The following is a 121,896-nucleotide window of genomic DNA, read 5'->3' on the forward strand; positions in this document are numbered from 1 at the left end:
CTTTTAAATGGATAACAAAATGTTTACAGCACCCATCTTATTAAAAGATTAATTCTGATCAGGCAGGATCAAGTCCGCCTTTCCCAGTTAAGGTGTTAACAAGATGAATTTTTGATCATTTGTGGAATAATGTGGTCCATGTAATAGCACAAGGTTCATTGTAAAATGAGCTGTTTAGTTCGCATGCACTCTTAGGTAGTGCTATAAGATACTGCAGTTGTTCCCATTTTGGCATGTTCAAGTTGGGGAAAAAAAGACATTGCGAGTAAGAGAAATCAATCAGAGCACAGCTAATAATAAGCCACCTAAACAAGGCGGGGGTGGGGCGGTGGTGGAGGGGTGTGTGGGACGGATGTTAAATCAAACCAGGACTTTAAATTGTGCAAAGAACACAGGCTTGGATACCATCAAGTTCTAAAGTTTTACAAACAAGTGTAAATTGCTTGGAACACAGAGGCAAATGGTGTTTCTAAATGATTGCATGTACATTTCCAACAGACACATGCGTCTCTTGCAATACTTTTCCTGTTGCAAGTTGGCAGCAAGTTATCCATTAATTTTCAAGGATCATGCACTCCACCCACTAAATGTTTACAGGAATGACAGCAGTGGGCTCTGAGCCACCTTCATAGGGATTGTAATTCATGAGCGTACAGACTTTTTACAAATATTTCACCATTTAAATGTTTTACTGCAGCCAAAAGTCTCATCATGGTCCTATGCCTGAAGTCTTCTATAAATGTCAATTGGTTTTATGTCTTCAATTAGAAATGTCACCATACTGTACGCCCCAATGTAACTTACATATCAAATTAAGTCCTATGCCTTCTACTTATTGTAGGTTGGGATGTTCAAACGTCATCTTGAATGCAGGATTAATCTACAAAGACCTGCATATACAGTAAAAAGAAGGGACACAAGAGAGCAACTTATAACACGAACAGGCAGAAATAAATAAGGCATATCCATAATTGCTACATGGGAAAACATGTAAGGTGATCTACAAAGCAACTACAAAAATACAACAAGGATGCACAATAAGACGTGAACGCTGAAAATAGAACACATGAGCATATGAGCAGGTGACGTCATCTGATCTAAATAGGAGTAAACCAGAACATTTCTCAGATCTTTTTGTCTTCAGGACCGCATTGTGTTCGCGTGTGTGTGTACAAGCCAAAAGAAAGAAAAGTGTTTAACTCACAGATAAGATGGCTGAGTTTCAAGCAAGATGTGTGCCTCCGTATGATAGACCTCTTCCAGAGGGCAATCTCCACACTTTTTGCTTCCAGTGTTTGGGCGAAGATCACGGTCTACTTGGGCTTCAAGGAGACTTTGAGCACTGTGACCTCCTCCCCATAAAAGTGCTTCGCACGCGCCTCGCTTTCTTTCTCAACCCATGGCGCATTCCTGGGGCTCACGTGCAGATCTAAAAAAGGCGCACGAGACGAAGTCTTCTCTCCCTTCCAACCCATCCCCAACCGTCTACCCGATGTGCTAAAACTTGGCCCCTTTCGGAGAAACTGACAGCGTGAAAGCTACTGCCAGGTATATCTCATTGGGTACTAAGGACTGTGGAGAAAGGCTACAGGATCCAGTTTGCAGATGTTCAATTCGCAATTGCGAAAAGGGGCCATAGAACATGTCCCCCTACCAGACAGGCTACTACAGCTGGTATTTCTTGGTTCCCAAGAGAGACAGGGGGCTGCATCCAATTTTAGATCTTTGTAGGCTGAACCGCTATCTCAAAAAGTACAGGTTAAAATTGTTGTTTGTTAAAATCATTGTTTCACAAATCCAACCAAGAGATTGGTTTGGGAAAATAGATCTGAAGGACGCATATTTTCACATAGACACAGGAGGTCCCTGATGTTTGCTTTCGGGGACAGAGCTTACCAGTATCGGGCTCTTTCACCCCACACATATACAAAATGCAGGGATGCAGTCCTGGCTTCCTTGCGACTCTGTGGCATCCGTATTGTGAACTACATACAGGAGATGACTGGCTGATTCTGGCCCAGTCCCGCGAACTACTGCTTCGACATTGGGATGTCGTCCTAGCTCATCTCTGTTCCTTAGGATTGAGACTCAACGCCACAAAAAGCGTTCTCTTTCCGGTTTAGAGGACAACATACTTGGCTGTCACATGGGATTCGATCACTATCCAGGCACAGTTGTCTTCCGCTCGTGTCGAATCTATTTTTAACAGCCTAAAGGAAATTAAACTAGACCAGAGAGTGACTGTTCATCCCTTTCAAAGATCTCTAGACCTCATGGCAGCTGCATTCACGGTGATACCTTTGGGCCTCCTGCACATGAGAGCGTTTCAGTTGTGGCTAAGAGCCAGGAGATTTCACTCAAGGGCCAATCCCCGAAGGCAAATAAGGGTTATGCGCCAGGGACTTCGTACCCTTTCTATGTGGTTCAGACCCCAGTTTCTGACTTTGGGTCCCACTCTAGGTTTGTCTTGTCATCGCAAAATGCTAACGACAGATGCTTCTCTTATGGGCTGGAGCGCAGTCTTAGATGGCCGTCCAGCGCAAGGGAGCTGGAGAGGCCATCTTCTCCCGTGGCACATCAATTGCCTCGAAATGATGGCTCTATTTTTGGCCCTGAAGCACTTCCTCCAGCAGTTGAGAGGCTACCATGTCCTAGTGCGGGTGGACAACACTACGGTGATCTCATACATAAATCGCCAGAACGGACTGTGCTCGCGCCGCTTGAACAAGCTTGCGCACTAGGTTCTGCTTTGGGCAAAAGACAAGTTTCTGTCCCTCAGGGCGATTTACTTTCCCAGGCATATGAATGTGGGAGCAGACTTACTATCCAGACAAGCTGTGACACACAGGGAATGAATACTCCACCCCGATGTAGTCAGTCAAATCTGGGAAAGATTTTACATAGCAAAGGTGGACCTCTTTGCCTCCCGAGGGACAGCACAATGTCCCCTCTACTAATCTCTGACTCCTTCAGCTCCCCTGGGTCTGGATGCGATGGCCCACACGTGGACCAAATTATGTCTTTACGCGTTTCCTCCAATAGCTCTGCTTCCGGGAGTCTTGGCGAGGGTCTGTCGACAGGGTTTGCGCATCTTACTGATAGTGCCCCGTTGGCCGACCAAAATGTGGTTCTCGGACCTAATTTATCTCCTCGACGGCTCACCCGGGATGATTCAAGTCAGGTCCCCCTTCAAGTCAGGTCCCCCTTCTTAGTTGGTCCCCTGAAGGGGACCAACTAAGAGATGCTGGGCTTTCAGCCAGCATAATCAAAACTATTCTAACTAAGTGCTATGGCTCCCTCTACTAGAAGAACTTATGCCTTCAAATAGAATGTATTTGAAGATTGGTGCATGGCAAAACATGTAGACCCAGTCCACTGCAGAATTGTTTCAGTGTTGGAGTTTTTGCAAAAAAAAAGTTGTCCTTGGGATTATGCCCTAGTACTCTCAGAACATACGTAGCCGCTATTTAGGCGTGCCATGTTCTGACTGATAGGGTTTCTGTGGGTAAGCACTCTTTAGTTGCCCATTTTATTCATGGAGCTAAACGGTTGAGGCCGCCCACTAGAGTCGCTGTCCCACAAATCCAACCAAGAGATTTACCTGGGACTTATCTATTGTGCTCGAAGTTCTGATTGACAACTCTTTCAAACAACTAGAGTCAGAACCTGCTAGGTTTCTGACTCTTAAGATGGTTCTTCTCATGGCCGTTACTTCTCTGAAGAGAATTGGAGATCTGCAGGCTTTGTCAGTCTCCCCATCCTGCCTAGACTTTTCCCCTGGACTAGTCAAAGCTATTCTGCATCCTCACCCGGACTATCTTTCAAAAGTTCCATTCTCAACCATGCACTTAGTTGTTCTCGAAGAATTCGGTCCTCCGCGTTTTACAGCTCCGGAGCAGGAGAAACTTCACTTACTGTGTCCAGCAAGTGCTCTTCAGAATTACGTCCACTGCACTAGCCAGTGGCGTAAGTCAGAGCAGCTTTTCATATGCTACGGGGGCCGCAACCGGGGGGTGGCTGTCACTACACAAACTTTGTCACGTTGGGTGAGAGATGCTATTGCCCTAGCCTATGAGGCGCGTGGTCTCACTTCGCCTCTAGAAATCAGGGCTCAATCCCCTCACCAGGGGGATTGCCTCATCTCCGGCAGATTGGTCCTCTCCTCACACATTTGTCAGATTCTATAGTCTGGATGTTCATGCCACTCCAGGCTCACGGGTCCTCGAGTCAGCCTCCCAGAGCTAGGTCTGAGACCTCTTTGACCATTGTGCGCACACGCTACACAACCTTGGGGGTCCGGACACTTGCAGTGCGGCGGCGTTGGTATTCTCGTTCCCATAGCATTTTCACACAGCATCAAGTGTAGCTTTTGAAAGGGAACATTTCGGGTTACTTTGCTGTAACCCTGTTCCCTGAAAAAGTTGGAAATGCTGCACTCCAATTCCGCACTGCTTGCGTGACTGGACGTCCTTTCAGACAAAATTGATCTGAGGAATGTTCAGGTTTACTCCTATTTATAACCTGTAGGTGCGCTTTATTGAATGACGTCACCTGATCGAGGTTATATATGACAAGATATGGCGTGTTTGATACACACATGCTTCACGACCGGCAACACAGAAAGATGTTTCCATAGCGTTTTCACGCAGCATCTCGTTCCCACTTTTTCAGGAAACAGGGTTACAGCAAAGTAACCCGAGACAATCAACACAAATCACACTACAGGGGCAAGACTCAAAGAACAAAAAAAACACAGGTTTGGCCTGGGAAACAGACACTAAACATAACTCATGTTTTCATAAATTGTTAAACAGCTGTAAGGCTGTTTAAGTTTCAGGTACACTTAAAAAAATAACTTGTTGAATGAACGTAATTAAATTATGGAAAGAATTTCCACCTGATTTAATGGCTTTCTTTCAACATTAAGCAATTTTGTTGGCCCAACTTAATGTTCTTAGGTTCAGTCAAATTAATTTTATTAAGTTCATTTAACTTATTTACTACAGCTGCGTCCAACATAATTTAATACTGTTAACATAAATGAATAGCGTTGGTACAACACATTTTTCAGTTGTAAATTAAGTTGATCCAACTCAAGTAAATTTAAATTTCAAGCCCTGGTCAACAGAATTCTGTGAAGGAAGGAAGCATAAGACAAACGGGATAAAACAGATTTTTATTTTACACCAGCAGCAGCTTACAAATAAAGTCTCAATTTGAAAAGATGTACAAAACATAAAACACCACAAATAAGTATTAATCATAGAAAAACAATTAAACACCAACAGAAACGTTTTGTACTTTATAACTGTCCGTTATGACTTTTAAATATGACGACCGTTAGAGACGGTTGGTCAGGAAACTCCTGAAGTCAGATGCAGACAGGACACTTTCACTCACAAACTCCTGTGAAAAAATATAGAGATAGATTCAATTAAAATTCATGATACTTAAATTATCAAATGAACAATATTTATACTTTCTTCCTCTCGCTTCACAACTCATGAGAACAGACCGAAACCAGAACTGAACCGCAGATTAAGCACGCGCATATAACCGTCGGTATTTTAAGTGTGATTCAAAATACAAGAAATAGCTTAAACCAAAATAACGTGACTAAACATCGCTAAACAGCAGGTGACATTTATGTTCAGTATTTCGTTTCTATTTAGAAAGATGGGAATTAATTCCTGCTTACCCTTTCCACACGCCCGCCAAACGTTTGTCTTCTCAACACGCTGTGTTCTCTTCTCGCGATATTTCCGGTTTTGCTATTTCCGGTTTTCATAGTGACAAGATCTCTTTGGTTTATCTCAACATGATTAAATCTAATACATGTTAAGTTGTTGAATTTCATGTAAATACAACATAATTTATTCATGTTCATCTTGGAAACATGAAATTATTATGTACAAAACACATATTACATTTTAGTACATGTAACAGGTAGCCATGTTCATTTTTTGAGTGTACATGTATATAGAAGCCAATTTTTTACATGCTAATTAATTTAAGTTCACTATTAAATGCAAAGAGATATGGACAATTGAATTATATGGCTGAAAATGGAAGGGTTGTAATTCCTTTTAAACCAAGGACCATATAGGAGGATATGAAGCTCAGTACAAAGCAATGGACAATTTTAATACGCCATCAGTAGGCTAATTATCTTGAGTATAGAAGTTATTCTTTAACTTATTATGTGGAATAATATTCTGAATGTAATACATATTGTTCAACTAAGAAAAGTAGACAATGTTAGTCTTCACCAAGAATCTAGAATAGACACACCATCACCATATTGGGAAAAACAGCACTATTTAAATAAAAATGTAGCTTTTATTTGGACGTTAAATAGAAAAAAAATTACATTTTCCGATGTGGTTACAATGGAATATAATCCCCCGCAATTATGCAGAAATACACCTACACAGTCTAACAATGCAGATAAGCAAGTTAATGACAGAGGCTGATTGTACAATGAAAGAGGATCTACCTCACCATGACAGGAAGAATATGTGATGGCCCCTGTAAAAAGCTCCTATTTTTCATTTACTGGAATATAGAGAAATAAAAACATTTCACAGAGTAAAACATTTACAGTGTATATATACTGTATATATATTGTAGCATTTTTACACCGGAAAGGATGGTGGAGAGACGAGTTAGTTTTATATTTAATAGTTAATTTAATAGTATAGTTAATTTTGCTGCCCAATGCAAATGGCTGGGAGTATTTTATTTACTACACACAGGTGAACCAGCAGCATAAACAACACACACATATCACACATACCCTGGCTGAAGCCACTAAACCAAACACCTTCTCCCAACAGGGTGAACACATAACAGCCCCATCCCGCAAAGCATGATGGTTCCCAAGCGAAACCCCGCCCCCGCCACAATATATATATATATATATATATATATATATATATATATATATAGTGTATATATATATACACTGTAAATGTGTTTATTTCTGAAATATGACCCTTATATATATACCCTTGTAATTCAAGGAAATAATGCAAAATATATTTTCTATTAGTTAGCAATTCTTCTTGCTTCATTCTTAAAAGCTCACCTTACTTAAAACTCTTAAAATCTCGTTTTGCTGTCAAACTGTTCATATTGCAATTTGGACTTGGCTACAGGTATGACAGTGACAGTTTGATAGTGTCACACCTTTCTTGCATATTTAGCAACATTGAAAGAGAGAGAGAGAGGATGTTGGAGCTGATGTACCAGGATGAGGTACATATTTCCTGCTTATGGGCATTTCATGCAAATCAAAAGCAAATTCTTTGTCTGGCTTTCACACCAGGAAACGCATGTTAGTACATGGAAGGAGTAGGTTTGTGCAGAAGAAAAAATAAACTCTCTTTACATTGTGAATCATATTATGACATTCTGTTCTGGATAACAGCTTATAAAATGGATGTCTGTATGAACACAGATAAAAGTGAATTGGTGTGAAGATATACGGTAATGACGGTCAGTGACAGCTGAAGCACTGGGGTCAAAGACCAGAGAAATGATGCATGGGCTTGAGTAAGTGTTGAATGTGTGGAAAAGGTTAATAAAGAAGGGTCTCATTACTCATTTTCTGCAGTACAATGTGACAGTCCTCTCAATAGGTGCCTCATTAAAAGTAAAAGCAGAAAGCAGAAATACACTGAACATTTACATATTCTAACCGAGGGCTTTGTGTGGGTGTATATCCGTATATGTTTATGTGTGGGGTAAGGCGAATAGCCGGGTATGGAAAGGAGTTGGGCATGATAGCTAGATAGGACACTGTTTTCAACATCAGTTTATCCTTTTGTAGACATATTTAAAAGGTTAAAGTTAAAAATAAATCCATCAGCTTCAATGTAATTAGTGATATTATTATAATTTCAGGTTGAAGTCCACATGGATGTCTGCTTAAAAGGGAAATGAAACCCTTAATTATTTTAACTGTGATTTCACTACATTTAGTTTGGTGTGACAACATTATAATGGTTCCACTGGATTGGTGGCTAAATATTAAGAAATTATACAAAATCTACCTAGTTTATGAAAAGATTTAGAATCCACTGTCATTTCATCTTATTACAATCAATAGGAAATAGAGGATATGGAAACGTTTATGTTTATGCCATTTTTATGCTCAGTGGTACTTCTTTTATGGTCAGCTGAATACACATGTTCAGTAATCAGAGAGTGAATCACAGATGAGAAATTTGAAAAAAGTAGATTGGATTATATTAGGTTTTGTCTTGAAATGACTCCAGCGTGTTAAAATTCATTAGACCACTTCAGTGCTCTTATTTCAGCTGTGAAAATAATTTCAGTAAAAATATTCAGTTCAGCTTTTGTTATTAATATCTATTGGTGCAGGTGTTTGTTTTCATTAAGCAAGTAGATTATAAGTAGCTCATTTTGAAGTAGATTATTAAATCCGGCACATAACTGTTAATAACATGGCTTTTACTCAACATTTTGATTTCACTTATGATGCAGGTTAAACTTTTGGCAGATATATAAGTACTGCAAAAGTTTTATTTAACTCAATCAAATTCAAAATATGGCTGGACATACAGACAGACATACAAACAGATGGAAAAAATTCTGAGACTGATTTCGGGTCCTCTAATGTAGCAAACGTAAAGATGTCATTGAAGGAGCGAGTTCTGACCAATGTACAGACAAAACCGTTCATTATTTACATAGATACCTTGGACCTCAGACTTACAGGTATTCACAGACATCATCTTGTTACTTGTGCATATAATAAAAGTGATCTCTAATGCTTTTAAACAAATTGCAAATGTTTTTGTACATTTATGTACACCTGTCTGCTGTTTTCTACATTATCAGATTTATAGTTTTGATTAAAATCTAATAAGCTGCTTCTCTGTTGGATAATCTTACCACCTTAAATCATAGAGGCATTAGTTCACTATACTGTATGTGTCATTAAATATAAAATGGTTGAACCAGTTGTCATAATCTGTCAAGCATGTTTTTTTTATATATTTCTATTAGAATTTTTGTCCTGTAAATCTGTCTTGAATTAATGATGTTCTCTCAGATTAATCTTGACTTGACCAGTAAAGGGGAAAGCAATTGATCAACTAATGATGAACAAGTTATCTTAAATACTTGTCTGACATAGATGCATGCAGTATGTGAGGACATCACAGGAGACATCTGCAGTGGGTGGATAAGAAACTCCAAGATGTTCTTTTAGTGCTGCGTTATGATGTGGATAAGAATCTGTGGCCTGACAGACTGGAACATCTGGAGGTGTTGAAAGACTGCATGCTAACTCTGCCTAAGGAATGTTTCCCATGTTTACATTTTTTTTTCCTTTTTGCTGTACAGTGATGTAAGACCCTTACAATCTCTCTCTCTCACTTATTTTTTATGTTGCTTTAATCTGCATGTCTCTGGACTGAGGGTGGACACCAGGGTCCCTGAAGTAATCGCATCAAGCATGGAGAGAACATGCAAACTCAATGCACACAGACCCGGCACATGAATCGAACCCTCAACCCTGGAAGTGCAGCCTTGCCTAACTGATTTCACTAAAATGAGTTATCTTTACCTACAGGTGGGGTAGAAAGAAATATTTATGCCTTTAAAGCCACCTAGCATGTACAGTATCTGTACAAAAGTTTTTGTGTAAAAGGGCGGATGACTGTCTCGATAATTCAGCATCAATGACTAAGATTGCCCCAAAGACCTCTTTTTCTGTGCATATGCAGTCACACACACACACACACACACACACACACGCACACACACACACACACACACTTGAAGATTCAGGTAACATCTGGTCATGCTGCACATGCTGCCATTAAGGGGAGAATTGAAGGTTAATGAAATGTGAACATCTAGAGAAAACGTGGTTATCGTTGCCGGGATATTGCATCATAAACTCATCTACTATTCATTTCCCAAAAGCACTCTTTCAGCCAAATCAGCAAAAAAGCTGTTAGGATAAGGCAATATCACCTTCTAATACTGCAGTGTAGGTCAGAGTATCACCACAGTGCTCACAAAAGACTGGAATTAAATCTAGAAATATCCTTTTCTTCCTTCTCATACAAATCCAAAAGTCCAAAAATATCAATATAAAGATTTTACCTTAAAACGGTAATAATAATATTTACAGTGTTTTATATTTATTGGAATAATAATTCTTCGTAGTTTCTAACAAACTCTTGTTTTCTGACTTCGCAGTACAATAAAGTATATCAAAACTTACTTCAGAAGTCAGACCAGCTTTTTTCTATTAGCCACAGCACTTGCTTTAATGAGTTTGGCTGAACCTTGGCCTCGGCTTGTGTGTGTTTACTGTATGTCTATTTACACAGAACAAGATTGTTGTCTAAAGCGTACATTACATTACAACTGAATACAAGAAAATAATAACATGATGTTAGTGGCAGTAGGACAAGAGTGTTTAATTGAGGAAAAGTGAACATGTGTTGCTTAAGCTTTCATCATTAATGTTAATTGCAGCAGACATAACATTTTTTTCTTTAATATAAAATGACTATATGCATCTACATGAGGTCCTGGTAGTTTTATTAAATATAATCTGAATGACATTAAGAGAATGAAGGGTGTAGGAACAAGTAAGAGAGCACTAAATTGTCTGTCAAAACAGATAAAGAAATTAAAATTTGGCTAAACATTTACATATTAGCTAAAAATAAAACTCCACCCTAAAACACATTAAAATGTTTTATACCTATATCATATTATTATTATATTATTGAATTTATACTTATATCATATTATACAGGAAACGTTTTGATGTGTTTAGTGATTCTGATGCTACTTTGCTGTATAAGTTTGCCCTCTCGTGAAGTCACTGCAGTATTAACCTGAAGGATGAAGTTTTGCAAAATGACAAAGTGTACAGGTGGGCAGGTGAAAGAGCAGGACAAACTAAAAGATTAAAGCTCTGCTACATAGGGCTGTTTGGTTGGGCATGAAGAGAAACTTGCGTCACTGCCAGGCAGAACCACCGGGCATTTAGTAAACCATTTTACATTTTGTAAATCAAACAAACCAAAAACTCAAAGTAAATAAATCTTTGATGGTGTTGATGGTTATATAAAAATAATAAAGATGTTTTTAAATGAATATTAATAAGTAGCTGAGGGTGGATTTTTTTCTTTTAATGACCCAAAGTTATACTTTATTTACTTCAGGACAGATTCATGCAAAATATGTGTAACTTGCATACATTATTAGTCACAAGAAAACCCACACTCGAGGTTGTTATACAGTATATAAAGCTCTCGAGCATTTTACATTGGTGAAACTCTGAATCAGCTTCCTAGAACACAATCACCTTGATGAGATAATGGCTGTCATTATCGGCTTAGAACTGAAGTGGCACACAATCAGTAGGTGTGGTTGATGGTGTTTCAGCTAGTTTAATGCAGATTTTAAATTCAATAAAAAATTTAAATGCAGCAGATTAAAGCAGTATCATTTCGCTCAGAATATGCATGAGGTTCCAATAACCGACACTGATGAGACTAAACACATACAGTAGGATATATAAATAGATTAGAATTGACCGTGAGAATTAGCAGCATGTATTTTTTTTTCTTTTTGAAGATGATGTGTAGGGCATTTTAATTCCACTAAATGACACCTTGCCAAATTCTACATTTTCAATGTATGTTGTTCACATACAGCATAACCCTTTTAAAGAAATGGAACATAATGCCAATTATAATTATAATAATAATAATAATTATTATTATTATTACAATAATAAAATAAATGAGTTCGATTATCAGGCCTGTACACACCTATATCTGTCTCATCACCAAAGCTAAAAATAGTTCACAGTATTGAAACCTATTAGTATATTAATATCACTTGTACGATAATTACTACTAATTATTATTATTATTATTATTTTTAAAACATCTGTACAGCATGGGCTATTTTCTGATGATAATGTAATGGTGCAGGAGCATCACGGATATACTGATTCTTTTTGAGGAGACTTTCATAAATTATTTACCCTTTATGCCTTATAAAATTGTTTTAGACTGGCTAAATTTAATGTTGTGTTTGTTGAACTGCCATGTTACCCCATGTGACTTCTGAAAGGCAGAAAGGCAAGATTAGAACGTAGCCTAAATAAAAGACATTTCTGCATTATTTAATAAAAGCCTATGTTTTCTAAGGTATTAGAGGGGGGAAAAGGGAGGAAAAAAAAGAAAAAGGTTTTGGTCAAAACTCGATTGTGGCCTTTCTTGGCTGTTTGCCAAGTGTCATCTGTTGGATTTTTCCAGATGTTTTCCCACTGATTGCTTGTGCTTTTTTACTCTTTTTTTTTAACAATATAATGATTTCAAACTGATTTCTGCTTACATCGGCTTGTGGAGATATCAATTTAGATTTTGCCCACACTAACTCCACCTGCCTATTCCTGTCTCTTTTCCCACACACACCTACATTCTCACAGGTTAATTTAAACAAGCTATTGTGTGCATGCTTTCTTTTCTCACCGATCATGTTCTCACATGTTCATCAAAAGTATCTCATTATTCCCAGCTGTTGAACTGGAATGTAGAGGCAGACAAAAGGCAAGCATGCCAAAGCTCGGTGTCTTTTTAATGAGGAGTCATTTGTACAGTAAAAGGCCGCGTGCCAAACATAGCAGCATGATGATATAGAGTTACACAAAGGCTTGGTCTCATGAAATGAAGTCTTATGGTATTAATCTCATAAAGCGTGATGGCATGCTATCAAAAAGTAAGAGCAAACAAATGAGGATGACTTATCATGGCTGTACAAACAGACTGGACTGGACTTTTTTGTCTGTTTCTTTCAATCCTTTGTTATAGTTCTTTCATGTAACTTTCGCATTACCATGAACTGTATGAGGAATCTTGTTTCTTTGTGAGTCCATGTATGCATGTATGTGTGTGTGTGTGTGTGTGTGTGTGTATGAGAGAGAGAGAGAGAGGGATACACACCGAAAGTGTGAGTCACTCACCAGCCCAATTTCAGCTAGCGCAAATGACCTGCTAACATTGTAGGAACAAACAGCAGGATGACGTAACCAAGATAAGAAAGATTTTCTCATGAAATTGGTTCCACACAATGAAAAGTAACCAATTATCGCTTTACTATCAGCATGCCAAAGAGTTCTCTTCAGTTATCTACAGTTATCTACAACAACAGAAGAGGTCTAATGTGTGTAATGCGCCTATTCTGGGCTTCTTTTTTTTTTTATCTTGGCGTGGGAATTCTTCTGGGGTAGCTAAGAAAACCCTTAGCATACAGAGTAAAGGTATATAGCCTGTTCTTTGTGTTGCAACATTAACCCACTACTGTATCTTAACCTTTTTTTTAAAGCATTCATATTTTTTTTCCTCTAGAAGTTGCCGCACTTTGCATTGCAAATGTAATTTAGTAATGTCTCAGTGCATTCCTGAACATAAAGTCGGTGAAATTTAAGAGCACAACGAGTAAGGAGATCTTCTCAGCTTAACAGCTTGTCTTTCCTCTTATATTGCAGACTTATTAGAAAAACTATTTGATTTATGGGATTACCATCAAAGAACTAGACGTAAAATAATTTTTTAAAAAAGAAATAAAATGTAGGAGATTTTATTTTGTACGCTTGTTCCTAATTTCAGCACTTACATATTAGTTCATAATTTAGTTGCCTTCTGCAGCATCTAATATTTATTTCATAAACAGGTTCAGAGTTTAAATGGATTTATGTATTTTTTGTTAATGAAAGGAAGATATTATATTTTCTATATATATAAAAAATCTCAGAACGCTTGTTTGTATTTAGATGTAGCTAATATGAATCTTTTTTTTGACACTGTACACCAAAAGAAAAAAAAATCAACATATTTAAATTAGAGGCAAAATTTCCACTTAAGAAAAATGCGTTCAGATCAAACAGGGACTTTTAATTGTTCTGAAAAACAGCACAGTTAAAACACACTTTATTTCCATATATGATCTCCTGCTGAACTAATGCACTTATACCAGCGTTTCACTAGTGCTTGAATCCCATTAAGGTAGATAGATTATGCAGTATTCCGGAGCCATGATCAGCCTGCCTGTTTTATGGCTCAAATGCTGGCCTCCGAGGAACTCCTTTGGTGGCCCAAACTTGTAGAAATGGCCCAGAGCGAGGTCAGGACTGTAAAGAGTTCTTGTACTGTAGTGGCAGTGTTGGTGAATGATTAAGTGCACAGTTCCTACAGACATACACATCTCTTCCATAGACAGGAGACCAAGTTATCCGTTGATTTTCAAGTTGCAGGCATTCCATTTGCTGAAGGTTCACAGGAACAACTGCAATTTGCTTCAAGCCACTTCTGCCAAATGGACTTTTTAAAAACATTTGCACAATTTAAAATATTAGGAGTTTCATCACTGTATTGTCTTTTGTAAATGTCATACATTGACACACATTTACAAACAATTAATTGTATAGTAACATAGACATAGCATCAAAATGTAAAAACTACACAAGGCCAAAATAATTTTTTGAAAAAAAAAAAAAACACTATAACAATAAATTACCAACAACCAATAAATTTACACTAGAAAATTTAAGTACAGTATAAGTACTCTATTGGGTACAACAGAACCTTCTTCTTGGCTTTGTCTTTGACTCTTAGAGTCATTTGAAATCAGTCAAAAAAGGACTGACTACTAAACCCACATTTTGTATGCTACTGTTTTGGAGACACATCTACTGTGCAGCTTTGATGATTATCTCCTTGGTCTTTTTATAGTAAGTTGGAGCCTCAAAGCTTGACTGTCAGTAAATTCCTCACTTTTATGTTTTGATTCTGCAGAAGAAAATAAGATATGGGCATTTGATTCTAGTTAACTACTAAAATATGTTTAAGGAATTCAGCAACAACTGTGCTACACCCATGAATGTGAATCATGTGGATTACAGTATTGTAGAGGATGTAACCTCGGTGGATTTGACATGTGAACACTAACAGGCATTGGAGCAGAAAGATGTTGATTCCTATCATAGCAACAAATATATTAAGTTTTTTTTTTTTTTTTCACTTGGCGTTTGTCGAAGCATGTTTCATTGATTGTGGTAGTACGGTGGAAGCCAGTGGATGTTTTTCTTTTTTTTAATAAAGCCTGCAATTTCTTATGATAGCGGAAAACAGTTTATGTGTTTACAGTTCTAAAGTTTATGTTCCCATTTATTGTATTAGAATTTTGTTGTTTTTCTAACCAGAGAAATGCAGAATGGCTAAACTCACTTCGTAAAAACTTTTACAGTAGATAAGCGGCACCTTACTACACACACAGCAGATAAGGGCTTTATGTATTACAGTGCCAAGGACCATTTAGGATTGAGTCCATAAATCAACTAGCAAGACACACACACACACACACACACACACCCACACACACACACACACACACTGCTACAGCATCCTTGACATTAAATGACTTCTCCTTTTCTCAGTAGTTTCTTCATTACAGAAATTGTAGTAGTATGATTTATGTAGCCAACACACCATAATTTCAAGAAAACAACCACACACTCATAAAAAAGAGAAAAGTATGATGTCCCTTTTAACTTCTCATTCCTCACCCCCTTCCTCTCTCTCTCTCTCTCTCTCTCTCTCTCACTCCACATACAGTATGTCTCAGAGGGAGTCTAAGAGTACTGAAAGTCACTAAAAGTGCTTAGATTGCAAACAAAAATAATTAAGGGTTTGAAAGGTCATGAAAGCAGCCTTGGGACATGAAAAGCTCTGTTTTGGTTACATGGACTGAAAATCAGAATACAGCTTTTTTTTTTACTTTATTGCTTTGCTGAACTAAACTGAACTGAACTGAACTGAAGCTTGACATGGATACCATGCTCAAGGCTACAGCAGTGCAAGACTACATCAGAACCTGGTTCAGTTTTAGTTCAGGTTTAGTTCTTGTAGCACATCTCTTTATTTAAGCATTTTTGTCACAAAAATGACATTTAGTTTTTGGATGTTTTTATTTTGTAAAATATTGATGGATTTAAGTGAAAAGCTGTCTGACACTAACAATTAGGGTGATGTCAGTGCCACTGAGATCACATTTTAATGTTTAATGTGACCATATGATTGGCTGATAGGATAAATGCATGAATGAGTAGGTGTTTAGCTGTTTCTAATAAAATGGGCAGTGAGTTTATATTAAGCATGTATTTTATGAATATACAGTACTGCACGTAAACCACTCCTAATTTCTCCTTTTTTGCCTCTAAAGAGCCATACTTTCTTGTACAGGTATTTTAATTTCAGAGGAATGTTTTGTGTTCATTTAGTTGCACATCAACCTATGAATCATTCATTTATACTTAAAAAAATCTTTAACGTAAGGTTAACTTTAACCAGTAAAAAAATGTATACTAGTGTAATTGGTATAATACTGTAGCTACTCTGGTATACTGTTCACTAATGTGTACTGGTGATGCTGAATGCTGAGTGGTTGAAGGTGATGAGAGGGGAAATGAGGTTGCTGCCGAGGCTGCTACAAAAATAACCATTTGAAAATTGTATCTTTGGGCACATTGCAGTCTGTTAAATGTTTTTAATTTAACTACATATTTTAATTACATTTAATTTAATAAGACATAAGGGGTGACTCAAGACTCAAGTGCTGTATGTATACAGTATATAAAAGAAAGTTGTGTACAAATATAAACTTTCAATACAAATCTAAACTTTATTCTAAGATCAATCATAAGGAGCTTTTTAATACACTTTAGCTAATGCATCTTCTTATGCAAACTTCCATGTTGCAAATAATCTCATGATTTGCAAATTAGCAAAATGTGTCATGGTCCTCTGATCTCAGCTCATGAGCATACAGCATAGTACAAAGCCTACAACACTTTTAAGAACTCTTTATATGATTTTATATGATTGAATGCTCTGATTCTCTGTTAAACAACTGAAATAAAGCAAGTAAACATTCAATATGTGCATGTTACAGTACGTATTGTGTGTATTATGTATACGTTTACATAAGAAGATGCATTAGCTAACCACAGACACAGTTTGACAGTTCATCAAGTAAAATTGTTTCACAGCTTATAGTATCTTTTGTTAGTAGTAACAGTTTTGAACTTTCTTATTTGAGGACCTAGAGTTGAAATGGAACCAATTTGAATTATGTCATGCATTTATACGAAGTACATAAAAGAGTTAATATTGTCAAAGGTTAATGATGTCATGTATACTTTTTTCCCACCCACCTTTAAAGTAGGAGCAAGCATTAATCTTCTTTTTGAGAATATCATCCTTTAGTGAAGCATAATGGCGATAGCATTCTACTGTGAGAATGCTAGTACAATTAGCAGGGTTGAATCATACCTTTATGTTTTCTGTGTGTGTGTGTGTGTGTGTGTGTGTGTGTGTGTGTGTGTGTGTGTGTATTTGTTGTGTGTTGTGAGCATAAGCTTAAACCTCAAATGGTTTTAGTGATGTGGGGAATTTGGTTTGACGGAATTACCTCACCGCTCCTGTTCGGATTAACTGAAGTGCCTCCACCCTGGCCCTGCTTAAAAGGTTAGCCTCTGTGTTGCTTTCAGTTCTGATTTATGTTTACATACACACAGGCCTACGTCTTTGTATAGTCAAGTGTGGCCCTTCACTACAATTAGAGATTCTATTATTTGAGTCAATTGTTCATTTATACTTTATTCGTTTATTGATCTTCAGTAAATGCTTTATTCTGATTTGGCTTGGTGTGGTTGGGATAGCTTTGTTCCTTTTTAATGGGAGTAGACTTTGCAATATATATTCATTAAAAGGGAACCATCTTACAATTTGTGAAGATCCAGCTACATGAAATTACATGTTGGATGTTGGAATGGAAACAACCAATTAATGCTTAATACACGAGGGGCATACACCTTAAACTAGGACTTGATAGATTGTGCAGAACACATTTATGAGATCAAAAACAACCTTTATTTCTCTGTATAATACTTTGTAACACTGATGTGTTTAGTAGTTAGTAACAGGCAGCAAATTAGATCAAGGGGGGAAAAAGTGTTGAATTTTAATGCTAAAGATCATAATAACATTCTAAACAATACAAAAACTTCTCTTTATAATGCAGCATTATATTCCTTCTATTAAAGTTTTCACTTCGTAGTGATTTGTTCGACTGCATATACATGTGTGGTCACCTAAGGTTCAGAATTGCCAATGGACAACAGGAGTATGAGACATACAGGTGGGATTTTTAGCTCCATATCAGTCACATGTTATTTTTTTTTTATATGAAAAGCTGATGAACACCAGGATGTCATCGGAAACTGCATATCCATCCACACGATGACAGTTGTTACTAAACCCTGTTTTGTCCCCGCCATGTTTAGAGTAGTTGCCACAATCCGGTGATGAAATCGGAAAACATACGGTGTTTTTAATACGGTGATGAAATTGGAAAACATAACATATAATTTTGCAGTACAGTACATTATAAATTTACTAAATTTTATTGTTTAGTATCTTGTATTGTAAGCCATATTAACAGTTTATCTAAAGTAGACAACAGTAATATAATAGCAACACTACAAAAAGAAAGAATTGATTCACTCCTAAGCTTCAATCTTAAAGGAGATCAAGTTTTGAACTGTCTCATTGCGAAATACTAGTCTGATGCAAATTGACAAGTACACATATTTATTTCATTTGAGAATGGGAGTAAAAAGAAAGTTTTGTCTTCTTTTGTACAGTGATTACTAACATCGACCGCTCTTGGCGCGCTCTTAGCTGTCACATGCTGATTTTTTTAAGGAAATGGAATTCAGAATGGCACACATGAAAGTGGGTTTGTAAGGTAGTAAAAAGAGGTCAGATGGTAAAAAGAGGATTACTATTATACTACTTCACTTTAAAGATGGACAATATTACTGCTGCTCATCATTGCATTTCACACTCTGCATTTCACCACACTTCACACTGTGTGTATATTTATTTTATTACAATAAAATAAAAAAGTAAAAATAAGAAAAGAATATATATATATATATATATATATATATATATATATATATATATATATATATATATTCTTTTCTTATTTTTACTTTTTTATTTTATTGTAATAAAATTGTAGAATATTAATCATAATAATTAATTGTAAAATATATTATTTTTTCCTATTAGCATTTTGCATCCTTACTTCATTTTTCCTTTTCAAGGTCACAGTCGAATAAACATTTGACTGCATTTAATACTGTGTATGGTTGTGTCTGTGACCAATAAAAATTTTAATTTTGAATTCGAATTGTCCTGGGCACAAAGCTGGAGTAAGGTCTAAGCAAATTAAATATGTATATATATTTTTTATTTTATAATTATAAAATATAAAATGACCTGGTTTCTCTATCAAGAAAATGAAGAGTTAAAAAAACTAAATCTCTCTTTTGTAATTACTAGAGAAACCAGGTCATTTAAAGGTTATCTATTAATCTAGTCTTCAGTTCATTTTTATTTATTTATTTCTTGAGTGCATGATTCGAAAAACTGAAAAACTTTGACTTTGCATGTGAACTAAGTCCACCAGTTGATAATCACTGGTTTAGACCATTTTTTTATGTAAGTAATGTATTTTCATATTCAACCACTGCTTTATTGCTACCTTGTTAATTAAATATTCTAATAAGTTGTTTATTTGTTATTTGTCACTAACTTTACTTTTAAAGTGTTGGATATTCAAATGAATATTTAAAAGCAATGTTATGGATTCGTTGTACTTCATGCTACCTTAGCAATCTACATTTTTAACATACATATGCCGCCAACTTAAATATGTCCAAGTAAAGTTAAATAAACAAATATTCTATAGGTATACTTCTGTTAATTTCTTTGCAGATGAGGCCACAGCTCATGCACATGCCCATCTCAGTTGAACTGTGCAGCCATTTTGCTTGAACAGACAACAAAATCCTTTAATAGACAGCATACAAATAGTTCTTAGAAACCATAAACATTCCAGGCTTTCTGAAGTTCACTTTGGGCATCTCTCAGAAGCAATTCTCACACAATATAAATCAGGCTTCACTCTTTTTTATTTCTCCCATCTGCTCTCTGTGGCTCTCCCGGTTTTTGTCCCTCTCCCTTGCTGTTTCTCTTTCTTATCTGTTTCACTCTCTTTCTCCCTCCCTGTCAGATTCTCTCAGACAGATACAGTACTTAGTAATAAAAGAAAAAGATTTGCTCTCCAGATAAGCAGGATATGAATACATATATCTCCATGCAGCTTCAGGCCACTAAGATATATTTCCGTTTATTTGTGTCTGGCTAATCTTCGGTGTTTATCACATTTCCACCCTTGCTCATATTTCTCCACCCAGTAACGTCTCGCAAGGAATTACAGGCTGAGAATGAAAGGAGGTTTTGTGACTATTGCAACTTTATAAATATGGATAATATTTCTTTTGGTTTTATTTTTAAAAAAATATTTTTTTTAAAAGAAAAAAGCACAACTGCATGCTAACTTACTGCTTGACACTGTCACCTTGTACCTCTAGGGTCCAGGTCTGATTCTAGCCTAGGGTCCTGTGTGGATGGAGTTTGCATGTTCTCCCTGTGCTTGGTGGGTATCCTCTAAGTGCTCTGGTTTCCTCACATAGTCCAAAGACTATGCAGGCTAATTGCCGTTCCTAAATTGTCCTTAGTGTGTGGATGCTGACTGGAGGTCCTACCATGGTGGTAACTGGGAATAAATAATGGTCACAGTTGGCCTCACAGTTGGCCTAGTTGGACTACAGAGGATCCTGAATAGATGGATTGCTTCCTTACTGTGTGTAGTCTAATGCACTACATATTCTCTTCATCCATTCTATGCTTTACTTAAGTCCTGAGAATCTGTTGACACGGTTAAATGCCGCCTAAGTGTGAGCCAGTGATCTATGGAAGTAATAACAGAAAACCAATTAGAGCAAAGATCTCTCTCTCTCTCTCTCTCTCTCTCTCTCTCTTTCTCTCACACACACTCACTGGTATGTATAATGTATGTTCTAGGCACACACCTATCATTTTTATTGCATGACTTTTTGCTTCTGGGGCTTTGCAGTAGCTGCACACACATACAGTACACACACAATCCACATTCAGCCCACAGTGCATTTCTTTAAATCCTTTGCTTCCATTCCTCTCTTTCTTCCCTACTCCTTTTATTCAACTTTTTTTTTTTCTCTTTAATCTCTATGCACCACATGCATTTTAGCTCTAGTCTTCAAATACACACAGAAGTCAGCCACTTTTCATTTCTGAAGCATATCCCTCTCATTCATACCTGCAGCATAAATTACCCATGAGCCCCATCAGCATGGTAACAGCTTCAGTATTAAATACAAGGAGACAGAATTGCTATTCATTCACTGCAATGACATCACACCACTTACTCACAGAGTTGCCATGGGATCCATGTAGGCTTTCCTTCACGGAACAGAAGCATAGAGATGTAACGATGAACATGTGGGAAGTGTCTCAAGAGCCAGGAGTGTGATGATATGAAAAGATTAATGATAGAATTCTGTTATTAATGTACAACCCTTTATAAATTTTTTCAGGTAACTGTTGACTAATAATTTCTGCATGGATATGGCAAAGGTATTACTTAACATAATTTAATAAAGTAACAATTCAAAAATGATGGATGAAATAATTATTAGCTAGCTACTATTAGCAATTCACCTGTCTAATAAATTATTGTTAGCTACTGAATGCAGTGCTAGTCGATCTGAGCATTAGCAAAGAAATATACTTAATAGTAGCAGAGGAGATCTTACATCACGATGCTTTTGCAAATTAGATGAAGTTTTCTAGCCACAGACTGTATAAGAACCTAACAAAATCTCTGTGATGTCACTCTTTTCTGAAGAGTGGTTTTTGAAACTCAACTGTGGGTGCTCTGGTTGTCGCTATCTTGGCAGAGGCTGACTCCCCCTAAACACTGGTTAATCCTAAATGAACTAAACAAATGGAGCCTGGCTGTTGTTTGGAACATGCCTACTTACCTCAGTTACCGCAAGCTAGCAATTCAGCTTTAGCTTAGCTAAAATGCTAAGATGGCTAACAATTGTTTATATGCTAACATTACTCTGGATTTACAGTAATTGCGCACTGTCATCCGTTCCCTACACATCATCCAGTGTCAGCTCCTACATGTTTACATACAGTTGTCATAAAAGGGAACTCTAGCTACTGTATACAGACCCAAACCATATTTTGTACCCGGCTTAAACGTTTATTTCTGTTGTAAAGCTGGACATTTTAACATGGGGTTTTGTGGGTATTGGCTCATTTTTGGAGCCAGTTCCTAATGGTCATTCGAGTAACTGCACATTTTGGCACTTCCATATTGGACTTATTTTTTAAAACTGGAGGTTCTCCAGGCTCAGGCCTCATTTTATACAAGTCTTTGCTTACTTCAGCAAAAACCGTGTCCTAGGGCCAAGCTATCTATCTATCTATCTATCTATCTATCTATCTATCTATCTATCTATCTATCTATCTATCTATCTTTCTTTCTTTCTTTCTGTGTTTATTTCACCCTTGTTTTTCAGCTTTCTTATCCTTTTTGTCATTTACACCCAGTTTCAGGGTAGACCAGAATCGGTGTTGGCATTGTGTCAAAAATGTGTCATGCCATTTTCAGGTTGATCATTCGCTCTTTGATGTGATGAGGGAAGATGGGGTAAGAGTTTTAATGGCAAAAAGGCACACACATGCATTCATGCTCTTAGACCTACGGGCACACTGTTCATCTGCCAAGAAATTTACAAGAATTTGACGTGTTCGTATGTTGCGAGATTCATCTAAATTGTTGCATACAGTAAGTGCAAGTTTATAATGACATGTCAGAGAGACTATGCATTAGGGCTGGGGTAGGTTTCCACATACTGTAGGCAATAAAATTAGCATTAGTCATCGGAAAAACAGGCAGCAAAATCAATTCAATAAAAGCACTTCTGTCATGGAAATGAATAATATCTTATGGTGGCCTTGTGCTTGCTGGACTTAGCATGGAGATAAGGGAAGTAATCTATTACTATAGATTAGTGCAAATTAAATTCTCTTCCATCACATTCCTACTACTCATGTGAAATTCATCTTGAATGACGGAGTTTCTTTGAACTGTCTTTTTTAATCAATCATTTCCATTTCAAATTGTTCCGCATGATGCACAGTACTGTACATGCAGCAGACTTGCATACATGGTTCATCCATGCTTTTTGTAAATGAGATTAGAGTTTAAAAAAAGAAATAATAATAAAACTTACGATAATTTAACTTACAATATTTACAAAACTTGGAGTAATCTTATAAAGGAGCAGTGGTGGCTCATGCAGTTGAGACTTGAGGTTGGTAAATGGAAGGAGATTCAAGCCCCACCACCACCTGATCACCACTGTTAAGTCCTTGGGCAAGACCCTAAACACAACTGTGAAATTAATGAAATGTGATGTAGTTTTCTATAATGTCACATGCTACTAAAGTTATAAAGAAACTCTTACACTAGCCAAGTTCTCTGGTTTTTAGGATGAGTTCATGCTTATATTGGATTTTGAGCATGACAAAATCAATCAAGGTCAGACACACTGGGTAAGTTTTAAGTAATGATCCAGAAAATGAGTCAACAACCATGGCAAAGTATTGTAGAATCAGACCAATAACTATACTTTTTTTTTAATGTATGAATTGATAATGCTATTTTTTAATATACTGTATATATTATACAGTATATATAATATACAATCGTGTCATTTTTATTTTTACATTTAAGTGACATTGAGTGTCAGGCAAACAATAGTTTCTAGGTGTCATGCTTATAGAGATTCCTATTAAATGATGAGTGTTCCCATGATGTGATCTTGTTTAAGGAGCTTGTGGTATTTGTGTCTGTTTGAGTTTATGACACAATAACCTGCTTATCACGGCCTTCAGGATTTTAAAAGGTTATCAAAGTTTATTTACAGCGCGCAATAGCCTTGGGACACTGCTGTTATTGACACTCAGGTAAAATAGTGTCATCTCCTCAGGCTGTAATTAGAGATAGTGTACACTGTTTGCATAGTAAGCATTGTTTAAATAATAATAAAAAAAAAAAAACGTGTGACTGAGTTCAAAAACTGAATCTGGTTTAAATTAAATAATTCTGGATTTTTTTTTTTTTTTACATCAAAGTAAACCTATGTGAGAAAACATCCAGCACTGCAAAATGCAAAAGCTAAAAAAAAATGCATTGTGTTGTGTTACTGAGAAACCTTAAGGCTTTCTGTTTTAAAGACTCACTTGTGTTAAATAGGGAATTAATAATCAAATGTTTCATTCAACATAAAACATAATTTTTCAAAATATTCTATGTGTGGAATATTCAACATACACATCCTCGAGTGAGCTTTTACAAAAGAAATATTTTATCATTTTTGTATATAATCTTTTCAGGGGATATAAAGATGTTATAGCCCAACATCATATTAAACCTTATGGATTAAGACACAATAAATATATTTAATCTTATTAGCCAGAACTTAAAAACTTGTTTGTAAAAAAAAAATTATTATACTTATTATTATTTTTACTTAAATTATACTTACTGTACTTTGGTTTAAAAATCAGGTAGAGATAGACACAGCAAGCAAGCTTGCACACCTCAAGTTTTGTCAACATGGTATCCACAAAAGCATCTCTATCAAACAGAATATTAAAATACATACAATTATATTAGTTTTTTTGCTAATTTGTTGCATTTTTGCCATCTTTGTGACTCCAACTGCTTTCATATGGTTTAAAAATTATTCATCCTCTGCACATTCTTCCTCGTATGCAGTATTTATTATAACTCTGCCTGATCGCTTGGCCAGTCCTTGCCTGTTCCACTTGGCATATTTATTATAATTGGCAGATCTTGTAAACTGCCTTCTGTAAACTGAGAGAGTCAATGCAACATTCCTTTCAGAATTTTTTTTCTATTGATTGAGCCTTTGCCTTGTATATCTTCCTTTCAATTTTAACATTTTGAAACAGTTGTTGTTGTTGTCACTGTAGATCTGCATAAAAATTTTGTATGTACTGTATACAAGACGTCAGACTGGAAGTTTCGATTGTACAGAATGACAGAACAGTTATACGGTAAGAGTATAATTGGATACCATAAAGGTAGAATGTTTTCTAAGTGTAAGGAATAACTGCAGTGGGATCCAAGCCACCTTGGCCGGGATCATCATTCATAGACGTACAGCTTTCTTTAAAACATCTGCACCATTCAAATGTTTTAGTGTGGCTAAAAGTCCCATCACCGTACTGTGCTTAAAGTCTGCTGAAAATATCAATTAGCTTTACGCCTTCATTTACAATAAATTTCATCAAAAAGTCCTGGTTTGACTTGAACAAGCCTCACAAAAGGGCTTGGGAGATGTATACGTTCATTCTTTTTTACCCAACACATTCATTCAAAATATTTATTTAAAAATCTTCTATTTTAACAAGTTATGTACATACTGTATCTATGCAACAAATTTACTCATCTACAATGGAAGGATAGGTTGCTGTGTACGGCATCTGGCATTTGTTGTAGGTTCTCATCCTGTCATCATAACAGTGACACTCTCGAAAATTTGAAAAAAACATGGAACATGTTTTTGATTTCATTATGCAATTTGAGTTGCATGTGACCACACGAGTTCAGATATCCTAAAAGAATTTTGGAAAGATGTGTGCCAGAATGTCATTTGAAACTGACTCTATTTGATCATGAAGTGAAAAAAAGGAAGAAACACAATGAAAACCACCACTTGCAAACCATGAAAGAAGCTTTGGCCAGGAACAGGATGTAAAAGTAAGTCGTTAGGGATCCTCAGACTTCCTGATAAAACTTAAGCTTAAGGAATGTTATTTTCAGTTGTTATCAGGTAACAATTCTTTGAATTCCAAAGACAAATGTGGAAAACACAATTTCCTTGAGAAGTTCATTTTGACACATGCATAAAAAAAGGTACTTTGATATTTTGTCCATAAAGTTTTTCATATTCTAGGGAACTTAGAAAGTCATAGTAACTGCAATCGTGATCTAATTGTGCAGTTTTAATGCTAATGTAAGCTTATGACTTAAGCTTATGTTGCGTTTTTTATTTTATGTTGCTTTAAAACTGTTTTTCACAGCGTGTTCTTGTTAAATGAGTTCATTATTAAGGAAGAATATATCCATTTAATGAGGCATTTGTACAGATTTAGTGTTAACTGCATTGCATCAGAAGGTCAGCCTAAGGGAGGAACTGACACAATTCTTGATAGATTCTTTCTACCTTGATGTTTTAGACTGGATGCTTAGATTGGTTGCTTACCTAAGCATATTTAATTAATACTAAACTAAACACTGATTAATTAATTAAAAATAAATGACCCTACTGAGAGTCAGTATTTTTTGCTTTTTGTGCAGCAATTATATATTTTAGTTGTGCCTCTAGAAGCTTTCAGTAATTCAATTTTAGCATTTTATGCTCATGCCTCAATGTAGATTCTTCTCACTTTCCACAAATAAAATGTAGAATATGGATGGACAGCAATTTTCAGATCATGCAACCAATTGTTTATTGGATTTACTTCAACTCAGTTGTTTAAAAACACATAATTTCTTTTGTTTTCAAACTATGTTTTGTAGTTTTTTTTTTTTTTTTTTTGTCATTTTCCTCTTAGGACATAAATTGAGCAAGGCCCTGAACCCTCAACTGCTTAAATGCATAATGAGATAAAAAACATAAGTTGCTCTAGACAAGGGTGTCTGCTAAATGTAGAATCTGGTTCTATCCACAGTCTTCAATGTTATGTTGTTACCTGTTCGTTGGTCTGTTTTTATTCTGCATCAAACTACTACACAGTCTTTTTCCACAAGCTCGCATGTTTGTCACAAGCTTTCTAGCGTTCTACAGGCAAGCTTTTATATAATCCTTTTCCATAAGTGTTTTTCAGGCTCTTTCACTGTAGAAGCCAGATTTGTTGAAATGTGTAGATGATAATGTGGCGCTCTGCAAAACTAACAAACAACAAGCAATAAATATGCACATAATCCCTGTTCAGCCATAACATTAAAACGCCCATAATGGTGCAGGTTCCTCTTGTGCCACTCGGGCAGCTGGTTCATACTCCACATACTGTAACCTCTGGCACCAGCACATTAGCAGTGGGTCTTTTGCTGTTGGTTATGGGGTGGGGCTTCTAAGGATCAGATTCATTTGTCTGGCACATCCCATGTGTTGGATCAGATTGGGGTCTGAGAAGTTTGAGGGCAGATCAGTAATCCAATATGCATTTTCAAAAAAATAATAAACTACTAAAAAAAAATGCATTGCATGCTTTTTCTTCCTTTTGCATTTATGTACTGCCTGGGGATTAAACAAGCTGATTCGATTTTCCCCCTCAGCTTGTTGCTCTGCTCTACTGTTCTCCTGGGGATGAGAACAGGGGGTGTGGTGGGTGGCGTGTCAGCAGAAGACACAGACATTGAAACTGTGCGTTTGAATGAGGCGTAAAATAAAAGGAGATTGAGGTATTAATGTTTTAACACTGGGGAAGCTCTGAGACCTGTGTTAACTTGTTACAGAAATAGTGAAATATGGAAACTTTAAATTTAATAAAAAAGGTGAAACTTTCTAGAGACACTGTAAAAATATAATAATAATAATAATAATAATAATAATAATAATAATACATATAGTTGCAAGCAACGATGACAGGCCCTCACACACATTACACACTATACAGGGCTAATGTCAGTTTAAGTGCGTTAGTGTGTGACGTGTGGATGTGTCAGTCTGTGTGTGACAAGTAAATGTGTTTGTGCATGTTTGTGTGTGTATGAGTATGAGTGTGTTTGTGTATACATGCGTATGTGCATCTGTGTGAGTGTGAGAGTGTTAACATTGTGATATTTGAGTTTGTGCGTGTGTGTGTGTGCGTGTGCATGTGTGTGCGTGTGTGTGTGTGTGAGTGTTAACATTTGTAATGTGTGTGTATGTATGTGTGCATGTGTGTGATGTATAAGTTTTTGTGTTTGTGTGTCTGTGTGTATGTGTGTGTTTAATAAGCTCTAAATGTGTACCGAGTTTCATGTGCCTACGCGAAAGTGTGTATGAGCTATCCAGCTAAATCTCGGGCACCTTCGGATCCTACACACTACTCTTAGGCATCCTAATGGCAGCAGATTCTAAAAGTCTAAAAATAATCCTTAGAAAAACAAGAGGATCCTGCGCACCCTATAGTGCTTGGGCCCAAATAATAATAATAATAATAATAATAATAATAATAATAATGTATTAATACAGTAACTTTCCTATCCTATTGTGGAAGTGCACTGAGAGCGTGCGCACACACACACACACACACACACACACACACACACAAACAATTCTGCAATGTTTTGTACCATTTGGAAACATTAAGAGCATTTTGCACAGTCTGTCCTGGCATTTGAGGAAGAGGAGAGCAGTAGGTAAACAACAAGCAGAACACTTAATACCAAAAGCTTAGGCTTAAGACGCAGCCAAGTCTTACTAATGCTCATATTAGTATTTCACACCAACTGCTCTCTGACAAGAAGCTTAAGCCAGTCTCTCTCTCTCTTTCTCTCTCTCTCTCTCTGTCTGCTCTCTTCCTCCTGAATGTCAGTGTATCCAGTTGATGTGGAAAAAAAAACATGGATGGAAATCCCTTCCATTTTGTTCTTGGCTTTCACACCTTTGCTTTTCCCTCCTGAATGTTTATGAAATTGTATTGTAGTTAAAGGTGTTTTAAGGTTTGCATTTTTAATCAGTACCTCATGCTGATGTGTGAGACAATGAAAAAGGGAGCTGCAGGTGAGACAAAGTCTGTGTAAATACTTAATTACATTCCAGTTTGTCTCACTAATAATAAAAAGGGGTTTATCAGCAAACAGGCCAACACTAAAGCTCCACAGTAACACAGTCATTTTGGGATTTACACTCACTGTCCACTTTATTAGTCAGTAACTGCACAAACTAATCAGCCAATCTACTGTAATCAACCAGTTATATATAATTTTTATATATATACACACACTATATAGTGCAGATGGATATATATATATATATATATATATATATATATATATATATATATATATATATATATATATATATATATATATATATATATATAATTTTTTCCACACCATTCTATCTGATCTTTATAAACAGTTGTGTGTGAAAATCCCTGTAGATCAGCAGAGCATAAAAACTCATGTTGAAACTCAAACCAGCATTTCCTTGACTTTGACCTATGCCACGATCAAAATCACACAGGTCACACATTTTCTTCATTCAGATGTTTAAAGTTAACATTTTATGAAAGCTCTTATCTAACTCTATCTGCATGATTTTTTTTGCCAGATAGATGAATGGCATTACTTCGTGTCAATTCAGTTGCAAAAGTGCAATATAATCGTGACAGTAGTGACACGATCTGAGTATGACTGAGGTCGAATCAGTTCATAGAAGTTATGTTACATGCATCATGGGTGGGTGACAGGGTGTATCATTAACAGTAAAGTACATCACAGTATACTGTGAGGAAACTTCAACATTGTGAAGGTTCGGCTCTAGTTTCGACTTCTGATCTGAAGCTTGTGAGTTCAAGCGCTCTTGGTTCTGCCAAACTGTAATTGTTGGGTCATTGCCTCTCATCTGCTCGGCTTAGGTTTAAATAGTTTTTAAATAGAAACAGCTGACTCAAACGCAAACAGTGCAGATGGATCATACAGAGCAGTAATCCCGAATTATCCACTGGTCATGATTTCAGACAATATACATTGCAGCAACACAATGATTACACAGTTTGTACTTAGTTGGGTGGGAGTTGCTATGAACTGTGGAGGTTGAGTAATCAGTTAGTGTCTGGGAAGAATACACTAAGATAGTATGCCAGTGGCTTGCGGTTCAGGAGGTGATGGTCTTCAGAAGATAACACTTCTGCCGTGGCAGCTCAACAAAGAGGTCACTGCCTGGATGTTTGGGGTCAGCAGATATTTCCGCTGCCTTGAACTTTGCCTTGATGGTGTATAGGTCCTTGACTTTGGTGATCTCATAGCCAATGATTTTTTGAGCTGAGGGGTCCACTTCCTGCAGCTTGTCTTGCAGACCGAAGAGACAAAGGAAAACCAGATTACAGTATGACTGAGGTACTGAGCATGCTCTCTATACCTGAGTAGAACCTTTTAGAATGGGATGTATAGCGTGGTACTGTACTGTGTAACACTAAAACATGATCACAAACTTCCTGCGCACAAGCTGAGAGGTTCATGACTCACCTTACGCTTTGTTCACGGTTAACACAAGCTATAAAGATAACTAGCTTCTAATATAGGGCTGACTCCCAAACCCCTCTCTAACCCCTGGTAAATGGCATTACTTGGTGTGTTGAACAAGAAATTGTACATCCTACAGAGCACACTAGCTAGTCCATTTAATGCTATTTGGGATTCAACCCTGGAACAGCTAGTTAGTGGAGGTTATTCTATAAATGGAGACATAAAGTAAAACTTACAGGACTAATAGAAAAAATTTACCAAAAAGAGAACAGAGATTTACATGACAGAACTGGCAATCATTTAAAACTACTTTCACCCCTGGTTGGCATAGAAAGAATAGCCAATTCCAATGCCTCCTTGAGGATGGCGGTAGTGCTGCTGGTCCATTTTAGTCAGTAGGTTATGGTGGTCCTAAAAAAATCTGAAAGGATAAAGTCATCCAGCATTTCCTGTCTTTGCAGCATTGTTCAAGGTTGTTACAGGAACACCATGCTGTAAAATGGTCTACTTCACTTTGATAGATAGTCTCATAATTGCAGTCGTGTCATGCACAGACTTGATGATTTTTATGGAGTTCTCTGTTGTGGTGCAGTCATTAGTGGAAAGGGAGTGTAGAAGTGGTGAGAGAACAGTCCTGCGCTGACTGTCAGCCATTCTGAGAGGTGGAGGGCCAACATCACATACTGCTTCCTTACTGTCAGAAAATTGGTGATCCATTGACAGGTGTTGGAGGGTATGTTCAGCTGGATGAGTTTACTGGGAAGTAAACTCATCCATGAACAACACTTTTAAAGGTAGAGCTAAATTACACAAACACAATCATACACACAGTATGTAATATGAGAGTGCACATCATATAGTATTTAATTCAATAAAATTTTATTTGTATGCAATTGCCATATAAAAAATTTAGTGCTTGTCCTTTTGTTAACTTGTTCTTTTTAGGGAATAAGCACAATGCAACACATACAGGAGCTTTGTGATTTGTGTGCATTTTAAGAAGGAAGAACATCAATTAAATTTATATAAGTTGTCAGTTGAGGTAGTTAAAATGTTGCAATTCTTGTAAATCCTCTAAACTATTTACACATTAGCAGGCGGCACAGCATTCTGTATAGTACAAGCAAATTATAGGGTTTATATAAGTTTATTGAGAATTTATTTTTTTAACATTTTGAAAATTTTGCAATATTTATACTAATCAAATCCTATCAGAAAAAAGTATGGTAATATTATATCAGGTGGTCCCAGTGGTTTCCCTTCTCTACTGAATACTCTTAATAAGTATAAGTTATTTTCACAAGTAATTATTAGGAAAAGGACTTTATTCTATATATGACTGATTTTTTACAGTAACATTACTTTTACTTTTTAAAGATTTCAGAATGTACAGTAATTAAAAGAAAGTTTAGTGGGTAAAAAGAAAAAAAAATCAAAGAAATGTCCTTCCCTGTCTCACAGGAACATGACAAGGGCCATAAAAAATGAACATTCTTTTTACCCAACCAAGCATAATGCTTATCTTCCAACTCTGCCTTTTTTCATTACTCTCTCTCTCTCTCTCTCTCTCTCTCTCTCTTTCTGCCACTTTGTTTATATTACCTTGCAGCCCCGCTCGGCGAGTGCTATAGGATGGACAAATGTATTTTTTTAAACCCAGAAAAAAAGCAATCCTATCCACCATCAAAACACACCACGTTCTTTAACAGGAAAGCCACTCCTGATTGGGTCACAAGCACCAGACACAAGGTCATAACTTATCGTTGTGCACTTAACTTGAATTTGGGTTTTGATTAGTTTGCGGCTTTCAAGCCAGAGCGAAAGTGTAGAAAGTCAAGGGGCTGACTTAAACACAAGTACCTTTTGGTTTCATGATTTATTTCAGCTGTCTAGCACAATCTACTGGTGTTAGGGGCCAATGTGCTGTTGAACAGGACTTGTGTGGGGTCGCTGAGATAAAAGAGACCACCCACTGTATAAGAGCACACACGGTATAGCAGAGACTGTTATCCCACGACCCACTGACCTCTGTGTTCATTCATCATAAGCATACACACTTATTAAATTACGTATAATATTAAATTACATTATAGTTAGGAATTTTTTTTGTGTGTGATCCCTCAAGGTACACCACCCCTACACACACACACACACACACACACAATCTGATAAGAATATAGATATGAATTGCAAGCACACTGTTAATTAATTTTTTTCGTTGATGGGTGGGTTGATTATTTAGTTCCAATAGACTGACCTAGCTTTAAAGAAAGCTATAATACTACCATATTTAAATATAAATGAGCATGGAATTCAAGAAAGAAATATATTTGTATGTACAATGTACTGTGCATAGGATAGCTTATCTCACCTAGGGTCTCCAAAAATTGATATGATAATAATAAGATAATATCTTTGATGAAAGCCTCCTGCCCCAGCAATAATGGTACTGCTACATGCATGTTCTTCAAACACAAAATCAGGGGTCTGCGAAATTACTCATAGATGCTCCAGGCCTCCTGCAGGGATTTGCAGCAACTTGGTTGGGCACCTCTATCAAATGCTTCAGTGGAAACATAGTTCCAGCCTAGCATAATTGCATTTAAGGTCAGGTAACAGGGCAGGTTGTTCCATTACAGACATGGCTGCCCGCCTCTTGCGTAATAAATAAATAAACAAGCAAACAAATAAAAAAGCTTTCGGAGCTGGTTGTATGGTCATTATTTACATATGGCCATGTAAAATATATATTTCTCTACAGTGTATACTGCATATGGATGATGAATTCCAGAAAAAAATGACCAAGTTACTTAGGTGTTGCATCACATTGCTACTACCCTGGCATGGAATATACCAATACATCCTTATATCCAGACTTTTAAAAAATATTTTAGAATAGAATATAAATTAAATATTTTTTTATAAACATAAATCTATTCATCGAGACCGTTGTAGCAGAATTTTTTTGGCCGTTGAAACATCGTGACCATGTTACAGATGTTGGAATGCTGTTGGAATTAGGTTGTTTTTATGGTTAGAATTTTATAAAATGAAGTTGGACTGGTGTTGACTAGTTGTTAGCGTGATAACGTTAAACAAATGACTGTAACATAATGTTGCAAGTATGCCTTCAAAACAACATTATAGATTTTATTTTTTATCTCTGAACTGACATACATCACTGAAATGCTCATACTTTAGACACTATTTATTTATTTTTTTATTTTATGTGACTAAGCTGCACCTGGGTCCTGGTGGTAAGAGCATGAACATGAGTCAATGGCCCACAAGCAAACCTACCTGCAGCTGATGCTTGTAAATGATAAATATATATTTATAATAAATAAATAAATAAAAACAACTGACATCAGCAGTACACACATTTACAGGATGTGCACATCTATTCCGTGAAAGCTGGCAGTTTGCAGTTTGGAAAACACCAAATCCCAGTACAATATTGTATATGTTTAGCAAAACCATAAAGATGCTGCAGTGTAGGTTCACCGTATGGGTTGTTTTTTGGTCGGTCCACTTGCAATCTAGTACATAAGGGAACGTACAGTATATTCCATATTCCAACACATCCTGTAGATATATATTTCATTTTTATGGCAGTTACTTAAGGGGTTGGGTTGCCTGCTCAAAACCCATTTGTATTCACACACTGCAGATAATTAGAACGGCAATTAGCCTAACCTGCATGTCTTTGGACTGTGGGAGGAAACTGAAGTACGTAGAGGAAATCCACCAAGCACGAGCACAAGATGCAAACTCCATGCAACCAAGACAGGAATTGAACCCGAACCCTGGAGGTGTACGGCGACAGTGCTAACCACTAAGCCACTGTGCCGTCTGTATAGGTTGTGACGTGCTTAAATTATTACCAATAAAATTTACTGATTTCCACCTTTCTGTTGTTTCATATCCTATTTTACTTTAAATGTGATGGTTTTGCTGCACTTGGGATGCAAGATGCACTATGGTAATATTTTCATGAATTAAACAGAGAGATAATGCTACAACACTCTAAAGTTGTGCAATTGTTTTGTGTACCAGAGACAGAAATTGTGTACGGAAAGCTGTTGTGTTCAGTGCCTGTTTTATCTGTTTCGTCCTGTTCTCTGATCAAATTTCTGAGCTCTGTAATAAACCTTCGAGACCATGGATGAATATGCAGTCAGAACAGACATTATGCAACATAAATATTGGTATTCAGTTTTTTGGGATGTTATTCTTTAAAAATTATCCTAAGTTCATTTTATCAAAATAATTCTAACATTCAAAAACAAGGCTGTCCCATGCATTGGTTTGGAGACATTGCAAACTACAGTATATAACAGCTTTTTACAGTGTTACGGTTTCTTCCTGGAAGAGATCCTCACTCCCATCAGGATAGAAGTCTTTTATCTTAGGGTAAAGGTGCTCAGGCAGAAAAGCATTGTATTGATTTGCAGTTTCATTTAAAAGAACAAGCGAGGCTCAAGCGTATGGCTGCAAAATGCCTTCACAACATAGCAGGGTCACCAGACCCCCAAAGTGTAAAATCACTCCTGTACTGTTCTCTTTGAGAATGCCACACATGCACTCAGCCACATCCTGAGAATATAGTGAAGGATGACTCATCTGACCAGATGACCTTTTTCACATCTCTGTAGACCACTGCCTTTGTTTTTTTGGTTTTTTTTCTTTTTTTTTTTTTTTTTTTGCAGCACTGGACTGAAAAAAATGCATAAAGGGGTTTATGTTTTTCAGTCATGTTGATGTGTTGAACCATTTGATCATGTCCTGCTTGACCTGAAGTACTAGAGAAGCTAGATTGATTTAATCAACGTAAATAAATTATAGTTACACACATGAGGCTTTTGTAGAGCACATAGGGTATATATATATTTAGGTATTTGGCAGACACCCTTATCCAGAGTGACTTACTTTTGTATTTCATTATACATGTAAGTAGTTGAGGGTTAAAAACCTTGCTCAAGGGCCCAACTTAGTCCTGGCATTTGAATCTGGGACCTTCCAAACCGTAGCCCTACTGAGCTTTCCCAGACGCCCTTTTGATGCAGAGTGACTCAGTGGTTAGCACTGTTGCTTTGCACCTCCAAGGTCCGTGTTCCATTTCTGCCTTGAGCCTGTGTGGATGGAGTTTGGATGTTCTCCTTGTGCTTAGTGCGTTTCCTCTGGTACTTTGGTTACCACCCAGAGTTCAAAGACATGCACTTTAGGCTGATAGGTGTTTCCAAATTTCACATAGCATGTGAATGTTATAAATACAATGTATGTATATATGTATATGTAATAAATACAATGGTCACCAAAGGCTAAAGATAGACTAGAGAGATTCCTAGACTGATAGATGAATACAGTATATATACACTACAGCCCAAAAGTTTGTAATCACTTGTTTAGTTATTTATTTTCTACATTATACAACAATACTGAGGATTTAAAACATGAAATAATATTCACAACATATCGAATTAGGGAATTATGTAACAACAACAGTCAGTTGTTATTTTAAGACACAGAGGTCAGCCTTTTGAAATAGTTCCTACAAGAACAGTATGGTCAAGAATATTTACAAAACCCATCAAGCACCATGATGAAACTGGCTCTCATGAAGACCAAACTTACCTCTGCTGCAGAAGAAAAGTTCACTTAGAGTTACCAGCCTCAAAAATCATCAACTAACAGCATCTCAGATTAGAGCCCTTATGAAGGCTTTACAGAGTGAAGTAGCAGACACATCTCAATATTACCTGTTTAAAAGAGATTATTGCATTTTGCGTATACTTCAGCATTGCTTGTATATAATGCATATAAAGTAGAAAGAAATAAAAATCAGGAGCGACCATGGAGTTAGAAAGTGATCCTGAACTTTTTCAGCAGTTGTGTATATACAGTATATAAAAAATTTCCAATCCAAATGCAATGGCTTCCTTTTCATTACATTTTACTAATTTGCTTTTATTTAAATCTGACTTGGGTATCAGTATGCCACTCAATTCTCTCAACTTGGTATGACTTGGTATAGTTAGGTGGTGGTCAGTGCTGGTAATTCTGTAAATTTCTCATCATGTCAACACTTATTCTTAGAATTGTTTAAGCTATCTAGCCATTCCTAGAAAAAAACTGTTCCAAGGTTAATCCCAAATAGCATAAAATGGAAAGCTAGTGAGCATAAGTTTACATAACATTATCAGATGCTGAAAGTGCTTCCGTGATTGCTTTTCCAATGTGGATTTTAGCAGGCAACTGCTTTCCTTTTTTCTGGTACTGTGTAATGTATCTTTCTGACCTTACCGGCCTACTTTCATCCATGATTTTATTTGCTGTGTTAATGAATGTTCAGAAATAATGTTTACAGCTGTGAAGAAGCACGTTTGCCCCTGATTTAATTAGGAACCATTGGAGGGCAGTGGTGAGTGGCAGAAGATGTCACTTGGGGGTCTAGTGTGTGTGTGTGTGTGTGTGTGTGTGTGTGTGTGCTGAATCAAAGCTAGCATGTTGACAGCATTTACATATACACACTCACACAATCACACGAATGCCTAGAGCTTTTGCCTCTCATCAGGGGTTTAATAGACAAATAACAGAGCAGCTCAGTTAACAGAGGGGAAAAGATGAGGTTAATTCTGACCTTTGACCTGCCCTATTAACAACACAATTGTAAGAGGTGGCAGCCATGCACATCCTGCTCAAAGGAGAGTTCCAGCACAGAGGCCCTGAGGCATGCACCCTATTGGATCCCAAATCAATGTGCTTTATCCCAGATCACCCCAAAGCCTCAGCAATCCCCCCGATCCAGCTTTAAATAATCCCCATTGCACACGTCCCACCACTAATCCGGGTGACTGACTAATCAGTCATTAACCACATCGATATTGATTTGGTTTCAATCTACAGTATATATCTTTATTTTATGCCAACTAACTTTTGTATAAGTGAAGCTGGAGCAGGTAACTGTAAAGTTATGCTTAATAATCAAAATAATGTTTTAGTGACTAGGCTCCACATACTCAGACACTGGACAAACATAAGAGTAATAAGGATAACTATTATAGCTAAACCTATGAAGAAAGGGAAAAAAAACATTAGGGGTGTACTTTTACAGAAAAATTAATAATAATTAAGTTTTTGTTTTTCAGTAATATAACATTTTAATGCTGAAACAGCAATGGTTATTGGAAAGACAACTTTGGTAATTAACCAGATATTCTTTTTAATCCATGTGAAACTGAGTGGAATAACAACGTATTAGAATGATGGCATTAATGCAAATTTTCTTTAAGAATATTATAGAGGAGATCATGGTTATATAAATGTAATGTGAAAATAATGATCATTTTGCTCTTATAAGGAGGTTTGATGTAGGCTGCAGCTCAGTCAAGCTAAGCAAAGTCCCTCTGGGTAAATTCTCTGTTAGACGTAATGCAGATTTTGTTTCTCCAGTAGTCTGACGTCTTGTTTTATCTTTTTTTTTTTATAAGCAGAAATATTATGACCAATTATGTAGCCAAAGTTCACATATATTTGTACCCAACCATATGTAGTTGTCAATTTGGCTACTTCTACATTATAGAATAAGGTGTTATTAGGTGAAACAAGATTAAAAATATTTAGAAAAAAGAGGAAAGTTACAGTGAATTTATTTATAAAAGCTGTTTATTTAAGATAGCCTTATTTCAATCTTAGCATCATGGATTTTAATACCACGAATCCATGATCCGCCTCATGCTCATGAACCTCATGCCACCCATTCTCATCATTTGCCTGAAGCTCCTGTACTCTCCGGGCCTGAAGTACCACATCTTTCCTCTGTAGTTGGGGTGTTCATACAAGAGCCAGTGACCGTCCATGACATGACAGGACATGCAGCCATTGTACCAATGGTAGCGGTTAATGAAGGAGTCACAGTCATCTGTCATGTCCATCATCCGACCCATGAAGTTCTCCCTGTCGTAAACTCTCATTCTGTAAGAGCCCTTGTGCTGTTATGGAAAAGAATACCATTACTTTTAGGCAAACCTGTATATCTGAGCACATACACTGATCAGGCACAACATAAACACCACTGAGTATCAATCCTAGTGAAAGAATTGTAAGCACCCATGGCTCAAAATAGCCAATGCAGCACAACTAGCTGACAGAAATCCAATGCTGTTCAGGAAAGAAAGGCACCAGAACAACAAATGCATGAAGCCCAAGGCCATGAACAGACAGTTCAAAATCCCTTTGAGCACCAATGGGATGTGTTGGACGAACAAGACCCAACCCTGCATGCCACAGCAACTAAATAATCCACTGCCAGATACCACAGCATACCCCCAGAGGTCTTGTAGAGCCAGCGCTGGTGCCAGAGCTGGTAAGGTGGCATAATGGAAACCTACAAAATACTGGTATTTTGTATAGCGTTGTAAGGTTATGGCTGATCAGTGTATAACATTGTTGTCTTTCTTCTAACAAAACAAATGTAATTGGTCAGCTAATTATCAATTTTTCAAAATGTGTCAGAGCAAGAAAAGCATGAAACTGTGCAGTGCTGTGGTCTCTGGTTTTGAAATTCAAACCACTGCACAGTTAATGACCATACCATAGGGATCATGCGGCAAGACCTGATCCAGTTGTTCATTCCCCAGCCCGACATGCTCCTGTAGTCAGCATATTCACCCTTTCTCAGGAAATACTGGTTTCCCATGAAGTTGGGACGATCGTAGACCATCCAGCATCCACTTTGGACCCTGCAAGAGTAGCAGTGGCTCATGTAATAGGACATGTCAGAACAGTCACCGCTACACTCATAGGAGCGGCCCGTAAAGTTCCTGTCCTCATAGAAGATGACCTGTTGGAAAAGAAAAAAAGATTGCGTTTTAACAAATAAGTTTAGCTAAAGAATTTAAATTTCTTGCATTTCTTGCTGATCTGTACCTTGCCCATCATTTTTGACTTGTCAATTTGTGCTCGTCAGTGCTTGACTGGCTGAACTGATGTCCTGCCAGGTTTAACTCATTTATACCTGTTGAGCCCCAAACAATATGGGATACCTATTGTTTAAACTCCTGACCAAGCAACATAGCTCAGGGGCCCATGGAGAGATGTAGGGCTTTTGCTGAGATTTCATGTGACTTGTTCTTCAGGGACTTTAGAATAGACACCATAGGCAACACAATGTATTTCTGTTTTTTTTTTTTTTTTTTTAATGCATTGTTTTGGTCTATACATGCAGGAGACATGCTAGGGTCATCTATGGTTTTGTTACTGTTGTTACCTGATTCTTGAATACCTGGCTGAAAAGAATACCCTTTTATAATGCATGCTGACACAAATAACAGTTCTACAGTATAAAGTATTTTACGAGAAAAGCCAACCTCGTCATTGTTATCACTTTTTGCTTATAGAAGCTGGATGACTAAGCAAAATGATTGCATGATGAATGCATTCAAAATCAACGTTAGTCCATTTAAGTAACTTTATCCTAGGCATGTTCATGCTGAAGATATGAAGGGCCCACTATTTGTTTTTCTTTTTTACCAGAAAGGTTCATATGGCATCTGGTTTATACTACTGTAGAGATGTGTATTATGACTGCGGTCCTGAAAATCAGTGAACTTGAGTGATATGGTAAGATGCTTTCAAGTTAAGGCCTAAGGTACAGATCTGACTACACTTAACCTGAGCAAAGTCTGGAGCATTTTGTTTAATCCACATTGTTCCAAGGCACTGGATGAGATTTTGAGTACAGTATGGCACACTCAGGCACAGGGTTAGTTTAACCCTAACCCTAACCCACACAGGCACAGTGCGATTGATTGGCATCCCGTCCAGGGTGAATCCAGGGTGTTCTGGAATAGGCATGACCCTGTGTACAGGACAAGGTGGTACAGACGATGACATATTCAAAAACACAATTGTACAGTTCCATGTCTGAGGCCTCCTTCATTGACACACACTGCTGGACTTCTGTATAAAAACTATTTAAAAACTGTTCATTAGCCAATGATGTAAGCCTGGCACGGATTTATGCAGCCTGAGGTCTAAGAGTTAAAATGTGACATCAAAGCATAATGTAAAGGTTGATTTCTTTATTCTCTTTTTCTCTTTTTTAGGCAGCTTGCAAAGCAACCAGATGCATGCTGCCACCAACTGTATCAGAGGTTATGTATGCAAGTATCCTCAGGTCCAGAACAATATTATTAATGTAAAAGGATGACCAGTGGGGGATTGTGGATGGGGAGCAAGCCTACCGGGGCATCATATACTATAAATTAGTCATGACTAGTGTGAAAACATACATTTAAAAACAACACCCCATCTTTGGGTCTGAATCTAGTTCTGGGTATTTAGAGCACTAAATATTAACACAATAATGGTATTTTTTTCTACATTAAATGAACAGGTCTTAAACAGCCGTTAAATGTTCTGATCAGACAGCTGAATGTTTCCAGTCTACAGCCGATTGCTATCTGGAGGCTGGTTTGTTTGTTTGGCTTCATCATGTCCATCTTGCAGCCTTTTTCCAAAACACATGAAAATAATTTCCTACAGAGGAAAAGGGAGGCAGGGGTCTGTGTAGGAGGGACTGTGTGTGCTTTTTGTTCTCTGAACACTGTAAGCCTGAAAAAAGGCAGAAAACAACTAATTTAATAGTAATTTTGGATTATATCCCACTGACTGAGAATGTCCATCTGTAGACACTCATTAATCATGTTTGGACATCTGTGTCTGGCAATTCTCAGGTTGGAGGAACAGAGACAATGTGAGAGCCCCATTCCATCTAGAGTTTCGGACATGTGGAAGTCACTTTTTGCGAACAGTACATCCACAGAGAAACAAAAGGATGGGCATATATTGATTTTAAAACTGCTTTTGACATTTCAATGCCATTATTTAAAAAGATGCCTTTTTCAACAGGTTAATGTTTAACTTTCTAAAAAAAAAAACAAGGAAATGTTCCCACCAGTGCCACGGGTTAATTAATGATGATGTCAAGGATAGTTTGTTTTCCCATCCAGTAGTGAAGAATATCTGAGGAATTGCACTTTGTTACAATACTAAGTATTATTTCAGTGCATTATTTTAGTTTATACATTCTGAAGTGTTTAAAATGCAATCATTTACTGTTACCCACAGCTAGTCACATTTTCAAGCAAAAGCAGTGGAGCACTGCATAAAGTGAGACGTGATTTTTCAATATAAGCAATTTATGCTATAATTCTTATTGTACACTAGTTAATTTCTACTGAGTAATCTGATTGGACAAGAGACATTCTTCAAGTTGTGATATAGAGCATAACACCACACAGATGTTTATTTCTGTGTATGGCTTGCTAACTGGATCTACAAATCTAACAAGATAGAATCCCAAATCCCACTCCTACCCATAATCAAGGGCACTACTTGGTGTTTAAACAAGGGATTGTACACCCTACATAGCATACTAGCTTCTCATTTAATTCTATTTGGGATTAAATCTGGAACCCAGAAGTTAGCTGATATTCTAAAGCGAAATACGTCAAAACATAAAGTAAATCTCGTATGTTTCTGAAGACTGTCCACCACCTCTATCAATTATTATTCTCCTCAACTATTGCAAACATAGTATCAGTAAGAATTTAAACCTTCATTTACTCCTGTTAATTTCTGTCAATAACTTACTGTTGCAATTAACTAATGGCTGTAATTTCTTCGCCACTCAGGCTGTTATTCAGTACAAAAGTCTTTCACCTCTGTGTGACATTGCTTTTCTTATTCTCTTTATAGAGACAGTAATTTGGCTTTTTATTAAATATACGTGCTTAAAATTCTGCCAATATAATGGATATTTTATATTCAAATTAGTAGAACAGTTTAAAATCTGTTTAATATAATTTATTAATATAATATAATATAATTTAATAATCATATAAGTATATTCAGATTAAAGTAATTGTATAATAGGTTATATTACATAAATTATGATATGTATTATAGCTTCACTTGCTAAAATGTTCCTTCAGGGCACTGCTATAATGTTTTTTATTGCATCATTTTTATTACAAAGATGTTCCTATACAGTCCGTTTTACAATTTTGTAATCTGCAGTCATGTAGAAAATGGGGTGATGCTGTATAAACATTATTGCAGCCTAGAGGTAATAAGGGTATTTTTCTGTCCCTTAGTGTTTCTCTTTATGTCTTGCATTTGCCAGGAATGTGTTTGTAGATGTCTCGTCATTCTGCTGTTGGTGGTTTTTAGATGAGTATCGAAGCTGTGGACTTTTTTAAGCTCTTGAGTTACAAAATGCTGCCAGCTCTCATTCGGACCATGGCTCTTTAGACATTTGACTTTTTTAGAGCACGGATGTCAGAGACAGTGATCGAGAAAATGACTTAGATTAGCTAGTATTACACAGCTTGGTGTTGTACTCTGTGATGGAGAGATGTGAGGAAAATCTTCAGTATGGGTCAAACTGAAAAAATACAAGCTTACATAAGGCTTTTTAACAAGAAAATGCTATATTCACCATTCAAAACTACAGTAGAGATGTATAACTGGAGATATAGTCTGTGAACACTAAAATATATTATTCTTCCAGTGTTTTACCCCTTCACTTGCATTTTAAATGCATTAGTTACAGGGCACAGCTAAGATTCTTACATCCCATAATACCAACCCCAGCAACAGAATTCTACAGTAGTACCAGCTAACAGGATATGTGAACCATATGTCCTGACATTCAAGTAACATGATTAAACACATACAATGTGCACATATTCAGTGGAGACGGGTCAGTCACCGTAGGTCACCTCTGGGATCCTGTGGTGAAAAAACAGATAGAGAAAAACTTTATGCATCAGCATAGATGTGTGTGTGCATATGCTGAGTGTGTGGGGTTCATCCATGTGTGCAGCTGGGAGATAATAGAGTGTGGCAGTGGAATCTAGACAAATAAAAGCCACAGCAAATAAAACTAAAAGCAGAGACATAAAATAAAGGCCAACTCACATCAAATGTGTTTCTGAAGCATTTTTCCCCTGACACACATCAAAAGAACATCACAAAGCAATTCTACTTTTTAACGATTTTAAAGATTATTACAATCCGCACCAGTCATGCTGCAAATTGTAGGTTCCTTAATAAGGGTTTAGTTGACATGGTTGTGAATTTTTTTTTTTTTTTTTTTTTGAGGATTCTAATCATACCAGAATGAGCCACATGCATGTTAATGGATTTGCACCAATAAGGTTTTTGTGTGTTTGTAAGGAGTTTTAGAATACAGTATTAGGGTGAAATCAACAAATCAACTAAAACAAACACCTATGCTGAATTAAAATTTTAAAACTGTCACTATATGTCTTCAGTGGACTCACTAAAGACACATATATATTCAGGGTGTTTTTCCACTTCATGTCTAGCAACCCCAGAATTGGCTTCGGATGATCCATGATGTTGATAAACCATTGTGTTGGTGATACTGTAAGTACAGAACTGTGCAAAAGTCTTAAGCTCATTAAAAAAAAATAATAATTTATATAGATTAAATGAAAGAAATATTTACTGCAACAGGCTGCCTGCAAAGTGTATAAAAAAACAATTAAAAATGTTGTTGTTTGTGTAGGAACCTCAGCAGCAACCTCATTTCCCCTCTCGTCTGTTCCAACCACTCAACATTCAGCATCTCCAGTATACTAATCACCAGCCTGATCATCTGTCATCATCTGGACCTGTTTCTCTTTCTTTGTGCCTTAAGTAAAATGTTTTTTAAGATTTAATAATGCATAGGTCACTGTGTGGCTTAACAAACAGAAAAGGCTCTCTGGAACTGCTCAGTTACAGGGACTAAACTCAAAATGAGGACCAAAACTTTCTAAAAATAAGAGCTAAAACCAGTTCTTTAGAATTCCTCGAGACCTATCCCTTAAGACTACATAAAAAATACAAAAAAGTCTGGCTCTTTAGAAGCAAAATATGAAGAAATTATAGGTGTCTCAAGACTTTTTTACAGTACTATATATAAATTTTAAAATAAGCAGTAACCAGAATTCACTACACTAAATATTTTCCAAAGTATTTCTTAGCTTTCATGAGTTAGCCACAGTAAATCACATAAGCAGAAATGCTGGGCATGGAGGTGCAGGCGGCAGCAATGCTGACACAGCTCCAGAGCCCCCAGTTCGACCCTGACCTTGAGTTATTCGCTGAGTTTGTGTGCATAAGCTTCTCTGTTACATCTCTTTTAACATTTCAAACTGCTACTAAAAATTATGTATTTAAGTGTGCCAAATGTTTTTAAAGACCTAGAATGGAATTTTATTTTTTTTTACATGAAACTTGTGATTATGATATTTTGTGACATTTTCATGCGTTAAACTTCTTTGCCCTGGAGATCACATCAGGGTTAATCAGAATAGGATTTATACTTTTTCATATAGCGTTCTGTATTAACAGTCCAGGGGCAGAATCAGAAATCGTTGTTGTCGTGCCTTTAAAGCCCAGTGTGGAAGTAGTGACTGGAACAAAACATGTTCTGTGTAAAAGAGGAAGCTTCCCATTGTGAGATGAGAGTTACACACTTACACTTAAAAAAGCATCTTAGGTTACTTTGCTGTAACCCTGTTACCTGAAAAGGTGGGAACGAGATGCTGCGTGATAACGTTATGGGAACATCTTTTTGTGTTGCCGGTTGTGAAGCATGTGTGTATCAAACACGCCAAATTTTGGCTTATATAACCTCAGTCAGGTGACGTCATCTGATGAGACGCACATGCAGGTTATAAATAGGAGTAAACCGGAAACCGAAAATTCCTCAGATTGATTTTGTCTGAAGGGACGTCCGGTCACGCAGGCAGTGCGGCATTGAAGCGCAGCATCTCGTTCCCGCCTTTTCAGGGAACAGGGTTGCAGCAAAGTAACCCGAGACGTTCCCTTTTAAAGACTACACTTGATGCTGCGTGAAAACGTTATGGGAAGAAGAATACCAACGCTGCCGCACTGCAAGTGTCTGGACCCCAAGGTTGTGTAGCGTGTGCGCACAAGGCCAAGGAGGTATGAGAACCATCTCTGGGAGGCTGACTCTAGGACCCGTAAGCCCGGAGTAGCATGAACATCCAGGCTATAAAATCTAACAAATGTGTGCGGAAAGGACCAACCTGCCGCGCCACACACTTGCTGCAGGGGAATACCTCTTGCCAGCGCAATAGATGAGGCAATCCCCCTGGTTGAATGAGCCCTAATTCCTAGAGGCGAAGTGAGCCCACGCCATAGCAGTGTGACAGGGTCTGTGTAGTGGCGGCCGCCCCCCGGTTGCGGCCCCCATAGCATATAAAAAGCTGCTCTGACTGACGGCACTGGCTGGTGCGGTGGACATAAATCTGAAGAGCACGTACTGGACACAGTAGGTGAAGTTTCTCCTGCTCCGAAGCTGTAAAAGGCGGAGGACAGAAGGCTTCAAGAACAACAGGGTGCATGATTGAGAATGGAACTTTCGTAAGATAGTTCTGGTGAGGATGCAAAATGGCCTTGACTAGCCCAGGGGCAAAGTCAATGCAGGATGGGGAGACTGACAAGGCGTGCAGATCTCCAATCCTCTTCAGAGAGATAATGGCCATCAGAAAAAACATCTTAAGGGTCAGAAGCCTGACAGGCGCTCTAGTGGTTCGAAAGGGGTGTCAATTGCGGTCCGATATGGCACAATTCCCAAACCAGACAGTGATGCAGCCGCTCAGAATGCTCTCGATAGTTCCTCTATAGAAGGTGGTCAGGATCGGTGGTGGAAGCTGGGCCTTTCTCAGTCTTCTCAGAAAGAAGAGGCGCTGTTGGGCTTTCTTGTGTAGGGAGCTGGTGTTGAGGGACCAGCTGAGGTCCTTCTCTAGGTGGACACCCAGGAATTTGATGCTTTCAACGATTCCCACAGAGGAGCCGTTGATGCTCAGCGGAGAATGGTCGCCTCGTGTCCTCCTAAAGTCAACAGCCATCTCCTTTGTCTTGTCAACATTTAGAGACAGGTTGTTGTCTTTACACCAGTCCGTTAGCCTCTGCACTTCCTCTCTGTACGCTGACTCGTTGTTCTTGCTAATGAGACCCACCACGGTCGTGTCATCAGCGAACTTAATAAAGTGGTTCGAACTGTGTGTTGCTACACAGTCGTGAGTCAGCAGTGTACCCAGCAGGGGACTGAGCACGCAGCCTTGTGGGGCCCCAGTGCTCAGTGTGGTGGTGCTGGAGGTGCAGTTTCCGATCCGTACTGACTGAGGCCTACCGGTCAGAAAGTCCAGGATCCAGTTGCAGAGGGAGGTGTTCAGGCCCAACAGGTTCAGCTTCCCAATCAGTTGTTGGGGGATGATAGTGTTGAATGCTGAGCTGAAATCTATGTACAGCATTCGAACATATGTGTCCTTCTTGTCCAAGTGTGTGAGGGCAAGATGTAGTGTAGTGGAGATGGCGTCGTCCGTTGAGCGGTTAGGACGATACGCAAACTGCAGTGGATCGAGTGAGGAGGGCAGCAGGGTCTTGATGTGTCTCATGACGAGCCGCTCAAAGCACTTCATGATGGTGGGTGTGAGTGCAACGGGACGGTAGTCATTGAGACAGGACACAGTAGACTTCTTGGGCACGGGGACGATGGTGGTGGCCTTGAAGCACGTGGGAACGACGGCGCTGCTCAGAGAGATGTTAAAGATGTCGGTGAGAACATCTGCCAGCTGTTCAGCACATTCTCTGAGCACTCTGCCTGGGATGTTGTCTGGTCCAGCAGCTTTACGTAGGTTGACTCTGCGTAGAGTTTTCCTCACCTCAGCTGTAGTGAGACACAGCACCTGGTCGTTCGGAGAAGGGGTGGTCTTTCTCGCCGCCACGTCGTTCTGCCTGTTAAACCGAGCGTAGAAGTTGTTCAGCGCCTCTGGGAGGGAGCCGTCACAGGCAGTTGATGTCGTCCTGTAGTGAGTGATGGCTTGTAAACCCTGCTACATGCGCCGTGTGTCGCCGCTGTCCCTGAAGTGATTGTGGATTCTCTGGGCGTGTGCGCGCTTTGCCTCTCTGATGGCCCGAGAAAGTTTGGCCCTTGCTGTTCTGAGGGCCACCTTGTCTCCCGCTTTAAAGGCAGAGTCTCTGGTCCTCAGAAGTGCACGCACTTCCGCAGTAATCCACGGTTTCTGGTTGGGTCATGAGATGATGCTCTTGGAGACAGTGACGTCATCGGTGCACTTGTTGATGTAGCTGGTCACTGATGACGTGTACTCCTCCAAGTCAGTGAAGTCGCCGTAAATTGCAGCCTCCCTAAACATGTTCCAGTCAGTGCTCTCGAAACAGTCCTGAAGAGCAGAGATGGCTCCTGCTGGCCAGGTTTTCACCTGCTTCAAAACCGGTTTTGAGCGCCTGACGAGTGGTCTATATGCTGGAATTAGCATAACAGAGATGTGGTCGTGCGGCGCTCTGCCCGATATGCGCCGGGGATGTTTGTGTAAACAAGATCCAGCGTGTTTTTCCCTCTCGTTGCAAAGTCCACATATTGATGGAATCTAGAAACCAGGGTCTGAACCACATAGAAAGGGTACAAAGCCCCTGGCACGTAACCCTTATTAGGGATTGGCCCTCGAGTAAAATCCCCTAGTTCTTAGCCACAACTGAGAAGCTCTTATGTGCAGAAGGCCCAAAGGTATCACCGTGGATGCAGCTGCCATGAGAGCTAAGATCTCTGAAAGTGATGAACAGTCACTTTCTGGTCTAGCTTGATTTCCATGAGAGTGTTGAAAATGGATTCGACATGAGCGGGAGACAGCTGTGCCCGGCCTTACGATCGAATCCCATGTGACACCCAAATATGTTGTCCTCTGAACAGAAAAGAGCACGCTTTTCATGGCGTTGGGTCTCAATCCTAAGAAACAAAGATGAGCTAGGACGACATCCTCATGTCGAAGCGCTAGCTCCTGAGACTGGGCCAGCCAGATGTGCGGGTGAGAGAGCTAGACCAAATGGAAAGACCCGATACTGGTAAGCTTCGCCCCTGAAAGTAAACCTCAGGAACCTCCTGTGTTGTGGCAGTCTTTCTATATGAAAGTAAGCGTTCTTCACATTGATTGTCACAAACCAATTGCTTGGTAGGATTTGAGAACAATCACTTTAACAGTCAACATTTTGAAGCTGTATTTATTTATTTTTAGATAGTGGTTCAGCTGCGAAAATCAAAAAATTGGATGCAGCCCCCCGTTCCTCTAGGGAACCAAGAAATACCGACTGTAGTAGCCTGACTATCTCTCTGGTAGGGGAACATGTTCTATGGCCCCTTTTTTTACGCAGCATCGAGTGTAGCCTTTGAAAGGAAACAATGGTCTTCTAGGCGGGAATATGCTTGCTACTGAGGATCCTTGTGCTGATTAGTCCTGCAATGTTCTTTAGCATTGTCATACCACCAGATACCAGTCCTCATTTAGAGCCTCAGACTCCTAAAGTAAAAGATGTTAACCTTCACTAAAAGATGTAAATGGTAGAGATGGGAATGTCCTAAACCAGCAATGACCATAGGATCCTAAGTTGAATGCTGTTCCGGTAAATTCATCCTTCACATTTGCTAGGCAGCCTTGACTGGTTGAGTGAGCTCAGCCAGCTGGCAAGCTCAGATTTTTTTTTTATTTAATGTTCCATTCTTTAACTTGCTGTTGGACTGCAATTTATTTAGATGGTTGGGATTGCAGTTCCTAAAACATTAATTGTGCTTCATTGACCCAAACTTTGTTGCGCTGAAGCTCATTATTGTTTATTTATTGATCTTCTCTAGACCTTGCAGGATATTCTTGGGATAATTACCAAATTAATTGCTCATTCTTATTCTAAATCTAGAGTAGGGCTGATTTTGTAAGAGGCATCTAGAATTAACAAGTATTTTGCTTATCTACATATGCAAATCAACATGATTAACTGAAAAAAATAGAAAGCAATTGACTGTTTTGTGTTTAGCAGTCCATCATCTTATCTTTATATAACTTTAATTCTTATACATTTTATAATAGAGAAAGTGATACCCCTTAACTGCTATGCTAAAATAGATATCCTCACTATGAGACCTGATGTAATTACTACACTGCAAGTATCCACTTGGGTCTTCATTACTGACCAGATGAATATACATTCTTTTTTTTTTCTTTTTTTTAAACGAACTCATTAAATCCCCTTAAGACATAATAATGCAGCAAATTTTTACATGGGCTTGATGTGAACAGAGACAGGAAGCAATTGTGTTGTTGCCTGACAAAAGCCAAAGCCACAAGCACCGTTTTAAGAGGAAATCGGTTTATTGTCTATATTCAGAAAGAATCACAAACTTAATGCTTGGTTAATTATTTTCCAGCAGATAAAATGGCCATGCAATTAGATTTTTTTTTAGATTTGCCAAACATTTATGCAACAACAGTGAATGTTTCATGATCATTTTTTTTACTTCTTATTGCAAACACAACAAAATGCAAATTACAATTATTTCACAGAATGTCCTATGGAAAAAATAAATGTAATTATTTAAGGGTCTTTAAATAAAGACTTGTGATTAAATTAAAAGGCAGAAAACCGACATTTACAGAAGACTTTAAACTTTAAATGAGACTCTTGGCTACATTAAAATAGTGCAAATGTTTTAAAGGATACCAAATGTCCTTAAATGAGGATCCCACTGAAGACGTTATTATAAACATCTAGAGAGTAGAACACCTAAATCCTTGAAAATTGAAGGATAACTTGTCGCCAACTTGATGCATCTGTCTGTTGCAATCGTACACACAATCATTCATAAATGTTCATGAACACCACGTGCAATACTAATAAAGCTAACTTTAAATGAGTGTATAATACAATTTTATATTAAGACTATTTCTAAAGTTTTTTTAAACATTTTAAGCTATGAATTGATTTGCTTTATTAGCAAGATAATCATGCTATTTATTTATATTCCCATACAGATCTTAGATTAAGCAAGGGATTCTCAGTAATGGAACCAAACCCAATTTCATCTATAAAAAAACAGTCATGCAGGATGGCATTAGTGTCTAGAGACACCTGACAGACATTACTAAAAACGTCCCGGGTTAATTTGTACTGTTTCCTGAAAAAGCGGAACGAGATGCTGTGTGAAAACGCTATGGGAACATCTTTTTGTGTTGCCGGTTGTGAAGCATGTGTGTATCAAACACGCCAAATTTTGGCTTATTTAACCTCGGTCAGGTGATGTCATTTGATAAAGTGAACCTGCAGGTTATAAATAGAACTGAACCGGAAACATCCTCAGATCAATTTTGTCCTTAAGGATGTCCAGTCATGCAAGCGTGACTGGACTGGACACCTTGCAAAAGTGTGTGATGCGGCAGGTTGGTCCTCTCCGCACACATTTGTTAGATTCTATAGTTTGGATGTTCATGCTACTTCTGGGCTCACAGGTCCTTGAGTCAAGGATTTTCACGCAGCATCTCATTCCCGCTTTTTCAGGGAACAGGGTTACCTCAAAGTAACCCAAGACGTTTCCTTTTAAAAGCTACACTTGATGCTGCGTGAAAACGCTATAGGAACGAGAATACCAATGCCACCGCACTGCAAGTGTCTGGGCCCCCAGGGTTGTGTTGTGCATGCGCACAATAGTTAAGGAGGTCTCAGACCTAGCTCTGGGAGGCTCACTCGAGGACCTGTTATCCTGAAGTAGCATGAACATCCAAACTATATAATCTAACATATGTGTGCGGAGAAGACCAACCTGCCGCATCACACACTTGCTGCAAGGGGACACCTCTTGCCAGCGCAATAGACAAGGCAATCCCCCTGGTCGAATAAGCCCTGATTCCTAGAGGCGAAGTGTGACCACGTGGCTCGTAGGCTCGTTTGCCTAGTGTCGGCCGCTCCCTGGTTGTGGCCCCCGTAGCATATAAAAAAGCTGCTCTGACTTATGCCACTGGATAGTGCGGTGGACGTAAATCTAAAGAGCACGTACTGGACACAGTAAGTAATGTCTTTCCTGCTCCGGAGCTGTAACAGGCTTTGAGAACAACTGGGTGTATGTTTGAGAATTAAACTTTTGGAAAGTAGTTCGGGTGAGGATGCAGAATAGCTTTGACTAGTTCAGGGGCAAAGTCTGGGCAGGATGGGGAGACTAACAAAGCCTGCAGATATCCAATTCTCTTCAAAAAGAAAATGGCCATAATGAAAGTCTACACGGCTTGGATGAAAGTGTTGGCTTTCTCAGGAAGGATGATGTCCCAGGAGAGAGATAGCCTGCAAGCATCTCTTCTATCTGCGGCATCATCGTATAACCCGCGCTTCCACATTAACGATATTCGAATAAATCAAAGTCGATGGCACGAAAACACGGGATGAATATGGCTTACTCCATGAACAAGTTAACTCATCGTGGAGGTCACCAAATAAGAGGAGAGAGAGCGCCACCTGACAGAAACCTGTCAGTCTAATTTCGAGTGCTTGGGGGAAGCTTGCTCTTGCAGCCAGTCGATATACTACTTTAAGTAACTCCTTATACGCTCTGTCGTCACTAGGGAAGCACTCTAAGGTGGCTATTTCCATCTCCGCAGAAGCGAGAGAAGATTTCTCTTCTGCCCATTCACAAGAAGCGCTGGGGCGCGCTTGAGAAGTGGACGGAGAAATTTCCCGATCCGTCGAGAGCGCGAGAGAAAGGGGGTAAGATTCTGTCTTGTGCACGTCTGCCAGATCCGCACGTGAACCCCAGGAATGCGCCACGGCTCCCGGCTTCTCTTTAAAGAAGGCGAGCCGCGCGCGAAGCATTTTAATCGGGAGGAGGTCAGTGCTTACACTCTCCCTGAAGCCTGAGGAGAGCGTGATTTTCCCCCAAACACTCGAAAAAGAAAGTGTGGAGATCGCCCTCTGAAAGAAGTTAATCACACAGAGGCATTAATCTCGCTTGAAACTCCGCCATAGCGGTAAGTTAAACACTTTCTTAATTTTGCTTGTACACACACATACACACACACACATGCAAACACAAAGCAGTCCTGAAGACAAAAAGATCTGAGGATGTTTTCGGTTCACTCCTATTTATAACCCGCAGGGGCACTTTATCAGACGACGTCACCTGACCAAGGTTATATAAGCCAAAATTTGCCGTGTTTGATACACACATGCTCCACAACCGGCAACACAAAAAGATGTTCCCATAGCGTTTTCACGCAGCATCAAGTGTAGCTTTTAAAAGGGAACAGTGTGGTCATTAAGGATGTTCGAATCTCTTTGAGGCGTACTGCATTACTGGCCAAAGCCATGTTTGCAACATTGTTGCTCTGAGAATATGGGGCTTCTTCCTCCTTGACCTTCTCGACCCTCAATCCTATGTAGACCAATCAAAGCACATGTAGCCCTTAAAGTTCAGAACATTTTAGGCATTATTTGTTTAGCTGTTTTTTTTATATATATATAGAGAGAGCTCAGGATTGTGCAGCATAGAGTGAAATCCTTTTTTTCAGCACAAAATAGGAAATATAATGAGGAAAACTGAGTTTTAGTTTATTTTAACCAACAAACGATTACATTTTGAGTAATCAAAAAATCTTAAAATGGATCAAATAGGCAAAGAAATCGCCCAGATACACAGTTATGTGTTTTTCTGGTTTATAAAAGTAGAGATTATTTGATATATTGATATATTCAAAAACCCAAATACACTGCTTGAAGTCTGAATCCTCCATACTGTATTAATACACAACATGGTCACTTAATATTGATCCTATTATATTGTATTTTTGCATGTATATTCATCTGTGATTTTTTTCCCATTTGAACATTGTAAGGGAGATTTTAAGTTTTTCATGGACAAGGTGTATTGTGCAGTGACACAATACACTTAAAAACTTATTTGACAAAAGTGGACATGTCCCATATTACCAGTTGTTACTCAGCATGTCCAGTTGTTTATCAGTGCTCGTCCAAATGTGACCCAGTCATATCAAGTTAGGTATAAGTCACACAGCTTAGTTTTGCGCTTTGGTCAATAGTGTGCAGTAGATTAAATGTATCAAATCTCCAATTTTGGCAAAATTGGGTCGATAAAATTCCTTATCTTCCTAATTCTTCTACACTATTCAGCCAGTTTTAATTCTGAACATTGTCTTGAAGCATTTTAATGAACACTATTCAAGCTGGTTAACCACGTTGTGATAGAAACAAAAGCTGTAAAAAAAAAAAAAAAAGCTGTACTGCTGGGGAAGTTCTTTTTTAGGAGTAGCAGGGAAATCCTGTTGTCAAAATGAGGCTTCCCTCTTTCTGACTACACCAGAAATATTTAAATGTTTTAAAATGGGATCCTAACTGGGTTTTCCAAGGCCTTCCTTGTAAGCAAATGTACTGTATACTGAGCATATCACAGCAACTGGACATAATACAGTAGAACATTTTGTACCAAAATGGAGCTTTCAGGAAGCTGAAATTGTGCATTATAGGAACACATTAACATTGATTATCCATGATTATCCACTATATTGCAGTAAACAAGATTGACAAGATCATGGGAACCCAAGGTTCACCCGTTCCTGTGGGGACCAGCCTGGAAGGCCAGCCTGTCGCGTCAAATGTCTGAAAAAAAGTCAATGCTGTGTATTGACTATGTACACACAGACTGCACGCAGGCCCAGCAGGCGAAGAGCTCAAGGACACTGACCCAGCCTCCAGACTCCCCAGATCCCAATCCAATTGAGCACCCATAGGATAGACTGGACAAATGAGTCCTATCCATAGAAGCCCCACTCCTTGCTCTGCTGGTTTCCTCTCTCATCCTCACTCACCCTCCCTTTCATTTTTTATTTCTTTCCTTCACTTTCCTTTAATTATTGCCCAAAGACAGAGAAATTCACCTGTTGTGTCTATTTATAGTATTTAACCCTGATTGTGAGTTTTTACAATTATGCATCTAAATATCTGCAAATCTTTTCCATATCTTTCATCATATGGTTTAAAGGTGTGGTATTTTGACACACAGTTCCTTGAAACTGCAAAAGAGTGACATTATGTTATGTTGTTGTGTTTAAGCGCAGGCTGACAATGTACTTTTTAAAGATTGTGTATGACATGTTAACTCGCACTCACTCACTCATCGTCTACTCCGCTTTATTCTGTATTCAGGGTCTCGGGGACCTGGAGCCTATCCTAAGAGACTTAGGGCAGGAGGCAGGGTACACACTGGACAGGGTGCCAATCCATCGCAGGGCAATTTGGGAATGCCAATCTGCAGTCTTTGGTACTGGTAATTAATCAGGCACTGGGTTCCTGCAAATGATTAGTCCCCAGAAATCCCTGATTGGCCTTCTCCTCGGCTACTTGTTTAATATCTTCCTCCTTCTAATCATCATGTTCGTAACAGCAATAGATCCAGCAGTATTTTGTGATGTCATTTCCTGTGCAAAAAGTAATGCTCCGTGCCACAGTCTGGCCTTTAAAAGGGAAACCAGGCCGGTTTTGAAGTGGTATGTTATCAGACACACATATGCTTAACCTCTTGGTCGCACGTGCACATGCATGTGTGTGTGTGTGTGTGTTCATTTTATGTGTGACACGTGCCTTTTCCTGTTTCTATTCTGTGTGTGGTCTCGAACTGAAAAGTTATTTCTCTCTGTGTCTATGTATGTGTGTGTAAGGGAATGTAAGTGGGTGTGTGCTTATAAATGGATTTCATGAAGATTTTGAACCAGAACACACCAGGAACCAGTACCAGTAAAGTCTGGAATGTAACACACACACACACACACACACACACACACACACACACACACACACACACACACACAGTTACAGATCTGACAGTGGTGGAAATTTACATGTTATGGGCTGTTAAGGGATGGATCATATTTCCCTCTCTCTCTATCTCTCTCTTTCTCTTTCTCACACACACACACACACACACACACTAAGTCGGTCAAGCAGGGTATAAAAACATTAAAATCCTAAACAGCTGTTGAATGTGCTGCCTCTTTTTGCTAATTATAATCTAAGTAGGTTTCCTCTTCCCCACACACACACACACACACACATATACGCCATCTGCTCACATGCTGTTTAATTAAAGAAAAAGCTCATTTAAGTGATGATAGAGGAGGAGGCCCTGCAAGGCTTTTCTGCTGAACCTCAGAGTGTGTTCTGTCTTCTATTATTTTCTAATAAATTCTGTTTACTTACGCTTCGAACTACATCGTCAACCCATACTCGTACATCCCGCTCCATGCAAGCATTGTATACTTAAGCTTGAAGTTGTGCACTACGTGTGTTGAATGTTTTCTGAATCATCAGCCAAAAACAGGAATCAGATGACACGTTGGACACGTTGGAGGACGACTGAAGAATGGAAAAATGTCACCTCGTCTTTTTCCAGTCTTCAACCATCCAGGTTTAATGAGCCACTGTAAGCTCACATCCCTGTCCATGGCGGAGAGGAGTGAAGCTAGATAAGATCTGTGTAGATGTTGTAGCCTGTCCACCTTCATGTTTTCGCATGCTGTGCATTCTCCAGTGCTTTCAGCTCACCACACTTGTAAAGAGTGCTTTTTTCGAGTTAGTGTAGCTTTTTTTGTCAGCTTGAAACAATATGGCAAACAATCAAGTCTGCCAAACAGTCTCTTACTCAAACCAAACCCAACTGGCATCAGCAAGCATGTCACAGTCAAAATCTTGCTCAGTGTTCCTCATTCTGATGTTAGATGTGAATAAACAATTGTTTATATACTAAAAAGGATTGTAGCCTTGTACCTACAGGTTCCGGGTTCGATTACTGGGTGTCCTGGGGGCTTTCTCTCATGGCCAGAATTGGCTTTTTTGGAGAATTAGACCAGACAGCATAGCTAGCATTGGGCCCAGGAGGCATGGGCGAGTCTTGGGTTTGCTTTTATACAAGGGTCAAAAATGATCTGCACTCTGGCTGTAGAATTGATTGTAATTAACTTTAATTAACAAGTCATATACATCATTTTTCAACATAATTTCCTTGCCATTAAATGCCATGCCATATTTATACTCTTTGTCTATCTGTCAACAAGCTTTTGTATGTACTCATTAAGAAATGTTTTAGGCTGAGCTGCGAAATGGTCACAAATGCACCACTGTCTTCACATCTTCATCATAAGTGAATCTTCATCCTCGTAGGCCTGCTTTCAGGGGACCAAACAGGTGAAAGTTCAATGAAGCAAGAACAGCATTTATCTAAAGCATTTAGATACAGCATTTGTTTGCTGATATCCAAGTGCTTCTGTTTAAGCTCCCAGGTACACCCTCAGACTACAAAAAAAATCTTTTTTTTTTTTTGCTCACACCGCAGTTACAAATGAACTGATGTAACACGTTCACACCTTTGAACAAGTTTTCACCCTTATATAAAATTGGTAATGAATGTTATTCAATTGACCTCACAATGATGTTAACGTTATGGCTGATTGTTGTATTGCACAAAAAATTCTCAAGAAATTGCTATAACAATAAGATACAGACTTCACTGTGTTGTACTTTAGGTTTGGATTAGCTTCCCATTGATGTTACAATCCTTAAACCTGCCTGGACCCCCAATAAATCGATATCGCTCCCAGCTTTGGTAATTACTCTTCTGGTTTATTAGAGAGCGAGGTTTTAATGCTAAATCTCCCGGGTTTTGAAAAGGGAAGCTGCTACGCACTTAGGCAAAGCGTTTGCACATTCCTTTTCTTTAATTAAAGGGCAATAAAACAAACAGGGTTTTTTTTTTTTACTTTGTATCTCACAAATGGGTTCCAGATCGTTCGCAGGGTTATACTGTGTGTTACAGGGTGGGGAAGGAAGTCAAAGCTTATGCAAACACACAAACAAATACACCTAAAGCTATCCCCGGCGCCGGGGCTTTTAGCTGTCGTTTTAGTTGCTTTTCATTTATACGGTCATGACTTCTCATTCTCATTGGCATTCTCTTTCTCATGTTCACACCTTTCCTATTCTTGTTGAACCCGAGCGTGTATCTTGTGTCAGTCTCACACTTTACTGTGTGTGTGTGTGTGTGTGTGTGTGTATTGGAAGCAGTAAGGGGTATTGGAATGAATGTGGCAAAGATCAGTGTCAGCACACACACACACACACACATACACACACACACACATACACACACACACACACTTTTTCCACTAAAAAACAGAAGGATGGTGAAATTCCATGCCACTTGACCTCTGTCAAGATGAGACAGTGTGCAGAACGTGAAACGCTGTCAGGAAATGTTTTGATAGTTCACTTCCACTTCCTTGCCATAGGCTGTAGTTTATATCTGGGAAGATAGAGAGCTTAGAAACGCCACAAACACTTAACAGTGGTGTTATATATCTTTAGACAGAGAAGTTTATAAGCATACAAGCCTATGGAGTGAGGTGCCTTCACTTCATACTCAAGTAACAAGCTGTAATTATAACCCTGAATATACATTCACTATACTGTATATGTGTAGACATAAAGCATGACAGTGTAGTAGGCTACTATATATTAACATTAAAATGACAGCCTAAATTGGGACAATTTAATCATTTTCAAAACAAAACTGAACAAAAAGTCCGAAATTAAACACTGGCGACGTTTCAGGCCTGAAGTTTTTTAAACCATGATTTTAACAACTGAAAGCGAAGAGGAAAAGAAAAGAGAGAGAGAGACCCTGTGTGTGGTCTAATTCATGAGCCCCTGGAGACGCACCTCTTTTCTACTACATTCTTCTTTTGTGTTTACATGGCTTAGTTCTCCTCTCCTTCTTTCTCTTATCTTCTAATGTATTACAGGTGTGCTCAATCACAAGCAGACTCTTTAGTAGGCAGTGAGGCCCGTTTCTGCCCATGTGTGTGTATGTGTGAGTGCCATACCAGTGAATTGTGGATGTGTATCTGCTGGATAGTACTTTGCTCCATAAGACATGAGTGTGACTTTTTCAACAGAACTTCATTTATTATTCATGTATCTCCAGTAGGCCTTGGTGGATTTTGAGGAACTGCTTGCAAGAGGAGAGAGGTCACCCTGGATAGAACACCCTTCACACACACACACTCACTCACTTACATCCATACACACATCCACTGATGTCCATAGATTGTCCATTTATATTCCAGTAAACTGGTGACAGAATTACAGATGCCCAAGGCTCAGTTACACCAAAGAGGAACCAAATCCTACAGAAAAGCCAATTCACACCAACTGCCAAATAACACTGACCACAGTAGAAAGATGTCAGAACACACAGTGCATCACAGCTTTCCATAAATGCAGCTCAGCAGGCAAGAATACAAGGTTGTTGGTCCGGCCTCCAAATTCCCCAGATTTTAGTTCGATGAGCATCCCTGGAATGCGGTGGGCAAGCAAGCCCGAGGACCCACCCTAAAACCCACAGCACCTAAAAGATCCTCTGCCAACGTTCCGGTGTACAACACAGCACACATACAGTACAGAGGCCCTGTAGAGTCAATCCCTCAGGGGACAGAGCTCCTCAATTGGCACAAGGGGAACCTAAAACCTAGGTGTGATTTGATGTTAATAGTTTTTAAGTTATGGCACATTGGTGTGTATACTGCCCAGCAGTTCCCAGTTCAAAAGGGTTAAATCATTTGTTCAACTGGATCAAGCGAAAAGAAAAACTAATCAGAGAAGAGACTTTAGTTTGTTAAGGAGCATAAAGCTTGGACTTTGGAGCAATGGAAAAAGGTCATGTGGTCTGATGAATCCAGACTGACCCTATCAGGGTAAGTTACGGCCTTAGAGTGATTAGAGTAACTTGAGATAGAACCAGGGACCCTCGAGATGTGGAACAGCTGTAATTCCTTCTGCACCACAGTGCTGTGCTAGTGGGGCAGATTAACAATAATGATGGCATTGTCGCGAAGTCGAGAGGTCATTACATTTAACTTGTGCTATCGACTTCTATAGTGAATTCTATAGTTGGCGGCACATTTCCCACAGCTTCTGCAGCTCATAATCAATTTTCAGGAAAATTCCTGTATTTCTTAAAAACCTAATGCAAAAATAAATAAATAAATAAATATATACATATACATACAGTATATATTGCTTGGAAAAGGCAGACAATTATCTTTTCTTTCGATATCGCACAACGATTTGCACACCCTAACCCGTCTTGCAAATTCTTTATTTATCTGATGATTTCTCTAACCTTGTGTCACATCCTCCTTTAATCAGTTTATCTAAAGTCATATGTTTCCTTATTTTAGTAAGACATCTTATTGCGCATTTTGTTTCATTATGTCTAGGCCTGTTTTTTTGTTCTATGTTCTGTGGCATCTGGAGGTTGTATGATTTTCGGTGTACGGATTATCCTGGCTTTTTATTTATTTCCTTTTTCTTCATTCATTCATTTATATATAACAAGATCTTGGCAACATTTTCATTAACAATTCTGTCTGTTGCTCCTCTATCACTGATATTCTTAGCAAGGGGCAACATGATTCCTGCCCTACTGGCTGTCTATTAGTGTTTGTTCTATAGCACAATTCACATTTTGACCACGAGATGAAATAATATCTCTATAGCAATAAATACTTGTTGTCTTATAATTGAGCAAAATCTTAAAAAAAAAATATTTACAACACACTGGTTCACACAGTCCTTCAAAATACGTGATAAACATTTCAACAGAGTTTAAAATGCATGGAGCAGTAAATGAAGATTTTATGAAGATTCAATTAAAATTGAACCGCTTATAGAACCGCCCGGTTTTACTCGCCCCTATAGTAGAGCAACCACTTACTGCAACACAAATATCAGATGATAGTAATCATCGTGGGTTGCATTACAAAGCTGCTTGAATGTGATTAAGGTCTGGTAGAGATAAGCTAACCCATCGCTGCCAGCTTAGACAACTCATTAATGCAGAGGGACCTGCTGTGATTAGCTGAGTGTGAATGGGACATCCCTCCATGCGATTGGCTCTGTGACAGTGTGGGAATTCATGAGGACCTTAGGAATCGCACAGAGAGCGTGCCAACCTCAACAGTGCTGCCACACATGTTGCCCAGCAACAGGAGCGTGTGCTATATTGTATTGCTCTAACATATAGGTTGTGTGTCTGTGAAAGAGAGAGAGAAAGAGAGAGAGCGGGAGATTCTCTGTGTGTGTGTGTGTGTGTGTGTGTGTGTGTGTGTGTGTGTAAGAGAGAGAGAGAGAGAGAGAGAGAGTGAAAGAGAGAGAGCGGAAGATTCTGTGTGTGTGTGTGTGTGTGTGTGTGTGTGTAAGAGAGAGAGAGAGAGAGAGAGACAAAGAGAGTGAAAGAGATTCTGTGTGTGTGTGTGTGTGTATGTGTGTGTGCACATATATATGCTGGCTGATTATAATTATCAAGCACCTTTAAAGATAACCAACCAAAAGGCAGTGTTGGTTGAGCCGAACCCAGTTCTTAAATGCATGATCATGTTAAGAGTTGGCAAACAGAGAGGCTTTTTTTCCATTCAAGCTATTTTGAACGACTTAGCACTATTGTGCATTTTTTTCCCCATCTCACTAATCGGCAATTTATTAGGCCTTCCTTTGAAGTGAGAAGTGAATCATTGTCTTCCTGTGAAATGTTTCGCTGCCTTGTGAAACATAATGCGCTGTCTGTAAAGCCGGTAAAACTGGTGTTTCAGAACCTGCCGAAAGGGAGTTGTTTTAACACAGGAATGCAAACTGTCTTGTCCCTGGGAAACTCACTTCCATGTGTGTGTGTGTGTATGTGTGTGTGTATGTGTATGTGTGTGTGTGTGTGTGTGTGTGTCTTTGTGTGTAAAAAAGATGGCATGATATGTATTTCTTGTTGGAGACCAAAAATCTCCACAAGGATAGAAATATCAGACAGTTTTGCATGTGTGGTCCTCTTGAGAAATTAGCCTTTAAACCAAAAGACCCAGATGGTTTCCTTACTTTTGTGGTTAAGGGAACGGTTAAATTTAGATAATATAACACTCTGTTGTAATTATATTAATTTCAGAAATATGTCAGTGCAAGTTCCTCACATAGATAGTAAGATATTAACTTACACATTGTGTGTGTAATCTATATAGAATATATATATAATTCTCCATGGCATAGATTTACATTGAAGATACACATTACTCAAATAATTTCTTCGAGATTTTGGTCTATATCAACATTAAAGCAATACGCAGTTGCTGGAGATTTCTTGGCTGCACATTCATGATGCTGTTCCACCACATCCAAAAGCTGCTGTATTGACCTAAGATCTGATGATCTGGTGACTGTGGAGGACATTTGAGTACAGTGAACTCATTGACATGTTCAAGAAACCAGAGTTAATTTTAGCTTTGGGCGTGGTGTCATGAAGGGATGGATATGGTCAGCAACGATACTCAGGTAGGCTTTGGCATTTAAATGAGGTTCTGTTTAGTACTAACCGGCCCAAAGTGTCCAAGAAAATATCACCCAAACCATTACACCACCATCACCGGTATGAACCGCTGATACAAGGCAGGATGGATTCATGCCTTTTTAAATTTTAACCCTATCATTGGACATGATTTGGAAAGGCATACACCTGTCTATATAAGGTCCCACAGTTGACAGTTCATGTCAGAGCACAAACCAAGCATGAAGTCAAAGGAATTCTCTGCAGACCTCCGAGACAGGATGGTCTCAAGACACAAATCTGGGGAAGGTTACAGAAAAATTTCTGCTGCTTTAAAGGTCCCAATGAGCGCAGTGGAAAAGTGGAAAAAGTTTGAAACCACAGGAAGCTTCCTAGATCCACCAATCAGGTCAATATGGTAGAGTGACCAGACGGAAGCCACTCCTTAGTAAAAGGCACATGGCAGCCCGCCTGGAGTTTGCCAAAAGGAACCGGAAGGACTCTTAGACCATGAGAAACAAAATTCTCAGGTCTGAAGAGACTCTCTGACCACTCTACAATATAGGCCTGGGGCCGGTTTCTCGATAACACACACTATTCGCGAGCTAAGAAGACTCTTAAGATATATCTTACGTAAAGTGATAACTTTTCTAAGTGTATTTCTCGAACTGTCCCTTAGGAGTCTTCTTAAGTCGCTGCCTCTTATGTCCGACGTTACAAGGCGCTGTCTACAGTGAAGGTCCTGAATTAGCTGACATCAGGAATCGATTTTTGACTCCTTTTGCATGACAGCGTTAAGTAAGACGTCTCTTTCCATGCAAATTAAACATTGCACTAAATTTTCCCAATAGAGTTTATTTCGACATAGGTTAACTTACTAATAGCATGCCATAATAGACAAATATATAAATTAAATCACCAAACTGTCGCTAATACTTTCTGTAACCTGTAGTGGCGGTAAAACGAACCAGATATACAGTACAATCATAGTTGATTGGCAAACAGCTGAAAACACTCTTCACCAGCTTCAGAAACAGTGTAAAGCATAGCGCACTTATGGAATGAATGACAGAGTACAGGTTCAATACCCCTACTACCCCTATCTCACCTATGCGGTTTGACTCACGGTGAGATGCGGAGTTAGGCACCGTGAGTTGCCGTGATTTCCCGCCGACATTCCGCTGGCGTTCAGCGAAGTTCTGTAAGGACTGCAAGCTTCCGTGAGGACCGGCAAAAAATTAAACGGTAAATATTTCACGCGGAAAGATGGAAACGTACTAGAAGTGGCAAAAACTCGCGTGAATCATGATAAACCCTACTTATAGCCACCCAGCAAAACCGCGTAGGTGAGATGGGGTATACAGTATCTCATCTACATGGTTTCGCGCGGTGGCCGTAAGTACGGTTCATCATGATTCAGAGCGAGTTTTAGTGCTGTGGTTATGTTTCCATTTTACCACGCAAAAAAATTAAACATGTTTAAAATGCGGAAGCTCGCGGTCCTTGCAGATCTTCGCTGAACGTCGGCCGGGCACTCGAGGCAGCTCACAATGCCTCATACCTCTATCTCACCTGTGCGGGTTAACTCAATTGCCCACTGGCGTTCTGCTAACGTTCTGCAAGGTTTACAAGCTTCTGTGAGGGCCGCCAAAAAATAAACGTTTAATTTTTCACGCGAAAAGATAGAAACGTATTTACAGCGCAAAAACTCGCAGTGAATCATGATGAACCCTAATTACGGCCACTGCGCGAAACCGCGTAGGTTTCGTATTAAGCATTATTTCGTATTAAGCATTACAATCATTTAAAAAAATAAATAGATGCGGGGTTTGAAGTTTATTTTCTCATTTAACTAAATCAAATTTCATAAAATAAAATGTGTCAAAAGAAAAGCCCATCAAGTTATGGATAATGGCTTATGATCAATGAAACATATTTTAAACAAAAAGCAGCAAGCAGCTGGACATTGGGACGTAGAGCAACGTACGGCGCGTTGGCCTGGCAAGTGCAGGTCTGAGCAGGTCAATAAGCTCCATAATCTGTTGCCTTGGAAGGCAAAACCTTCTTTTTTTAAAAAAAATAGCGACCTCAGGGAAAATATGTAAAGGGCTGAAGTTTTGTCTGAAGGCAAAATTGACATGAACCACACGGCTCCGCAGACAGCGCCATCTTCAGTTTAGCACAACAACACACTGTACTGTACACACTGTACTGTACACACTGTACTGTATCGCTGCCAAATTGTTTGCCACCTGTTCAATATTAAAAGTGATCGCCAATTTTAATGCATTAGTTACATTATACAATAAATTAATTAAAAGTAACTCTTTTAGTTCTGATATCAAATAAAATACAATTCTTAAACAGGCTTACAGTATATTCCATCATTAATATGACTTTGATAACGTGACATAATGTGCTTCCATACACCGCTGATTTATAAAGACCTGCTGCTCAGTGGCGGCAATAACGTCTGGAGCTGAAACTACGCTAAGAATGAGTTGTGACTTAGCTAAGAGATACTTAGCGTAAGAACGTTTCGGGAAATGCGCCATAATGTTAAGAGAGAGGTTAAGGTACAACTTAAGAACTACTTAGCGATAAGAAGCTTTCGAGAAACCTGACCCTGATTGGTGGATTGCTGCAGAAATGGTTCTCCTTCTGGAAGGTTCTCCTCTCTCCACAGAGGACCTATGGAGCTCTGACAGTGACTAAGGCCCTTCTCCCCCGATCGCTGTTTAGATGGCCGGCCAGCTCTAGGAAGAGTCCTGGTGGTTTCGAACTTCTTCCACTAACGGATGATGGAGGCCACTGTGCTTCAAAGCAGCAGAAATTCTTCTGTAACCTTCCCCAGATTTGAGCCTTGAGACAATCCTGTCACGGCGGTTCACAGACAATTCATTTGACTTCATGCATGTCAACTGTCAACTGTGGGACCTTAGACTGGAGTGTGCCTTTCCAAATCATGTCCAATCAACTGAATTTACCACAGCTGGACTCGAATTAAGCTGCAGAAACATCTCAAGGATGATCAGGGGAAACAGGATACACCTGAGCTCAGTTTTGAGCTTCATGGCAAACGCTGTAAATACTTATGAACATGTTCTTTCTTAATTATTTTTTTTTATAAATTTGCAAAAATCTCAAGTAAACTTTTCCAGCTGCACTGTAACTTGGGCGTAATGAGATGTTATTTGAGTTTTTGTTGCTTTTTAGCTAAAACCAGCCTAGCTATTCTTCTCTGACTTCAGGTATCAACAAGGCATTTTCTCAAGGAAATTTTCTCTTTTTTCAGACCATTCTCTAGTGTCAGCCAGCCATCCATCAATCTAAGAGACCGTGGAGGCCATTGTATTTATTCCCATATTGTACAACCATGGTAGAAACTCCAGTCAACATTCCCACACATATTCACACACAACGGGCATCATCTGCATGTCTTCAGATTGTGGGAGGAAACCAGAGAACCAGGAGGAAACCCACCAAGCACAGGGAGTTCCTGCAAACTCCATGCACACAGGCCCGATGTGGGACTCGAACCCAGGACCTGGAGGTGCAAGGAGACACCGGTATTCATGAGGCCACATTACTGCGGGTGTCCCATCTAAAAACTCTTTTAAAAACTCTGTTTTCTTTGGCGTTTAAACCAACATGAGATGGTGTTTGGATTAGTGAGGTGTGTGATGTGATTTTATTTATTCTTTTTAAATATTATTATTTTTATTATTATTATTATGTCAAGCACTTTGGAACATTCTTGTTGTTAAAGTGCTACACAAATAAAGTTGAGTAACCACTAAGCCACTGTGCCGCCATAAGATCAGCAGTTTCGAAAATACTCAGACCAGATGCTTGGTTTGAACATCAGCTGATCATCTTAACTATATCTACATGCATAAATGCATTGAGTTGCTGCCACGTGATCATTCCTTTAGATGTGCATTTAGGTGTTTTTGTTTGTAGAATTTTTCAATTCAAATGTGTCCTGCATCACATTTAGGCAGTTTAAGCTGTTTTGTTGCATCACGATATTTAAGCATTTTTTATTCTTATCATATCAAGAATGAACTAGACAAAGTTTATCCTGATTAATTTGTGGGAAAAGAGAGGAAATAAATAACTGATTGACCAAAAAGCAGTAAGTGACTAAGAAAGAGGGATAATGAAGGGATTGAGTGAAGGAGGTCTTTTTAAGTGCTCCTGTTCCAAATCAGCTCCCACAGTTTGGAGATAAAGGGACCAGTTGCCATGGCAACACAAGTATAAAAGGGAAAGTATCTGATGGGCTTTGCAGGGGTGGTTCATCCTGTGCCACACACATGCACATAACACACAAACACAGGCACATTATTACAGTATCCCATAAGCAAAACCCCCAAGTTTCCACACCTGAATACGTGCAGATGAAAAGAAAGAATTTCTACAACACTGTGTTTCCTCTGGAATAGTACACTCCAAAACATCAAACACACATTGAATAAGACGGACACTCTTTTAACAATCAAGAGGAAAAAACTCTTATGTTTTATTTCACCATAAATTTCACATTGTGAAAAAAATCACTTGTACAAAATAACGTTAACCGCCGTGGTTGTGACAGAGCGACAACAGAATAACAAAACATACTAGAACGTACAGAATAGAACAATACAGCCCAACATTGACAGTGTTGACAGACAAAGGCAGACAATGATTAAGAGTTTTATGCCACGTGCAAGCCTGCGACTCGGCTCTTGATCTTCGAGTCGGGGAAAACAGGGTCAGTGGGAGAGAAAGAGGGAGGGGGGGAGTGAGGACAAACAAAACACTTGACAGCTACCAGTTCAAACGCTGTGTGTAGTTGTGGAACGGGAGGAGGGGAATTGTTGACCATTGCCTGGGAAACGCTACTTGAGACGAGGCAAGGACGGGCTATCTGATTAGCTGGAGGTTTGCGTGTGCAGTGTGCCGGAAAAAAACAGAGAGGGCTTTCTGTTTAAGCATAGATCTGAAAGCTTTAAAGGCAGCAGGATAAAGCAGCACTACACTGAAAAAAGGTGGAAAGGAAGACGCTCGGGGAAGGAATGTGAGGCTCGACCTCTTTCTTTCCAATCTCGTCATGCGTTCTATACGAAACTGAAGTCAAACCTATCCCTCCCGAGATCTTCTATAAAGCAGGCATTTCGCGTGATAAATAAAGCATACAGAACTGCTAACTTCAATGTATAAATGCATAAGCTTATTCGTACCCTCTTCACACTTCACAAATTGTAAATTGTGCTCACAATTATGTCTGACTTGTTATTCTACAGCTTCTTTCCATTGCTTTATTCTGTGATACTTAAGTACAAACACAGCGTGTGACCTTTGGAATGTAGCATCATCATCATCATCATCATCATCACCACCGCCTTAATAATAAACACAGTTTAATATTAGTCACTGAATGTAGCCACAAAATAAAACCCTTCATAACACGTAGGACTGGTAAATACAGTAAACCCTGAGGAAAAGTAAATTCATAGTCCAATGCCACTCTTTTGTTTTACAGATGTTGGTAGGAAAGACATTTAACAGCAGTCTAAGGATTGTTTCAATGTCTCCTACAACGCTTAGTTAAGACTTTGAATAGGAAAAAAAAGAGCAAACGTCTATCTCGAGGGTGTTAATAATAATTAACACCTGTCACTGTGCTCAGGGACATCTGTGACAGGTCCAGTTGTTTTATGCGCCGCAGCTGCTGATGTCAGATTTCTCGCTGCATGCCATGGTGTCTTTATCGGTCATATCAAATTAGACTGACACCAAGTTCTACTATCACTGACACTGACAAAGCATTATTAGCAAGTGGCCACGCTTCGATACTGTGCAGTCAACCTAGGCCAAGGTTTCAACCAAACACAGCAGTTGAATGGTGCATTATTAGTATTATTGCAGCTTTTTTATTGTTTTGCATTCAGAGTCATTTTGCGTCTTCAGTAAATGTTTCTTCATTTATATGTTTTGGTGTAACTGCATACTGTAAGCATAGGAATTCCTGAATTTTAAACACCATTACATTTGATCCTAAAGTCCCTGGGCCACAACTAGAACTTTTTTCTCTCTCTTTTGCAATAGGTCACAGTATGCATTCTTAACCCCCAGCCCTTCCCCCAAGGGTTCCCAAACCAACTGCTCCATTGTATTCTGGGTAATCTGATCTTACAATGTCATTCCTCCCTTTCTTATCCGGGTGATGACCTCAGACCTCAAGCCTGCCTGCTTTCAGGTCAGTCCAACCAGAGGTCCAGGATTCTCTGACCCTTACAAATTCGGCTGCGCCACTACGAAGTAGACGTGTGCAAAAGAGCAGTTTGTATGTAACACAAAGCAGTACGGGCCATGCGTAGCACAAAACACTTGCGAAATCTGTACAGCTCGATATGTAAGCAAGCATCTTTTTTATCAATAAATACAAAACTAAACATACACAGTTCAAATTAATAATAAAAAAAAAAAAACCACACACAACTGTAAAATAAAGCTTATAAATTAAGACTATGAATAGACACTGCTCTCTTTTCAGTTCAGGTTGTTCGTTGTTGTTGCCATGGAGACATTACCTCTCCAGCAGACAGAACGACTCTCACCTTACTCTCTCTTTCTATCGTTCTGACTTTCACATTTATATTGAGGCTGTACGTGCGAGAACAGAACCACTCAGCACAAAGTTACGCAGGCTAACTTTACACCAATGAGTTCTCTTGTCTAGTCATTAGGAGGTGTTGACAAAATGACAGTGTCCCTGTCGAGAAAAAGACAGTTGCTTTCTAAAATGCTCATCATCCATCCAAGTCTCAGTGGACATGCTCGAAGTTTTTTTTTTGGTGTTTTTTTTTTTTTTACTTTTTGGAAGAAGAATGAATAATATAGTACGATCAAACATGCTGGGACATGCTGGTTTTTTTCACGTACACACATACACGAACACATCTGGTGTGTGGTTCTTGTCTGGATGCCTTCTCACAGCAAGTTTTCACACCAGGTTGAGGAGGTCTGACACGAGAGACAGACAAAATGTCTCTGTTTCATGTCTGCGAATAATTTTTAAAAATATGCCTTCATAGGATAAATAAGCAGTTCTCCTTCTCTGCCATACAATTCTGAAGTGTAAATGCACAACATGATAGCAGGAGAGCACAGTGAAATATTTGAAAAATATATATTAAGAAGGCATCTTCATGCTTTCATTCAGAAATCGCTCTTCCGTCTATTGTGCCCTGCCTCTCTCCTGTTCAGTCCCACTGGTATAAGTTCTTCTTGCAAGAAAGATGCACAGAAAAGTAATTAAGCTTACACTCTATTTTCATCCCAGAACAAAATAGTGGGTACACGCCGGCACATAGATATGACAAGAAAACATGCCAGGCGCTAATTAGCTGTGTTCAGATTAGCAGTAGGTTCATTTGGTTGTCATGGCAAACAATGTCGCAAGACTCAAAAATAAAATGTCAAGGAAACGTTTCAGGAAAGATTCCCCTAACATAAAGACTTTAAAGCACACAATAAAAAAAAAAAACACCAGTGAAAGCTGCACTGCTGGATATCTTCAATATTAACGTTGAGCTTTTGATGGTAGAAGAAGTCTTTTGATGGAATTGCACAGAAAGCAGGAAATCGTCACAGCTGGAATCCAGTACCTCACACACAGGATGTCTGTAAAGAAAGCAGACGACATGTAAGATTTTCAATCATTTCATTTTAAAGTTGCTTTTCCTATTAAGGCATGAAATCCCACTGTCACAGAACGGCCTACAATTCTGCTAAATTGACTAAATTCCACTAAATGGGATGAAACAACAAAGAGCAGACGTTGTCCCGAAAAAACACTTCAATTGCAGAAACGCTGCTGGAAAAAAAACAGCAATAACAGTTCTCAAAGATAAAGTCCAGATGCTCTCTCCCAACCCTGGCCATTTGTTTCCCTATCTTCCCAGTCGAGAAAAAGAAAAAAACTGTTGGAGAAGGACAGATCATTTGAACACACCTGTTTAAACGACATGCAAGGGAAACCTGAACCCTAAAAAACAACCATTTGACCTTCGGAGAGCCTGAAAAATTCTATTCCTCTTTACACTATACACGGAGTAGAAGACTTTCAGCATGCGCATAACCTTGCGCGCTGTATACGAACTAAGATGGTGTTGTCCATTATCGCTTGTTGCTCATAACAGTTGCATAGAAGCAATAGATTTTGCTGTAATAAAGCTAGCAGGTTTTGTAGCAACACGAACACAATCATGTAGTCGGCCATTAATGTTGTTGCTGTTACGTGTGACGCAGCTGACACGTGAGGACATCATCGTTTTACAAAATATACGGATTGGCCGTACACACGAAGACGCAAGGGTGTCGTTTTCAGATTTATCCACTTTGGGACCCAGTTTCAAAAAATAGCAGTTTCAGTCTCCTAAAACGCCGGATCCGTGTGGACAAAACGAGAAAAAAAGTGAACGTATACAGCGAAACGCGTCTCCGTGTGGACAGGCCCCAAGTCACTTAGATGATCATAAAATACTCCCGAATGTATTTTCAAACAAAATTTATATTAGTTTCATGGAATTAGGGCCCTAGAAGCTAATGCTCTTGCTTGGATACATTAAGGTAGGAAGTTTTCTCAGTACATCAGAGCCATGATCAGACTCCCTGCTTTACATCTCAAATGCTGGCCTTCCAGGAACTCCTATAACAGCCCAAACATGTCGAAATCACTTGAATAAAACATGCTTTTGTAAATTATAGCGTGTACAGATGTGTCTCTTCCTCAACTTGGTGACAAGTTTACTGATTTACAAGGATCCCCTTGCTGAATGATCACAGGAACGACTGCAGTGGGCTCCGAACATTCTCAGATCTCATTATAAACGGAGATGCGATCTCTTTCGAAAATGTTTGCACCATTCAAATGTTTTACTGTGGTTAAGGGTCTCATTACTGTACTGTGCCCGAAGTCTTCTGGAAATGTCAATCTGTTTTACGCCTTCATTCACGACTTTGACTTACATTTAGGCATTTGGCAGACGCTCTTATCCAGAGCGACTTACAAAAAGTGCTTTAATGTTTACATAATTGGATACATACTTACACTGGGTTAACTAGGTTAATAACTAAGTGACTTGAACTCCCCTGGTATATTCAGCTCGGAAATGTACAATTGGAATCAGTACTAGATGGTTAACTATGTTGCTAGAGCCTTATATTATTTAACCTGATCTAGCTAACTAACAAATCAAGCCAGCTACTGAAATACCATAATTTAGCCTGATGTTGATTTCTGCATAGCTCTAAACAAGATTGTCACTCTTTTTTTCTAAAATAATTTATTATTATTGGATGAGAAGTAATTTTCATCATGACTGTTTTTTTTACTCCACTGAGAAAGGGGAAATTAAAGGTTCTAACAGGAGTCTGTCAGCCATCAAGTCCAACTTTGTTTTGAGAACTGCAAAGACAATTGCAATGAAAACATCTATCAAGCGAGTACTAAATTACAGTCAGTGATTGCATTTTTTACCCCCTAAACTAACTTCTTGTTGATTATTGTTGATCTGTCATTCCTGTTGATTTTATGTGGATTAGATCCTAGTTTGCAGAACTTCTCCTTTAGACCAGCATCAGACTTACAGTTCTCATTTTACTGCCTTACTGGAAGACATTGTTATGGATCATTTCCCTGTTTCATATCCTTTTTGAAAGATTATATCCTCCATATAAAACCAATTTTCATTTTTTGAAAGAAGCCAGATTTGAGACCATGAGGATAAATAAATGGTACAGAGACTGTGGAACTGTAATGAGAGAAAGAACCCAAGGTGTGGACAGAAGATTTCCAATTCCCTTAAACATTTTATGACCATTTCAAATGCTTCTCCTTAGGTGGTTAACATCATAACATACAGCAGAGATAATCAGACTGTATATTATATGGCATAGCACCACTTTTTTTTTTAGCATTAACCATATAAATATCCTATTAAGTTCACTACATTTGAGATCATATTTTACTGTCTAAAATCATCATTTACACACAGCACAAATCTCAAAGAACAGTTATCACAGGATAAAAGTAAGGTTTGCTAGCATTAGGTTTAGCAATTAGGCTCTTGCTCTTGTGTTTATTCCAATTGCCAGTATGTTTCCTCCTCAAGCCACTGATGAAGAAATCCAAACTTTAATGTAGCTTTTTCTCCAGCAGTCACCTTCGCAACCCTGCAAACTGCTTATGTGTTAGTTTGCTGTCACTGTGAGTTGAATCATGGTGATTTTACGTCAGTGTTTGATGTCACACTTTCTTGCTGATGCAGCAACATGCAGTGTTCGAATGACTCTAAAACAGTTTCATGGTGAAACTTAGAGATTAGTTTCCGGATTAGGGACCTTGATCAGCACAACCATTATCTTTCCATTACCATAAAAGTTTTTAGTATTTTAAAAAGAAAAAATAAGAATAAAAAAAAAGCAAAAATACAACTAACTAGGTAACCATCAATCTACATACCCTCTTCATCATCCAACTATGGGTATATACTGAGCTTTCCCAGGGATTGAATTTAAAACAATGCATTCCTTTAAGCACGAGTCCTGCTTTAAGACAGCATGGGGTGGTCAGTGAAACAGGGCTGGGACTAATGATGCCCTTTCTTCCCCTCTGCCCTCTGGTGCATGCCTTGCAAATGTCTGCTTGTCTGTTTTTATCTATACATAGGCAATTTAAAGGCAGAAATATGAAGTATTTTCAATTTTACATGCCTTAAAGGAATCAGCATGACAATAAGCTGCATATTATTAGCTAAAACCTGTCAACGCTCAACATTCAGCGTGTGGGAACATGTTAGCTAGCTGCAGGAGTTAGACTAGCTAGCCAGATCACTTTATGGTTTGTACTATACAAGATCTTAAGAGGTCACATCAATGTTTGTGAAGGTTTTTTTTAAATATGTCTAAATGCTGTTTCAGCCTTGCTCAAGATAATGTGAAACCACTCTCTTTGATAAACAACTATATTTATAGACCACAATATTTACCTATAAACATGAGCTAGCATGCTAACTAACAATCCTAGCAAGCTACTGAAACCACAACAGCATTTGGCCCAGTTAACAGCCAGCTGACGTTACTTTTCTTTAAGTACAGTCCCCAAAATACAAACGTTCCGAGGGTTAACTCGTAAGTCCAACTAACATTGTCTAGGCACTAGGATACTAAAATACTCGTACAAACATACAAATAATTTTGTTACACAGTACAAAATGATTCATATGTAGTAGAGTTACTGTTTTGTTAATAATCGACAAGATGTTTATGTTAGCATAGAGCATTTGTTTTTTTAACCTACATGAACTGAGAAAAAGGGACAATGGAGACAGCTGACTGGTTCATGAACTCATCTTCACTGCATGGGGTATCTTCTCCTGCACATATGCTGTGAAAACGGTACAGTTTTGCTCACTGTTTACAGGTTAATCTCTGAAGAAATCGGAAGATACGGAGAAGATGTACAATGACGGCTGTGTGTGTGCTTTGTGTGGGTGTGCGAAATTAAGCAGTACGCACTGCTGTTCTTGCAGCAGGAAATGAAGGACGCCTGTAGCCATCTATCCCGTGTGAGTTAGGGGGGGAAAAGCACAGGAAACGGCAAAGGAGAGGCTTTGTTTACTCTTCCTTTTCTAGTCCTCCCCCTCTCAACTCATCCTCCTTTCCTCCCACTCTTTTGGCCTGTGGTGAACCGGTTCATTGTTGAGGGGTTGGGGGGCAGCTGCTAAGAACACTTCATGGCGATTGAAATGCATAGGAATGTCCCAATGAAGCAATGAAAGGACCTCCACTTTGAAACTAACTGCCCTGTCGAGGTGGGCGGCATTCCAGTTACAGAAACACACTAACAGACTGGGTCACCGACTAATGATGAATCGAATGCTCAGCATCTGGGGGTCAGGAATGAAATAAACAAACTTGGAGGTCTCACGCCTTCTTCCGCATCCTTTTTTTACTTACTCCTACTCCTGTTTTCCTGTTATCTAGCCAGTGTGTAGGGTTATTAAGAGTTTGTTTGGTCTACTGGACTGCAACTCCCTAGACAACCAAATTGACAGCAGCATATGATTCGCCATCTTTGTTACAGCCAGTTGAGCCACGCGAGAAGAATGCGAATGTAGAGACACAATACGGATTTTTAAAAGGTGAGGTTGTTGTGTAATAAAGGTTTAAGTGCTAGATTAATTAAAGTCTTATGCTTTTATCTGCCTTTCACTGAGCCCAATAAAAGAGATCAAAGGGAAAAACACGGAAGAGATTTGAGACTGAAATCCTTGTGTTTTTACTGCAGTTTGGCAAAATAGTTCTTAATAATTAAATCTCAGTGTGAGTCAAAATCCCATTTATGTATAATTACGATTTAAGGTTTTAAGATTTATTGATAATGATGATTCTTGAAAAAAGAGAGACTGCAAAACTGTTAGCGAGCTTCTATTAGCAAGCTTGTATTGAGGTTTAGAAATTCCATCTTCTGCATTATTATTGGCTAGTAACCTGAAAGATGAAGGCGAGACTTCATTTGTTGTTTAAATGACTCATAAGTATATGAGTCAGTTGGGCTTTTATGGTCTAACAATAAAACGACTATTGTTTTATCATCGACATACATTTCACAATCATTATTTTCTTCTTTGTAAATTATTTATTTCACATCCCTTTAGGGACTTCAATTAATTGAAAACCATGAGACTTTTGTGAGTTTCAGTTACAGTCCATATGCTCCCTAGAACAACATGCTTGCTCTGAATTTTTAAAAGTAAATGAATTGTCTCATTTTGCTTTCCTTGCCAACCTTTTTCTTCTTTTCCTTTTTTACTCCTCCTGCAGAAGAACCTGGTAACCATTTTTAATCTAAGTGCTAAGTCCTGGTTGTAGATCATATTATTAGTTATATATTAGTAATTATGTAGTCATTGATTTTATGCAGCCCTACACTGTAGAACAATGAGATGTCACAATACCTTTACACAACCCCAAAACGCTTTCCTTAGTTTGGAAGTTTTAATACTTCCCTCTTGTCATGTTGCCTTTGTTTAATAAGCAATGGCCATTCATTCAGAGCCGCTCTCATTGTCTCCACAAGTTCTTTTTTTCTGAACTACTTTAGCCACTGCATTACACCTCCTTCTAGCTCACTCTACATTAGCATTTTGAGATTCAGTATGCATCCATTTCCTTGTTGTCTTTACCCTTCCTTCCGTTTTTATTCTGAACAACACTTCCCTCCTCTCTCCACTCTCAGACAAATTTGTCCCTTAGGGACAATAAAAGTCTTCTATTCTGTTTCAATTACCCTTGGTGCTACGCCCCATGCTGCAAACTCATAATTCATCAAGTCATCACACACACAGATCTTACTCAAAGTCAGCTGAATAAATTGCTTATCACATAAGTCAATAGCCAAAGCTGAATTTAACCTATAGGAATGAAAATGCATGTTGGAAAACTGCATCCTTTTTCCATGTTCTCATAATATATGCATTCAAGAAGTAAATTCAACCATACAATATTGTCGTTTGTGTTTTCTTAAATCATATATGCACACTCCTAACATCTTACTGACCCATGGACACTAACTATAGTGTGTAGCATCATCTAAAGAAAGAACCACAGTAAATTATAGCTATACTAGATATGTAGTTAAACTATCATCTCCTTAAACAGAAAGATGCTTGGATTTTGTTTAATGCTATACTTGTAATTTGCCATGAACAACATTGTGTGCGTAAATAAAAAATGGTGTACTGTAAATGTAGAAAAATGTTTTTTAATCACATAAAAAACAAACCACATCAAAGTGTAGACCAGTAAAGATACTGATTGACAGATGTGCAAAAATAATGTGACAGCTGGCTGATATCCAGAGCAAGAGGCCTCTTTGGGGAATCTAATTACTCTATCAATACTAAATTGGTTCCAATTTAATTAGGATCTTTGTCTCTATGTATAGAAAAGGGTGTAGACTTTCCTTACAAACCTGAAAATGGTCATTGCTACCTCAAGTTACAATTTAAAATAACTATGGAAAAGACAGATAGATAGATAAATAGATATTGTAAGTAATGGTATTTTAAAATGATAAAAAACTGATAAAAAACACTGTTTTATTCCCTATTAGGAGCAACCTATGTCTATTTCTTATTCATCAATTCCGATAGTAGATGGTCTGCTTAAACCTTTATGTGTGAATGAAGGGTTCAAGGTTCTCTTTACATGTACAAAAGGACTTAATGGAATAAGCTGCAAAATGCCTATGATATTAAGCCCTAGCTCTAAATCTATTAAAATTCATTGATATACCTTTGATATAGAATTCCTTTCTTTTGCTGCTTGTATCTTTACAGAGATAACGTCACTAACATTTATATTAACAAACTTACCTGGAAAGATGAAGATAGGTCAGGGGATGTGCAGCCGTCAGGCTGGGAGATGTTTCCAGGTGCTAACAAAGGCAGTGGGGATCAAGGAATAGGGTACAGTGGTTATGCTGTTCCAGGCATCCAGTGTGGGATCATAGCAGTCTAGCGTTTTGCAGCGCTGTGTTCCAAAATAGCCGCCGACTACGTACAGTTTGTTCCCGGAGGCTACAGCCTGGCAACTCATTCGTTTAGCTGTAACATCACCTACTTTAGTCCACTGGTAGGTCTCGCTGCTGAATTTGTAGGCAGAGCAAGCTGAGAACTCAGTGTCACCACCCATGACAAAAATCTGGTTCCCCAAAACAGCAGCTGCTGTGTAACGCCACGGCTGTGGGCAAGATGCTGGGACAGTCCATTGGTTTTCAACTGGGTCATAACACTGGACCTTTGGTAGCTTGTCATGGGTTACACTTGTTCCTCCAAAGGCAAATAACTTAAGCTTTACGCTGACTACTGCTGCATTGCTAACGCCTTCACGTAGCGGTGCAACCATGCTCCACTTGTTGGCAACTGGGTCAAACTGCTCCACCTGCTTCAACGAGACAGATGGAGAGGCTGGAGGAGAACCCGTTGCAGCCGTATGACCTCCAACTACATACAGGCAGTGGCGCAGTTCAGCTGAACCATGTCCAAATCTAGCTATTATCATGGGAGCTGCCTTTGACCACTCTTCATGCAGGGTATCGTACACCCAAACGTCCTTGGACACACCGTTCTCTGAGCCCCGACCACCTGTCACATAGACTTTGCAGCCAATAGCACAAGCACTAAACTCCTTTCTTGGACTGGGGATATCTGCCTTTGGGATGATTTCTTTGGCCTTCTGGTCCACTAAATACAGCTTGTCGCACATAAAGGTGGGACCACCTAGCAGGAAAAGGGCATGGCTTGTCTTGCGGGGCCTGGCACAAGGACTGTTAACCACACCGTCATTCTGCAGTATACGGAGCTTGCAGCGGATTGCTTCATCCACCAGCTCTTTGCTTTTGGCTTGTGAGTTAATGAGCTCCTCTGTGGAGACATTCTCCATGAGGAAGATGGCTGGCAAAAGGGCTAGCCGTACAGTGCGCAAAAGCTCTGGTAAGTGGCAATGTCGCCGTTCCAAATCATAGTTCACCCAGTTAAGGGCAGATTCGTAGACCAAACGCTCATCCTCGGTCTCCAGCTCTTCATGCGAGAGCAACTGGACTATCATGTCTTTGGGCAGTTGCAGGAATTCCTCTGTCTTGCAGATGGCTGGGAAATTACTAAGACACATGCTCCACGAAAGCTGGGACAGCTGGGTGCAGTGGTGGGCATCGGACAAAAGTAGCATGCCAAGGCAGTTGGATGGGTGAAGGTTCTTCTCCAGGAACTCAGCACAAGCATCACGGATGTCCTGGAACTCTAACATATCACCTGCTTCCAACAGAGACTCAGCATTCTCTTCATTGATGACTACTCGGGATGAGTAAGCGTAATCCAAAAGCAGTTCTAACACCTGGTTCAAACAGAGCAACACAATGTTAAACTGATCGGAAAAAAAGCTATTTACAATTCTAATAGAAATTCTACATACAATAAAGACATTTGCTATAGGTCTAAAAGTTTAATAAGTTTTGCATAAGCTCTTAACTGTTCACTAACTGACTGTGATTCAATAATAACGAAACACTGAAAAGTTTGCAGTACCTCTGGATGTATGGAGTCTCGGAAGTCCACCTCTTTGGCTTGGCTTTCTCTTAACCCGCCACTGAACATTGCCTCGAAATACCGACTGCAAGCAGCCAGCACAGCACGATGGCACGGGAAGGAGCGGCTGCCTGCGTGCAGCAGGACGTCTGTGAAGAGCCTCTGCTTCCGCAAGACATTCAGGTGCATTAAAACACTGTCGGCATACGAGGACTTGTGAAAAAGGTAGATGTTCATGGAGCCGGTGCTGGCTCGGGACTTGCGGTTCTCATGGACGCAGACAGACATTTTCATTGAATCCTATAAGACGGTAACAACAGCTGCAGTCAGAACACACAAGTTCTTACAGAAACGTTCATTCATTAACAACTGAGCAAGGAAGTGTTTGTCTAGGTATAAAAACACCTGAACAGGGATCAGAGTAAACAAACTAAACAAAGGCAAATTATCCGATAAGCGTGATTTGTATTGTAGCACAGTCTAGGTTTGTACTGTGAATTAGTCTACTCACTAAAAGAATTGGTCACATATGGTTAAATGAAATGATCAGCAAAATCAGATTAGGAAAAGATTTGAACTTGAATGTGATGTCATTTTGCAAACACAAACACTGGATAACACATTTTCTGTCTCTGATGTCTGGGCCCCTGGAATGTGAGCCTGTTTAATCATTGCCAGGTGTTCAGAGGCAGAAGGAAAGGCAATAAGCGAAAAGAGGAGGACAACATTTTTTAAACGTAAACACCGCAGCACAGAGTATCGGGGGATGAGGCATCGGGTGCAAAGTGTGTCAGTGTCACCGGCTGCCATCTGGTTGCACATATAATGTGCGTTCAAATTCAATCTGTCGTCATTTCTATGTAACCGATATGGACCCCTCGGCCCCTGACGGCTGTCATCATCCCTCTGGGGTGGATGTAATTGTGTTTTAGACAGTGCTGTACACTGCGTAATGCAGTTCGTAACCGCTTTACCTTAGTGGCACACAACTTAAGTTGCTCCATGCCACCTGATGCTGACTGAATAATGCATTTAAACGCGTTGAGGGATGAAGCTGCAAAGGAGCATGGTGTTGGCTTGAGATGTTTCCCAGCACTAGTGCTATAACCTAGTTAAATAAGAGGATGTAATAGAGTAGTAGCATATGTGTGTGTTTGTGTATGTGACAATATGTAATCAGATTTTGATCAGGTCTGTGTTGCTTACAAACTTTAATACATAGAATTAAAGCATAACAGTTGTCTAGCTTCCATTTCTATACTGAACACTACATACTATACATTATGGTTAGAATATTTTTTTCAACTATGTATCAATTTGTTTTCCTCGTTTATGCTTTAACCATGTTTCTATTCGAATTGAGTCTCAATAAATAAAATACCCGTCGAACGACATGCATAGAACAGAACAGACTTTCAGTACATCGCCTAATCAAAAGGAGTGAAAACAAATTATAGCAAACACACACAACCAATAATAAATAAACGTGTACCTCTTTGTGACAAAGCAGGAGTTCAATTCTGTCCGTGTTGATCCTCGAGCATGCCAAACCGCACACAGCCACAACGCGGTCGATGTTTAATCCTCGCGCGCCAGTGTTCGGTCCAGCGCGTGCGATATTTAATGATTAGGTTTCTCATTAAAGTCTACAGTTAGAGATACAGCTCGCGTTCTAGCCTCGCGCGTACACCGTGTGCCGAGCTCGCGCTGCTGCTGAACACGCTCTACTGTCTCTAGGCGCGTGCAAGTGTGTCTAGTTCTCGGCACAAGGGGAGTGTTTTAATCGAAACAGAAAGGCGGGGCGCGTGCTGTGTGTGTGTGTGAGAGAGAGAGAGAGAGTGTGTGCGTGTGTGTGTGTGTGTGTGAGAGAGAGAGAGAGAGAGTGTGTGTGTGTGTGTGTGTGTGTGTGAGAGAGAGAGAGAGAGAGAGAGAGTGTGTGTGTGTGTGTGTGTGTGAGAGAGAGAGAGAGTGTGTGTGTGTGTGTGTGTGAGAGAGAGTGTGTGTGTGTGTGTGTGTGAGAGAGAGAGAGAGAGAGAGAGAGAGAGTGTGTGTGTGTGTGTGTGTGTGTGTGAGAGAGAGAGAGAGAGAGAGAGAGTGTGTGTGTGTGTGTGTGTGTGAGAGAGAGAGAGAGTGTGTGTGTGTGTGTGTGTGAGAGAGAGTGTGTGTGTGTGTGTGTGTGAGAGAGAGAGAGAGAGTGTGTGTGTGAGAGAGAGAGAGAGAGAGTGTGTGTGTGTGTGAGAGAGAGAGAGAGAGTGTGTGTGTGTGTGTGAGAGAGAGAGAGAGAGAGTGTGTGTGTGTGAGAGAAAGAGAGAGAGAGAGTGTGTGTGTGTGAGAGAGAGAGAGAGAGAGAGAGAGTGTGTGTGTGTGTGAGAGAGAGAGAGAGAGTGTGTGTAAAAGAGAGAGAGAGAGAGAGTGTGTGTGTGTGTGAGAGAGAGAGAGTGTGTGTTAACGAATGTCACTTTATCTTTGACTGCGGAACTAAATGTCTGTACACTTTTTTTGTTACTCTTTTTATACTATCACGTTACTTGCATTTTTCTTTTCTTTTTTTATTATTATTTTTAACTATGTACTCCTGTTATTTTCTTGTGACATATTTCTAAACTTTGGCAATATGAATGTAAATATTTGTCATGCCAATAAAGCATCTTTGAATCTTGAACCATGAGTGTGTGTGTGTGTGTGTGTGTGTGTGTGTGTGTGTGTGTGTGTGAGAGAGAGAGAGAGAGAGAGAGAGAGAGACTGTGAGATTCATTTCAAATGCAGCACTTTTATAAACACATTTTTTATTTTTAATACAGCTTTATATCAAACTGAATCATCCATAACTATATCCCTAACCTAGTTAGTCAGCGGAAACCAAACCTCTCCAAGAACACATAAGGAAAAAACCTTGAGCAGCATAGCATTTGCAGCTACAAGACCGAACTTTTGAAAGTCTATGCCCATAGTGTATGATTGTGTGTGTGTGTGTGTGTGTGTGTGTGCACCCAGAGATGGGTTGCCACTCCATCTAGGGTGTTCAACGCCTTGTGCCCTACACAAGATATGCATGGATGGGAAATGAATGGACAAGTGTATGCTATAAAGTCAAGCTGTAAGTGTGTTGAAAGAAGCCTCAGTATAAGCATGATTTGCATGATCTAATCTAAGCATGATTTAATCTTCAGGATTAGAGCAGCCCTTCTTAGGTACAAGTCTACTGTCATATCAAGGTGAGTAAATCAATTGAAGAGTGAGCCTTGGGCATGAATAATTTTGAGGGGAGTGTGGAAGCCAGGTTGGTGGCCTTGCCCTCTTGGACCTGTGCGCAGGTACAGTATATAGTCGGTAGTCCATGCTGTTCATGTTATGGTTGACTGGTGGTATATAACAAGGAGAAGCACATTATTCGTTATTATTTTTGTATTAAACAGCTTAACCATTGAAGATTTAGTAATTTCAGGAGAATTCAATGTGTCAAAACGTGGAAGGGAAAAAAGCTTTAAATAATGCAAGAAAATCTTCCCCCACGAGGGGAATGAGGTATTCACTGATAAACAGGCAGAGAAAATTAGAGAAAATTTTTGTGTACACAAGCAGTTCTTAAAAACTATTAGCACTTGTTATAAAATGGCTGTTTGATATAAACTGACTAGCAGGCCTAAGCCACTTTTCTCTGTCAAGAAAAAAAAGGCAAGAATGTTTTTCATTTTTTTCATTTCATTTTGACACCTTTATCAGTTTGCTTTTTTGTTCAGCATGACAGACATGACAGCAGACCACCTGAGCTTTACAGAACACAGAAAAAGCAGAAATGCAACAGTTTCTCTCTCTCTCTCTCTCTCTCTCTCTCTCTCTTTTGCTCTCTCACTTTCTCACTGTATGTGTGTTTGTGTTTTCTTATGTGCTAGCAATAATATGTAATAAACTAGTATCTTTAGTCATTAAGTTCAGTAATCCTATCTTTCTCCTATCTTTACTATGCGTTTCTAAATCATGTGGGGTAACACTCTTTTGGTTCCCTTTTTTAATTTTACTGTTTAGGGAACTGCAACATGGCCCCATGAGACTGAAGAGGCATTGGGATTCCAAATAATCGGCAATCTTTAGGGCACACTACTCTTTACATTGACTGAATTAAAAACATTGGCACCCTGCATATTAATAGAATGCTGTTCCTCTAGTAATTAATTAAGAATAATTTACTAATTACATATGCATGTTTAAATTCAAAGGAAATTAAGTCTAGTATAGTTAAAGACTAATGAGATACATAATATACAAAGAAAAACAGATTAATGTACTCTCTGTAAACTTAATGGTTAGCATTAAGTTGATTTGGGTTCTCTTTTATAAGGCTTTGAGACTGAGGCTACTCTTCGTAAATGTAAATTATAATATACAGGAACTTTATGTTACCTGTTTCCCTGACAGGGGTATGCTTTTCTTATATAAACATATCTGTTGACTACAGCCTTATTTACACAGAGCCTGAATTGTATTTCAGTGTTGGACGCGCTATGCAACCAGGTAAAGCACTGCTTAATTAACTGATGTCTTAGTCACTGATGAGCATTAGCTGAACATCTGCTTAGCTGTAATGAAAACCTGCAGCCAGACATTGGCCTTCTGCAGATGTGTTAACATATTTCATTTAAAGTGTAACAGCGCCCTCAGCTGGATAATGTGCAAAATCTATAGCAATTGAAACAAATTATTTCTCAATATTCAGTATTATCTTACTTAAACACTGCCTGTGTGACTCACTAAAAGTAAAAGTATGTTTGGTGCAGTTAGGAGTTTTCGTAGGTACAGTACTGTGCACCCCTCATTTCTTCATATTAAAGTAAATTAAGAAAATTAAATGAAAGAAATGAGAACAAACGTTTTACTGTGACAGGCTATGAAATGCCTAAAGATAAAATAAAATAAAAAAATGGTTGTTTATGTAAGACCCTCAGCAGCAACCTCAGTTCCCCTCTCCTCCATTCCAACCTCTCAGTATTCAGCATCACCAGTTTACTAATCATCAGCCTGATCATCTGTCATCAGCATCTGTACCTGTTTCTTATTGGTTAATGCCTTAAGTAAAAAATTTTTTTTATAACTTTTTTTTTTTACTTTTAAGAAGTTTTTTATGCCTGAATGATTCATAGGTCAATGTAAGGTTTAACAAACAACAAAAAAACATTTCTCTCAAACTGACTGAGCTGAAGATGAGAGCCAATAAAGTGCTTCAGAAAGAAACTCTGGCAATGTTTGGCTGATATGTGAGTTCCAGGTCACTTATGTGAGACATAAAAAAAAACTTTAAAAAGTTGATTACAAGCTATAGAAGCTGTACATAAAGTCACAACATGTTTTCAGATTGCTAGACCATCCTATGTGTTTTTTTTACAAATTTCCACACATATGTGAAAAACACAGTACTACATTAGTAAAAACAAGTATTATCACCTCATTTTGAAAAACTACACAGACTTTTTCACCTTATTGTCGTAATACATTATTTATTTATTATTATTATTATTATTATTAGGCAGCATGATGACTTAGTGGTTAGCACTCACACCTCCAGGGTTAGTGGTTTGCATCTCACCTGTGGTCTGCATGTTTAGTTTGCATGTCCTCTGGTTGGTGGGTTTCCTCCAAGTAATCCAGTTTTCTTATACTGATTAGAAATTTGCAGCATAAACTGACTGGCATTTCCAGATTGGCCAGTGTGTAAGTGTGTGTATGCTTGTGCCTTGTGATGAATGTGTAGGTGTACCCTATATTGTGCATTAAGGTTTCTGGGCCCCTGTGACCCCTAAACAGAATAATTAGTTTAGATAATGGATGTTTTGTTATTATTATTATTAGTAGTAGTAGTAATAGTAGTAAAATACGCATACTCTTGTCTTAGATTATGTAAAGAATGTCTCCCTGTAAGAGAGTCATGTGATTATTTTATGCGTTTGTGTCAGGCTTGTGAGCTCAGCTGATGATATTAGCCAATTAGCCAGGTTTGCTGCACCTCCTCTTGGATTACTGTGTTGCTTTTTCTACCAAGCTTTTGTAAAAACTAATACTTCTATAAGTCTTATTCAACCATTTGATTGACCTCGAAGCTGATGCACGAAGCTGATGGTGCAGCAACACAAGGTCACCACTGTTAGGTATCTAAATTGTTAATGGAAGATAATAAACTGCCCAGCTAAAAAAAAAAGGTCACACACTATATTATTCATATTCTGAGTCTTAAATAATTTTAAATAAGATATTGTATTGATGTTTGAAGTGTTAGACCTCTGTGTGAAATCTTCTGTAGCACATCCCGAGGCAACAACAGAGTCAGGACTCTGTGGTGACCAATCCATGTGTGAAAATTCTGCCTCATGCTCCCTAAACCACTCTTGCACAATTTGATCCAGATAGATCCTGGCATTGTTATCTTTGAATTTATTCGTGCCATCAGGAAAGAAAAAAATAATCCATTGATGGAAAAAACTGGTCATTCAGTATATTCAAGTAAACAGCCATAGCAATCCCAGATCCTAATATTGTACACAGGCTTGTACGGTAGGCACCAGGCATGATGGTTGCATCACTTCATCTGTTCTAACCCTGATGCAGCTATTACTCTGGGTAAATCTATACTCATCAGACCATATCACCATTTTTTCAGCGCTTTAAAGTCCATTCTTCATGCTCCCTACTATATATATATATATATATATATATATATATATATATATATATAAATTTAATTAGTATCAATATTAAGTGGTTTTCTTAAGGATACACAGCTGTTCACTCCCAACCCCAGTCCTTGTTCGTGCTTGTTAGTGCATACATTGTCACGTGCATGTAGCATGTGCGTAGCATTTTCTGCATGTGCAGTACAAGCCCAGGATGTCCTGGCAATAATGCAATACAGTAAAGACAAAAGAAAAATAATTAAGAAAATGGAGCTAGGTAAAAAGATGGCAGAGATTGCTTGTTCTTTTAACATGAATCATTCAACCATCAGCAAAATTCTAAAGAATAATGTACTGTAATATATTGTGTATAGCAAATTGTGTTAGTATCCTAGTACCTAGACAATGTTTGTTGGACTAACAAACAAATTGGACATACGAACGAGCTTTCTTAATGGAATTTGTTCGTTTGTAGGGGACTTACTTTATTTAAGGATGTTTAGGAAATAAAAAGCTACTCACTGCATCAGTTAGAGTTAAATAACTTGTTGCCAGTTGAGCCATATTAATCACTGCAGTAATTATCCACTCTAACTTGTTTGTCTAGGTAAATCCGGGTGGTGTCTTTTTTTGGCAGGGCAGTGTACTGTATCAGTGTGCATCAAGAACACAGATACTGATTGATGAAGATGAAAGAAGAGAATAATGTTTTTGATTAGTCTGAGGTAGCCACATTCCAGCCTTGAACAGCCCTCAGTTGCTAAAACAATTGGAATAAATTTCAACCTTGAATAACGTGTACAAAGTGATACATAGGCAAAGGCACACAGACTAATTTTGTACTATGGAGCAAAACCTGTATCCACAAGTGGAACATATGTGTGTATTCTACAGAGCATTTATTTTGAACAGAAGACTAGCATGCTGAGTCATCAAAAATAAATATCCTTTCCTTAATTTTACAAGCTTTGAACTTAATTATGTTTAAACTTAATTTTCTAAAGATAAATCCACAAGAACTCTGACTGTTTAGTAGAACTGGTTTGGTTTTTTTTTCGCTGTCTGAGTAAAGCAGAAAAATGTTTTAACAGTTATGAGTCACATGACTATTCCCAGCCCAGAGGAAGCCTCACCTCAAGTTTTCACAAAAGAGAGTCTTCTGAGAGTCTGAGAAGTCTACTGTACACCAGTCGGCATTGCGAAGGCAGCAGCTGATCACACCTTCATTTGTAATCAAAGCGATACAGAACACATTGTAACAATAAAGAGGTGGAGATGCTGCCTATGTAAGAAAAATGGATAAGGTTGGCCAGACACTTAATCTGATTTGTTCAGTACTGTACATGCTTTACATGTTATGCACTTGCCCATTTCTATCAAGCTGAATGCAAACCAGTTTATTCATGAATCATTCTTAGTAGCATGTGTTTGTAAAAATACAGTTTGGGAAATTATTTCTCTGTTATAAGAGCCCTAACGTTTTGTAGATATATACAGTAAATTAAGTGACGTGAGCATCCAATCGTGTAATTTGGATTTTTTTTCATGGAGTTTGTGGTTATTGTTGCACACACAATGTAATCTTTGTTTAAATGATTTGCCCTAATCCACCATTTCATAAGTTCATAAGTTACAAGTTCAAATTAACTTTATAAGTAGACCTTAGGCTGTATAAATGCAGGTTGCTGACACTCCAGCACTTTTTAATTTTTTTTATAAATAAACTAAATGAGGTCAACATGCTATAAGCAACAACAAGTAGAGTAAATAGATTTTAGTTTTTAGTTAAGATCATAGTGATTATAAAAGGTACATTTTTAAAAATATATATTGTCTCCTTCTCAACAATTTATATTATAGTTATTGGGAAAAGTCTGTGAATAAAAAAAATCAACCCTAAATTTGTTACACATATCATGACAGGGTGGACCTTAAACATAAAAGTTAACATTTAATGAGCACATGGTGGACTTTCATTTAGCAAAGTGATTCACTGTTGAAGGTGACTGTGTACTGTTAACACAAGTATTTATAATTTCTGTAAAGTTTTCTGGCTTAGTGGTTAGCACTGTCATCTTGCACCTCCAGGATCCAGGTTTGATTCCCGTCTCTGTGTGCATGGAGTTAGGATAAGCTCCAGGCCCTATGACCCTGTAAACAGGATAAGTCATATAGAAGATGAATGAATGAATGAAAAAATCTTAACAGGTGCTAGGGAGGTAACCTCAAAAGCAGGGATCCCTTGTGACTGGACAAGTTTCTTAGGAGAGCTGGCTTGGAGATTGGCTTGGCACTGGACACACTTGAGTCAGTACTGATAAGGAAGACATCAAACAAATTGCTACCCCCTGTGGCCAACTTCAACATCCCACTGCACATTTTTTTTTTGCCAAGCAAAAGAATTTGTTCAGTGGAAGCCGTCTGTCACAGATCTGCTGACAGACTCAGAAAATCCTTTGTCTCCAGAGCCACATGGCTTTCTAACTCCTCTCTACAGGGGCATGAAACATGGATTGGGAGCTTTAGGTTCGAGTACCTTCTTCCACACTGGTCCTTCTGCTATCACACTGCTTCGCTACTCAATTATTACATTGTTGTCATTTTTAATTGCCACATATAGTTATAATCATTAACAAGTAGTTTTTAATGTATTGTTAAGCAATATTTATTATTGTGTGTGTGTGTGTGTGTGTGTGTGTGTGTGTGTGTGTGTGTGTGAGTGAGTGAGTGTGTGTGTGTGTGAGTGAGAGAGAGAGAGAGAGAGAGAGAGAGAGAGAGAGAGAGATTATACTCAGTTTCACATTATGTTCAGTTTGATTGTAACTATTGGTAATGTATTCAAGTCATTTACAATATATGCATTTTTTATGTTAAATTCAGTATTATGTAATATGTAAAGTAAAAAAGATATGTATTAAGACAAGCAAACACAGCTTTGCATTTTAAAACAATAGGGGAAAAAAATTTAACAGATTATTAAATTATTTTCTTTGGACTGCCAGAAAAGGCCGGTCCATCCAAAGGCCAGTCCGTCATCCCCGACCAGAAAAGTGCAGAAAAGTCAATGGTAACTACTATAGAAAAGCACCAGAACACCCATAGCACCACAGCCACACATGTGGCCCAACAGGCAAAGAGCCCAAAGCTGCTGCCCTAGTATTAAAGTATAAAAGTACAGTAGATGCAGCATAATATTGCATTATGTGTGTCTACTGAATCTAAAAAATATAATAAAAACATTATTATTTATTAAATTATACATATTTCACAAGGTAAAAAGAAACAGGCTATAGTAAATGTAAAAAAAATGTTATTGCCTGTTAGGGTCACCAAGCTCAACTTGCCCTCGCTAAGATGGCGGCGCCGTTGACCACATCTTTCACCTTTTCCTGTTTCTGTCTAGGAAGTATTCTGATTGGCTGAGCTGTCAAGGGGCGGTACCAAAGAGTCTACTATATTGACGCTACGGTCGCATGCCTGAAGTCACCTGATAGTGAGCAGGATTTTAATGGAGACAATGCGCGCGTTAACGCCGTTTGTTTTTGGGACGCTGTTATTAACGGTTTCTCTCGCTTGGCTGCTTGATGATGTTGGGGAGACACAGCAGGAGACAAACGGAGACTCACTTTGGCCGCTGCCACAGAAATATCAGACAAACCCGACTACATTCAAACTCAGCGCTTCCAGCTTTCACATCTATCACGCTAAGGGGTCGTCGGCAGGACCGAGCTGCAGTCTGCTCCAGAACGCATTCCGCAGGTCTACTTACTGATAGAACCATACAATTAGCCGTTTTTGTTTTGTAAATGTTGTTCCCGGAGTCAAACATTAACAAACCGGAAGTGGTCGCATACGAGCGCTACATAAATGTGATATTTTTATGGAAGTTAGAGTTAATGAGTGAGTCTGAGGTGAGACCCTGACATGGCATGTGGTGACACATTAAGAGCAAGCAGACTGATCTGTGTGCCTCTGGATAATGAGAATATAAATCAGCAAACGTCTGCAACTGTAGTGTATTGTAAAGCAGTGCTTAGTGTCTTAGAGAGAGCTTTAGTATGGACACTGTGTTTAAGTCTTCAGCTGTGATTGTCTGATCTCATATCAGATAATCTTCTAACACTGCACAAATCACAATAACTGTCCATTGCTTGTTCCAATACACAGTAATTAAAAAGCAATTTCACTAACCAGATAAAGAAAGGTCTTTGGTTCATGTGTTTTCAGGGAGTTTTTCCCAGATGTCTTGCTTAATAGTGTTTTGTTGTGAGACAGTGCCTGTGGTTAAAATCTCTATGCAAATAAAACCGACACGGAACGTTACAAGTACCTTGGCACATCATTGATCTGGTTTGAGAATAACCTCCATTGAATAGAAATCTTCATGTCTAGTTATACCTTTTGTCTCTTTAGAGTAGTTGTCACTTGAACATGTTCATCTGCGTTCTTCTCTTTTAGGTATTTTAATTACATCTTTGACAATGTAAAGATTCATGGGAAGAACAAAAGGAATGTGTTGGATTCCGAGCTGACAGAGCTTCAGGTGCAGATCACATCTACTGACCCGGAGTGTGACGGGTATCCGAGTCTAAAAACAGATGAATCCTGTAAGTTCCCTTTTCTCTTTTTGTCTGAATACTTTTTATTTCTTGTTTTTTTTTTTTTCTACTGTAAGGGAGTTGATTTCTTGTGACATTTATAAAATTGCATGATTAAGCTTCATTATACACATAGCAAATGAACAACAGAATTGCTATTCAAATAGGACTTGTGGTATTGGTAATCCACTTCTGCTAATCCAACGATTAACTATACTCTAATCCAATACATGACATCTTAAGAGCTTTAACCAAGTTTCAGGATGCTTTTTTTTTTAAAATCATGCAGTTTTATACTCATGTAGATCTGATGTGTTCCATATACAGTGAACCTTGGATTACGGGCATAACTCCTCGGGCTCATATTTCAAATCACTCGTAAACCAAATCGAATTTTCCCATAAGAAATAATGGAAACTCAAATTATTAGTTTCACAAAAAATAAATAAATAAAAAAATTAACACAAAATATGAAGTAAAAAATTTATCAACTTAACGTACCCTTAAAAAAAAAAAAGTAAAAATAAATCCAGACAGATAAGTGTTTCTGTGTGTGTGTGAATCTAAAGTAAGCTCCCTCTCCCTCTTCACGTCTTACACAGTTACCCTTCCTCCACTCTTTTTACACATGTGCATGCACACAACAGAAACGCTATTTTATTGGAAAAATAAACAAGAAATCTCTCTAATGACACTCAATTGAGCAACACACTAACAAAATTCAATTCAATTCAATTTTATTTGTATAGCGCTTTTAGCAATTTTCATTGCCGCAAAGCAGCTTTACACAGTCAAAAGAATTATTTAAGTTTGTATGAAATGTGAATTTGTATGAATCAAAATGGTCAGTTTGTCCCTGGTGAGCAAGCCGAGGGCGACAGTGGCAAGGAAAAGCTCCCTGAGATGGTAATAGGAAGAAACCTTGAGAGGAACCAGACTCAACAGGGAACCCATCCTCATTTGGGTGAAACAGAAAGCAGTAAATGATCTGCATTTATACAGTGTGTAGGGTGGGAGGCAGTTCAGCTATAATAGCTGATGTTAATTGATGTTACTATGGAGTCCAGGTAGTTATTGAAGACTCAGGTAGACATGTAAGAAGTTCCAGTCATGAACTATCGAACTGTCAAGTCCCCAGAGAAACAGTTGCCAACACCAGTCAAGGCCAGAACCATTTTCTAAATCACTGTTGTAAAGTTAAAACAAATGAACCTGCACTTTACCTTTGAAAAGAATCACGACAGAGCAGTGTTTCTGTGTAGAGCAAAGAGAAAGACTGTGTGTGTGTCTGTGAAGGCGAAAGTAGGAGGTATGTGTGGGGCACGGTGTCTAAAGACGCGTGCACAGACACAAAGAACAGGCTGAGCCTTGAGCAGAGAGAGAAAATGGATTTTTAACCTTTTAAATGAGACTTGCTTTTGCTTTACATTTACATGTACACACGCATACAGACACAAAATAAAATGTTTAACGTGCAAACACATGGTCACAGTATTATAGTAAACAGTACACACGTGCACGGATGTTGATTATACCAGTAAGAGACGAGCACTAAGACCCAGCAGGGGATACAATTGCACACAATTCTGCAGCGCAAGAGAGCGAAAAACCGTTGGCTCAGTTGTAATTACGAGACGCTCTGCGTCAAAACAAGAAGTGCATGCGTGATACACGATACTTTGTACTCGTAAACCAAGACTTGTTCATTGTCCAGTCAAAATTGATTAAAAATCTTTTTTCATTTTTAATCCAAGATTTTACTGTAGTCCTAAACTTGTTGTATAGATCAGACATTAACAAACTTAGTAAGGCCGTGAGCTGCAGCAGATTTTCCAGTTATAATTGCGATAATCTGCTGCAGCTCAAACTGTTTGTCAGCTCTGATCAAGATTCAAGACTAAGATACATGAGTAATATAGTTTATAATAATAATAATAATAATAATCTCTATTATTTAAATGGCCTTGCTTAATTAGTTCTAGTCACATTATAAATGTAAACATTTGATCAGAATATTTTATTTAGAGTGCTTATTTACACAACTGAAAAACCTTTTCCCTTTTGTTATTGCAAGCTGTTCTTGTTACCATGCATGCATGTGTGTGCATGTGCTTATATTTCTACATACAGTGCACCATTGTACAGCAGAACTGTCATGACTTGTGCATGCAAGCGCGGCACTGCGGTGACACGTGAAGAAACTCATTTACTCACACATACAGTGAGAAACCTGCTAGGCTGAGTTGGCTGTTGAAATCTACAGTCATGTCCTGTTAAAAAAAGCACATTGCTGCATGCCGAGCTGATATTCTGTTGTGTTATTTACATGTTCTTTGCTATTTATGGGCTTTTATGCAGTGGCTTTACTGTTCTGCTTGAGATTAAATTAGGTTATATGTTATATGTACAATCAGTTTACCTTCAGTTCACAATCAGTTTAAAATAAAATAAATTTTTATTTTAAAGTCAGAGTTCTTGAAATTATTTTGTGTTCAGTTTTTTTCTAAAAATGAAAATGATTATACGTACAAATGCTGTTGCTTTGTGCTTATGATTTTACTTTTCATTTATTTAAAGTCACCAGAATGCAGGAAGAGCTGTCTTTGAAGAGCTCAGGTTTTGTGTGTGGAAGCCACACATGTCTTTCATCTCATGAGCAATTCACAGGAAGGCAGTTATTTTGGGTTAGCACTTAGTGATTTTGAAATACTTCTACTAGTGGGATTTATACGATAGTCATTAGGTCTCATATAATCTCAAGACATTGATAATGCAAAGTTGTGAAAAGATTTTTGATATCTCTAATGTTTCAGCTGTGGTATGGCCTTAAACTTATGGCAAAAAGTGACTAATAACTTCCTTACCTATATAAAATTATATAGTTATAAAATATCTTGTCATAATGATAATCTTAACAAGCTCAATATGATGTCCATCATATTAAGTGGCTTAAAAAAAATAATAATAATAATTTTTAAGCATGCTCATCATTGCTTGCCACAATTTTTTTAAACTTTTGAAATCATCCCTATATTCTTATTTTAAAGGTTGCCAAGTACTAAAGTTTGTCCTATTAAAACATAATTGAGCTCATGCCAGTAAATATTATTAAGTGTGCCGGCACACACTTATTACTCATCTCCCCTAGAAATCATTGAGCAAATGATTTATTATATCCCTGAAACTTTAGACCGTTTCTCGTCCCGCAGTTCTGAGACGACCCACACGTATGTTACACCGTTCCGTGCGGCTCGCTCGGGAATGGTGTACTATGACTTTTGGTGTGTGTGTGTGTGGGGGGGGGGGTCGTCGCGCGGTACTCCCAATATCCCCAAAAAACCTGCCCCTAAACGTCCCATAGACTTAACATTGGGGCTGGCCTCTGCTGTGACATCACGGCTGTGACTATGGTGCACCGACCACGCACTGAATGGTGGTATCCACGCACATTAGAACTGACCTGGCCGTCGCAGAGGCACACTTAAAATTTCTTCATTACTCTTCTCCCCCAAAAATCATTGTGCAATCCATTTATTATATCCCTAAACATTTGCAGCGTTTCTCATCCAGCAGTTTCGAGACGACCCACACGTGTGTTACACCGTTCTGTGTGGCTCGCTCGGGAATGGTGTGCTATGACTTTTGGTGGGGGGCCGTCGGGCGGTGCTCCCAGAATCCCCCAAAAACCGCCCCAAAAAATCCCATAGACTTAACATTGGGACCGGCCTCTGCTGTGACATCATGGCTGCGACTGTGATGCAATGGAAGGCTCGACCACGCACTGTGTGCCCGGCCGTCGCAGAGGCACACTTAAAATTTCTAAAGAAATTTTCGCTCTCTAGTTTATTATTATTATTATTATTAAGTGTGCCAGTGCACACTTATTACTTTTCTCCCCTAGAAATCATTTCGCAATCGGTTTATTATATCTTTAAAAGTTTGGACCGTTTCTCGTGTGGGTTGTCTCGAAACTTTTCGCTCTCTATTAATTATTATTATTATTAGGGCCCAAGTATTATGACATCGGCTCGATGACTCCATTACTATGGACAGGACAAATTGGTCTCTGCTGCTATTAGGACGCCTCACAAAAGATTTTGTGGCACAGCTCATACACACTTGCACATATAGATTTCACACCTGGTACACTGTTAGATCTCATTGAGCTGAACAATTTTCATCATGCATGTCATGGGCTCAACTCAACACGAGGTCAGATAATTTGGGTCATTTGCAAAACAAACATTTATGACATTTAATACACATACTATATACTACACACATAAACTACACATCCTACACAAACGATTACTGGCCAAAGCAACTGTGCCATTACGATCGCCACCAAACCTGACTTATCGTTGCTTGCAACTATATTTTTATAACTATTATAACTATTATGTTTTTGAATATTTTATTGTTTTTCTTTTTTTGCCCACAGGTCAACACCATTTAACTTTGCTTTTACAAATTTTTACGAATTGTTCAGTCTTATTGGTCACAAAGCATTCATTTGTATTCTCTAACAACAGCGCTGGTAATATTGTTAATTTCATTGTAAATTACCATATTAATGATTTCAATTCAATTTTATTTGTATAGCGCTTTTAACGATTTACATCATCACAAAGCAGCTTTACACAATCAAAAGAATTAAGTTTGTATGAAATGTGAATGTGTATGAATCAAAATTATTTGATTGTCCCTAAAGAGCAAGCCTAGGACGACGGCGACAGTGGCAAGGAAAAACTCCCTGAGATGGTAATAGGAAGAAACCTTGAGAGCAACCAGACTCAACAGGGAACCCATCCTCATCTGGGTGAAAACAGATAGCAGGGATTGATGTGCATAATAATATGCGAGACTGGAAGTTTAGTATAAGAGGAGATGTGTAAGATTAAAGTCCAGTTTGTTCCTGGAGGCTCAGGTAGACTGTGAAAAATTCCAGTCCTGAACTATTGAGCGACTGAAGTCACAGGTCCTCAGAGAACAGCTGTCTGCATCAGTCGAGGACAGGACCACCTTCATGGAAAAGTGGAACCAACCCCAGTCACCACACGCGTTCCAGGCAGACCACACAGGGGCATCCATGTGATGAGATCTCCAACCAGAAGCAGGACTCCAGGATGAGTTAGAGAGGTCCAGCGGGCAGAGGGGGTCTGGATCACTGGCAGCTCAGGAGCGACATGTATAGCTCGACAGAGAGATAGAGAGAGGAGAGAGCAGAAAAGGAGAGAGCAAAGAGATGGAGGAATAACAGTTAGGTATGGTCACAGTCGAACAATGTAAAAAGTGAATGTATATTTAGTGCAGAGTGCAAGCAGAGACTCCGGCAGAACTAACTATAGTTAGTGATTTGATAGGCACGGTGGTGTAGTGGTTAGCACTGTGGCTGAGGGTTTGAGTCTCGCCTCATGTCTGTTTGCATGTTCTCCCCATGCTTGGTGGGTTTTATCCCATAGGCCAAAAATATGAAAATTAGGCTAATTGGTTTTTCCAAAGTGTGTGTGTGTCCTCGATTGGCTGAGACCCATCCAGGGTGTACCCTGTCTTGAGTCTCCTGGGATAGGCTCTAGGCCCCTGTGACCATGTACAGTCTAAGTGGTTTAATGAGTAAATGTTTTTAAGGATGAAGGATTTACCACATAAACAATTTGCTACAAATAATTTGCTATCTGACAATTTTTTTAAAGAAGTTTTCTGATCGGTGAGAGATATAAAAATGAGTGGCAGGCAAGGGGAAAAATAAAGGGTCATGAAGGCTTTACACAATTAGTGGATAGTCCTGGGGGATAAAAAGAAAAACGGCTTTGCTTAGCTTTGATTAGTGCATTGTGGTGGCCAGTTTGTGTGTGAAAATCATTCCTCATGTTCTCAGAAATACTCTTTCACTTCTTGAATCCTGGAGTAAGGCCATCAAGAAAGAAAATGCGGTGATGTGATAAGTACGTTGAGTTGATCAGCTGACTTGATTATATTTCCTTATAACCTTACTGAATAAACCCCAGATCATAAAACTGCCTCCAGAGGCTTTTCCACCGAGCACTGCAGTATGCATGATTGTGTGCGCCGTCTTCTTACCTTACCTTTCTTACCCTGACGCGCCCATCGCTTTGGTGTAGGATCAGTCTGAACTTCTCAGATCATGTGACCTTTTCTCCATTGCTCCGAAGTCCAATATTTATGGTCCCAAGAAAATTCAAGCTGTTTGATTAGTCTTACTTACAAGTGGTTTTGCTATGGTTTAGTCTCAATTCTGTATTTCACTATTTAACATTGCTGTGATAAAACATTTCTTTCACAAGGTTCACTGTTCAGCACTCTCTATCCAGCTTATAATGTATTGGGTAGTTCTTAACTCAATTCCTATCATCCATTTCTAATCTTCTCTGTAGGAATATTTTTGTTTGTTTGATAATTTGACCCTTCTGAAATAACGACTTGTTTGTTTTCGCCCAGTGAGTTTTGTTTAAATATATAATGTAACACCATTTAACCATTTGATGTGTTTTAATGTTTACATAGATCAGCTCTCAGTAAATCAACCCACAGCTGTTCTTAAGGCCTCAAATGTATGGGGAGCTTTGAGAGGTAAGCTGACCTCAGTCTGATTAAATATTACTATTCTTTCAGAGCACAATATTTCATTTGCTGTGTGTGAATGTAATTGCATAGACAAAGGAATTATGACAATCATAAAAGTGTTCAGAATATTTTTTACAGTGTTGTGCATAAATTGTACTTGGTAACCTGACTAATTTTACAGAATACTCAAGATTTTACAGCATGATGTCATCCGTATATGATGTATGTGATTCATTTGCATGGAGAGACTCCAGGATTTTGTTAAAAATGCATGCCTTTTGTAAAAAAAAATTTTTTTTTTACACATCCTATCTATAACTTTACTTTTTGAAGGACTTGAGACCTTCAGCCAGCTGGTGTATGAAGATGGATATGGAGCTGTAAGTTTGTTACATATATATTTGATTTATACATGATGCTCGTACTTCTTTCAGTAATGAAACTCGTTAGATTGTACGTTTGACATCTCGTTGTCTCAGGTTACAATCAATAAGACGGACATTTCTGACTTTCCTCGTTTTGCTCATCGAGGCATCCTCCTGGACACATCCCGCCACTTCCTGCCTCTCAAAGTCATTTTGGCCAATTTGGTAAGATGACTCTCTACCTATTAAAGTGTGTTTGAGCATTTATGAAGCATATAAGTAGTAACGCATCACACCACTCTTTTTTTTTTTTTTTTTTTTCTTTAACAGTTTGCCAGTCATATTTAATTCTTAGGATACAATGCCTTGCAAAAGTATTCACACCCCTTGAACTTTTCCACGTCACGTTACAACCTCAAACGTACATGAACTTTATTGGGATTTTATGTGACGGACCAACACAAAGTGTCACATAATTGTTAATTGGGAGGAAAATGATAAATGGTTTTCAAAATATTTTACAAATAAATATTTAAGTGTGTTGTGCATTGGTATTCACCTCCATTTGAAACCACATTTCACTGTAATTACAGCTTCAGGTCTTTCGTTGTACGTCTCTGTTGTTGTAAGCTTTGCACATCTTAAAGGGAAATTGTTGCCCATTCTTATTTGCACAACAGCTGTAGCTCAGTCAGATTGGATGGAGAGCATCTGTGAACAGCAATTTTCAGGTTTTGACAAAGATCATCAATTGGATTTAGATCTGGACTTTGACTGGGCCAATCTAACACATGAATACGCTTTGATCTTGTAGCTGTCTGTATGTTTAGGGTAGTTGTTTTGTTAGAAGGTGAAGCTCCGCCCAGTTTCAATTCTTTTGCAGACTCTTACAAGTTTATGATTTTCCTGTATTTGACTCAATCTATTCTCCCATCAACTCTGACCAGTTTCCCTGCCCCTGCTGAAGAAAAGTATCCCAACAACATGATGCTGCCCCACCATGCACAGGATTAGTTTTCTGCCACAAATGACATTTTACATTTAGGTCAAAATGTACAATTTTGGTTTCATCTGACCAGAGCACCTTCTTCCACATGTTTGCTGTGTCCCCACAATACTTGTCGCACACAGCAATCGGGATTACTTATGGCTTTCTTTCAACAACGGATTTCTTCCCTCAGTCTTCCAGACTCACTCACTCACTTATCACCTATACCACTTCATCCTGTATTCAGGGTCACAGGGGAGCTGGAGCCTATCCCAGGAGACTTAGGGGTGAGACGGGGTACACTCTGGTCAGGGTGCCAATCCATCACAGGGCACACACACAGACACATTCATGCACACACTATGGGCAATTTGGGAATGCCAATTAGCCTAATTTGCAGGTCTTTGGACTGTGGGAGGAAACCGAAGTCAGGTGAATATTTACTATTTAGGTGACTTCTGAAGGCAATTGGTTCCCTTAAATTTTAGTTATGGGTATCAGAGTAAAGGGGGCTAAATACAAATCACACTTTTCAGGTTTTTATAAAAAAAAAAAAAAAAAAAATTCCGCTTCACAATTATGCACAACTTTGTGTTGGTCTGTCAAATAAAATCCCAATAAAATACGCTTACGTTTGTGCCGTAACATGACAAAAAGTCCAAGGGGTGTGAATTTCGAGGCATAGTACAGTTAGAAAATTTGATGATCATCAAGACTTTTGTTACAATGAGAAATATTAGGGTGGGGTAATTGCCCGTTAATTGGGCGTATATAGGGCAAGAGAAGTTGCAGGTGTGCAGAACAAGGCATATGGGTGTGTGTGTGTAATATATGAAAGAATTATATAGGCTATATAAAAAAAAAAAAACTTTTTACAGGCACACTGGCAAATAATTGAACTCAAAGATAATTCTATCACTGCACTAAGTTCACCCTTAGTGTGATCAGCCATAAAGTCAGTTTTACAATATAACTAGACTAGTGATGGTCATGAGTTAATCAGCATTTCAGGGCTGCTAGTTACTAAGCATTTACTATAGGATCATGACGTCCCCCACAATTCCTTTTTTTTCCCTTAAATATATGCACATTTGTCACCAGTTGTACATGCAATGCCGTTCTTAACACATCTATTCTCAGTTTCTTCAAGTCTACAAGTTGCACCTCTTCAGTAGATTCACCTGTTAAACTGGTTCTGATGTTTTTACTAACAGTTGTCTTTTTTGTCCGTGGAGTATATTATGCACCTCTGCTCTTCATGATGATCACATGTCCACCGTTATGGATCTTATGACTGAACACAAAATATTCATCACAAGATCTGGGTTTAGTTTCATCATGAAAACGGACCAAAGTTAAAATTAGGCAAGATGTCAGGGCGGTTTGCAGTGTCAGATTTAGATGGCTACAGCTAACTGTCAAACCACACTACCATCAAAATGGTTGGAAAGTGTCTTGGTCCTACCAGCTAGCGTTTAAGGTTTAAAAGACCCTCAAAGTACAGAACTAGGCTTATATATGAAAACTATGTACTATAGAATAATTTCATGTTTTTATCTTTTGACAGCGAAGACTGTACGATCATGAGAATAGCAGACAACTATATTTTCTTTGTGAAAAACAACCCGTTTTTAAATGTTTCTTACAAAATGCATTGTGTAACCAAATGTTCTCATGATGTCTTTGTAGGAAGCCATGGCGATAAACAAGTTTAATGTTTTCCACTGGCACATTGTGGATGATCACTCCTTTCCCTTTTTGAGTCAGTCTTTCCCTGACCTCAGTCAAAAGGTGAGCTGTTCTGGCAAACTGATACGGCTTCAATGCGCTAGATGTAGGACACTTGTAGAGCAGATTCATTTGCAGAAAAGTGGTCACTCCCGAAGCAAAATGCACTATGCACAATTCTTTATTCTTAAAAAAAAAAAAAAAAAAAAAAAAAAAAGGTAACTGTATGTAAATGTAATTCCCCTTTCACTTTCATCTGTGTCTTAAATGCAATCACAGCCCTAAGCTGTACTGCAGATGTGGGATCTGAAAAATGACTTTCCTGTAGGTGTCATGATCTGTATATTGAAATGCAGTTTACTGGAACATTGTCTTTTCTCTTACTGTACTGAATGCTTGAAAAGGTGTATTAGAATTCTGACTACAATATTATATAAATGTTAGTATGATCACAAACTACTTGTACTACTAGCTCACAAAATGCCCCTAGGTAGTCATGTTATCAAATTTCAGTAAAGGTTTTTGTTTGTTGGGAAAAAAAAACACCAACCGTATATTAACTATTTAAAGCAGCACAGCCTTCATGTGCACGTGATCGTTTAGTCATTACTTAATTATCGTCTGGAGAAAAGCAGGTTGAGCAAGATATTTGTAAATTAGAGTTCATTTGAAGAACAATTGCTTTTTGAGGTTTTGTAACAACAGTTTAATTATAATAAACTTTTCTGTAATTTAATTGTGGCCATTTGATTCAATTTGCCCCACTGCACCAATTAGTTAACCGCTTTTTCTGTATAACTGAAGCTACATGTTTTACTGAAGCTGATATACTAATAATATAGAATATTACGAGTTTGTTTTCTAGTTCTAAAAATTAGCTCATCTCATTCCGTTGTTTTCTGTCTTGGACATATAGAGGGTAAAGTGAAAATGTACACTAAAACAAGCTTAAAGAAATAGGAATAACATTGTGGTTGAAACCGCCTGATCCCCTGGTCTGGTGTAATTTCCCTTTATTGTCTTAATTTCCCTTTTTCTTTAGTGCACTTATTTCAAGTGAGCTGTGTTTCTTGTCTAATATATTACGTTTTGTGTTGTCAAAGGGAGCCTATTACCCATACACACATGTGTACACACCGGCTGATGTGAAAATGGTGATCGAATTTGCTCGCATGCGAGGCATTCGAGTCATTGCCGAGTTTGACACTCCGGGCCACACCGAGTCATGGGGAAAAGGTTGGTGAAAAGTTGCAATAATTTGAGTTATATTTTTATTTAATAAAAAAAAAATTCTGTTAATTTCAATATAAATGTGCTTCTTGTATAATTTTTCATATGCAAGAAGGTAAACAAACAGTAAATGAATTTGAGTTTAGTTTTAGGAAGTTGTTTAACTTTGTCATATGGTCTAGTTTCCAAATTATACTCTGCTCATGTACGTTTATCAAATTTACACATGTGGCTTTCAGTGAATGGAAAGTTTAGAACTAATAATCATGCTTGATTCTTCAGAAATCAACTATACTGTAGATTTTTATATATATATATATTTTTTTTTTTGTTAGCTACATATTAGAAATAGCATCCCACATGCTTCCAGTGTGATGGATGATAATAAGTAAACACACACTCCTGCACTAGATTTTGTCATTTTCATCAAAATTGAATACATAAGATGCATATGAATTGTAATGCTTGAAATGAAAGGCCTTGTTTTCTCTTTAACTTTGCAGGTCAGGCTGGCCTTTTGACCCCATGCTATTCAGGCACCACTCCTTCAGGAGCCTTTGGTCCAGTGAACCCCATTCTCAACTCCACATATGAGTTTATGACACGGTTCTTCAAAGAAATCAGCACCGTTTTCCCTGATGCCTACATCCACCTTGGGGGAGACGAGGTCGATTTCTCCTGTTGGTGAGAGAAGATACTAACTGGACATTGTGCACCAAAACTAACTAATTTTTATTGGTGATGGAAAAGATGTGTAAAAAGAAGTTAAATGGTGATGCGCTGCACTCTCTTTTGGATGTTTGCAAAACATCATAAGCACAAAAAAATATTCTTGTACTTTACTACTATTTTACTATCTTATACTATTCAATTTTTGTGAAATATTTGGGTGAACATCAAAACTGCATATAATGCACATGGTTGATGTTTGAGTTCTGAGACACTTCAATCATTGGGTCTTGTTTCTGCAAACCAAGGAGAGAGGATTAAGTAAAACCTACCGAAAAGGGAGTTTATATTTTTGTCATTTTCTATCGTCCTTTAGGAGGTCAAACCCTGACATTCAGAAATTTATGGAACAGCAGGGCTTTGGCCAAGACTACAGCAAATTGGAATCCTACTATATTCAAAGGTAGATCTCATCCTCTTGATAATTCGGTATGTAATGTCTCCAAAAAAAATCACTAATTTATGATGTACAATATGAATCTAACTTTAGGCTGCTTGATATTGTAAAAGCCACTGAAAAGGGCTACATGGTCTGGCAGGAGGTTTTTGACAATGGTGTTAAGGTAAGCAGTGTTTTTTTTTTTTTTTTTCTTTAAACTGCAGAGAATTTATGTAATCAAGAAATATCAAAATGCCAAGCTGTGAATGTCATTCCAAGCAAAATCACTGGGTGTCAACACATAGTAGTATAGTAGTGTGTTAGAAAATGCAAGATCACAGAGATGGTTAGAACTCATGGTGTTGGTTATGGGTATCAAAGTTAAAAGGACAGTTTAAATTTTATTTTTATTAAGGACATGTCATTTATGACATTGGTTCCTCTTTTTGTGTTACGCTTTGTAGGTTTTACTTAAAGATGGTTCCAAATAGTTGTTGGACATTTGAAAATACTATTCTAAAATATGCTTAGGACTTTAAGTGGAGTGTTTTCTTGTAATAACACATTTTGTGGCTAACTTTCAAGTGGTGTTCTGTTGTTCATATAGCGCTACGCTTACACCACATGGTACTACGTTGTGAATGGTATAAATATTGATTTGCTCTCATTATAAGCTTGCCCCAGCTGCAGTGCCAAGTACGCTTGCTTGCTTACCTCACTAAACCAGCAGCTTTTTTTTTTATTTAATTAATTTTTTTTTAATCAGACTTGTTTTAAAAACCATCCAATAAGTTGTGTGCTTGTTGCAGCTGAAAGCTGACACAGTGGTGGAAGTTTGGATAAACAACAAGATGGAACAGGAGCTTCTGAACGTGACTGGGGCAGGTTTCAACACCATTCTAGCTGCCCCATGGTACCTGGACTACATTAGTTATGGACAGGACTGGCAGAAGTACTACAAGGTCGAGCCGCTCAGTTTCGATGGTTGGTGCTTTTAGTGACTTGTGTGCAATTATAGACTACCTAGAATATAGATTACCCTATTTCTTTCTTTATTTAAGTTGAATTTATCTTGTCACCTGTCTGTGAAAAATAGGTGACACAAAAGGATGACTCTGTTGTCTCGCCTAAACTCGTAAAATCGTAAATGGATTTTACGAGTTTAAGCATACAATCTGTCCATACATCTTTAAAAGATTCAGTTTTCAAAAGTTACATTCCTTTTATTTTTTTAGTAAGCCATGCTGTGTCATGCATTTATTTGTTGTTGTTTTTTGGGTGGGATTTGGGCACTTTGTAGATGCATTACATTTAGTGATGTTGGTCTTTTCCGTGTCCTCTGCATACTCTGTGTATTTACGCTCTGTTGAGTGATGCATATAGCCACTCCAAACCACGTGAGCCCAGCGACCGCATCTTTTTTCGAACTGCTTGCTCACGCACCGTTGGGGTCGACATAACGCACTTGGGGGGAGTCCGCTTCTTCCACTTGTGTGAGCTTACAGATGCCCCTGATTGGCTGTAGAGCTGTGATTAATGTCAGTGCACGAAGTATCTCTCATCCCTCCCCTCTGAGAGAGCTCAGACAATCAGCTCTCTAGACCTCCGGTTGTGAGAATTTACAACGTTTTTCAAGTCAAAAGTCCCATGAATGCTTCCAGACTCTCTTGATGCTGCTGTTTCTTATGCATGCAATTAACTTTTATGCCTTATTGAATACCTACACAGTACATTCACCCTAGTCAAGGCTAATTGCTGAAGCTTGCTACCAGTGTGTGATGTTCAGGAGGAAGGCAGTGTAGGCTTTAATCTTTGCTAAGACCTTAAAAAAAATCACTCTGTACAAACACTCTAGTCAGGGTTTTGTTGATGAATTTGTAAGAAATTAAACTTTACGTAAAAAAAAAAAAAGAATTGTATAGTTAATTGGTGGGTTTTTGCTTGTAGGACTTGGATAATACTATTACTGTACCTTTAACCTTTGGTGCTAACACTATTTATTTTAGAACAAGTTTTAGTAGAAGCAGAACAAACTATTTAATATATATATATATATATATATATCCCTACATATATACCCCTACTTTCACTCATATTAGCCCAGTGCTTTTGCTTGGACGAAGAAGATGCATGCTGTTTGCAAGCGTAATTTGACTGTGTGTGTTTCTGCGTAGCTGAAAGCAGACACACAGATCCACGTGTGGAAGATGAAGCCAGACTACAACATTGAGATGGCCAAGATAACTGCAGCTGGGTTTCATGCCCTACTTTCTTCTCCCTGGTACCTAAATCGCATCAGCTATGGCCAAGACTGGCTAGACATTTACAAGGCTGACCCTCAGAGTTTCGAAGGTGTGAGAGGATGAATCTAAAGAGAACTTTTAATGTAATGGTAGAATGTAACATATGGTTTAACTATGTTAAGGCAGTGTAGTATGGGGATTTGCTTTGGTAACATGAAAGAAGGAATCAGTCTCCACCATACAGTAGGTTGAAAAAACTAAAAGATAACTAAAGTCACTTCAGTGCACTGTGTGGAGGATTTTATCTCCTCTAACTTGGGAGTCGCAAGGCTTTTATACCCATGATGAGTGTACTTTGAACGTCCTGTACTATCACTCACCAGAAAAACAAAATGGAACCAGGCATGTGCTATTTTATAACTGATCTCTTCCTAAGGTCAGGCTGAAGAGTTTGATTCTGAGTCACTGTTGTACAGAAAAAGTATAGCACACCTTTGGAGAAAATTACCAACAGACCACCCTCTTATCAAATCAATTGTCGGAATATATGAGGAGTTAATTTTTGATGGTTATTTTAAATAATAAAACAAAGATTAGTGTGTGTTTCAGTGAAGCAAGCTAGAGCTTTGTTGTGAGTTTTGTTTTTGTATTTATAAGTTATTACTGTAATATTAAATGAGCATCACCCAAACTGATTCTTCCAAATACCAAAGATCCTCAATGGCTGCTGTGGAATGTGCTGGATAGGCCTTACTCAGCAGTAAGACTCACATTAATTTAAGTCCTGATGGGAGTCTGGATGTAAATAAATGTTACGAAACTGAATAAGCTTATCAGAAGGATGCCACGGTGCGACAGTCTCAATTGTTAAAAGCGCTATACAAATAAAAATTTTATTGAATTCAATGAAATTAGTGAGTGACTAATATAGGTAATTTTTATTTACATTTTTTTTAATATAATGTATATTATTTTATATATATATATTTTTTTTTTAAATAAAAACCATAATGGTATATGAAATGATTTTTATTTAATTGAATATTTTTTCTATACCATTCCTCAGGCTCAGCAGAGCAGAAGAAGCTTGTGATTGGAGGAGAGGCATGCCTCTGGGGCGAGTATGTGGATGCCACCAACCTCACCCCACGTCTATGGTAAGTTTATCTCACAAAACACATTATGATCTGTGTTTAGTGTTTACATTCATTCCACTGTTTTATTTCAATTAAGTGCCTGATGCTAAAAGTTTCTCTGCTTGCTCAGTAGTGCCTTTCTCCATAGAGAAATAGCAAACTAGTTAGCTAAGCAACTTCCATGTCACACTCTTGCAGTAGGCTGTGCAAGTGAAACGATGATGCTGCAGTTCAGCTCTGTAGAACAGCAGGCCTTTGTAACATGTAGATGTAGATGTTCAGCTTCTGCACAGCACATAAATTCAATCTTGCACATAATTTCTAATGAAGTATAAAATGTGTTAACATTGTGCGCTGGGAAATTTATGACGTGTGTATGCTCGATGTTGCAGGCCACGGGCCAGTGCTGTAGGTGAAAGGTTGTGGAGTGATGAGAGTGTGAAGGACATCAGCAACGCCTACTCTCGCCTGGTCAAACATCGCTGCCGTATGCTTAGGTGAGTCACAAACACAAGTTCCTAAAAAATTAAGTTCATATTCCTAACAAAAAAATTAAAGCAAATATTGAAGCAGGTCATCGTGGCAAATGTCTAAATTGTAACGTTTCCCTCTTAGGAGAGGCATCCCTGCAGAGCCTCTGTTTGTGGGCTCTTGTCCACATGAATACAATGGCCTGTGAGCTCCACAACACCAGTTTTAGACCAGCATTATAACATTTCTACAGGACCATGCTGATCAGGAATGGCAATCATTTTTCTATATGCACACACTAGGACAATTTTTCATTGTAAATGTATCAGGTATATTTCAATTCTCACCTCTCTAAATTTGGGTTAATTGTGTAACATTGGTTTTCTTTTTAACACTGAAATAACTGACACTGAATAGTTATCCTATTGATTAGTAATTTCTGTGAAGAGGACTTTAAGCATTTGAAATACTTTAATGTGCACTTTTTATGTTTTATATTTGAGTAGGGCAAAGACATGCTTGTATGACAGGGAAACAATTGTAACAAGCATCTGTTTATAAAAAGAATAAATAAAAACTTGAATTAGTCCATGAAGCAAGCTTATGCCAGGCCGGCCATTTTATTGAGCAATGCATTCTGGTCCTGAGGGTTCATGGGGTCGTAGCTGGCCAGCTCGAGTGAAAAAGTAGCATTTCCTGAGGTCAAAGTGCGCAGTGCAGTGGAATAGCCCTGGAAACACCACACACAGCAAATTAATTTCATATCACTCTTCAAATTTTCCCTTTTAAAAAAAAGATTTTTTTTTTTATTTCTAAAACTAAACACACTCACCATCATCTCTGCAAGGGGTACAGTTGCCAAAAGCACTTTGCTGTCATGGCGACTTTGGATGTCTTGGACTGTTCCTCTGCGTTGAGCGAGGTCACCCAGCACAGAGCTCAGATACTCCTCATCCACTGTTACCTCCAATGACATCACAGGCTCTAAGACTTGTCCTCCTGCCTGTTTCAGCCCCTACACACAGTCCCATGTCCATCAAGTAGAATAATTAACCTGATGCAGCTTTTTTTTATACCGTGACAACCATGAGACACAGACTGTAGGTGAAATACCTTAAGCATGCAGCGAGACACACAGGCTGATACCATGGCCAGAGAAGTGCCGGGTTCCACACACACACTGCGGATCACAGTAAGGACGCCCTGCACAGGGTAACCTAGCACAGGACCTGCAGAACAGAGCTAGTTACAGTAGTTCTTAAGTTTGTACCAGCATGGAACACTGCCTTCTCTCAAAGCAAAGTGTGACTTCGGTTTAATGTACGAGTATTAATGCAATTACAATTTAGACGTTTTCTTTAAGCTTAATATCTGTGGTGGAACGTGAGGGCACTAGTACAGCTAATCAGTATTTTAGCTCAAGCTTTTAAAAACTTGACCAAATAGGTATTTGAATCCTTATTTTTCAAATTAAATTAATTCCTGTAGTTGTGCACTGATAATGCCCAATTTTGAAATTGGCATGAAAGCAGGTGAACTAATGTGTGTGTGTGTGTGTGTGTATGTATGTGTATATATATATATATATATATAAAAATAATAAAATGATGCATAAAATAAAAAATGAAAAGAAAAAAAATGACCTTGGAGATAGGCACTTTGAACGCCACTCTCTACTGCCTCTTTAAGGTTAGCTGAAATCAGGGCTTCAACTTCCTCTTCATAAGTCATATCACAAGAAGTCTTTCCTGGAGCAGACACTTCCCAGGGAGTCACCGTCAGCTCCACAGTCACAACATGCTTCTTTTCACCCAGTGTGCGATCCAGAGTGTCTAAAACATAAAAAACAGCTTTAAGCTATTGTTTCATTGATCCCTAAGCACAACACTTATCCTGCAGTTTTATTATCTATAGCAGCCAGGGGCCAGAATTGTGTTTCACTTACTACAGGTTATTTAGTGCTCTGTTTAAATCTCTTATCAGTTTTACTGACATAGCAGGGTTACACAGTACATTCCATGTAGAAAACGAAACTGCTGCTATTAAACCATATAACCAGGAAATAACTGTATATAACAGGGACACTCTTTTAGCCTTTAACCTTCCTAATATGTGGAGGGTTTTTTTTCCCTTTTCAAAACAAACTATGAATTGCAGTAAAATGGTGTATGTATATTTATTTACCAGTGCACTCTTAAACAAGAAGGGTAAATATGAACAAATTATTTACATTACAAAATGTTTTCTTTTAATTCCACAAGAAATTCCTTTACCCACTGCTGCTGGGTGTAGAGCTGTCATGGACATCTCCCGATCACACTACACTGTAGCATTTAACTTGACTCACTCACTCATCTTCTATGCCGCTTTATCCTGTATTCAGGGTCGTGGGGACCTCAGGAGGCTTAGGGCATAAGGCGGAGTACACCCTGGATAGAGTGCCAATCCATCACAGGGCACACACACGTACACTCACTCATTCACACACTATAGGCAATTATGGAATGCCAGTAAGCCTAATCTACATATCTTTGGACTGTGGGAGAAAACTGGAACATGCAAACTCCATGTACACAGAGACAGGAATCGAGCCTGGCCGGGAATCGAACCACTACACCACCATGCCACCCATTAGCTTAACTCAACTTAGTAAATTTAACTAGACATATTTTAAGTAGCGATTACATAACAACAAGGATTACCCTCCTAAAAATGTACGCAAATGTAACTAGCAGTTTTGAAAGTTTTAATCAAACTGGAAATCAATGATCAACAGTCTCCAAATCTAAACATTCTAATAGGTATACATAATCTAAAATGTTAGTCCTTATTATCTTCAAATGTATCACACACACCAACTTTACAGTTTTATTATATGTATAGATTGGCATGGCTGTACATTAAGGATATTTAAGGGCGGGGAACGTAAGATAATAGACAATAGAAGAATTATAGAACACAATATGGTTTTTGGATTTTTTTTTGTCTGTAATGGGGTTTTCACTGGTGTACGTGGCTGAGCGTGAGGTAACAAAGGCTTTGTTTCATCGCAATTGGCCCATGGAAGGAGAAGATATGCGTGTAAAACCGTTTTAAAGAACACTGTATGTCCATTAATGGAACGTCTGATCCTTAAATAATTGATGGATAACTTGTCACCAACTTGTGAAAAAGACACATCTGTCTGTGGGAACTGACACAAAATCATGAACACGTTACAGGAGCTCAGCTGGGAGTTGTTGCCACATACTGTATTTCTGACCTCACTCTAACCATTTCTACATGTTTGGGCCATTAAAGGAGGTTCTGGGAGGCCAGTATTTTAGATGTGAAGCAGGCAGTCTGATTGTATGTTGATGGTATCCAAGCACTAGTGAAACACTGGGATAAGTGCATTAGTGTAACGGGATTATATAGAGAAATTAAGGGAGTTTTTTTTGTTCTCATAATGGTGTTCTGCTATTCTGCACGACAAAAGTCTGCACTCTTCCCTGCATTCTCCATTGCATTTGTTTAGACAGTAGAGTCAGGTGTGTCAGGAGAAAAGTAAATTTAAGCACAGCTTACTGGTCAAAAGTCTTACCAGTTGCAGTCACTGACTGGTTGATGGTCTCTCTGTAGGCAACCTGCAGCGGTCCCAAATGTGTTTCAAGGTTGTACTCTCTTCTGATTCGATCATGCAGAATCTCGATGTGGAGCTCGCCCATACCACACAAAACTGTCTATTCAGGTGATTAAGGAGACAAAGTAAGAATACTAATAGAGAAAGCTATTAAAATTGTCCAAAATATTTGTAAATAAAAGACATTTGAAAATCGTGGTAGCGAAAGCTACATACCTGTCCAGAGTCTGGCTCTGTCCTGACTTTCAGACTGGGGTCTTCCCTTTGGAGGCAGTTCAACGCGTGCTCTAGATCTGCAGCGACAACCAATTATATTACGGATAAAAATCAGTGTGAGAGCAATGTACAGTATATGGTAAAATAAATGACACATCACCCTTAAATCAGAATGTGCTAATTCACACAGGATTTATAATAGCGTCTCTCTGACAGGATAGCATCTTAATAATGTGTTTGTTCAAACATAGTTTCTATATTAACAGCTCGTTCAGAGGGACGTGTACACTGGACTCTTCACATAAACAGATTAAAAAGAAAAAAATATGTAGTTTGGTTTCATCCATCCATCTAGAAACCTCTATAGTCCAACTATATGGTCTATATATCTATCATAAGTTACCACCATTGGCCTCCATGGTCCCTAGTTGAGTACAGTACTACAGTAAAGTCATTTTGCCAGGGCATATTTTTCACAATGTTTTATGCTTTTTCTATGCAATATGACAAGCTACCTTTTTTGCCTTTCTTAAAAAAAAAAAATACAGGAAGCAATGAGAGAAGCCTTTAATATAATGACTTTTTAGAGCTATCATAACATGAGCCTGTTGATGATTAATTGAATTAAATTGAAATACAGTATCTTAAATATAGTACAACCTTTCAATAATTTTCCTATAAGACTACAATAACCCAAGTTATACTTATTCTATTCATAGGTCATTTTACTTCTTTCCAGAAATTTATGTTTAAAATTAGTTTCACTAACATACAGGTTCATTATAACCACACAGCAGTTTAATCCCAATCCTGTGAGTTCTGCATGAGATTTTAGGAACAATTCTGACCTTAAAAAAAAGGATCAAGTCGAGCACCACTGTATGGGAGTTTGATGTAATCATAATGCATTAGGAGTTGATTATATTCAACAATCATCAACCCCATTTGAATTTGATGTTTATAGAAATGCATAGAAGTCAAGCAGGCTTTTATTGTCACTTTAACCATATATAGTTGGTACACAGTGAAAAGAAACAACGTTCCTTCAGGACCAAGGTGCTACATGCAACATACTGTAAATTAACAGAAACTAACTAGCTAACTTAAAGACCTAATTAGCCGGCTAGCTGGGACAAGACAGATTTAAATTAAGTTAACAGGGAACTATCTAAATTTTTTTTTTTTTTTTTTACAAAAGAGACAACATAAAGTGCACGTGCAAATTTGTTTAATGTTGTGTATTTCTATAACCTGGCAGCCTTGCTTAAACTTACGTTGAATCTTTATTAGACATAAGACTTTGTGGTTGTAAATAGGTGAGATGAATCGGTACCTGCTTGTTTAGCCATGGAGGGAGGCTCTATAGAACAGAAGAAGACGGGCTCTGGCACCTCAACCCCAGCCAGAACCAGACTGTTCGTCTCTCGGGTAGATGCGTTTTTCTCCTCCGCCTTGTGTGCGCGGCGTGCTGCGGCTGCTGCTGAGGCTTTAGATGAGACAATGGTGTCACCGGTCACTGTCTGAGTAAACACAGGACCGTACCAGTTTAAATTACCATATATAATGAAATTGGCTCCCATTAAAAGCATCACTGTCACTCAAAATGTATATGTCACATTTTAAAGGAGTGCTGGATTCAATCCAAGAACTTTGTTTCTAGTACACAAATACAAGAAAAAACTAAAGAAAAGTTGACAACATGAAAAGGGTTTGTTTGACAGAACATTGTGCAATGGGAAAGTCCAAGGAGCTTAGTACAGATCGGAAAAAGAGGATGGTAGAATTACACAAGTCAGAAACGTCTCCTGGAGCCATTTCTAAACCAATACAAATGCTAAAATTCTTTTTTAAATGTATAAAATTTATTGAGGGGTAAAGCCACTTCGCCCAGATCTGGAAGGCAATCCAAATTGTCACACTCAGTTGAGCATCCTTAGGCCTGGCATAAACTGCAAGCTGCTGGAACACCAGTGCTGTTTGTCACTGTTCTTTTTGGTCAAGTGAGTTTTATATCACCATGGAATAAACAGCTGACATGCAATAAGCCACTGCTCCAAAATCCACATGACTTTAGTTTTACAGCTGGTCATAAGAAAAAGAAAAAGTAATTCTGGAGGAAAGTTTTGACCAGAGGTCTGTTTGGAGAGGGAAAATTGAGCCATTCAACCCCAAAGAACACTGTAACCAACTGTTAACTATGGTGGTGGTAGCATCGTGCTTTGAGGATGTGTTAAATTGATGCGTTGCATAAAATAGATGGAATAATGAACAAAATTAAGTTCAATCTTGGACAAACAAATTAATACCAAGCACACATCAAAGCTGGTTGTGCAATAGATAAAGCAGAATCACTTTTATCTTTTGAGAATACTTAAAGGTCAAGTCTGTGCCATGAAGACAATAAATCTAAATGAACAATTCTAATCCTGCCAATGATAATATCTAACAAGAATTATGCCCAAATCTTTTTTTTCTTATTAAAGCTCTTTATGCCTCAGAAAAAGACCAGTTCAAAAACTTCATTGCAAGCACAATAATGTTACGACATTCATGTTCATGCTGTGTGAATCTAAATAGATGAATGTTTACATTGTGCCTAACATTCCACCAATAATGGGAATAAGTTGAAGTAAAAATGCACCATGTAAACACCTCCACACTCGCCTGCTGGCCAGCTTTAACATTGTTTTTGTTCTCTGTTCTTGGGTACACTTGCGTTTTTACACTAAAGGTGGCTTTATGCACCTACTTGGTTTGCAATTCTCATGCGTAGCTTCTTACTTTGTCAGATATAGATGTAAGTCAAAGGATGAGATTAGCGGAGACCGACAGCACTGATGATGTCACGTACAAATATTGATCTAATTCCGTTCTCAGGTACAATTGGTTCCATATCTGATTTGATTTGTGCCCGAGTACGCTGTATCGTTCTTAAGACCACGAAAAAGATCTCGGGGGCCCTAATGTGAAAACACCCTGATAAAAAATTTCGTACCCACGGCTCCAGTTTAAATCAGTGTAGCTACGAGTTCACCTGGTTATGGTATGAAAAAGATTACATTTTGGCTTCTAAATATTAGGTCTACAATCCAAATATTTCTAAAGATTTATGTTTAGCGCCATGTGAAGTATAAGAGTAATACTTTATTTATTTATTTTTAAATAAGAGAACTAAACCTAAAATGACACACAACATATTAAATGTTTCAGAGGGAGAAACGACACACGGTCACGGTACCTGTTTGAGGCCAACAGTGAGTGCGATGTTTCCTGCAGACAGTGAGGGGATTTCAACATGCTGATCTGCAAATGGCAGCAGGAGTCGACTCATTCTCTCTCTGTTACAAAGATGAATAGAAAAAGAGGTTAATATGCTCTTAACTGACTTTTATGTGTTTTTTTTTTCTGTTCTGTTTGTTAATTAAGTTTGTTAATATAGAGTGTGTGGTCCAGATATGCTTAAGGAAACTGTGTGGATGGTGCTTAGTATTTTGCGATAGACCTACGTTCCGTTTCGGTTGATGTTGTACACTGCTGACTGTGGTTTCATAGAGCCAGAGTAGATCCTCAGGAAAACAAGAGGGCCTCTCTGTTTGTCGTGGACCACCTTAAACGCCAGAGCACACAAGTCGTCCTTATACCAGCGTCTAAAAAAAAACATAAGTCCCAAAGCAATGAAAGGTAAGGGAAACCATTCAAGTTTGTTGTCAAAGTAAACTAATGTAATGTAATGAATAGAAAGAAAAAATATTTATTTAACATCATGTAAAATTATAATTATATTATAGAAAAAAATCTATATACACATATATATATATATATATATATATATATATATATATACACAGTGGAACCTCAGATTGCAAGCAAAGATTTTAAATTAATTATTACTTAAAAAACGAGTAAGTCTTGCTTTCCGAAGCGGGAATCAAACTCGGACCCTGAAGATGCAGAATCAGGATACATCACTGAATAAATTTTTTCGCCATCTCTAGTGATCAGTGTTCGAACGATGAGATCCAGTGGGCTTTAACCCTGGAGCACCCCTGGGGTCATATTTGACCCAGACATTTACTTCACCGTTATATTCAACCCACTCACCAAAGTAACGATTTCTTTTTGCATTACAACCCAGTGTGCCCTATGTGAACCCATAACACTGACATTTTGTGGTAACTGACTGAACTAACCTGATTTTTTTTCACATCAATCATGGCTGCTACCGTGGTAAACCTTTTTTCAGGTCTGTTCATTTTACATGTTTTTTGATAGGTTGGCATGTTTGATGCCAGTGTTTTTAGTTCCTGCCAGGAAAAGCAAAATTTTATGTGCATAGTGATTGATGAAAAGTTAAAATCAATAAATATATTTTGAAATGAGAAAATTTATGTCATGAGTGAACGTAACCAGTTGGTAAAACATACTGGACATCCCAAGGGGTCATATATGGACCATGTCATTACATGTAGTAGGAAAGGGTTAATTTAAAAAAAACACCTGTTTTAGGATTCACTGGGTCTGTATCATTATTTCAGCCAAAGGAGATAGATTTCCTATTAAGATAAGGTGGTCTGGGTTTTCCAGGGTTAATGGCAGAAAATGTAAAAACATATTCAGTTTGACTTCTTTCACTCCAGAGTGAGAAACTCCACATTTCGTAGTTTCATTTTGTGTCTTTTATCAGTCACTTTATCACTTTATCACCAAAATATTTTCATATTTCAGTTCGGATCACATATTTGCTGCTGCCATATCTTCAAGTCTAGTTCAAAAATAAAATGAAAGAGTGCTTCACTGTCCCTTCATTAATTTACTGTTGCTTATGATTCTTTAAACGCTTTCTGCAGCTCATATTACAACCTCTCTGTTTTTTTCCTGCTACTGGGCTTAAATACACACATCCCTATTAGTCACAACATACCGAGATATTTATAATGAATGTATTGATTATTTCCAATCTAAATACTAGCATAATACTGTTTTCAGTTTTCTAAATCCTAGAACTGCTGTACTTTTTTATTACCATTAAAGCGTGCAAGACTAAAGCGAGCAGACATACAGAGATGAAGTAAATAAGTAAAGGATTAAAACAGTGGTGAGCAGACTCATAGACGAGGAGGAATAGTAATGAGAGCAGAGGAGTACAGCAGACTCACACCAGGTCGTGGTTCCTTTCATCAGGTGCAGGGAGGTATGCTGTGATGGCATCTAGCAGAGGCTGAACTCCTTTATTCTTTAGTGAACTCCCGCACAGTACAGGCACTCCTTTCCGAGACAGCGTCACTCTCCTTACTGCCTCCTGCAACTGAAAACACATTTCCATTGCTTTATTATATCTACCATAGTCACGACCTGATTAAATTCAGCGATCAACATCAAAAAGCAGCCTTGCAATAAACTTTTCTAGAAAAATTAAGGACTCTAGTCAGACTATTATTTATTACATGTGATTGGAGGAAAGAAGGCCAAACTGCACATTAGCCCTGATCTCTAAACCAGGATGGCAAAAAGAAACTGACACTTTTGACGATTTATTTTTGAATTTTTTAGCATGGCTTAAAAGAGCTACTGAAAACACACACACACATCGACACTTAAATACACACAACAAAGTGTGTATAATAACATACTTTCCCAGCAGGCACTGAGTCAAAGTTGTCACCATGTTCTCCAAGAACCAGCTCGGCAAATTCGTCATCTAAATCTGCAACCTGCAAGAAATATGACGAAAAATATTTAAAAACTTTATTATTGATTTAACGCTTGCTTTGTTTTCATTTACCAATCTGCTTTTAGATGAATGTTGTGTTTCACTGCACAATACCTGTTCTATGAGGGTGGCTCTGGCTTGCTTGAGTTCATCAAGGAATTCTGGGTCGTCAGTAGGCAGGAGGGCTCTTGTCTCAAAAGCCCGCCCATCCTCTGCCCATGACTTTCCCTGCCATGTCATTCGCTGCTTGGTGATCAAGTCCACCAATCCCACAAATCCCTTTCCAGAGCCGACAGGGAGCTGAAAAAATATATTTTAAGAAAAGGATCCATAAATGACTGATTATTGTTATGAACATAAATGAATGGTGGACTGAAAAGGAGAATGCTTACTTGAAGAAGTATAGGATTGGCCTTCAGTTTTGTCTTAATGCTCTCTACAGAGTAGCTGATGCTGAGAGAAGGTATTAAAAAAAGAGCAACACATTTACATGTAAGATGTGGTTTATCTCCTGCTAAAACTATTACAATGTAGAGCTACATGCTTCGAGGTAACTTGTGTAAGTGATGTATATAGACAAATCTTGTTAAAGAAAAATTCTGAGAAAATCTGTAAATTTTATTACAAAATGTCTGGAATCAGATTCCAGACTCCTCTCTATCCTCTGAATCACTGAATCAACTGGCATGAATAAGATCTTTTAAAAAGAAAGTCAGCGTTTTAACAATCGGGTCGCTATAATGAATGAAGAGTACTTTATTCAAACATTTATCTAGTGAAATCCTAAATTTCCATTTGGGTATCAATGAAAAGTAGATCTATTCATCTATCTTAGATAGATGGATAGATCTTTTGCTGAAAGAATTGGAAATGATTACAATGATACTATATTATTGCATATAATAAACCATGCACAGTACAGATGATGAACAAAAACTAAATCAGTTACTTATAATGATTCTTTTGTATGAAAATACAAAATTATACACACAGGCACAAAAAAAAAAATCCATGTACCCTTGATGTACGCAAATGAAAAGTATGTGGCTCTTTTCTGACCGGTCACATGATTAAATAAATGTTCAACTACTGACATCTTTAGATGAGACATATTATTACACATTGCTGCAGTAATTCAATTTGAGTTTTAAAAAAAGGGCATACATAGGGCATAAATGTGTATACATCTTTTAGACCCCTCTGTATACTTACACACATTTGAGGTGGTAAAATGTTGCAGTTCTTCTAATCCTACAAGTGGTGCAGTCTACATTATTAACAGACTGGCAGGCAGTACAGCATCCTTTGTGGATTTTACCAAGTTTGTTTAGAATTGTAACAAAATCTAAAAAATATATACAACACTGAATCGGGATATTTTTTAAATCGTGATGCTAGCATTGTGATAACATATATCAGGTGGTCCCTGGTGATTCCCGTCGCTAATGCTCGGGCTAGACACAAATCATGCAACTGAACTTGAACAACTCATTTGGACTGAAGTGAAAAAAAGTATTTAAAAAAACTAATGTGCAGGTTTGTATGTTACCTGGCTGCAGGTTTATCCATCTTGTTTAGGAAGCAGATACAAGGTATATTGTGTTTCTCTGCCTGTCGCCACACTGTCATGGTTTGTGCCTGCAATTAAATTAAGCAAAAAACGGCCAAACAGGCCTAGTCATGTATTCAACCTGCAATGAAATTTTTATCTAAAAATAGAATACTTCAACCACAGCATGCTCGTCAATGCAAAACCTCTCATCTGCTCCAGAACCAAAAGTCCAGGGGATTTATAACAAGATGTTGTACAGCATGGATCAACAAAGTTAACAACACAATTATCCAACCTCTGGATTTTTGGTTACGCAGCAAATAGACAGAGCAGCTCTGTATAGCGTGAGAACGGCTCTCACATGAGAACCTTTTTTCGGCTCACATTTGTACAATCTTCCAAAACACTGAGATATACAAAGTCCAGAATTAGAAAAAATACAAAAGGCATACCAGTAGGGAAAAAAAATCTATATCTGAGGTAATAATAAATAAGAGTCATTGATAAACAAGTAATCTTTGTTTTTGCTTATTTCTTTGTAAAACAGTTACAAAATAATTAAAACACAGAACAAGTGCAAAACCTCTGTGTGACCTTAAGAAAAATTTCAGTCTTAAACTAAAATGTTTATTGTTTAAATTATTGTTTAAATGACCAGGTAGTCTTGTCCTTTTGCAGACCAGGTGGACAGCCGAATACCATTACCCGACATTAGCCGACCATGTGTTTTTGTATTTCAGGACCAAACAATAACAGAAGTACTGGATTACCAACTGATGCTTTGAGACAATTCCATGGAATATGATGTGCTTTACGCTTCAGAAATTGTGTGCAGGTAACATGAACTAATACTAACATTTCAAGCTTTCTTATTAATAGTCAACTAACTGTTCCAAAATTGTATCCCAAATAGCATAAAATGCAAAGCTAGTGTGCGATGTTCCCTTTGTTCCACACCAAGTAATGCCCTTTACCAGAGGTTTGAGAGATTTAAGATTTTATCTTGTGTTAGAAGCTAATTAGCATTGTACCTCCCATTAGCCCTAAAACACAACATAGACAGTTCAAAGAGTTTTCAATTCAGAACAGCATAGAAGCAATCGAGGCAAAGTTGTGAGGTTTAAGAAGACATAACAGATGTGTTTTCTTGCTGAAAATGACTAGTTTTGTATACGAGTTTTGCCACTGGCATTGTATTTGACAGTTTTGGCAAGTAATGTCCCTTTTGGCAGGAAAATGACAGACACAAAAGGTGCAAAAGGTTACCAGTAGGTCTGGGTTTTGCAAGATTTCAACAATAAAAGGTAATATTTTTACATTTTATTGAGAGTATTTTTTCTTTCATGTATTTAAAGACTATTTTTTCCTATATATTTTTGTAAAGGATAATGTTTTTTTCCCATGTATTTTCTTCATTCCCCTTCCAGGTATGATGGAAGCAGTTTAAAGCAGTTTAAAGTTTAAAGCTCCTCACCTCCACGCCAGCTGAGGCATCAAACACAGCCACAGCTCCATCCAGAACACGCAGAGCTCTCTCAACTTCCAGAGTAAAATCCACATGGCCTGAAACAAACCCGTCTAGCTTGAGTATCTGCATAAATCAGAAAAGTGTGTGTGTGTGTGTGTGTGTGTGTGTGTGTGTGTGTGTGTGTGTGTGTGTGTGTGTGTGTGTGTGTGCGCGTGCGTGTGTGTGTGTACCTGGAGTGTCAATAAGATTAATCCTGTAATCCTTCCAGTCGAAGGTAACTGCAGCTGATTGAATCGTAATTCCACGTTCTCTCTCCTGAGCCATATAATCAGTCACAGTGTCTCCATCATCTACATCTATAAAACATAACAGGCATTACTGCAAGTAATTACTGCTTTATTATATAAAGCATGTTACCATTCATTTTCTGTTCGGAATTTTCAATCTAGCCAAATACAGGGTGATATTAGAGAACCGCTTTGTAAAAATGAAAATGCTTGGGAGAAACTTTATCTTTAACAGGACAACAGCCCAAAGTAACACCGTAACCCTGATCTAAATTTCAACAATAATCTGTGGCCCTGTTTAAAAATTGGAGTCAACAAAAACACTAAATCTTTCTGAAGAGGCTGGAGGAGATCTACCAAGAAGAATTATTGAAATATTATTTACAAACAGCATGCAAGACCGGTAGGAAATTACATCAAAACTATTAAAGCTCTTATTGCAGCACAAGTGCTTCTACCAAGTACCATTTTGAAGAAATTGAAAACTTTGCAACCAGCTTTTTGTATTCTTTGTTTTTATTCTTCTATTCTATTATTTTTTCTTTCTTTTTACAGAATTACATATTTTAAATATATATATATATATATATATATATATATAAATATATATATATATATGACTTTTTCTTGTGTCGTGAGGCTGTATCACAATATTACTCATCATTTATTCAGTAATATTCACATGTGAAACAACATGTTATACATTAAGTGCACACCAAAAGTATTTAACTGCTTTAAAGTTTGTTAAATTTGAAGGAAATGACACTTACGTGGAGTGTTGCACAGTTTTATTGCTCCAATGTACGAACATGTACTTACTCGGAATTATTACTGTGGCTTAGACATAACTGTTTAAAAAAATAAATATCTGATCAATTTTGTCATCCATAATATGATGATGGAGGGATTTCTGGGTTTGGGTTTCTGATTGTACCCTAGTTCTGGTCATACTTATGTCTTTAAAGGAGAAATTCGATATAGTAGCATATACTGTAAACTAAAGATGCTAACACTTTGAGCTTACCTCCAAGTGCACGCGTGTACCCAGAATAATAGAGCATCCTCTCAGTGGTGGTGGTCTTCCCTGCGTCTATGTGGGCCATGATGCCAATGTTACGGATTCTGAATAATAACACACATGTACAATGACAATAACACAGTGAATAGGACTACAGCTTTGCTTTCCCTTTTACTGATACATGAAAAGCCAGAGGTGTTTCTTGTGTTCTTATATGCCCACTTTTGTGTGTTTCTTATCCGAAGTAACCAGAGTCAACAAAGTCAGAACAAAGGTGACAAATGCTAGTGTATGAATAAAGACAAGATGCAGTAGATTTTTTAAAACAAATATTTCAAATAAACAATTTGATGTGTCTTTTCAACTGAAGTCTTATTAAAGCTTCTTCAGAATGTTTCCACAACATTAACTGTTCACAATTTCTTATGAGATTGTGATAAAAAAGCAGATAAATGCATGTGTTACTCAAGTGACAGTCAGTGGAAGACCTCAGTGAAAGGGAAACACCTTCTTTAACATGGTCCAGTAAAAAATAAACACAACTCCAGTTTGGCCAATAGCAACGATAACCATATAGACGTCATTATCACACTTTATTACTCTTTAGGGCTCTTACTTTGAGATGTCTGGGTTAACCACGGCTCGAGGCGACTTAACATCATCTGCAAAACAAATGCGAATAGCGACAGTCATTTACATTTATGACTGATTATTTTCCTATTACAACATTTCCCATGGTGCTTTATTCCTCTTAAACCACTGCAATTTGTTCAAGATTACACTTTTTATTTTATTATACTACATTTACTGATTGGTGTTGATCATTTTCTTATAATTGAATGAAAGCAGATAATAATAAAAATAACAGCTTTTTATTAAACATTCTAATACAGTATTGTTTCAATCGCAACTAGAGATGATCCGATCAGCATTTTTGGGGCCGATCACTGATTACCAATCACCAAGATTATAATCTGCCGATTGCTGATCACTGCCGATCACAGAATGGCAGGGAAACGGGAATCTTTTATCTATAATCTAACAGAAGTTGAAGAACCACCAAGTGTTTATTTTAGAAAATGGGAACCTAAGGCTACTGTAGGCCATCTTTCCCAAATAAGGCAGAGTAGCTTAAAATTATTCCAAACAAAGTGGGGTCAGGCAGACCAACACACATCAGATCAGCTTTATGTAGCCTCTTAATACACTGATTACATTTTATAATTGGCAGCAAAAAGTCAAACTTGTTCTCATACTCAGCATATTTAGTTGTATGGGGTGTTCTAAGATGCCTAATCATGTTAGTGGTGTTAAAATGACGTTGCTTGCTTCCAGCTCATCACGACATACATTGCAAACGGCTAACTTTACGTCTTTATCGGACGCTTTGAAAAACTTCCAGACGGGAGAACTCATGTTACCACTGTTTACCTGTGTGCTGTGCATGCACGTATGAAAAAGTCGGGCGAGTAATTTCCGTCAAGTGATCGGCTTTTTTGATCTGCGCTTTTGGGGTTCGCCGATCAAGGTATTTTTAGCCAATATCGGCCGATCATGATCAGTGGCCGATTAATCAGAGCATCACTATTCGCAATAGTTAATTCACAAGGACCCAAACAATCCACAAAATGTCTGAAAATAATAATAAATCTATAAGAAAATAAATATGCTTAATATTATATTTCAAATATTCATACAGTGCTGTGAAAAAATATTTGTCCCCGTAATTTTTTTTTTTTTGCATATTTGTCACACTAGAAAAATTAATTGCCAGTTATTGTAAACAATTAATTGCAGTAGCCACCAAAGGAGGCCCAACTAGGGCAATTACTTTTTTCACATTGGTCCAAGTAGGTATGGACACCTTTTTCCCTTAAATAAAGAAACCATTATTTCTAAATATTTCTAAATTATTATTTCAAACTAATTTCAAATAGAAGAGTTTAATATAATATATATAATATAAATTTAACTTGAAATTAAATTAAACAAAAACTGCATTTTTACTGAGCAGCACGTACAGTATATGGTCCAACCGCCATAATTACAATGTCTTTTGGTACACTGACTGGTGAAGGTCAGTGCTCCCTGAGGCTGTGCATGAGTTCTTGTGCTGCCACCTGTTGGAATGTTACAAAACTAATCTCGAAACTTTTTAATACAACGTGTGGTTGCTATAGCATTAACAGAATATTCCAGATCTTCCTTGCAGCATGAACCCTTGTCCACGCCTCCTGACCAATCAGAGTGGAGCATTCGAAAGGGTGGGCGTATAAAACAATAAGAAAACTCACCTTTAAAGAAACTGTAATTCCTTTTACACTGGACACTCTGTGCTGCAGGTGATGAGCAGCAGCAGTGTCTCACACACTAGAAATGGAAAATTTGGTTAGTACAGTTACTAACTAGCCAGCTACATGTGCTACAACAGAATAATAATAATGATAATAATAATAATAAAAGTCTTACCCCACGGAGGGCGCTAACCCTCACTCCCAGCATTGTTTAACCTGTTTAACCTGACATCAGTAATATAACAATATAGTTCCCATTTCACTGTTAGTTTAATTCATCTGTGTCTCCGAGTTAATAAAGAAACACACCGGGAACCATCAATACTCATCATGCGCGTGTAAATAATAACACGTGCATGTCATTTATTTATAATGTCACAGCTAACTTGATAAAGAGAATCTTACAGTATATTCCCAAACTCATGACATTCTATTAGCTCTAGGGCACACGCGATGGTGCAGCACCTAAATGAGTCCGCAAGAAACAAGGCTAAGCGTTATAGTGTCCTATGTTCTTTGCTAATCTGTGTGAACACCCATAAACACAAATTGAATCAATAGGGAATTAAGTTTTATTAAATTAATTATTTATTTTTACTAAAACTGTCATTTTGTCTAGTTTTCGTTTAATTGTTTTTTTAAAGAAAACATGCATTGCCAATGGTCAAGAAACATGCATTGCCAATAGTCATCGGCAGGGGGCAGCACTTAGTACTGCTAGTAATATGCGCCGATCAGCTATAACCTTATGACCACTCGCCTAATGTTGAATAGGTCCCCACTTTGCCACCAAAACAGTAATGA

General features: G+C 38.3%; 4 protein-coding genes across 5 annotated transcripts; 1 reads left to right on the top strand and 3 right to left on the bottom strand.

Moving 5' to 3' along the window:
- Positions 1-38,029: 38,029 nt before the first annotated feature.
- Positions 38,030-39,343, bottom strand: LOC128512196 (gamma-crystallin M2-like). Its single transcript, XM_053485352.1, has 3 exons — positions 39,292-39,343; positions 38,957-39,205; positions 38,030-38,354 (listed from the first exon to the last, which is right to left on the bottom strand). The coding sequence occupies exons 1-3, from the start codon at positions 39,301-39,303 to the stop codon at positions 38,070-38,072; spliced, it is 546 nt and encodes a 181-aa protein (XP_053341327.1). The 5' UTR covers positions 39,304-39,343; the 3' UTR covers positions 38,030-38,069.
- Positions 39,344-66,167: 26,824 nt separating this feature from the next.
- Positions 66,168-79,586, bottom strand: enc1 (ectodermal-neural cortex 1). Its single transcript, XM_053485757.1, has 4 exons — positions 79,304-79,586; positions 77,812-78,111; positions 76,102-77,620; positions 66,168-69,343 (listed from the first exon to the last, which is right to left on the bottom strand). Exons 2-3 carry the CDS (start codon positions 78,103-78,105, stop codon positions 76,139-76,141), a joined length of 1,776 nt encoding a protein of 591 aa, XP_053341732.1. The 5' UTR covers positions 78,106-78,111; positions 79,304-79,586; the 3' UTR covers positions 66,168-69,343; positions 76,102-76,138.
- An 8,351-nt stretch (positions 79,587-87,937) lies between these two features.
- Positions 87,938-105,520, top strand: hexb (hexosaminidase B (beta polypeptide)). Of its 2 annotated transcripts, none has more exons than XM_053484935.1 (14): positions 87,938-88,232; positions 88,932-89,080; positions 95,597-95,662; positions 95,990-96,036; positions 96,136-96,246; positions 98,699-98,800; positions 99,841-99,973; positions 100,471-100,651; positions 101,013-101,099; positions 101,187-101,259; positions 103,250-103,427; positions 104,385-104,475; positions 104,847-104,951; positions 105,070-105,520. In XM_053484935.1, the coding sequence occupies exons 1-14, from the start codon at positions 87,982-87,984 to the stop codon at positions 105,131-105,133; spliced, it is 1,638 nt and encodes a 545-aa protein (XP_053340910.1). In that variant the 5' UTR covers positions 87,938-87,981; the 3' UTR covers positions 105,134-105,520. The 2 variants fall into 2 exon arrangements, with proteins under 2 accessions (XP_053340910.1, XP_053340911.1); XM_053484936.1 differs by lacking the exon at positions 103,250-103,427 and adding an exon at positions 101,885-102,059 and having other exon boundaries at positions 87,940-88,232.
- gfm2 (GTP dependent ribosome recycling factor mitochondrial 2) lies at positions 105,278-121,541 on the bottom strand. Its single transcript, XM_053484934.1, has 20 exons — positions 121,268-121,541; positions 121,093-121,168; positions 119,415-119,460; positions 118,805-118,902; positions 117,724-117,849; positions 117,500-117,588; positions 116,023-116,111; positions 114,866-114,926; positions 114,588-114,773; positions 114,394-114,474; positions 113,920-114,068; positions 112,270-112,410; positions 112,002-112,101; positions 110,097-110,283; positions 108,764-108,840; positions 108,509-108,647; positions 106,569-106,757; positions 106,039-106,154; positions 105,758-105,940; positions 105,278-105,655 (listed from the first exon to the last, which is right to left on the bottom strand). Exons 1-20 carry the CDS (start codon positions 121,298-121,300, stop codon positions 105,527-105,529), a joined length of 2,295 nt encoding a protein of 764 aa, XP_053340909.1. The 5' UTR covers positions 121,301-121,541; the 3' UTR covers positions 105,278-105,526.
- Positions 121,542-121,896: the final 355 nt, after the last annotated feature.

This window comes from Clarias gariepinus, chromosome 24 (genome assembly GCF_024256425.1).
Source record: "Clarias gariepinus isolate MV-2021 ecotype Netherlands chromosome 24, CGAR_prim_01v2, whole genome shotgun sequence".
In the NCBI taxonomy this organism is placed as follows: Eukaryota; Metazoa; Chordata; class Actinopteri; order Siluriformes; family Clariidae; genus Clarias; species Clarias gariepinus.

Bases quoted from the DNA above. Each gene is read 5' to 3' on its own strand.
- gfm2 (XM_053484934.1), bottom strand. From the start codon at position 121,300: ATGCTGGGAGTGAGGGTTAGCGCCCTCCGTGGG. The intron at 119,461-121,092 runs GTGAGTTTTCTT...TTTGTTTTGCAG, and splicing joins GAATTACAGTTTCTTTAAAG to ATGATGTTAAGTCGCCTCGA. The intron at 114,927-116,022 runs GTAACATACAAA...ACCTTCTCTCAG, and splicing joins ATGGATAAACCTGCAGCCAG to CATCAGCTACTCTGTAGAGA.
- LOC128512196 (XM_053485352.1), bottom strand. The intron at 38,355-38,956 runs GTATGGTCATTA...TTTCCATAACAG, and splicing joins CTTGCCGCATGATCCCTATG to CACAAGGGCTCTTACAGAAT.
- hexb (XM_053484935.1), top strand. From the start codon at position 87,982: ATGGAGACAATGCGCGCGTTAACGCCGTTTGTTTTTGGGACGCTGTTA. The intron at 88,233-88,931 runs GTCTACTTACTG...CTTCTCTTTTAG, and splicing joins CTCCAGAACGCATTCCGCAG to GTATTTTAATTACATCTTTG. The intron at 104,476-104,846 runs GTAAGTTTATCT...TCGATGTTGCAG, and splicing joins AACCTCACCCCACGTCTATG to GCCACGGGCCAGTGCTGTAG.
- enc1 (XM_053485757.1), bottom strand. From the start codon at position 78,105: ATGAAAATGTCTGTCTGCGTCCATGAGAACCGCAAGTCCCGAGCCAGC. The intron at 77,621-77,811 runs GTACTGCAAACT...TGTTTGAACCAG, and splicing joins GAGACTCCATACATCCAGAG to GTGTTAGAACTGCTTTTGGA.